This window comes from Ceratotherium simum, chromosome 3 (genome assembly GCF_057802395.1).
Source record: "Ceratotherium simum simum isolate JZ-2026a chromosome 3, ASM5780239v1, whole genome shotgun sequence".
Taxonomy (NCBI): domain Eukaryota; kingdom Metazoa; phylum Chordata; class Mammalia; order Perissodactyla; family Rhinocerotidae; genus Ceratotherium; species Ceratotherium simum.
The window spans coordinates 70765054-70907777 of NC_141902.1; the positions used below are offsets into that span (position 1 = coordinate 70765054).

A 142724-nucleotide genomic window follows, 5' to 3' on the forward strand; every position below is an offset into this window, starting at 1 on the left:
TTGGAGGGTGGGTGGTTGGGTGGCACCTCCATACTTCCTTGACAACAACAACCTGCCGCCTCAGGCACGCCTTCCCCCAGGCCCAGTGAGGTCCCTGCGGGGCTACTGTGGCAAAGAGACTGTGATCATTAGACACAGGGCGAGAGCAAGAAGCTGTAGGGGGCAGCCAGATGCCAATGGGTAACATCATTTGCCATTGCGAAACCCACTTACACCAGAGGACACTGCTGGACCAGGGGCAATCTTCTTTTTGTGTGCTGACCTTACAAAGCTCCTTCATGGAGTTGGGGGCAGGAGACATCCTCAGAAACCAACCAACCGAACACGAACAAGCGGAGAGGCTAACCAAGCTCCGCACCTCTCCCCAGGAACTAGCCTGTAACCCGGAGCAAGGCAGTTTCCTTACCTGAACCAGAGCCCGTGTATACGTCCCTTACAAAAGGGGCGTGAAGCCAGTGCTGAGCCCCCACTCAGTACTGGACACTGAGGCCAGAGGAAAAATCAGTAATACCGATCTTGTCTCTGTTGAAAATTGTAATATTTTTTCATCATGGATTTTTACATTAATTTCGACTTTTTAAAAATGTTGCGTTAGAACGTTATCTTTATTACTGAGTTTTTTGGCAGCCTCTTTATTTTTTATTTATTTATTCATTTTTTTGTGAGGAAGATCAGCCCTGAGCTAACATCCATGCCAAGCCTCCTCTTTTTTCTTTTGCTGAGGAAGACTGGCCCTGGGCTAACATCTGTGCCCATCTTCCTCCACTTTATATGGGATGGCGCCACACATGGCCTGACAAGCGGTGCATCGGTGTGCGCCGGGATCCGAACCCCGGGCTGCCAGTAACGGAGCACAAGCACTTAACCACTATGCCACGGGGCTGGCCCCTAAAACCCTTTCTTTCCTACCACCTTGCCTCTTGACTATTGGCATGTCTTGAGGTGGGCAGACGACCCCCCTTGGGTGTCAATACATTGAGCTCCAATCTGGTGTCTCTGTTACCGAACCAAGTGGGCTCGCCTCCTGGTGAATTAAATAAGACTCTACACCAGTAGAAGTTGTCTCACAAAGTAAAGCGTATTTGCAGCAAATAGGAGGCCATGAGGAATCATTTCCAAAGTCATGGCGTCCCCAAACAAAGGGAAGAAGGAACTTTTATTTGGTTAGGGAATGAATATTCAAAAGGGAGAAGCGGGTACACTGCAAATTATGGTAATGAGGCTTAGTCTCCTGAAGAGATCTTCGCATTAAAAATAAGGTAAAGTCATGGGCGCAGCTCTTGTAGGGAGGCTTGGTTAGCTTCAGGGTGGCTACTGGTTGTCTCTTAACATAACAGTTAAATGCTTCCAAGCCCACCCTTGAGTTCCTCGGGGCACTAGTCGGTGACATTAGCTCATTTAATTCTACTCTATGATGAGATATTATTTTCATCCCCATTTTTCAGATGAAGAAACTGAGGCTCAGAGAGGTTGAGCGACTTAGCAGGGATCATTCAACAGGTAAGCGGTGAAGCTGGCAGTCAAAACCAGGCCTTCTCTCTGTAGACCCCTCCCCATCTCCGTTCTGTTCCCCCTCTCAGGTCATGGCAGAAGTGGGGCTGGGATGAAAAACGCCTGGAGGAAACTGAAAAGCAGTCATGGGGCCAGCTGGCTGCAGGTCCCAGGGAAGGTGGCCTTAGGAAGTTCTGGAAGTGGGTCTCACCTTGCAGCGGGCCTCATGCCTGTGACTGAGGCAGTGTTCTGGGCCCACCCTTCATGGGTGACTGTGAGAAGCCATCTGAGGTGGACCGCGGCTGCCTTCTCTGGGGGGCAGTGCTCAGACCCGTCCTCCTCGGTGCATTTCCGCTCATCTTCCTCTGTCATCCCTGGAGGCTTTGGGTGGTGGCCCTGCCTATAGCCACACAGCACCGCCTCCACCTTGCCTGGCCCCACCCTTGGGACTGCCCTCGCCTTTGGGAACCCTTTTCTGTGGACTTCCTATGGCTTGGTTTCCTCTGTCCTTCCTCCATCTCTTTACCAAACAACTTGCGCGCTTTCACCAGCTATTTCCCGAACAAGTGCATCCTTTCCTGCCCCGGGGCTTTTGCTGCTCTGCCGCCTGGCGTGCCCTTCCCCCACTTTTCTGCCCGGCAAACCATCTTTACTTATCCCACAACCTCCTCACATCTCCGTGGAGCTTTTTCCAATCCTCCCACCACTTTGCCTTTCTTCCTTGGTGTCCCCGAGGCATGTCCTGCACCACCCTGTGACAGTGTGGCTCAAATGGTCTGTCTCTCTAGTAACTTAACAGCGGTTGCAAATTCTTTGCTCCTCTTCCCATTGAAGGAGACGCTTGATTCCCTTCCCCTTGGGACCAGTCTGGCTTTGATGTCATGCTTGACCAATAGAATGTTGTGGGTGTGATGTTCTGGGAATTCCGAGGCTAGGTCATCAGAAGCCTTGCAGCTTCTGCCTGAGTCTTTTGGAAGGCCACTCTTAGGACCCAGGTGCCATACTGCGAGTAGCCCAAGCCACATGGACAGGCCATGTGTGGATGCTCCGGTCAACAGCCCCAGCTTAGCCCCCAGCCGACATCAATTTCCAGCCATGTGAGAGCACCATCTTGGACATTCGGTCCAGTGGAGCCTTCAGATGACTCCAGCCCCAGCAGCTGTGTGACTGTAACCTTGCAAGAAACCCCACACGAGACCCACCAGCTGGGCCCAGTCAACCCATAGAACTGTGAAAGACAATGATTGTTTTAAGACATTAAGTTTTGGAGTGATTTGTTCCAGGCGCAATAGATAACTGAAATGGTCTCCCGCATCAGACTGTGAGTCCCCAAAAAGCGGGGCTTGTGTCCCCGTCACTCTGGATCTCTGGTCCCAGCCCAGCGCTTGATAAAGACCAAGCGCTCATCAGATATCTCTTGAGTGAATGAATGAAACCCATCAAACCTCACCGTTCACCCTGAGATAGAATAGATTTATTAGCAAGAGGTAATCAGGAAACATATATTTTTACAAAAATGGAAATTTCTTTTTTCCAAACAAGCTGTAAGTTGAAATATTTTAGGGCTTGAAATAGAATTCTCATACCACTAGGTATTGCTTACAGCAAAAGTTGTCTGTTTGTTGTAGTGGAGCATGCCTGCCGCTTCAGAGTGAACCTGTGTTTTCTATACTGTACAATGTAAAAAATAGATGGTAATATTCACAGAATCAGCACTACAGTCCTATATTCCTGCTAGAAGGCATTTAGACAGGACTACAGTATATGCAATAAAAACACTTGGTGACTGGTTTCCTAATTCTACAGTGTGGTACTATTTTCACAAGGCATACAGACTCAGAGGAGCATCTCAATGTAAGCTTGTAGTGACCAGTAGGCGGGTAAAAGAGGAAAAGTGACACTTTTTGTGTTCCTGACTTGCAGTGAATGCTGGGCGGCGGTCAGCAGACGTCGACGCGACGCTGTGTTGTGATTCTGTTGTCCTCAGGAAGTTCCGGGGCCTCGTCCAGTCTTATTGAGACGACTATTCATGCTGCCTGGTGTTATTCCTAGAGCAGGGAGCGACGTGGTGCCTGAACGAGAGGGTGGCGCTGGTGTCACGGGGCATGGTTCTCAGCGGAGAGGACTCCCTTCCATCCAGGTGACTGGGAGAGGGGGAGTTTTGAGACCTGCGATTTTGGCTGAAAAAGCTGCTTTGGAAATTGGCATCACCATCAGCGGGAAGATTTGTCGATGACTGGACTTCAGGGTATGGGCCCCCCTCCCGCCTCCCCCCCACCCCCCACCCAGTTATAACGACTACATGGAACATGCTGGGAGGGTGCCTGGGTGGCTGACTCAACCCAGAGGCCTGGGCTGGGGAAGGACAGAAGCAGGACTGGTGCCTAAGAGTCGTGTGTGCATGGGCTCTGTGTTCCCTTCTGAGGAGAGTGAGGGGCTAGGAAGGACGGACCAAGATACAGTTGTTTAAAAGAAACAGGCATGGCAGGAGACGAGGGGTGGGATGGGTGGGCAAAGTCTTAAACGGTGCAGAAATTCATATTCCGTTTCTACAGGAATCTAAGAACAAGAACGGATTTGTATTCTTGGAGAAGCATATCCTAAAGAAGAAAATCCAGAGAAACCAAACGAATATGTACAATATCCTATAGCGTGTGTCCATGGGAGCAGCTGGGGCTGGCCTGGGTCCAGCTTCAGGTGGGGAGTTTTGGTTCTATTCGGAGAGAAGACTCGTAGAGGCTTTCTTCGTCCATTACAAAAGATTGGTCCAGTAAATATTGGGTTACCTGAGGAAAAAAAGAGAATAAGGATGGCAGGGTTATGGACCCCCATAATACTATGACTGTGGACACTGGGCATCTCCCAGGAACCGGGCACTCTTACTGGGGGGTCAGGTGGGCACATGAGGCAAAAATGCATTAATCACTGTTAGTCTTAATATCATTTGTTTTAGTACTATTATTTAATATTGTCTTAATATTTGTCTTAATAGTAATATTAAGTTACATACCGTCAAAATTACCCTTGGCTGCTGTTTCTTTGGTTGAACACAAGATGAGGTATTTGGGCTCATATTTTTTTGTTTTTTTTGGGGAGGAAGATTGGCCCTGAGCTAACATCTGTTGCCAATCTTCCTCTTTTTGCTTGAGGAAGGTTGTCCCTGAGCTAACATCTGTGCCCATCTTTCTCTATTTTGTATATGGGATGACGCCACAGCACGCCACAGCACACCACAGAGCGGTGTGCAGGTCCATGCCGGGGATCCAAACCCTCAAACCCCAGGCCGCTGAAGTAGAGCACGCAAACTTAACCACTACACCACTGGGCCAGCCCTGGGCTCACATTTAATATATATATCTAAAATGTCAATTGTAAAATCTAGGTGGTGGGTGTATGGATGTTAACAATTCTTTCAACATTTCTGTATTTTGGGAAAAATATATTTAAACATTAGCATTCCATAGCACCGACAGATATTCACCCCAAGAGAGGAAAGTGGAAACTGAGGCTGTGTGATCAGTTTTCTCGCCTCCCGCGGCGCACTCCAGGGCAAAAATCTTAGAGTGGAGTCAGGAAGATTCACCCGAGTGGCTGACGTTATTCTCTTTCCTCCTGCCCCTGCCCCCACCTCATTCCCGCCTCCAGTGTTTTGCTGAATTCCTGTGCATCAAATATGCAACGAGAGATCAGAGCCCAAACCTCACAGGCAGCCCCCAGCTTCAAAAAGAGTCTTTCCAAGACTCATTTATTTGTCAGTCATTTGGAACCGAATGTTCATTTTTTTCCCCACAGAAACCCAGAGCAGAAAGAAGAAAAAAATTATATTTCTTATTACATATTTGGGAATCTTCTGATAGCTGCTTGAAAAAAATCAAGTGTTTGTTGCTTGCATTTTGGCTAATTGACTCTCTGATACTGTGAGGGATGGAACCAGCTGTCTAGTAAGCTGATTATTTGTCACAGATAAAATGATTATTATGTCTGATTAATGGCCCACACCCAGCACCTCTAGGAAGCTGACTTTAGATACCACAGTCTAGATTAACACATATCCGCTGATAAAGATGTGGTGATTTTACTGCCATGTGAACTAGACTAGTCTTTTATACCTAGTTAGTAGCTTCACGTGACAGCCCTTTCTAGAGCACGTGAATCTCTACCCTCCCAAACTCTCTGAGAATCAGCAGACTGATTAGTTAGTTTGCTCCATAATGAGTGTGCTCAAGATCAATTTCCCTAAGAAATTTTACTTTAGCGGGAGACTGGCAGCAAACACCACCACTGCAAAGCTGTTAATGAAAGTACTCTGAAGAGCAGTAAAATTTATTTCTATCACACATTGGAGCTTGATGGAAAGTTCAAGGAGAAGATACCCAAGGCCTAATACCGTGCCTGGTACATAGTACTTGCTCAATGAATATTTGTTGAATGAGAGAATGAATGGAGAGCAAGGAAAAGGTGGCCCAATTGCTGAACCCACTGATTTTTCTTCTCTAATATGGCGGTCAGATATAAAACAGATTGTGAGTTCACAGAACATGGCAGAAAACAGACAGATTCTTAGAGGGCAAATCTATTCCAAAGGAAAGGAGAAAGGAAAAGCAATAAAAGCTTGATTTTCTGGTGTGCTTTGGGGGTGTGTCTGGAGCTAGATATTTTTGTGAACTACAAGCCAGAAGATTAAGATGCTGGCGGGGAAGCGAGTAGGTCTCTGGGCAGAGAGGAAAGGTCACAGGATTGGGAGGTGAAGAGTCTGGAACAACAAATCTCAGCTATGTTATCTGTAAAATGGGGCCACGACACAGGGTTTGAAGAGTGAAATGAGACTAACATACCAACTGTTCTCCATACAGCCCTGCCATCTTTTAAAAATGGAAATTAATCCAGTTCTGTAAGCTCCTTTCAGGGCTTCCATCTTCCTTAGGACAAGGTCCAGATCCTCCTAGCAGCCCACAGTCTCAGCTGGTTCAGGCCTGTCTGATGCTGCTCTCTGTGGCCACTTGGGGGCTCTGCATTCTCAGATGGGCCCTTCCCGCCTCCTGCAAGCCAGTCCCTCTGCAGGGAAGACGTGCCCCACCCGACCAGGACAACTCCTCCATGGGTCTTTTCTACAGACAAGCCTCTCTGGCCCCCGAGAGGCACAGCCGGGAACTCACACGCTTCACGGCACTCTCCACGTCCTGGATGTACTGGTGTCTTTTGCCAGCCTTGTCTGTAGCAGTGAAAGACTGAAACCACCTAAATGTCCATCAGTATAGAGGACTGGCTGAATAAATGGATTTCTCTGCAGCTGGAAAGAGGAACGAGGATGCTTCTGCCTCAATAGGAAATGACCTCCGAGATACATTATTAAGGAAAAAGGAATGATGCTGAGCAACGTGTAGTATGCTATGTTACAGCATAAAAGGTTTAATTGTGTTTGCATATATACGAGAAATGGGTGACACGGTTGCCTTTGGGAGGGGAACTTGGTGGCGGGGGATACTTTCCACTGTGTGCCCTTTACATCTAGTGATCATTTTACTTTTCAAAAAGATGTTATAAATGCTGCCTCTCTTGCCTTGGGGGAGAACAGACACAATCATCAACCATCCCATGGCGGGTAAAAATCAGGCAGGCGCCCCAAGATCAGCACAAGCCCCCGCGAAGGAGGGAGAACACACCGCTGGGCAGGGGCAGGGAATAGGGGGCTTCCTGAAAGAGCTGGGGGTGCGATGGTGGTGGTTGGGGGGGCAGGGGACTTCAGGGAGGGAGAGTGGTTGAGTGTGGCAGAGCACTTGTGCAAAAGGGGAAGTGACTGTGAAAACGTCCCGGCTTACCTTTGCTTGGTGTTCTATCTTGTAGGCGGTTTGCTGAAACTGGCGAATCTCTCGGATAATATGGGATATCTGCGGGAAGCAAGAGAGTTTAGACGACAGTTTGCCATCTTGGTGCCACCCCCCACTTTGCAGGGCAGAAGGGGCAGCAACAGCCAGGTCTGAAGTCAGTCTCTTATTTCCCATGCACGTCGCCTCCTGGGAAGCCCCACCGGGGCATCGTGGTTTTCTTTAAACCAGCAATCTGCTTCCAAGGGTGACGCTTGTCAACAACTGCAGGTTAATTACGCTATGTGATTGAGAGAAAACAAAATATCCAACAGCCTATAGCAGCGCCCCACGACTCCACCAAAAGTTAAAGGCATCTGCCATTCTGTAAGTGCCCACCAGGTGCGAGGCACCACGGGAAGGGGCTCCCATCCTGTCACCAGGATAGTGCTTCCAACTCGTGTTTGACAGAGAAGCCCTTTCTAGTGAACAGAATCTTAGGTGGAAGCCCATTGTGCAAAACCAGTAAAAGCAGCAGCTCTCTGGCTGGAGTGAGAAGGGGGGAGGAGATGGTTAGAAATCAGACCCCTGGTCGGAGGGGACCCTCATCTCCCCTGCCAGGTCCTAGATTTCTCTGGGATATTTGAAACCTCCTCGCTGGGGAGGTGCTGCATAAGTGATTTTGCTTTGGCCACAGAAAGCAAGTATTCATATGAACAGTAATGGATGGGCTGCAAATAGAGGTACGGGATTCGGAGTCAGACAGACCTGGGTTCTAGACCCGGCTCTGCCCTTTACTTGTGGAATGACCTTGGGCTGGTCATGGACCCCTCCAAGCCTCAGCCTGCTCATCTGTAAGGTGGAGAACACTGAGAGAACTCACTCGTCAGACTCTGGGCATTAAAAGAGGAATGCAGGTACGGCTGGCTCAGGGTCTGCCAACTGCTGAGTGCTCATTAATAGGAGCCATGGTTCTTATAGGAGAAATCGGATTCAGGCTTCTCTATCAAGCAGGCTGGGCCTGGTGGGCAGAGCTCGAGTGGGCCCGGGGCTTGGGTCTGGGTTTTGATGTCCCCCGCCCTGCCTTGCCATGGGAAACGCACCATTCTCATCTTGGAGAAGTTGACCAGGCCGTCCTCCGTGTAATTGGGTGTCCCCTCTTCAATGAAGGCCAGGTCGGTGAGGTACATCCCCAGGTAAGGGACACAGGGTGGGTCACAACTTTGAAGCAAACAGCATTAACAAGTTTTTCACTTAAAAACACGAGCCTCTACTAAGAACAGAACACCCCGCATGCACCTTTTGCTTTCTAGAGGCAAACGGATTTCTATTCACCAAGAATAACAGTAGCTCTTGGGCCTACGATTGCCATCTGGGTCTGAGGGTCAGTCCTCTGGGGTGGTGGGGGTGATATGGTGCTGACTGGGGCCTGGGGCTTCTCAATCAATTGTCCCCTCCCTCCCTGGGCCAGAAGGCCCCCTATAGCTCTCTGCTCTCCATCCCAGTCGGAGTCCCTAGGGTCTGCCACCAGCCCTCTCCCAGCCCACCTTTCTCTCTGTCTCTCCATGGGAACTCTCCATCCAAACTCTGTTCTCAATCACCTCCTGGAGGCCTTTGCAGCCCCCACCCCCATTCTGCCAGTCACCGCCAGCCACCCTATCCAGCCCTCTTGTCTCTTTGTGCTCCCCGAGACTTCTCCTCCGCCTCTCCCTCTCGCCCCACTGGGATCTCCCGCCCACCTGAGCACTGGGGTGCCAGAGCAGGAAAGCTTTGCCCTCTGAGATCACCTTCCTGGAAGCAGCTCCTGGGCAGGGGGTTGGTGACCGCTTCTGTGGTTGGTGACTCTTGGGGGACGGCATTTTTGGGAGATGGAGCCAGGAGTGACGGGCCACGCCTCTCTGATTTGTGGCTCTGAAGCAGGGGCTCCTGTTACTGCCCCATCGAGGCTTGTCCTGACGCCTCTGGGTGGGGTGCTAGGGAAGGAGCTGATTCTGTGATGGGTCCGGCAGCCACTATATCGTGGCAGAGCTCCACAGAGCTCCCTCAGGGACTCTTCAGACAGTGCTCTGCAGCCTCCTCTCAGCTCAGCACACAGAAGCAGGTGGACTTGCTGCACACATTGCAGGTGACCCTCATTTCTAGCCCATCTCACCTTTGTCTCCTTGTGACCACTTGGCAATCCTGCCACTCCAGAGGAAGGTGAGGCAGGGCAGATGGCAGAGCAAGAACAGAAACCCGGCACCTGCCCCTCGCCTGTTTGCTGTGTGACCCCAGGCCAGTTCTTTCTCTCTCCGGTCCTCAGTCTCCCCTCGTACAATAGAACCGATGATAGCTAGGATCATTTTAGGGGGTCTGAGAGTTGATGTGAGGTGATGCACAGACACCATATTAAATACCATTGATTCATAGGGTAAGAAACATTTGATTTTGACTTTTTCCCCTAGTGCTCAGGGAGAGGGCTCATTTGGTAGCAGTATGGCTTTGACACTTTTTAACACTTGCCACTGTCCTCCTCTTTTTTCTTTGTAAACAAAGAGCAACAGGTATCAGGATTAGAGTGTTGGCAAACATCAGGATCCGGCCAGAATTTAATAACACCGTTTTGTTTTTGCCGTATTTGTTTATTATGGTAACTTTGTATTTATGGCAAGTACACTGGTTTCCCATTTACTGTCATGATATAGAGTTTTCCTTCTTATTTAAATTTATTTTGGGGAAAAATGAGTTACTTTAAAGGAGACAAACACAAACACAGTTGGCTCATGGGCTTGGCAGAGTCGTGAAGGAGGTGGAGTTTGGGAAACTGTGGACAGGAAAAATGTTTCTTATTCTTTTTTTGTGAGGAAGACCAGCCTTGAGCTAACATCTGATGCCAATCCTCCTCTTTTTTGCTGAGGAAGACTGGCCCTGGACTAACATCCGTGCCCATCTTCCTCTACTTTATATGGGACACTGCGACAGCATGGCTTGACAAGCGGTGCGTTGGTGCGTGCCTGGGATCCAAACCTGTGATCCACGGGCCGCCGCAGCGGAGCACGCGCACTTAACCACTTGTGCCACCGGGCCGGCCCCAGGAGAAATGTTTCTTGAACTGTAGGTGTTGACTCTTTCATGGGTGTTAAAATCAATTTAGTTGACCATATTTAAAAAATTTTTTTCAAAAAAGAAGTAGAATAGAACAGAAAATATCTGAGTTCATTGCATGGACTAAAAGTATACGTTGCTTTGTGAAATTTTTGTTCATGTTATGCATATATGAATTGTTATACAGGGTCACACTGTCAAATATAATTTTTTTACTGCGGGTTGTGATAAAAAAAAAGCAAGACTCCTACTGGTCACTGGCAGACCTCTCTGGGTCCTTCCAGCCTGTATAGTCTGATTGTTAGGCGCCTGGCTTTTCATTTCCTTTCCATCACACTTCAAGTCTGAAGCTCGTGGATCTGATGGAGAAATAGTTCAAAGATCTGAGAAGTAACTCTGGAACCAGAAGGTGCGGCAGGTTGCTGGCTGGCAGCTTCTGAGAGGTGCTCCCCCCGGGGCCCTGCTGTCTCTGATGGGAACTAGGTCACCTGAGAGCTTGCAGGACCTCTTATCGCGGAGAGAGAAGGGGAGGCCAAGTGGCTGTGAATGATTGAAGGATGCGAGTGCTTCTGAAGGTCTCACAGCATCTTGGACTACCCAGACCAGTGAAAAAAATCAGGGGGGGTCCTCTAGGACGGTCACTAGGTGGAATTCCCTGATGTATTTGAGGTTCGTCTCTGATCCACTTGTGGAAAGGCAATGGATGTGCAATTTAGCCACTTCCAGTGGCACCACCAGCCCCAGTACCAAACTCTGTCCCTACTTACTACCTTCACAGTGAGGGGCCTTGAAGGAGGGGCCTAGGGAATAGCACGCTTAATCAGTTCAACCACACACACACACATACACACACACAGCCAAAACCCAGAGCCATGTTGGTAAATGTATGGGGTTGCCAGAGTGGCCAGCGTGGGGGGTAGAGGGACTGTGGGGGGGCATGTGTGGTGTAGCGACCACTGGCAGAGGGTCCCAAAAGGGCACCACTGCACCAGGACTGACCCATGCTGGGCATCTGAATGAAAAGGGAAGCCCGCTGAGGGCTTCATGTAGGCAAAATGCCCAACCAGCTCTGAACCTTCCCTGTGGGCGTTATGACCCTTCTCTGGGGGATCCAGCCTTGCCCTGGATCAGGGCCTAGCCAACTGAGCCAATAATGGGGGGCTTCCTCTTTTGGCAGACCCCTCAGATGTCTTTACCTGAGGTTTCAGGGAGCAGAGAGAAAAGTGCCCCACCCTCCAATCTAAAAGCTGTTTCTGGTCTTTTGGGCAGTGCCTGGAGGTGGCACACCAATGCCTGCCGACACCTGGCGTCCAGGCCTTGTCTGTGGTTATTTGGGGCCCCCAAACTTGATGTTTCTCTCTACCAAGAAATTCCTGATGACATCAAGTGGGATAATAGAGATCACGTGGTACCAGCGACCGAAACTAAGATGCAGCTGCCCGATTAGCTCTCCACCAAACCCCCGGAACTGGGCCAGTGACAAGCAGACGTCACCTCTCCTTGCTCCCTCTCCATGTCCCCTCCCTCCTCTGCCCCAGCTGTGGGACTGACCACTCTCTCTTACACGTCTCTGCTGGCTTTGGTCGGGGATCTCCTCTCCTTCTCAGGGGGGCATAAGGGGCACTTGGGGCTGGGCTGTGTGAGCTGGAACCCCTGTGGTCAGGGCCCAAGGTTCTGGCACGTGGTGTGAGGCAATGAGGTACCCAGATTTTGGAAAAAAAAGGGCAATGGAGCAGGAGTCGGGGTGGGGCTCAGAGTCCCATCTTGCTTTTGGCCCCCTGGACACAAACTGCTCTGTTGTCTCGTTAGCAGGAGACCAGGCTTTGCTGTGTGGCCACAGGCAGGAAATAAAGATGGAAACAGGTATTTGGAGCCCCTGAAACTCTGGAACTCCAGAACTTCAGCCTTTGGACTCATCATATCCACACAGACGGACGGATTTCACCCCTTTGGAGGGTGTATGGTGATGGCCTGGTGGTCAGCTGGCTGACTCGTTCCTCCATAGCTCTTCCCAGCCTTAATTTAGGGGAGCAGAGCCTCCAATAAAGCCTGTCCCCCGTGTTCCTCTAAAGTGAGGACTTCCTCTTCAAACTAAAGACAAAGGTGCAGATATGCAAATGTGTGCTGGGTTGAGATTAGACAGGGCAGGCAAAACCGGAATCAACCTTCAAGGAGCTGGTGACCAAATTTTACTGCTAAATTTAGTTCTCAGGCAACTTTTGTTACATGGAGCTGTGGGAGGTTCTGCTCACTGGGAGGCTGAGAGGAGGGGACGGTCTCATGACTTCTCATGGGTGTGGCTTTGGGGAATGAGAAGGGGAGATAAGGTCACTCTTGGGGTGCCGGGGCAGGGGACTGAAGGGGGGCACATGGCAAGAGTTGTAGGTGGGTCAGGGGATATTTAAGAGAGGCTGGGGGAAGAGAGGTAGGATGCAGGGTGCAGTCTTGGCTGGTAACGCTAATAAGGCCATTCGCTAGCCCAGGCGCTGGTGTAAGACAGAATGTTTAATGACAGGCTAAATGGAGGCCTGGGGCTGAAAGGGGCTGAAGACCCACATGGTGAGGCCCATTACGGGCTCCTTGTCTGGGCAGGTCACCAGCTGTGCCCCAGACTGCCACGTCACTCCCTCTGACCACTGTTCCCTGCCTGGTGAGACAGACTCCCAGTGTTCACAGAACGCTGCTCTATGTGAAAATCTTAGTGCCTCTGGAGAAAGCATGCAGAAACCTTTGCCCAAGTTTCCTCAATCTCTCCTTCCTGTGCATGGCTTGGCCTACGTCTCCATAAGGCAAGAACCTGGTTTGCATAAAGGTCTTAGCTCCCAGAATGCTTGAAGGCCCCCTCCGCCCCGAGCGGCAGGGAGCAGAGGCGTCTGGGAGAGGCACTTACACTGGCCCACGGGACACCCGAGAGAGGGAAGACAGTCAGGAGGGGGACTCGGACAGAATGGGGGGCCACGGAGGCAGTGGAGGCTGCGGTGGCGGCGGCGGTGGGCGAGGAAGCCATGTGAAGGAGGCAGATGGAGCGGCGCCGGGGGTGGACGGACAAGTTGGTGAATGCACGGGGGGCAGCTCCCCACAAGCACAGGCCACGGGGGCTCCAGGGAGCCCGGGCGGAAGAGACGGCCGGACACACAGATGGTGGAACATCTGTCTGAGGACACAAACAAAGTGGAGATGGTCAAGGCGATGGACACGGAGCTGGCTAGGGACAGACCAAGAATGGCAGGAAGAAAACGAGAAGGGCAGATGAGGCTGGCGGGAGCGTGCTGTGTGTGTGTTTGTGTGTGTAGTGTGCCAGAGCAGCTATCAAAGGCTGGAGGTGCTGATTGGTCCCATCCCTGCATTCCGGGGGGTGGTGAACTCTGGTGGGCCCTGAATCGGTGGTGATCCCGTGCTCCCTCCAGGAAGGAAGGAGAGGCGTTCCTGGGTTCCATAGGGAGCCAGGACCCAGGGGTCTCCCAGGGTCTCTCCAAGATCCAGATAGGCAGGGAGAGAAAGGATGAGGGCCAGCCCAAAGGGGCATGTCAGGTGCCACAGGGAGCATGGTGGAGACACTACACTTGTCTCATGCCCAAAGGAGGGCAGAGACTAGTGTAGAAACCCCAAGTGCACATCTAATGGGAGTGAAACAAGCCCGCATTTCACGTGTGTGGCTGCAGTGTACAAATGGGCCGAGTCCTTGGACTCGGACCCTTAGGGGAGGCAGCCTCAGCCAGACCACAGAGCCTTGGAGGCCAGCCAGGGCCAAGGCCTGGCTCTGTCCCCATGGTCGCATGTCCTTGGTCCAACCACTAGCTCCTCAGTATCCTTGTCTGTAAAAACAGGATGGGAGAATCTATCTTATAGTGGTGGTTCCCAGTGGGGGCGATTTTGTCACCCAGGGCATATCTGGCAATGTCTGGAGCCATTTCTGGTTGTCATAACTCAGGGTGGGGGGGTAGGGGGGCACTGGCATCTCATGGTAGAGGCCAGGGATGCTGCTAAACATCCTACAGCGCACAGGACAGCCCCCCACAACAAAGAATTATCCTGGTCCAACTGACAACAGGCAGAGATTGGGAATGTTGACGGGGCCACACACACTGTGGCAGGAAAGCCATAAGCTCTGCAAACTGTAAGGGGCAATTATGGGTAAAACTGCATTTCTTTGATTCCAAGATGCCACTGTCTGTAAAACGCACTCTTGTTTTGATGACTGATTATCAAGCAAAAAAAAAAGGAAACATAGCCACGTTAAATAAACACGTTGACTTTAAGACATATCCTGACATCAGAAATATTAAAATGTAAAAACAAAAATGTGTATTTTAGAATCAAAGAATCTGGCACCACTATTACTATCATCACAGCGACTATGCTTCTTGGGACTCCAATGTTCTTCCTGTGCCTCTCCCGGGAAATGCCCCAAAGCCTGGAATTTCTTTGGTAGAGGATGGAGGTCAAAGCTGACCCACCCTGGGGGTCTGGGACATCTAGGGGTCTTGTGGGCAGACAGACGGACAGACAGACAGACAGACCTCCTGCTCCAGCCAGAGGTGGCATGTGAATGCCTCTGCAATGTGGTTTTACAATTTAAAAAATAACGGTGACAAAACGACACAAACTTACTTTTTCAGAGCTTCTCTCAGATTCTTAAATCTGCCCTCTGATGACACAAGCTTTTGGAGCTTATCAATCAAAGCTTTTGTCTAGAAGGAATTAGAAGCATTTACTAGCACACGGCGCACATCAAGCCCCAAGGCTCTGGTCCACATTCCACATGCTGCCCTCCAGGGCTCTGGAACCGCCTTTGCTTTGCCTCTTGATGGGGCAGGCGGATTTGGGGCCTGCCTGGGCCTGGGAGCCTCGCCCCTGAGCTCCTGAGGAGGCAGCCACGGTCCTTGCTTTGTGGGCCTGTGCTCATACACACATCTTTCAGAAACAGGGAAGTGGGGCGTGGGGGGCCTGAGTCAATTTTGGTCCCGGAAACACTGTGGGATCCTGAGACCTGGTGGTTTAGGATTTGGTGGGTGACTGCCAGCAGTCCACACCCGGAGAAGGGAATGGCCCATGTTTCATTATCACGCTCTTTCTCATGACTTGTCCCCAAAGCATGTGACCATCTTCTCACATCTTCACTTTTATGTATTAGGAACACTACCCAAATTTAAGAATCAAGAAAAAAGATGGCAAATGAACTGATTATCAAGAATAAAAGGCCTTGATGGAGCAGAGGAAACCCCAAGGCCAAGGGTCCCATCTGCCAAATGACCAAGCCAGGCCCGCCCGCACATTAGGCGGGAGCAGTTTCGGTGGCTGGAGTTTGTCTAAAGGGAGCAGGTGTGTGCCGTGGAGAGCGTACTTTCCCTGCGTGGCCTGGGGGAAACCCCTTCACCTCTGCTCCTTCATTTATAAAGTGGTGAGACAGATCAGTGACCTCCTTTCCTGCTCTGGTCCTCAAAATCCAGAATGCGGCCAAGAAACCACGCCGGAAACCAGCTGTGCACCCCGTGATCAGAAGGGCTAGCCAGCCTGGAGGGGACGCTGGCCACAGAAGCCAAGTGCACCCCTAATCTTTGAGCCCGATTTTTCTCTGAGAAATCTGGCCACAGGAAATGCTAAAAAGTCTTCATTCTGATGGACAACGAGATCAATGTGCACTCTTCAAGGGGAACAACCAGCAGAGCACACTGTTCAGGTCGGTCCCTTATCAGTGAGCAGAAGAAGCACTGTTTGGACTGACCCTGCTCAAAGCAGAAATGCATTCTGGATCTGGTGAGAGACACTTGCCAGGAGAGCACAGGCCACAGCGAGTCAAGGGCAGATGACTCAGCTCTCAGATTCCCAGCACGGCCTAGATGTCCGGGCCAACCTCTGCCCCAGGGTCTCCACCGCCCTCCTGCAATCAATCTCTTTCCAAAGCTGCACCTCTGCTTCCTCTCCTTTCCCATTCACCTGCAGAGGGATGACCTGATGTGGTGTGAGGCCAGAGGTGGGGACTGAGTGTCCAGAGACCTGGGGCCTCACTGGGCTCTGTCACCCACCCTCAGTGTGCCCAAGGGCAAGTCACTACTCCTCTAACCTTGCAGGGCCTCAGCTTTCACATCTAGAAGATGGGAGGGCAGGTCCAGGTGTTCCCTAAGGGCAATATCCTAGGTATCCTAGAATTGTAGGTGACACAGATGCTAAATCAGGAGGCCCCGGTGGCCACAGAGCTCCAAGTGAAGTATCACCATGCTTAGAGGCCATGAAAATGCACAGAGGGTATTCTGATGGGTGTGTTTTTTATATACACTTGGGACCAATTTGTGGCCCCAAGCTGGGCACACTTTGATTCTTTCCACATCCCTGTGCTTACTGTCTAGGAAGGAGCTTGTGGCCTGGGCGGCCACTGGATTTTCCCAGCTGCCACTTAGAAAGTGTGTTCCAACTTGAAGCAGCTCAAGTATCTTCTAGCCGGGCCAGGAGCTTCCATCCTTTGAGGTTCACTGGGACACTAGGGCCCCAGCATCTTGGGCATCTCTGCTGGAGTATGAACACCAGTGGGCAGAAATATGGGGGCATTAGGAACATGCCATTGAAACCAGAGACCAAGCAAGGAGCCTGCCTTGGAAGTAGTGTTAGGAAGAAAGATGACTATATGGCTTCCTAAATACCATCCCTTCCTGTTCCCCAAACAGAAGACTTCTGGACAGCCAAGGCTGCTCCCTCCCAAAGAGCCCAAAAGGCTTTTGTTTCTATTAAAATGCAGCCATCCTCCAGAGAGGAAACACACAAAACCATGTTAGTCATCCGCGTCATCCTATAGCAGAGCATCATCTGATCCTTTCCTGAAGGAAAGCTTTGTTTTCGAAGAGGATGGGGAGATGGTTGAAAGAAGAAAGGGGAAAGGGAGACCAGCAGGCCCAAACTAAACCAGACCGCTTGACTCTGGTCAGGCGCTGGACTGGACTCGGACATAACTCTATCCTGCTTTGGGCCAGCACGTTTAAGGGAATGATGAAAACTAGCTGCTGAGGCTACATTTCAGGTCCTCTAAGAAATGCTGCCATTTTGGTGGGTCACAAGTATCCATGGGATACTTGCAGAGAGAGAGAAAGAACTGTCCCTGGCTGGTGTTGACCAGGCCATGGCCATGGCCACCCAGAAGCTCTGGGAGCCAAGCGCTATGCAGACATACAACTACAGCCAGCTGAAGGGCTGAGAGAAGCCAGTGGGGTCCAGTCTACCTCGAGGGTGCAGGCCTGGATGTGCTTTCAGAGGCATCCTTGATTTTTGGACTAGGTTAGCTGGCCCCAGGTCTTGAATGACATGCTAGAATGTAGGCCAGGCCCCTGCCTTGACCTCTAACTGCCCTCGATTTGCACTTTCCTAAGAGAACAGAAGACTTCAGGATCATCAAGGCGGTTCCCTCCCAACTCCATGACAAGGGTGATGCTGGAGAATGAGGCCAAGAAACTCACAGAGCCCCCGGTGTGATGGGAAAGCAGAGCCTGGTCAGAGGGCCTCTGGAAAAGATGACGTCATTCTGATGGCACAGGGCAGGAGAAGAAAGATATTGACATGGAATGGGCCCCTCAGACTCTGCCAATAGCCCTGCCTGAACCTGGACAGGCCAAATCAGCCTGGAGGACTTGGAGGTTCTGCAGCAGCCTTGCTCAGCCCCAGAACTCAGGAGACTTCACGACATCGTGTGCCACGTGCGGCCAGATGTGCCTGCAGCCCTGCGCTTCTGTGCTCCCAGCCTCTGTTCTTTCCAGGACCCCACTAACAAGACCGGTATCTTCCAGTTATTGTCCTGACCTTGGCCTCTCTGCATGCTAAGAGGCAGGAGGCCCAGCCTCATTGGGCTGCAAGGGGTATCCCTGGCGCCCTCTGCAGTCCTGCTGTGCTCTGGGCCTGGGGGACTGGACAGCAGTGGAGGGGCAGCAGAGATGTCCCAGGGCTGTCCTGAGTTTGGCTGCTTATCTAACCAGGAGGGATTTGCGGACCTGCTGCCTGCTTAGGGGGTAGAATCGTGACCTGCCATTGGCATGAGGAGGATAGTGAGGAGCAGGGGATAAAGAGAACAATGAGAGGGACACAGAACGCAAATCCAGAGTGGCTCAGATGAGACAGGCCCCTTGGAGGCCCTGGGCTGCGCACAGCCCACCCAGCTGCTGGACCACAGACACTATTGCCAAGTTCTCGGTGCCTCTGGAGGCTTACCCTGTCCTTTGTGGTGCCTCCAGCCTCCTGCACACCTGCAGGCAGGAGAGCTGCCCCCTGATGACCCCAATGCAGGGAACCTCATTCCTGAGAAAGAATCCACCTCTGGCTTTTCAGAATTACGTTCTGAATGAATAAAGGTCAAACCCACATTTAAGATCACCAACTCTCCAGTGGGCAACAAGGACCAGCTAACTCTCTGGTGGCCAGAAGCCTGGTGAAATTAGAGTCCTGGGAAGGGACTTGCAGGATCATCTGACCACTATCTCAGCAACCTGCAGATCTGGACGGGGATTCCCACGAGGCCATCACTCTTCTGTCCCAACTCAAGGAAAAGAGTGTTGGGACCAATAATCATGGTCTTATACTTCCCACTTTGGGGTATGAGTTATTCAGGTGGGAATTAAAGTCCCCTGAGTCCCAGTGCCACATCTGTGAGCCTGATACCCGGTCCCAGGTGATGCAGGAGAAGAGGTTCTCTGTTTTACCTGGGCGTGTTGGCCCTCAGCCCTGACCTCTGCTCACCCATGGATTCCCCATGGCCAACCCTCTGGTCTCCCCGTCCCAGCCCCAGCCCACCTCAGGCAGGCAATGGTGCCAGCTTCCTGACGCACCTGCTTGGAGACTTTGAGCCACGTCTTCTTCAGCCGGAAGATGGCGCTCCGGTTCATGGACGAGGTGATCTCCAGCACAGCGTTGTAGTTGTGTAGGCAGCGGCATATGTCGGCCACGGCCACCCACTTCTCGATGGCGCTTGCCCTCGCGCTGATGTCCTCGCTGCGGACGATTTCCGAAGCAATCAAGTTACTGATCTTTAAGTCCATGAAAAGAGACAAGAGAAAAGGAAGAGGAATAAGTATTGTAAAGAAGATAAATCACCATTATCTGCAGATGGCATGACTGTCTATTTGAAAATCCCGAAAGACTGAATTGGAAAACCACTAGAACTAACAGAGCTGGCTGAGGACTCAATATACAAAAGCGAAACCTTTTCTCTATATTAGCAATACCAATTAGGAAGTACAATGAGAAAGATATTATCTTCAAAATGACAATGGGAATCAGTAAATCACCTAGGAACTTAAATTAATGAGAACTATGTAAGATGCTACGTGAAAAAAAAGTTACTAAAGGTTATAAAAAGTTTGATAAATGAAGAAAAAGATCAAATTCCCAAATAGGAATGTAAATATGTCATTTTTCAAAACTAATACATGAATTTTGGGGCCGGCCTGGTGGCGCAAGTGGTTAAGTGCACGCGTTCCGCTGCGGTGGCCCGGGGTTCGCTGGTTTGGATCCTGGGCACGCACCGATGCACCACTTGGCAAGCCGTGCTGTGGTGGCATCCCATATAAAGTGGAGGAAGATGAGGCACGGATGTCAGCCCAGGGCCAGTCTTCCTCAGCAAAAAAAAAAAAAAAAAAAAAAGAGGAGGATTGGCAGGTGTTAGCACGGGGCTGATCTTCCTCACACACACACACACAAAAACTAATACATGAATTTAATGCAATCCAATAAGACATGCAACGGGAGTTTTCTAAAGAACTTGACAAAGTGATTCTACAGTTCACGTGGAAGGATAAAGAGCTAAAAAGAGCCACGCTCTGAGGGGATCTCCCGCCATCCAACTAGAGCTTGGACAGGACACAGCTGGAGGCATCACTGGTCTCACATATAAAGTAGCAGGGATCTCCAAGGACTCCTTTCTTCTGCCCCCACAGTAAACAATCACATACACACAAACAAGCCAAATGTGGGTTGAACCTGGAGCAGCCAGGGGGATGGGAAGCTGGGGCCAGAACATCAGGGAGCTAGAACTGCAAGGAGCTGGGGCAGCAGGAAGTGATGCGCTCCCTGTATATTTCTTTGCAATTTCCTATGAATCTATAATTATTTCAGAATAAAAAGTAAAAAAAAAAAAAAGGCCACTTATTAAAAAAAAGGTGATATAAGATGACATTATAGATTTCCATTTACAGATGAATAAAAACTGTAGGGGTCTACCACCAAGAAATCTTCTTAAAAACAATTTTTAAAGGACGTACATCAGGAAGAATGGATTGTAAAACTACTTAAGAATGGAAAACTACTGAAGAGAACCAGGAAGAAATGATAACACAAAACAGTACACAGAGTATAGCTCTTAATTAAATGGAAGTAGTAGTTAACATGTTTTCCACAAAGAAAACACTGAACTTAAAACAGTTTTACATATGTTATATTAATTTTTTAAATGAATAGATTAGTTAAGCCTTCCAGAGAATAGAGAAAAAAAGAATACCTGTCAATTTATTCTATGAAGCCAGTATAATCTTGATTCCAAAACCAGATACACAAAATACAAGAAAATAAAATTATATGCTTATTTGTTTAATATTCCAGGACCATATTTGGTTTGTCCCTGGAATGCAAGAGAATATTAGAGAAAAATCTATAATTGCCCATCCACAGAATAAAGGAGAAAAACCATATGACCATCTCAATCGGTGCACACAAAATATCTGATAAAATTCAATATTCATTTATGGTAAAAACCCATAGCAAACAAGGAATAGAAAAGAATTTCTTTAATTTGGTAAAGAAACAGACTATCCTAAATGGGGAAATATTAGAAGCTTTCTTTTTAAAACCAAGAACAAGGTCTACTATTGCTATTTCCCTTCAACACTGTCCTAGAGGGCTGGGACTGGAGGCGCCCTCATGCCTTAAATTCTGCTCCCGGGGCACCTCTCCTGCTTCAGCCTAGTTCTAGCCCCAATATTGGAGATCCTGGCCAGTACCACTCAATAAGACAAAGAAATAAAGGCAAAAGGACTGAGAAACAGCAAAAAGAACTGTGCCAGGGAGAGATTAAGAAACACAGTTTCCGGCCATGATGATCACCATCATGGAGGCATGCATTCTGTGTATCTGAAAAAAATGGTGGATTTTAACAAGCATGGCCAAATGCCAAGCAGTGACGAAGGCAGCCCTCCGGAGGGGGATTGCGTGGGTTCAAAGTAGTCTCTCCTGCTGTGTAATGTTGGGGACAACATTTAACCTCCTGGAGCCTTAGTATTTTTATCTATAAAAGGAGAATAACAGGATTAAATGAGATGGTGCTTATGAAACACTTAGCATAGCGCCTGGCCCATGGTACACATTCAGGAAGTGCTCACTTCATAGCCTCGTCTTTGACTTAACTTGAGTTCTGGACACACAATGGGGTGGGGAGGGAGAGGGACTTTTTTTGCTGCCTGGTGCTGTCGTTGGAGTTGTGTGTGAGGTGTGGTGAGACTCAGGGTTGTGCGTGTTTCCTGGGGCCTGCCGCCTCCATCACCTACTCCCTTGGGACAGATGCAGCTCTGGTCTGCTGCTGTGTTCTCTGCAGGGCTCCTCCCTGAGCTGCAACACCTGGGCCCTCTTGCCTCCTCCGCACTGCCAAGGACCCTCCCAGGATGGGGCGTGTTTGCCGGGGGCCCCATCCCCTGCTGTGGTGGATATGATGGGGCCCTGGCCAGGCGGTGAGGACAAGTGGAATCATGTGCTCCCATTTCTGGCCATCAACGGCTCTTTACTTGCATTGATGACTAAACTCAGAGGAGGAGGTGCCAAGTGCAAATGCCCTCAGGACTGTCACGAGGCTGGGAGCCCTGGTTCCCTGTGGCTGCAGGGCTGGAGTTTGGGCAAATGTACACAATTTGCTGGGAGAGATTTTTTCTCACAGCTGGGGCTCGCCCGCAGGGGAAGGCCACGAGCTCCCAGACACTAGTTTGGAGACCTCAGGCATTTGCCTTGCTTTCTTTATGTCTAAAATGTGACAACAGCCCCCATCTTTTAGGGGTGGAGTGAGGTTTAAATGAGATCATCGTGCTTATAAAGCACTGTCCTCGGCCAAGGTAAGACTTGAGTGAAGGGGCAGTTACTACTTCATTAAAGAACCAGGAGCCAAGGGAACGCCCCCTGCAGGTGTGAAGCATGCCCTGGAACACTCTGGCCCCCATCTGGCCCCCTAGTTTTTGTTGCTCCCATGTTTCCCTGAGAGGGGATTTCTCGGAGCGGGGAATATGTGATGCGCCCCTGTCTTAGTGCCCAATCAGAGTCAGTCCAGGCCTTTCCTTCTACACACACTACGCTGCTCTGCTGGTCCAGGGCTTGGTCCCATCTTGATGGGACAATGAGAGCTGGGGAGTCGGAGATCTAGGAAGAGGGGGCTGGAGGAGCCAGATACTGGACCATGCTGATCCTAGCCAGGGACACTCATGAGCGCTTGGCTCAAACCCAGCCTTGGTTTCACCCAGCTCTGTGTGGCCTTCGGTCTCTGTAACGTTATCCTGTGGGGCCATCTTCCTCACGGGCAAAGGCAAGAAAGGGGGAGAGGATTAGAACACGACTTCCAGGAGAGTTGAAGCTCCTAGCCAAAATTTCAGGAGGTGCAGAGGCTTCCGGATAATGTACTTATTAGAGGGAAGCTGTCTGTCATTTTCCAGCCAAATATCACTTGTTTTCAATATTAAGATGAGGGTTAAAAATAAGCATAGCAAGGAGGTCTTCATTCCTTTCTTTCCAAGATCTCTTTGCCACAGATTCACCAAAAACCTGCTCGGAGGAGTGTCTCCTCTTAGTACTCCCGTCTTGAGTGCAGGCTTGCTAAGAGCCAGGGCTGGGCTATGTGACCTTCCTAGGACCCTCTCAGGGTCAGCCCCGCTCAACAGAAGAAACTGAGACTGAGATGGAGCAACCAGCCCAAGGCCCCACAGCTGGAGTGGGGGCTGAAAGGACCCAGGTGGTCCGGTTCTAGCCAGGTTCTAGCCCGTTCTCCACCCAGCCCCTCGAGGGTCCTGTCAGAGAAACCCGGAGAGGACAGCTGCCCACCCCATACTCACGTCATTGAAATGCTTGGTGGTTTTCATGATGTAAGGGGTCCTCTCATTCTTTTCCAGTTTCATCCAGCCTTGTCCAAAGAACTCCCTGTAGGAAGGAAGGGCAGATGAGCTTAGATTTGCCTTGCGGACATCTTTGCTTTAATTTATATGCTTTTTGCAGTTGTCATTTCTGGAGGAGTAACTTTCTGCAGAGCCTGAGAGAGGAAGGGATCCTGGGCTCCAGTTTCGCTCTGCCTTGTACCAGCTGTGTGGCTTCAGGCAAGCCCTTCAGATCTCAGGGCCTTGGTTTTTTCATCTGTGGAATGGGAACAATGATCATCCTCACAGGGTTATTGTGAGGCTGAAAGGAGATACGGGATGGGAAGGCACACTATAAACTGTGAAGGGTGGTGGACACATCAGGTCTTGTTTTGCAGCTTGTTTCTCACAGAGGAACTCACATTTTAGAGTCACTTTGAAGAAGCTGGTCTGTGGAATAGGGAGGACAGAAGGCCTCAAAAAAGGGCCAGGTAAAGGATAAATGAGCCTGCAAGCCAAGCCAGCAGCGTGTTCTGCAGATGGTGACCTCATGGGAAGCCAAGGACCGTCCAAGCCTCCCAGGAGAAGCTCCTCATTTGACAGTGACCGTGAGGGACCTGGGCAGAGTTCTGTGGGCAGGAGGGGCCAAGGGGAGGCAAACTGTGTTTGAAAACATTCTGTTTCTCTTCCTAGAGGGGGCATATCAAGAATAACTGCTGTTTCTACATCCAGGAGACGTGGCAGGTTTCCAAACTGCCAACACTCCCCATCTAGGCGAGGTGGTGCCATGTTGGCAAAGGCCTTTGGGACTGCCAGGGGGGGCTACCTTTCTGGAAGGCACAGATCAAAAGTCCTGCAAGGATTCATAGCCTCAGATCTGGTGATTCTCATTTCAGGAAACTACTCTAGGACAGTTATAAAAAGTTCATAGAAATATTTAGTTACAAGATTTACCTCGGCTTTAAATATAAAAGTGAAAACTGAAAATAACCCCATGGCTTAATGCACTGTTAGGGAATATTGTGCATTTATTAAAAATGATGTTGACAAATACCATTTTGGTATACTGTTAAAGGAAGAAAGGGTGGTACAAAATTATTTAAGTAGTATAATTACAATGAACACTTGGGGGTGACTGACTATGGGCCAGAGCAGGTAATACCAGGCCTTGAGGCTTCTTCAAAATTCAGAGCTGTCCCCAAAGTCTGCTCCCGGGGGATGTGCGCACACACACACACACCCATGCACGTGTGCACATTTGCTCACATGTACATGTGTGCACACACATGAACACACACTCCTTTTCTAGACCTCCAGAACAGGAGTGCCAAGTTAGAGATGCTTCTGGAAAAGTGTGTGTGCGTATGTGCAGCTGACAGACGAGGAGAGAAAGGGAACAGGGATCCTCCCTCATCCCTGCCGACACATGCACTTTTGTTTCAAGCTGCGGAGAGTCCACGCAGCTCTGGAAGTCTACTGCACATGCTTCAGGGGTGCTGACAAAGATGCCCTGAGGAAGAGGAGGGAGGAGGGGTCTGGCCCCCTCACCCACTCACTCATAAGGAATCTTCTTGAAGACGAGGTGGTCCAGCAGGGTCAGCTGCTCCGCGATCTCCAGGGCTGAGTGGTTTTCAAAGGGCTCGGCCTTTACGCCTTCAGCCTGAGGGGAGCAAGGTCCTGAGTTAGGCCCCCGAGGGACACCTCCTGGCTTTTGGCCACTTCTTTGAGGAAATCTGTCTCAATTCTGGTGGGTGGGGATGGGGCGTGACTCAGATGACCTGGCCCACCTGGACAAAGGGAGCTGAGGAAACGGGATGAGGGGAGCTGGGAGCCGCCGTTTGTCGTGCTCTGTGTGTGTGCGAGGCCTGTGCTCTGCACTTCATGAGGATCACCATGTTTAGTCATCTCTTACCCTGCAAGGGAGCTACTGTTCTCCCCAGTGCATGCATGAGGCAACAGAGGCTTCCAGAGGTCAATGACCAGCGCAAGTCACTCAGCCGGAAACGGGCGACTGAGACCTGGGATGGGAGCCCAGGCGGTCTGGCTCCAGCTACGGTGATCTGTCACTCCCTCAGGTTCTGTCTGGGTCCACAACTGGCTCCATAAAGTTTCCTTTTAGATTTCATTAGCAGATATGGACTCACAGGTGTGATTACCTCCTGGGACAGTATTCCTGTTCTGTGCCCAGAAGACAGCTGTCTGACCTTAGTCTCAGCGTTACCATGTCGTTGGCCCCCAGGGCCACCCACGGACACCACCTTTAAAGGTGTCCACCACCTGAGCCCGTTGACCAGGAGAAATCCTCAGGAAACACTAGCCAGGGGACCAAGGTCCCTGTGGCAGAGATTAGATAAGAGGTGGACACACGGAGGCTGGGGTTCTTGGGTACAGAGATCACGGAGAGTCTCTTGGATCCAGGAGGGGCTGGAGGGAGCTGGAGAAAACTCGGGAAGGGGACAACTGTGCTGGTCTTGGGAGGAGCTTGAATCCACAGAGGGATGAGTCAGGAACAAGAATCCTCTGCCCCTCACTGAGTGGCCAGCTGGGCCACAAGGGAGGAGGGGCGCCAGCTACCCTGCCCAGAGGTCCCAATGGGCTGGGCTGAGTGCCCGAAAGCTGCACTGATCCCAAGCGAAGTGGGGTCCACCCCATATCAAGGGAACAAGCCATCCCTCCTAGACTACGTCTGCCTCCTCCCTCCTTTCCACTTCCTCAGCAAACAGTCACTAAGTCTGCACTGCCGGGGCCTCGCTTGACACTGGAGACAGGCAGACCAGACAACACGGTCCCTGGCATCAGGAGCTCCAGTCACAGGACCTGAGCAGGGACAGAGTGTAGGACAGCAGAGGAAGGAGCTCCTGCTCCAGCCCCCGCGTGTGTGTGTGTGCGTGTGTGTGTGTGTGGCAGAGTCACCCCGGGCCAGGAATGCTCTGTGCAGAAGTCCAGATGCAGGAGCGTGGGTGTGGGGGATGATGAGTTCTTAAAAAGGCAGCGGGGACATGGGGACGAGAGCAGCAGGTGCCACCTGAGATGCTGTGTTACAGGGTGAGGACCCTCATGGGGAGGGAGCCCCCAGCTTCTGAAGTAGATGCAGGCAGGCGGGCAGCTCAGCCCACTCCTGAAGGCCCAGGATGGCCGAACTGTCAGGGGCGAGGGCCAGTTTCTGGCCTGGCCTGGGGAGAGGCCTGTGGCGCTGGGGGTGAGGGATGGATGGCCCAGTGGCCCAGGGCACTGAGTGGCCAAGAGGCCTGGCCAGGAGAAGGTGTGCTGGGCAAGAAGGAGCAGGCAGCCCACTCTGCTCCCTTTTGGTGTGGCCTAGGAGGGAGGGTGACCTTGGAGGCAGAGGCCGGAACCGCCGTCTTCCTCCACCTTTCCCAGGGCTTGCGAAAGCCCCACAGCAAGAAGCCTCTCTGGTGAGGCCACTGGGGCCTCCTCCAAACTGGACGTGGCCCACGCAGGCTCTCTGGGCTCTGGGAACGTGTCAGGTCAGGGGCAGCTCAGCGGCACTTTGTTCTGGAAGAGCCTCAGGCTGTTCATGAAGGAACAAGGGGCCCTCGTGCTCTTGAGGGCTGAACATTCCAGCTGGCCCCTGCTGGGAAACAGGAGCAGAGTGCTGGCCGCTCCCCTGCAGGGGGGAGCCCTTCTCTCTCAGGGTTTACCCACTGTTCTGGCCCAAAGGATCAGTCTGGAAGTAGCAGTGTCTAGGCACAATCAACATCCCCACCCGAGGGCACGTGTGGGTTCCGGGGGCACCAGCCCTGCAGTGCTGCTCTCAGGGGGCACAATGGAGGCAGGGCGCTAGTTGCTCCATGGGTGGTCTCACCCATCGCCACGGCTGGGAGAGCCAGCTGAGGAGTCAGGAGAGGAAACAGGAGGGGAGCAGTGGGCCCAGAACCCAGAGTCCTAAGTCCTCACACTGGCTACTTAGAACAGACTGGAGGTCCCTCAGCCAGTATGGGGAGTGAGCCAGCTTGGGGCTGTGCAATCTCTACCTACAGGAAGGCCAAAGTCAGTCTGCCTTGAGCTTCCTTGGCTGCCATGATGGCAGGGGCTCGTGGTGGCATTCTGGGATGCATATCGCTGACCTGGAAAAAAAAGTGGGCCCAAGCCCTGGAAGCACATGAGACCATCATTCCCTTCCACCACGTGGAATACCACCATTAGCTCATATTTCTTTGCTGTAAGCACAGCGCTCCCCTGGGGTCCCTCACTTCTGGGCAGGCGGCAAGCTGCATCCCGACTCCTTGGCACGAGGCTGTGCCGTGTGCAGGATGAGTTCTGATGTGAACACCAGCTCTGGCACCCACCACGACCTTGGGTGAGTTGCTTCACCTCCCCATGCCTCGGTTGCCTCATCTGGAAGACGGGGTAAGGATACACACTTGTAGCACTGGGATAAGAGCACCTTGAGTCTTCAAAGGCCTAGCACAGCGCCGGCACACAGGCACCCACCAACCACAGTCCTGACTTCTTACCCTCCCCTTCCAGGGACCACGTGAGCAGAGAAGGAGCAGACGACTCAGGGAGTGACGGGAGGCAGAGGATGAAGAAAGGGAGGCGTTTTTGGGTTGAATTTTCCCCAACCCCCAGAAAAGATACGTGGAAGTCCTAAACCTGGTACCTGTGAATGTGACCTTATTTGGAAACAGGGTGGTTGTAGATGTACTCAGGTTAAGATGAGGTCATTAGGGTGGGCCCTCATCCAATATGACTGGTGTCTCCTATAAGTAGGGGAAGTTTGGACAGAGGGACAGACGTACACAGAGGGAACATGACGCAGAGACACACAGGGAGAAGATGGCCACGTGACAATGGAGGCAGAGATTGGAGATTGGCTGCCACAAGCCAAGGAACACGGGGCTACTGGAAGCCGGAAGAGGCCTGGAAGGATCCTCCTCTAGAGCCTTTGGAGGGAGCATGGCCCCACCAACACCTTAACTTCAGACTTCTGGCCTCCTGAACTAAGAAAGAATAAACTCCTGTGGTTTTGAATCACCAGTCTGTGGGACTTTGTTATGGCAGCTCTAGGGGGTGACTGTGCTTGGTTAGAGGGTCATAAAAGCAGGGATCCTGGGAGCCAGGGAGGCGGGCGAAGACCAGGGAAGACAGGTTTGGCAGGGGAGCAAGAGGCAGGCCCGGCTCACCATCTGCGTGATTTCCTCCAGCGTGATCTGGTTGTCACCCGGGTCCTCCTGAGTCAGAGTCCTAGGGGACGAGAAGGCTTGATGAGCCCTGCGCAGTCTGTACCCCTCCTCACCCCTGAGGCAGCCTCCCCAGCCCCACCGGCCTGAACGCTCTGCAAGCCCCCTGCTCTCGGCAGGCTCCCGCCCTCTGTCTCTGCGCTGCATTCCCTTTGTCAGGAGCCCTGTCTCCCTTTCTTCCTCACTGACTTCTTCTCGATGGTGTCTCCTCAGGATTCAGCACCCTGACCCTCCTCCTGGTGAAGTCCCCTCCTGGGGCTCCCTCAGCTCCTGGGCCTCCTGCAGTCCCAGCCCCGGCTCTCCATGCTGGAAAGGCTGTGTATGCACATGTCCCCGCTAGACCCGGGCTGGGAGCCCTTGCGGGCAGAGTGATGTCTGATTCATCCCTGTAGCTCTGGCACCCAGCACCAGGCTGGGCAGGAGGCTGGTGCTGCGTGCACGTGGAGAGAAAAGGTGAATGAGGGAAGGGGCCTGGAGGACCAGAGCCGCAGGAAGCGCTGAGGAGCCTTCCAGACGCGAGGGACAGCACAGGGTGGGAGGCAGCAGCGTGGTGGCCAAAGGCCCAGAGGTGGGACTGTGTTGAGAGGAAGCGAGGAAGGAGGCTTGCTTCCCGTGTATTTTGCAGCTGAGGACACAGTCACTCAGCGGACGTCCCACAGCAGGAGTGCGGGGGGTCTACCATTCAAACCAGGGCTGCCGACTCCACAGCCTGCTCTTCCCACGGCAACTCAGGCAGCATCCAGAACAAGCTCCCTCACCAAGGGGGCTCTGACCACGAGGCTCAGGGGCTCGAGGACCTGGGGCTGACTGTGTGTGTGTGTGTGTGTGTGTGTGTGTGTGTGTGTGTAGGGGGTGTGTGTAGCGGGCGGGTATCAAAGATGAGGGAGTCCTGAAAGAGATTCTAGGGCTCTGAGCCTGGGGAACAATGAAGCCTTGGGGAAGCAAGGTGGATGGTCTGGCAGGAGGAAGGCTGGAGCCTTGGGTCGTAGGCAGGAAGTGGCTGAAAGTCTGGATCACAGACAGCGACTGCAGGGCTCGAGGGGCAGAGCGAGTCAGCGGCTGAGAGCAGTGGGTGGACAGTGGTAGTGCGCTCGATGCCCATGGCATGACCTGCCAGAGCAGCAGCATGATCTCACCCCAGCCTCACTGCAGCCCCTGAAGTGGGTATTGTTCACCCGTTTTATAGAGGAGAAAAATGAGGCTCAGAGAAGCGCGCTTGCTCAAGGTCATACAGCGAGTCACTGGCTGAGCCAGCTCAGACATGGGACTGCCTGACCCCTGACCTCCACCACAAGAGGCAGCCTGGTTTGGGGACAAATAACTTAACTCAGTTCAATTCCACAGACATTCCCTGAGCACCTACAAGCAAGGGTGGCCAGCGCTGTCCAAGAGAACTCTATGCTGATGGGAACGCTCTTTATCTGCGCTGCGCAATGCCACGAGGGACATGTGGCTTGTGTGACTGAGGAACTGAATTTTAAATTTTATTTAACTTTAATTAATCAAGATTTAACAGCATATGTCGCTAGCGGCTCCCATATAGGACAGCATGGACTAGACAGGTGTCAGCAGCTGTGGACATGGCTGGAGAAGAAGGCACGGTTCTTGCCTCATGGAGGTCAAGCTCTGATGAGGAGCAGGGAGGGGGAGGAAGGACAAATGGACTACCCGCTCCAGAGCCTGGCTGCAGAAGGGGGTGCACTGCCCCAGGCAGCTCAGGGCTCCGGCTCCTCCCCGGCACACCTGCCTGAGGCTGTCCTCCTGCCTGGGAAGGGCGCTCATCACCTCCCTGCCTCTGGCCAGCCACATGGGAGTCCTCAGCCGGGGGCGGGGGCTGTGTACCTGATGATGTTGGCTGCAGCCTTCCGTTCCTGGGTCAGGAGCTCCGGGTCGTGCATGACCTCCTCCAGGAAGCTGATGACCTTGCATTTGAGCTCGTCGTTGGTCTCGAAGTCCTGTGGGGAAGATGTGACGGTGGCTCTGGCTACTGTGTTCTAGCTGCCCTGCAGTGGTCCCGGCCCCGGACAGAGGAGGAAGCTGCAGTTTCTATTCCGGCCATGGCAGGCTGCCCTGCCTCCTTCTTGTCACTGGCTGCGTGGCAGGCACCAGTGGAGCCTGGACACCCTTAGGTAAAAGGCACTGGGCAAGACCAAGCACCATCCCTTGGCTGACCGCACTCCTAGCCCAGGACCCTGCGAGGTACAAACCTACCCTATCCCCCATGCTGCAGACAGAGGTGGGGAGACAGAGGCCCCGGTCCCCTGAATGTCCTGGATCCCCTCCTAGGGGATTTGAGCAGGCCCTTCTGAGAATATCGAGGTGACACACCTGGGCTCCCTCCCACCCTCCCTTTGCTTCTCTGACACTCCTCCCGCTCACTCTGCCAGCAGCCCCTTTCTAGGGTGGCTGGTTCCGGGGTCAGGCCCACGGGTCCCCAGCAGCCCACCCGGGGCCCCACCCACCTGAGAGTGTTTGGAGACCCAGTGGCGGAGCACGTTCAGGACGCGGTTGGTAGCCGCCCTGCGGATCACAAACTCCTTGTCTCCGTTCCTCTGGTCGGGGGGAAACCCTGGTGGCACACGTGGCAGAGGGGAGAGAGGGTACATGAGGACAAGCAGCAGAGCCTGGCTCTAGTCTGGATCCAAACCTAGATCTGGGTGAGCTGGGGCTGCCCTCATGGCTGTGGGGCAGGAGGCCTATGGGCAGGGGACAGTGAAATATGTGACAGCCAGCCAGGTTCTGACCAGTAAGACTGGATGCCACGACTTCTCAGTGGACACAGTCCATACACACCCACCTCTACGGGACCTCTGCGTCTTTCAGGGGTTGCTGGAAGATTCTGGCAGCGTCTCCAGACAGGGCCGCACTGGCCCTCCACAGAGGTGAGAGCTCGCTGGGGCCCCTATCCAGCCTCTGCGGCAGGACCAACACCATGGGAGTGGGAGGTGGGGGGGGTGACTGAGGCTCCCATTGGTGGGGGGCTTCACTAGGAGTAGTTTTCCCAGTAGCAGAGAGGGGTGGTGGGAGGAAGGGCTCCTGGCAGGAGGGTCAGCTTTGGCCAAGGCAGGGAGCAGCAAGCGCCAAATCCCCCAAGGGGGGCAGGATCCTGGGTCACGGCTGTCTTGCAGCCGGGCCGACCCCAGGGAGGGCGGTAAACGCAGACCCCCACGCACCTGCGCTGGCTAAGGACATTCTCCGGTACTTCTCCTTGTTGGGGGCGCCCTCGTTCGCGCCTGCGGTTGCTATGGCAAAGGCGGAGGCTGCTGACAGGGCGCTGCGGTTATTGTCCAGCTCGCGACAGGATGTCATGACGACCCCATTATTGTAGGAAAAGAGCGGGAACTCTGTGGACAGGACGGAACCAGCCTTCGGCTGTTAGCCAACCAGGGCTCCCCAGGCCGGGACAGCCTCCAGACGGGCAGGCTGTCTTCACTGCCCCCAGGGCTTGTCAGGGGGCGGTGGGGGGGGGTCTGTCCCCCTGTAAAGTCCCCGGGAAGGGGCAAGCCCCTGCCATGCCACCCCCAGGGCTGTCTCAGGGGAGGGGAAGGTTGCCTCCCTCCGCCTTCTCCTGGGAGATGCAGAAGGTCCCGCCACCCCCTGCTTCTGAAGGAAATCTCCATCTCCACCCCTTCCATCTCTCTGCTGTTCCAAACCCCTTTTCCTCTTAGGCCCAGCTGGGCACAGCCTGCTTGAGAACAGCATCACGACTTTACCTACCCTTTCATCTTTTTGGAATGAATGCATAATCTGTCTGATCTCTGACATTGATAATTCATACTGACGGGCTCACTGGCACAGTGGGACTGAGAGAGCACTGCACTCGAGTCTGTACCACCATCCCCACCCCCGCCACTCACTAGCTGTGTGGCTTTGGGTAAGTTATTTAACCTCTCCGAGTCTCAGTAATCTCTGGATAATAGGGATATGAATACCTACTTCAAAAGGTGGATATAAAGATTAAAGGAGATAACATAGATGAGAGTACTTAGTATTGTGTGAAAAGCTGTATGTATGCCATGGAATAGCAATGCTATTAATAATAAGAATTGTTTAGTAGTAGTAGAATCTGACTCTGGAAACCTTTAGCTTCATTTTATAAGCCTCTGGAGACCAATCTATACTCAAGTAGGACAAAGTAACAGTACTTGTGCTGTGAAGAGGGAATGACTTATTTTAAAATCTCAAAGCTTATTTCTGAAATTTGGCTCTCGTGAGACCTGCTTCCGTGTATCTGAGAAGCTGTGGCGTGCCTGCGGGGTGTCAGGCAGTTTCTCTCTTCAGCTAGGGGACCCTGTTACTGGCTGGGTCTCTTCGGAAGACCTGGAGAGCTGGGGGGCCCGGGATTTAGGCCACGCCTTGCAGGTGGGGGCAGGGGCTGGGGAAGGCAGCGCCCTGGGAGGTGGGGCCCCCTGAGCTCTTGCCTCACCGTTGGGTGTCTCAGAGTGTGTCTCCCGTGTGTGGGGAGATGCTTGATGGGAACCTGAGACCCAGGGGGCTCCTCGAGGACCCTTTAGGATCACGAGTCTGAGACTTGGGTGGGCATCGTTACAATCTCTCAGAGTCCTTTCCCTTATTTGAAAAACGGGAATAACCTGGCCACTCGACAAGGCCTCAGATGATTCAAGGGAACGGGACAGGGCCTGCCGTGTGGCAGGAGCTCAGGAAACCCCTTCTGAATCTGGATCTTCCAAGAACAGCCTAGATGCTGGGCCTTCCTGCCCACCTGCGCTGGGGGTGTTATGCAGCCCTGTCTGGAACCAGGGGAGCGACTCTGCTGAGTTGAAGAGCAGGATCTCCCCAGCCGGTGTCTCGGCCCCCACAGTCGCCCCCAGGGGTGATGAAGCATCAGAATGTTCCTGCACTTAGGACCCCCTCATAAAACAGAGGGTGACACCCACTCCCCTTCACTCAGCGTGGCCTGCTGCCCTCACCCAGCCCGGATCTCGCTCAGCCTCTGGGAATCTGTGTGTAGTTTTGCATCAGTGAACTGTACCTGAGGAATTTTTGCTTCTGAGGGATTTGGGCGTTGTGGGGGATTTGGTGGGTGACGTCTCGGGGTCGCCATCGTCACTCTGGGTTTGATCGTTATCTGACTCTTCCCTCACGGAGACTTCGGAGCCTGGAGAAAAGAAGGAAATAATTTTACCTTTCTCAAATAGTCACTGATTTTTAAATTCAGGTCTATAATTTATTGAAGCGAAACACCATAAGTTTGGGATATACCTGTTGAAGAAAGTTTAACAGCTGTATTTGCCACGGCCGGATCAGACCTTTCACAGGCTAATGGGCACTGGGAATCTCCAAGATGGCTTCTGCTCTACCAGGCTTCTCACACCCGACCGGACACACTGGGGATCTGGTTAGACTGCAGGTGCTGATTCAGAGGGCTAGGCGGGCCTGAGACTCTGTATTTCTAACATGCTCCCAGGTGATGCCCATGTGGCTGGTCCATGGACCACAGTTTCAGTACCAGGATTTGTGTGTGTGTGTGCGTGTGTGCGTGTGTGTGTGTGTGTGTGTGAGAAGCAGCTTAGTCAGGGTGACCATCTGCCATGGTTGCCCAGGAAAGTCCTGCTTCATACCTGTTGTCCCCTGCCCCTGGTCACTATCCAAAGTGTCCAGGTTTGGGCAGTAAATTATAGTCTCCCTAATCTTGGGAGACTCATGGCTTACACACTTTGGGGAAAGCTGATGAATTATATTAAAAGTTCAGCTCTGGCGTGGTGAAATCTTCGTAAAAAAGGCAACCTCTCTGGTCCTCAGTTTCTCCAACTAGAAAGTGAGTCGAGTTAGACTTGACCTTTTTGAGAACCCAAGGAAAGCTCTAGGTCTTCTCTTTAGAAAAGAAAGTCCACACACACGCGCACGCACACACACATGCACACACACACACACACACAATGTGGCACAAAATTAGACAGGCTCAGGGGCCCCTGGATCACTGGTCAAGAACCCCAGTATGCGATGACTCCTCAGGACTACCCTGTGTGACATTTTATGACGTGACAGGCCTGGGTTCACTGTAGGTTTCTGTCACACAGAATTCAGGCCCTCACTGCGGCCCCTCCAGTGTCCTGGCCTTGCTCCTGCAGGATGGCACTTAGGGCTCTCTGGTAGGCTGTTCCCTTGGTTACTGACTTTCAGCTGTGCACGTCACACATTTACTGTACGTGCCACAGTAAATGTCACTTGGTGACAGAGCCTTCTGTGGCTTCACCCCTCCTGAGCTGTGCCCTCTGCTGGGGGTGCCCCCTGCCTTTCTTTTCTCAGCTCAGAGCAGAGAAATCCTGACCATCTTCAAAGTCTTTTCAAAGGCCTCCTCCTCAAAGCCCAGGGCTTCCAACCAGCCCAGCGTTGTGTGTGTGTGTGTGTGTGTGTGCGTGCGTGCACAGGCATATGGGCGCTAACCAAGACAATGCTGGTGGCACCCAGGATATGCACTGACATGATCTAAGACAGAACCAGACCAACGATTCAAACAAACGCGTCTAGAATGGTCAGGAGGGCTCTGAGAGTAGGGCGGTCCCAGCCTGCCCTGGTGTCGTCTCCAGCCACTGCCCACACACCAATATTCCAGGTATGCCGAGCTTCAAGCTGTTCCCTGAACACGCATGCTTTTCCTTGCTCCTCATTGTTGCCTACTCTGTTTCCTTCATCAAAATGTTCTCCCTTCCTTCTGGTGAAAACCTAGATGTAATGAGTCCTCCAGGAAGCCTTCTCTGACTCTCTCGACGGTGTCTCCACCCCATGCTCTGTGCCCCTCAAGTGTCCCTCTAACACATCACCTATCAGGTGTCCACGTTTCTGTGTCTGGTCCTGCTCCTCAGCCACCCTGTGAATCTGAGGCGGCAGGAGGTAGGCCTGATGACCTCTTCTCTCCTGGGCCCTGACTGGGGCCTGGCCTACGACACGTCCACTGCAGAGATGGACAAACACAAGGATGCAGGATGAAGCTACTGTCAGGGCAGCAGGAAGCCTGGCATGAGCCACACTCATCCAATGCCCTGGGAGCCTCTGCCTGCCTCACTCTGCAGCCTGTGCTCCTGCACATGGCTGCCTCTCCACATGCCCAGGCTCTGGCCTGCCACCATGATCTGGCCAGGATGCCCAGGCCTTCTCCTCCTGCCCCGTGGGGGCTTGGCTAGGCTGGGCGGCCTCAGTGGGCCCATGAGCCAAGGGGGCAGCTCAGCCCAGGCGTCCACTCACTCTGCTTGCTGAGAGCCGAGGGCTCTTCAGGCTTCTCCGTGGTGCTATCACCCTCATCTGGAATCTTGCTGGCAAAGCTGCTGGACACATAGAGCTTGCTGGTGTCCAGCGTGGCCTTGCTGAAGGGCGACATGGCCGAGTACATGCTGGTATAGCCATTGGAGTTGCAGCTGAGGGCGGCCAGGTCCAGGGCCTTGCCGCCCGTGATGATGGGGATGTTCAGGGAGAGCTTCCGCCGGCGGCTGGGCGAGGACGTCTTGGTGATGGACAGCGGTGGCGGTGAGGAGAACTTGCGGGTGGCACGTGGGGACTTGGGGGGGTCACCGTACAGAAGCTTGTTGTTCTGGCCACTGGCAAACAAGAGCTCCAGCGACCTGCAGGCAGGGCAGGGGATGAAAACAAACGGTCAGTGTAGGCCGGCCTGCCTGCCCAGGCCTGGGGGTCCCCCTGCCTCTGGGGGGCTCAGAGGGGCAGAAATGGCTCCCTCATTCTCATGATCCCTGAGACCCGGGCTGACCCTCTGAGCAGGCGGGTCTGAGAGGAGCCAGACCAAAGGGACACCTGCAGCCAGGTGTCCGTAAACACGAGTGTCCTGCTCTCAATGGTTTGGGTGGGAGACACGGACTCTGGTGGCACAGTGAGTCGATCTGATGCTCCCCTCTCTGCCTCCTTCTGTCAGCTAAGGGTCCTCCTGACCTGCAGGCTTCTGCGAAACCTCTCTCCAACCCACACGCTGGCCTGGTGTCACCTACACGCTCTGACCTCACCATCATACAGGCCCTGAGGGATGTTTGTGGGTGAAGAAGCCAAGGCTCAGAGACGGGAAATGACTCATCTGATGCCTCCCAACTCTAACCCCAGGGGTCCTTTCCACCCCCTCAGGGTGCTTGACCAGCCTCAGGTATAAACTTGGGGGGACAGGAAGCTGAAAGTGGGGTCTCCCAGCAATCCTGGCCATGCCACTCCCGTCCTCAGACAGGGCACACATCTCAGGGCCAGACTGGAAACAGGCGATAGATATGTAATAACACAAACAGTAGCTCACTTGCATGGAATGTGTCTGCTCTGTGGTATGCACGGGACAGACCTTCTCTCTTAATCCTCATGTTGCCCAGGAGGTAGGTATTCTTATTCCCATTTCACAGACAGGAAACTGAGGCTCAGAGAAGTTAAGGGACTTAACCAAGGCAACAGGGCTGAGAGCTGGGACCTGAACCTGCCTCTTTCCACTGACGACTCTTCCTGCTGGGAAAGAAGCCCTGGGGGTTCCCCAGGAATGATCTCAATGGGCTTTCTGGCATGGATCCAACCTGGATGGGGTGGTTTCTCCTGCTTCCTCAGGGCCCTGGGAAGCTGACTGCTGAGGTTCCAAAAGTTCAGAGCAGAGAGGCAGGACCCACTCTGCCTGATAAGGCCTGAGCAGGTGGGCAGTGAGCGCTGGTGGGGGCAGAGCGAGGGACCTGGGGAGGGTACGGAGGTGTGCTCTGGGCAGTTGGTCTGCTCTGGCGGCAGAGGTGTGGGGTGGGAGGGGGGATGGTTAGAGCCTCCAGGCCTCCGGCCCCTCTTCATGTCCTGGGCTCGCATTTGGGACCAGGCAGACATCCCGGTAGCCCTGGGGAGTTGGCGTGATTCAGGAGCTCTGCCCCAGACAGCCTAGAGCCGAGGCTCTGGCCCCATGTCTCGCCTGGAGGGTGGGGCACACTCAGCGGGGGCTCTGAGGCTTGGCCCTCCACAGCTGAGGTCCAGGCAGCAAAGGAAAGTACCTGCTGGCCCCTCCCGTTCCTGACAGGTCCCTCCTGGAGCACGAGGTCCTTCAGGGGCCTGGGTCCCATCATCGAACCTGCCCTGCTGCTGGGCGGCCTTAGGCAACTCCTTCATCACTCTGCTTCCCCTTCCCCTCTGCTAACGGGGGGAAATACCTTCCTCACGTGTCTCAAACCACGCTGCAGGCAGGGCCTCACCGGATTTGACACCACTCCCCCAGTGCCTCGTGGGCACTGCCCTTGGCTGGGTAACCATTTGGTGAGTCGGTGGTAAAGGTTCTTGTTTGACCAAGATTCTGGGTGCCCAGAAGCTGGACTGGTGATTTCCCCGTCAGTTAAGTCCTATTAACTCTGAAGTTCTGAGGCTGCTCTTTGGGCTGGCCTCGGGCCTCAGGCAGTCTAGCACTGACCTGTGATGTGGGCTGTGCCTGCCCTTAGAAATCTTACCTGGCAGGGACCCTGGGTTCACAGTGACCGCACAGGCCCCTCGAGGCTTGGCGGGGCTCAGAGCGGGCAGCTGAACACTGGTGGGAGCAGGGAAGCAAGGAGGACAGGAGGGAAGGGACAGTAAGGGCCACTTCCACCCCGCCTGTCCCCCAGAGTCAGACAGGGGTGGCCGCAAGAGGCTCAACAAGCCCAGGGCCCGGGTTCAAGTCCCCACTCAGCCGCAGACTTCTCCTGGCTCTGGGCAAGTCTCTCGGCCTTTCTGAGTCCCAGCTGGTCCATCACAGGGCTGAGCTGTGACAACGTAGATGGAAAAGATGGCCTTGAAGAAAAGACTACGGTGGCCTGCTCCCCATCTGTTGTATCACCCCAAGTGGGCCAAAAGGGGCTCCCTCTTCTCTCAGAGCAAGGATGTGGTCTGAGCAGAAAAGGCCAAGATTCTCTCTTTCTCTCTCTCTCTCTCTCCTCCCTCCTTCCCTTTATTCTCCCTCTTCTGTTTTTCTTTCTTTCTTAAACAGGGAAGGTGGGGAAGCCCCATCCTTTGGAGAGGGGGGGCCCTATGCTTCAAGAAGGGGCCTAAGAGGTGAGAGCAGGGAGGAGAGAGCAACGGGTACCCCCCAAACTCCACCCCACCCCAGGAGCCCACGGGTGGAGCTGGAGAAAGCTGGCACTGAGCAGTGGCATAAGGCAGGTCAGCCCTCCGCCACCTCTGCAGAGGGCTGGCCTGGTTCCTGGGCGTGCCCCACATCGCCTCAGCTCGGCCACCCCGATGCTGAGCTTGGTTTCCCTCCCAGGCCTGGGACATCTGTGGGTCCATCCAGGAGGAGGAGGCAGCCTCAGCCACGCGGGCCTGCCCACCTGGCAGGGATGGCGCTGATGGGCTTCCTGTAGATGGTGATGAGCTTGCCCAGGACCACGATGGCGCTGGTGAAGACGCGGTAGGAGTGCAGGAAGGTGTTGAGGAAGTCGATGCTCAGGAAGCGCAGATCCGTCAGCCTCTCCAGCAGCCGCTCCACGCTGGCGTACCGGATTTGCAGCACTTTGCAGGAGTTCATGGTTTTGCTGAAGCGAATGTCCACGTCATCACAGTATAAGGAGGCGTCGGACCTGGGGAGGGAGGAAGGACCAAGGTCTGAAGTTGTCTAGCCCACAGCTATCTCCCTGACCAGCAGAGAGCTCCCTGAGGGCTGGGCTATGGCCGACCCTCACTGTCTCCCCGACACACCAACAGCCAAGGACAGATGGACTGCTGAAGGACTGGCTGGCCTATTAAGGGAACAAGGAAAGCTTTGGGAGGATGACATTGAGGAAGAATGGGCTGCAACTTCTTTTTCCCAACAATATCCTAAAAACTGGATATTATAAAACTCCTAGAAATACTGGATAAAATATAACAAACTTAAAAATAATGTGCTGCTGGGTTCACAAGGTGTAAGGGAAATCTGTTCACACAAAAACGTGGACACAAATGTTCACAGCAGCATTATCCATAATTGCCAAAAAGTGGAAACAACTTATCCATCAACTGATGAATGGATAGCAAAATGTGATGTATCCACACAATGGAATATTATTCAGCTATAAAAAGGAATCAGGTACTGATACATGCTGCAAGAATGAATGAACCTTGAAATCATGCTAAGTGAAAGAAGCAAGTAACAAAAGTCCACGTATTGTATGATTTCATTTATATGAAATGTCCATAATAGCCAAATCTATAGACACAGAAAGTAGATTGGTGTTTGCCAGGGGAAGGGGGGAGGGGGGAATTGGAACTGACTGCTAAGATGTATGGGGTTTCTGTTTGGGGTGATGGAAATATTCTAGAATTTGACAGTGGTGATGGTTGCACAACATAGTGAATACACTAAAATTCACTGAATTGTACACTTTAAAATGGTGAGTTTTATTTATGTGAATTATATCTCAATAAAAAAAATAACTAGGGGCAAAAAAGATAAAAGGGAAATTCCCAGGGGCCAAAAATGAAGAGAAATTTGGAAACCAGCTGAGGTGTTAGCTGCCTTTAGGGCCTCTGCTGCTCTCGGATACCAAGCGTCTTGGGTTTCAGTGGGGAAGGAGACAAGGCCTGGGCCCGTGGGAGGAGGGGTTGTGTAGAGCTGAGACCCTCGCAGGACCACACACTCAGTGACAGGTGGCCCAGGAAAATCTGCCCACTGGGAAAGGGAGATTGCAAGTTTTCTTTTTTAGCCCAGGCTCTGGGGGAAGGGTGGGGGGAGCACAAAGCTCCCTGGAGAATGTATTGTTTGCTCTCCCAGCAGTTTTGGAACACAAATATGTACTACCTTTGTGGTCTGGGAACGGGGTCACAGGCTGTAATGCCCCTGGGGCACTGGGTGGAAACAAATGCAAAACCTTTCTGGAAGGGCACCGCTCACCCAGGCCCTACAAGATACTCACAGATAAATCCCTACTGAAAATGAACTCACAATCGAAAACGAAGAGCCACACAAGGAATCAAGCCACCATGAGCAAGAGTCAGCAAAGATAGCAAATAGCTGAGCTGGATCCCCAAGAGTCTAAGTTTTTTCTAAGTCTGAAAGTCCTACTACTTTTTGTTACTAGTCATCTACCCTATCAGCAACCTGCTGACACCTCTCCTCCCTTAGTTCCTAAGAGCTATTAAGGGCGAATCTGGCTTTGCGATGAGTGTTCATTACGAACCACCAGCCCCTGTGCCAAGGTGGGGTGGATTTCTTAGCAGTTTATGTCTCCAATCTTTTTAGCCTTTGGAGGGGGAGATCATCCCTTCCTTGGCCTCACCTTGGCTGCCTATTAAAGCGTTAGGGTCAGTCTTTAGCCAGCAGTAGGTCAACTAGACTCCAGGTATTCGACTACAAGTGAAACCCTTAGAGTTGGGCAGGGGTCCTAGATTGGATCTATCAGAGTCCTTCACCCCTGGTCAAAGTGATTTCTGCATGAGGTGAGAATCTGATCCACGTCAGAACAATCTGAGTCCTTCAATGGGACCTTCCAAATCAGACCTCGCAGCAGCAAGTCCTATTCCTCTCAGGCTGCCAAGATGCGAGGACAGGCGGTGCAGTCAACCAGACCACAGGGGGCTGAGGACCTGAGGGCTAAGCTGGGACTAAACTTCCACAGGTCTTTGAGCCCGGTGTGTGAGCTTGAGGTCAGTTGTCTCTCCTGTCGTGGTGGGAACCAGCAGCCCTGAAGGCTGTTGCTCCACACGGCGACCTCCTTGTGGTTAAACCACGGAAATGTGTTTCATTGGTCTTACAGTAGGATGCTCTCCTGACTCTTGAGCAACTGTGGTTTTTCATATTCTGGACATTGTGAATCTTTAGAATCATGTTTTCCTTTTTGCCTCGACTGCCAAGAAGCTTGGAATCACGTCTAGTGCTCACTTCTAGCAAGTGCAGTTAACCTCATCTGGGCCTCATTTTATTTTCTTCCTTATTTTCTGTTTGCCCTTAATCCTTACACCCTGACGACTGTATTTTATCTAGTTGTCTTTATATGCATTTAGGAGGCGGCCTTACATCTCTTTCGTGTTCTGGTGGAATATGATTAGAAGAAAATATAAATAAACAAATAAATACATGATATTTATGAAAGGATAAGCCTGGCAATCTTACCATAACTAGCTTACAAGGAAAAAAATACCTAAAGAAATGCAAATTCAGCCCATAAAGGTGGTTCTAGGAAGAACAGGTTTAGCATCTGTGGTGTAGTGGAAAGAACACAAGGCTCGGAACTGGAATAGATGGGTTCAAATGACACCTGTGAGCCTTGTTTCCTGGGTGTCCTTAGACAAGGTACTTACTTTCCAGGCCTCAGTTTCCTCATCTGTAAAATGGAAACAATAAGATCTACCTCACAACACTTTCGCAAGGATTTAATAAAATAACTGACCTAAGGGATCTGGAGCAGAGCCTGGCATTCAGGAGGTAGTAAATGAATGTGACTCTGAAGTCACTGGCTCTGTAGAGGGTGTCTCCCACCAGGATACAGACAGTGCTCAGAGGAGGGAGTGGACTGGATAGTTCCTCTCTTTTACACTATCCTTAAAGGACCTTCTTTGGAAAAATCCCTGGGATTTGAAATACTAATGAATAAATAAACAACCTTTGTTGAGTGCCTCCAATGAGGAGGGCAGTGGGGATTTCTTTTCAGGATGAGAAAAATACGGAAAAAGCACAGGGCCGATAAAGACACTGCTGTTTGAAAAGACCATCCTGAAGAAACAAAGGAAACAACTCCTTCTAAGGCAGCCTTGCTGCAAGACACAGACAGTTTAGAAAACTTCTGATTTGTGTTTTCACCAAGATCCAGGAAAATATATATTGCATCGATGGAACCTCGAGAAGCAACCGTGAAGAGGGAATAACCTGAAATCAGAAAGATTTCCTGAAAATGAAAGACAAGATTGCTACATCAAAGGAAATGAATGCGGAAACAGCAGACAGGACACTCAGAAAATCAAACGAGTGACATAGTAAACAAATTTGAGAAAGTCTCCTAGAACTCAGGGAAGGCTAAAGAGATGAAAATGGTAAAAGAAAATGTAAACAACACGGAATAGACGGAGAGAGGATCCAGCTAGCTCACCACAAGTCTCTAAAGGAAGAGGAGCTGCGGAGAAGCGACAAGGAAAGAGATCGGGCAGGAGAAAGTGCCCGCGGGTGGGAGTGCCCACTGTCTGGCATTCTAATGGTGATTACTGGGCGCCTCTGGCAAGGGTTCCCTCTGGCACTTTCTCTTTGGGCTCCTTCTGCCATGTGAAGGGGTGGAGAAAGCGAGAAAAGCTCTCCCCTTTCTGTAAACCTCCCTTTCCCCCTTCTTCTCTGTTCCCAACCTCACAACTGTTGGTTACAGCTCCTCTGGCAACTCCAATATTAAGTAAACCTATTCTGGACTCTAGCTTCCCTATCTGAAAATGGAGGGTGCGCTACGGCGGGGATACACACGGGAGTCATCCTGGATACCAATTCTGACGGACTGGCAGCAGCTGCTTGGGCTGTGCTGACGAGTCCAGGCTCAGCCTAGAAGAGTGCTGGGACCCACTAGCAATGCCTGCCATGGGTTCTGGATGGGAGATGCTGGCTCGTGTGTCAGATATTCAGCCCTGCCTCCCTCTTCGCTCTTCCAGCACCTCCTGATGGAAGCTCCGAGGCGCACTCCTGTCTCCCAGGTGTCAGGAGAGGCCTGGGCCTGATGGGAGAGGGCTTCCTTTTCCCCCTTCCCCAGAGACAGTGCCCTACCTTGGGTTTACCTGTCCTTGAGGGCACCTGTTGGGGCAGAGCCTCAGCACCCTGGAGCCTGGGGCAGGTGGAAAGAGACTCCTCAGCTCTCAGGGTTGCTGGTGGTCGATGACTCTTCATTCTCTGGGACCCTCCTCTCAGGCCCTGCCCACCAGCATTACCCACCAGAGGGCCCCAGTGCACTGTGTCAGGGGGTATCAGGACGCATAGGATTTAAATATGGGACTTAACTCCTCTTCGTGCTGTAAACCAAGAATCAGGAGGCTCTTGACTCACCGTCTGACAACAGGGCAGGGTGTCTGACATGGGGACTGTGCCAGAAGCTCAGAGGCTTATGGGGGACAGACTAGGGAATGTGCCCTGGCCTCCACCCTCTAGCCATAGGGCCAATGCCTTCCTCCAGCCAAGGCCCTTGATCCCCACTCTTTCCCTGCCAGAGTGGCCACCAGGGGGAGCCTGTCGCTCCTCTGGGTGCAACTCTAACACCTACAGAAGAAAACCCAACCCTGTCTGCCACATTACCATTATCTGACTCCTGCCCACCTCTCCAGCCCCATCATTCACTGTGGAGGGTGGGTTGCTGTATTATTTAAGAAAATCCAATTGTGCTATAAAAAATAAGAGAAACGAACAAGCAGGATAGAGGAAAGAGCATATAGCTCGAGACCTGGTAGACATATATCAACTAAGTAGAGCACACACGTGCTGAACACAGGAAGGGATGGGAGGACCAAGTGGGCACTAAACATTCACGAGGCACCAACTAGTCATGCTACGCTTAAAATTCATGAGGCAGAGAGGACACTCAATATTCACGTCTTAAATTAGCCACCCATTGGTGACACCCATTCTGGCCCTTTACCCTCTGCCCCAGAAATGCAGATAAACCCAGAGCTGTTTTTCAGGCTAACCTGCGAGCTGCAGCTGTGGCCCGGCATACTTGCCCCGACACCTGGGCCAGAGCAAGTGTGTGCCACTGGCCCAGGAGCCTTCCATCTGTTGGAGCCACTTGATCAAGCTTTACCTCTGGTCCTTGTAGACACTCCATCAGCAGGGAAGGCTGACGGGGCAGGGAGAGAGGCAGGACAATGAACACTCTGCACTAAGTTTGTGTACTAAGTGTAACACGCACTCCAGTACTCTACTATCCCATCTCTTCCCCTGGCTTCTCACAACGTGTTTAAAATTGATTCTCTAGACTGTGTGGTTAAGCATCTTAATTTAGTCTGTGAGCCTTTCTCTTCCAAGACCTCTGGGACAGTCTGTCTGGTAGTGAGCTTAGAGGCTACAATTGCATCAAGGTTATTTCCCATATGACACACCACTCTCCCAACCATGCAGCCCTGTGGAACTATTTCTCATTCCCCAAACACACCCCATGCACTTTCCTGCCTCTGTGCCTTTGTTCATGCTGTTCCCTCTTCCCAGAATGCCCTTCCCCTTCCATCACTTAGCAAACCCTAACTTATCCTTCAAGGTCACTTCTGATGTTCCCTTCTCTGGGGAGTCCTCCCTAACTGCCAGGTGAATTTGTCGCTCGTCTTCTGAACCCTCCCAGCACCACACAAACTATTTTACAGCACCCATTACAGAGTTTTATAATTTCTTTTTCTGTCTCTTCCTCTCCTGAAACAGTGGACTCCCCGAGGACAGACGACACACCTGCTCATCTCCGCTCCCCAGGGCACTCCCAGGAGGGGGAGGCCAAGTTTGAGCCCAGGGGTGGACACGTCTCCAGGGTTGTCATTTTGATCTGGACGTTCCATTCCCTTTATCACCACCATAGTTTAAAATTTTGATATTTTTTCTTTCAAGGGTGACTTTTTTTGGTTTCATCTGCTCACTTTTACTGCCTCAACATGGATTCTTGGCAGAAAATGAGCAGGTACCCACTATACATTTAACTATAATTCCACACGTGATTTTTATTTGATCACTGAAACAAATCCAGGAGGTATTATCATCTCCCACTTACAAGTGAGAAACCCAAGCTCAGAAAAGCTAAGTGACTTTTCCACAGTCACACACAGAGCCGGAGCTGTGGGCCAGGGCTGTTGCCTTCAAGCCCAGACCTCCCTTCTGGACTCCACCACCTTCGGCTGTTAAACAGTGCAGTCATGGGGAGGAATAATACCTCACAAACTCATCTAGAGGCTTAAAAGCATGGTGGATGTGAAAGCCTAGGCCAGTGCCTAGCTCCTGGCACACCATAGGTTTACCAGATGCTGGCTTCATCAGACCTGCCCTCATAATGGTGCCAGGCAGGGAATTTTCACGCACTTGGCTAAAGAATGCGCCTGCAGTTCCCCAGCGTGGGCACCTGAAGTAGCAAAGAGCCAGTGGGCCAGCCGGGTGGGGCAGGAAGCAGGGCGAGGCGCGGGGGTGAGGCGAGCAGACCCCGGAGGCGAAGCCTGTCCGGCGCCGAGGGGCTCAGAGAGCTGTGTTCAGCAGGATGCCAGCCCCCTCCCCGGCGGGTTGCTCACACAAACACAGTGGCCCTGGAGCCTGCGTTTCTGAAATGTTCTCATTTTGTAATTAGGAAAAGAACAACAGTTATCAAAAAAAAAGGAAAGAGCGCATAAAATTTCATTCCCAATGTTATATTTTAAACAGCTTAATATAAAAATCCACATTTGAAAAAACAACAACAAAAACTAAGCCAAAGCCATCATCCAAACAGACATTAATTCAAAACAGACCAGGGCCGGCCCCATGGCTTAGCGGTTAAGTGCGTGCGCTCCGCTGCTGGCGGCCCGGGTTCGGATCCCGGGCGCGCACCGACGCACCGCTTCTCCGGCCGTGCTGAGGCCGTGTCCCACATGCAGCAACTAGAAGGATGTGCAGCTATGACATACAACAATCTCCTGGGGCTTTGGGGGGGGGGGAACGAAACAGACCAGCAAACACCCCAAACCCCCAAAAGACGAGACCTAGCGTCTTTTGAGCCCCCGCGGCAGGCTGGTCCATTGTCCTTGCTGCCACCGTGTGGCCCTCAGGCTCTGAAACACGGCCTGGTCAAGGCCTGGTCAAGACAAGGTTAAAGGCACTTACTTGATCATCTGCGGCACGGTGACCTTGGAGTTTTCCTCAAAGGCGTTCATCATGAGCCCATTGCACCGGATGTTATCCACACACTGGAATCAGAGAGAGGGCCCCGATCAGAGGCTCTGTCTCCACTCTGGGACCAGGCCCAGCAGGAGCTCTGCTGAGTGAGAGGGTCGTGTGCCTGGTCCTGACACAGGATCCTCAAGACTGGAGGGCATCATCAGGCAATGGCAGGGGTGACACAGAGCATCTCTTGGACTTCGGTTGGAAGTTAAGTCCCAGCTCAGTGACCTTTTGGGGATTTACTTGACCTCCCTGAGCCTTAGTTTCTTCATCTGTAAAATGGGGATAATGACTCCTATCTCATTGGGTTGTTTGCAAACTGCAAGTGTCTGACCCTGGCCACTGTGGTGCTGACATCTGAGGTCCAACGTCAAGGACAAGATCAGACCCACAGTGGTCTGGGATCTCTCTCCTGGAGGCCGGCCCAGCAGGGCCCCCTGCACACAAGTGCTGTCCTGCACCCTCTGTCCTCCGCCCACCACAGTGCCAACGCTCCGAGGCCGCAGACGGTTTCCACAGTGAAAATCCTGCCCAGGGAGGCAAGGCTGCGTGCACTAGGGGAACAGATGACTGTACGTTTACTCAGCCTCTGAAAACATTCAAAATCTCCAGTTTTGCTTTGAATAAAAAGTACCCACCCAAACAAAAAGAGACATCTTTTGTGTGTGTGTGGGGGGGGTGGGGTGGGTGTTGCTTTTTCCTTCTCACTGCCTCCTGCACCAAGCTTTCACATTTCTGCTATGTGAGGATTTCTTCTTGGCATAGGGGTGGGGGGCCTCTGTGGGGCACATCACAGAATCTTCTGGTTTTGAGGATGTGTGTGTTAGGGGGGTCAAAATCACTAAGTGGCAGAGAGAGGCTGGCACAGTAGGTGGGGGTGCCCCCGGGCCCAGTGTCCTGGTCAAGGCTAGGCTCCCAGTTCTTTGGGGGCCTCGCAGAGCAAGGTTTCTGTCAGTTGCACTTCCCAGCCCAACTTTTCCAACCCACCACTCTTAGGCTCCCTTTAGCTCTGGTTCTATCAGCAGCCGGGGAGTGCAGGCGCCTGGCCGCGGATCAGAGCTTCCTGGAGGCATCAGAGGGCCTGGGGAAGGGGCTGGCGGCCTGACATCAGCAATGCACCCTCGGGAGGGCAGAGGCTGGTGGGCACTCTCCAGGTGAGCAGCCCTGAGCCCTTGTCAGCCACGGCTCCCTGGGGACATGAAAGGGCCACGTCTGGGGCTTCCAGGTTCCTCCAGGGCACAGTGGGTGTTGGGAGAGCGTGTGGTAAGATTCAGAAAGAGCAGACACCTGCTACACATCATCCCTGCCCTGCCTTGCTCTTCCGAGACTGCGAGATGGACAGGCAGGCTGGAGGGGGCGGGGAAAAGGCAGTCAGGGCATCCCGGAAGTGGGGCATAAAAACGAGGGGTAGCGGCAGGTCACTCTTAATGGAGCAAAGACTCTGCCCACCCTGTTCCCCATAAACACAGCTCGCCAGGCCCCCTGCTCCATGTGGGGGAAATCTCAGCCTCTCTGTCCCGTTCCTTCCACCATCAGCTGCTCCCCAACAGGCTAATCCACTCTGCAGAGAGCAGGCCGCGGGCAGATGGCACTGGAGGATTTCCTCCGCTGCTGGGATGAGGCTGTGCTGAGCTGACCCATCACAGGCCCTTGCTGGCCCAGGGAGAGGCCTGTCTTGGGGCCTGAAGCCCGCCCTGCTCACAGCCTCTTTCTAGACTCAGATCTCTGCCCTGGTCCTGCAGGTGCCCACAGCCCTCTGGGTCTGCTTGCTGGTCCCTGGGAAGTCGTGCTTCCTGTAATGCTCCCAGTGAGGTGACCCACCCTAACGCTTGTGCAGGCAAAGAGGGAGGGTAAACCTTCCCTTTGCATAGCTGATACTGGGCTCTGCTTGCTCTCTCCTAGCTCTGCTATATCCAACATGCCTGGGTCGCCGTGCGCAGACTTTTCTGCACATACCAACGACCTAGGGCATGTGCTAAAATGCAGATTCCCAGGCCCCATGCAGAGATTTGCATCTAGGAAGTCTGCAGGAGGTTGGGGGGAGCTCAGGAATCTGGAGTTTTAAAAATCACTGTAGGGGGCCGGCACCGTGGCTTAGCGGTTAAGTGCGCGCACTCTGCTGCTGGCGGCCCGGGTTCGGATCCCCGGCGCGCACCAACGTACTGCTTCTCCAGCCATGCTGAGGCCGTGTCTCACATACAGCAACTAGAAGGATGTGCACCTATGACATACAACTATCTACTGGGGCTTTTGGGGGAAAATAAATAAATAAATAAAATCTTTAAAAAAAAAAAAAATCACTGTAGGGATGATCCAGATGCAAGGGGTTCCCAGACCACACTCTGCGGGTGGCCCAGGGGACTCTGCCAATAGGGCGGGAGAGTTGGGCTCAGCCTTGGTTGGGCTGTCTTCTCCATTAGAACCCTGCAGCTACTCCCGCGCCTCCAACCAGCTTAGGCATGAAGGGACCACTTGCTTTCAGGAGCAGGTGATGCTGCTCACCTGGCTGATGTCACTGGTCCACGCTGCCTTCTCCTGTCTGGACGAGGCCACGAGGATGACTGTGAAAGGCGGGGAATCCTTTGGCTCCACCCCGATCTTAAAATCCAAGTGGTCTATGTCTTGGTTGGATCCTTTGGCTTCCAGGTGCAAAACATGGAGTTAGCAGAATGAGTGTGGGCCCCTTCTGAATTGGAAACCACTTAAACCATATATACCCTGTCTTACCCACGGGGGAGGGCCCTGCATCTACTGATGGCTCTAGGCCACTTGCTAGTTTCAGAACGTTTCTTTTTTCTTGAGGTGAGGAATCCTCACTTCAAAGATGGAAGCACTAAGACCTGGAGTGCAGAAGTAGCTTACAACCACACAAGGACAGGTCCGGATTCAGGGCCGGAAGAGCCTTTAGGGATCATGGGTCAGCCCTCTGCCCTCATTATGCCAATGGTGAGCTGAGGCTCCGAGCGAGGACTTCCTCAAGAGCCCCAGTGGGGCAGCCGCCACGTCAGGACCAGGAGCACCCTCCTGCTACCCCAAGGTGATGCCCGGGCAGAAGGGGAGCTTCAGATGTTAAACTTCGATGGATGGGGCTGGACATTCAGTTCAGTCTAGAGCTCCCCAAAGCCAAAGTAAATCCCAGGTATTTTTATTACTGCTCTTAACCTGAGAAGTTCCTTGAACTCCTGGAAGCTGTTTATTTGCAAAGACTAAGATCACACTTTAGGGATTCCTTTCAATGCACCCACATTAATTGGGGGTGCACTCCATGGAGTGGAATGTTGTGGAAGGTCCGCCACCTCTCTGGTCTGCTCTGTTGCTTCCTGGCTCTGTGACCTGGGGTGGTGCCCTTCCCCCTCTGGGCTTCAGACGTCCTCCAGTCCCGACACCTCACTGAGAATTTTGGGGTTCCTTGCTGGGCACAGGAGAGCCCGTTCCATGTAGGGACTCAGGGACGGGATGGTGCTGGCTTATCTGAGAAGTGGGGTGTCTGTGTGTGGGTGTGTGGAGTGGGGGACACTTGGGGCCGTGCCCCATCTCCCTTGTGCCTGGAGGGCAAAGGGCTTTGGGGCCTCACAATTCCACTTGAGTATGGGCTTTCCCACTTTGGCTTTGGGGAGATTGAGCTAAATGTCCAGCCCAGTCCATGGACCAGCTCTGGCCAAGATTAAAGAAAATGGTGCTGGTAAGAGTACACCAGGTAAACCACTGGGCACACTTATTCTGCCCTTGGGGGGCTGCCTAGCTTGGCCCTCAGTGGAGGGGCATGAGAGCTGCAGAGCCCAGAGGCAGATGGGACTCACTAGGGCATGTGTGCGTGAGTGCACGTGTGTGTCTGTCAAGTGTGTGTGTGGCCCAGGCCCCAGCCCCTAGCAAACCCGAAGCTCGAGCCCAAGCCATGCCAGGACTGGGATCTGAGGAGGTTTAGACACAGCCCTGCCCTGAGGAGCCCCAGTCTGGGAAGGGCAAAGATGGAGAGTCCCGTTGGTGCACCCCCAGGGCAGGGCATCCATAAGTGAGATGAGGACCAACTTTGGCCCAATCAAGAGAGAGTAACGACCCCACCTCCTAACCTAAAATACTGACTCCATCCCCCATTTCTGATGCCTGGGGAGAGAAACCCCACAGAATATCTCCACACCTGGGCTTTCCAAGCACCAAGGCTCTGCCCTCCCCCCGCCTTCCTGTCCAACCCCCTCTGGTTTGCTGAGGCCCCGCTCACACACTCCCTTCTCCTAGAAGTCTTGCCTCCCTTCTGGCCACTCCAACCCCACTGCCGGGGACAGTTCCCCTGCACTCCCTCTGCTAGTGGCACATGTGTCCCTACATATCCCATCCTTCTCCACTGGAGGACACTGATGGCCCCGGCGCCTCCCTGACCTTCTGCACGGCCCCATGAGCCACTGTGCACCCAACACATGAATGTGTGAATGAGGGGTGCTCACTGAGATGCCGTGACCCCCAAACCTGACTGTGCCAACAAGCCAGGGGCCCAAGGAGCTTGGAAGGACCAGGAAGGCAGATCAAGGCCACCACCTGCTGGGCCTGGGAGCTCTTTCTCTAAAGACCCAGACCCGGCCTCTCTGGGCCCAGGAGAGGGGCCACCGCATTTCAGCATCTTCCCTTTCTCCCAACAAAAAACCATGCCCAGGCCCAATCTTTTGGGGTGAGTGAGGGTGTGTGCATTTCTGTGTGAGCACACACAGGCACTCATGCAACTTTTCCACCTACCTTCTTCCTCTGTGCTTTCTGGGTCCTCCAATAGGGTGCAATCGATGAGGGATATGACTCCATTCTGAAAAAGAGCAGGGCCCACCTTGAACCAAGGGGGTATATGTGCACTTTAGGGGTCCCAGAGTATCAGGGTGGGAAGGGATTTTAAAGGTGAGCATCCATGTACACACACATATGGATGTGTATGTTATAATCCAAGTGGGTATTTTGTTTTTTAAGTTGATGGACTTGATCTTCATATAAGAAGCCCAAGGAAGCGGATCAAACGAGATTATCTCAGAGCGACCTTCCCCGAATGAGGGTCAGGATGGAGCTGAGGGCAGAGGGGCCAGAACCCGGCCTGCTCGGCCTCTTCTTGCCCCTGCAGCAACTCCGAGGCATCACCTTGTAGCTCTAAATCTGCAGAAGTTTGAAATCCCCAGTTCTAGGCCAAACTCCTCATATTACCAACAAGGAAACAGGACAATTTTATGGACCTGTCACAGGTATTGTCACTCTGATTTTACAAATGAAGGAATGACATCAGAGAGTTAAGTGTCTTGCCCAAGGTCACCCGGTAGGTTAGTGGTGGAGCCTGGAGAGAGCTCAGGGGCCTGATCCCAGCCCAGGGTCAGTAATTGGTTTTCAATTATTAGAGACATCTGGAAAAATGCCTCCCATCCTTGAGCACGTGAGAGTCCTTGAAACTGTAGTGAGAAATAGGAGTAAGCACAACTGTGGAGGTTGCAAGATATGCCCATAAAGTCTTTGATACTCCCCCCTTCAAAAGGTGAAGGCTACTCCCCCTCTTCTTGAGCATGGGCCGGACTCAGTGACTGGCTTCTCATTGAAAGAATGACACAGAAGTGACGGTGTTAAACTGTGGAGACCGCAGCCTCCTGCTTGCTCCCTTGCTGTCTCTTGGATCACTGTTCTGGGGGAAGCCAACTGCCACGTCATGAGGAGAGGTCTATGAATGAGGAACTAGGCCTCCAGCCAACAGCCATGTGAGGGATCCATATTGGAAAAGGGTCCTCCGGCCCCAGTCACACCTTCAGATGAGTGCAGCCCCAGCTGCAACCTCATAAGAGACCCTGAGCCATGTCCACCCAGGTAAGTCACCCCTGATCTCCTGACCCACAGAAACTGTGAGACAGTAAATGACCTCGTAAATGTAAATGTTTGTTTTAAGCCACTCTGTTTGGGGGTAATTTGTTACACAGCAACAGACAAGTAATACGACAACTGATGATAACCATGTGGTTATCACAAGGCCGTACGGCAAATATATATGGAAATGTTTGTAGGGCAGGCTGCGTCCCGGGAGGCAGAGGGGGCAATGGAGAGAACACCAGTGTGGGCCCCCAAATCCTAAGTTCTGCCTCTTGCTTTGCTCTTTGGTGGCCTTGGGTGAGCCCCCAGGTCTTTCTAGACCCCACCCTGCTCAGTGATGTCACTGGGCTTGACAATCTTGAAAGCTCCATCTAGCTCTGAGATTCTTTTACTTTTAAGTCCAAAAAAATTCTTACGGTAGTTTTAAATCTTGTGGATTTGTAGCACGCCCCTTTCAGAAGAGACTGAAGGCATCCTATTTCTAATTGTGGTATTTAAAGAGAAGTGGTTTGAATTTTAGCTTATGGTTTAAGGACAGACTCTGGAGCCAGACTGCCTGGGTTCAAATCCCAGCTCTGCTACTTGCTGGCTTCTTCTAGCCATCTCAGTTCCCTTATTCATAAACAGGAGAAGTAATAGTATCTGCCTCAGTGGGTTGTTCTAGGAATGAAATATACATCAAGTATGTGGGATAGCACCTGGCCCATAGTAATCATTACGCAAGGGCTTGCTATCATCATTATTACAAGTTCATTATTATATACTTAAGAGTGACAATGACGGTTACCTATTGAGCACTTACTGTGTGCCAGGCACTGAACTATGTGCTCTGTACACACTCCCTCGCTTACTCCCCTCAAGCAGGTGTTTTCACTCCCATTTTGCAGAGAAGTAAACTGAGGCTTGGCGAGGTCATGCACTGCTAGGATCGGAGCAGCCCTCAGATTCTGTGTTCTTCACCAGTATGCTAAGAGACTTTTAAAACTCACACAAACAAACTCCCCGAGAACAAAATAAGCTAAAACTAACAAACATAAAAATATCTTCTTTCAGCTAGGAAGCCGCCTTAAGGTCTCAGGTTCATCCTGCCCCACTGGACCCCCGCCTGCTGGGGAACTACCCCCCAGCCTGGACAGAGATCTCCACAGGAGAAACTCTAGAGGTAATAAAAGACGAAAGCTTTCCTTGATACATAATTTGGTTGAAACTGGAATATTTAGTGTTTGTAAATTAATTTCCCCTTGTGCAGCCAACCGACTAATTTGTCGACACGTTAACAGAAGCAATATACTACCGGAAGCCATTGCTTGATCTGTTAGCTCTGCAGAAGGCTCCAGGCCAGGCATCCGGGGTCTGGAAGAATGGTTTCCCAGATGCTCTGGCTTAATTAAGGGCACCTTCTGGCCCCTTCCAGGCCACAGTGTGTTCAGATTGGAAACCTGCTGAAGGGAGCTTCTACGGGGACAGACATGGTGCTGGGGAGACCGTCGCTCACAGAGGCAAGTGCTCCGTGCGTTACAGAGCAGATTTACTGCCACCCGCCTGCACCTGTGCACTTCTCTGGGGAGGACAGTTACCCCGATTTTACAGATGAGGAGCTAAGGTGTAGATAGGGGCAAGGACTTTTCCAGGGTCACACATGTGTGAGAGACAGAGCTGGGACCCTATCCCAAGCTCAGAGCAGTGGGATGAGCAGTACGCTGGGTTGGGGAGTCGTAGATTCTGCCTGGGGTGTAGGCTTTACAGCAGGTGACATTTGAATGGGCCTTGAAGGACGTGAGGGAGCTCTGCCAGGAGAGAAAGAAGGCTGTGTAGCTGAGTGGACAGCATGAGCCAAGGCCCTGGGGTCTCTGAGGAAGCAGGAGGGTGGTCTGAGGTGCTTATTCCCCTCCACCTTTTGGGACGGGCCAGTTAACCAAATGTGTGGGGTCTGATGCAGGGCTGTGTGGTCCTGAGGACAGCCCTGTGCGTGAGCACCTCAGTGGCCTGCAGAAGCTGCCCGGGCTGTGTCAGCGCTCTTGTGGTGGCGCAGTGAGCGTCTGAGAGGGCGTTGGGAGGGGCTCTGTCTGAGCTCCTTTTCGTTGGAGATGAGAGAAAGGCTCTGGGTGTGGTCTGGCACTCAGCCAGGTGCCAACCTCCCCGCTGCCCCTTACACACACACACACACACACACACACATGCACACGCACACACACACAGGCCTTTTAGGGGCTTGTCTAGACCCCCCCGGCTCCTCTGCCCCAGTACCCCGCTGTGGGGGGCTCCTTTGGGGGTCTTAATACCCACCTTCCCACTTCCCATAGTTTCTCTAGTAGAAAATCAGTCAATGGCCTGCTCATTCCAACCCGCTGTCAGACCAGGGTGCATGTGTGTATACTCACGTTTCTCTGACACCCTAGTCATGATCTGTGCCCATGGTCAGGGTCAGTCAGGACCCCTGTGGTCAGGGCAGTGCCTGCCGTGAGCCCCTGGACCTCCAGCCTTGGCAGCTCCTCCCCTGCAGGCCTTACCTTGGTCAGGTGGAGTTTCCCGCCAGAGCCTCTGGTACAGATAATCAGATGCTTAGAAAATAGGAAGCATTGTCGCTCGCCCTCTTTCTTTAGGGACAGAGACCCCAGGCGCCCCCTGGTGATCTTGCCCTTTTCGGACATGGGCACCTGGATGAGGGAACCTGTGGACGGAGGAGAGAGACCCTGAGCCCATCTCCCGGGATGATCCTTCCCCTCTGGGCCGGCTCTGAAGTTGAACGTGGGATTGCAATGCCAGTGCCAGTGGCAGTGGGACAAGCAACCCTAGTTCCTGGTGGCAAACGTGCACCTCGGACACTCCCTTCAGTGCCTCCTCAGGGCCAGATGGCAGGGGTAGGGGGTGGGGGATGATCAGAGAAGCTCCACACAGGACCCCTCGACCTCCCAGCCAGGGCCAGGGCCTTGGCAAGCAAAGGAACCCTAAAGGGCATGGCCCATGTGGTAAGAATGCAGGGTGGGGTTGAGGTCTGGGGGGTGGCAGGAAGCTGAACAAGTGGTGGGCTGGCTCTGGCCCAGAGGGATTAACCAGATGCATTGCACACCTGCTTCCATCTGCAGCCATGGCAGACATCACCAATCAATCACTGCACACTTTGGTGCAGAGCCCAGACAGAGCCTCCCCATCCTCAACACAGTGCTAGGAAGGCATTACCGGGCAGAGCAGGTGTCTGTGATGAACCCATTCGCCATCCCTACTCTGGCCCCCCCACCCCTAATACATGTGCCACAGGCCTCCTTTCCCTCGCTCACTTCAACAGCTCCTCCCTGGTGTCAGGATTCAGGCGTTCAAGGCCTTTCAGCGGCCTGGCTCCTGCACATCTCCTCCTGCCATTGTCTCCCTCCTCTGCCCCAAACCTAGTTCTAGGTCAATCTGCAGTTCCCTGAATGCTGCTCTTTGGCCTGGAAAGCCCTTCCTTCACCCTGTCTTCCCTGTGAACTCCTACCTATCCTTCAAGACTTGACTCCAGTGATTCCTCTTCAAGAAGCCCTCCCTGACTCTCCCTGGTCCTGCTCTGGGCCACGCCTCTGCCTCCTGCCTACGTCCATCACTGCCTGGGACCCTTTCCCGAATTTGTCTCTTCATGACTCTCTTCCACACAGTCTGCTTCTGGAGGGTGGGGCAGTGCCTATTCTGGAGGGCAGGGACCCTGGAGCCCATGTTGGCCTGGCATAATGTTGGAAGTCAGTCCCCTCAGCCACAGAGAGCCTCGAGCTGCCACTCTCACCCGGCTGTGCCTCTCAGACACTGCTCCCAAGACGTGTGGAGGCTGAGGCTGAGGGAAACCTTCTCCCTGTGAGAGGCACTGTGATCGTGGCCTCCCCCAACAGGCCAAGGATGATGAGCAAGGGACAGAGGGACTGACCCACGCCGAGTTCCTCTCGCACGCTGAAAATACTTGTGATTCACGGGGCCGATCGGTATCTGTCCTCATCCTTCACCCCGACTTCTCCCCAAAAAGGACATGTCAGTGTATACTGCGACATATGACAGACAAACCCAGGCCATCTGGGAAGAGTTATGTTTACATCTGGAGAGGAGGAAACTGTGAAAACCAATAATATCTGCATCTATATGTATAGATACCGACGTCTACATAGCGCTCTCACATTCCTCCAGCAGCCCCGGAACACTCTGCAGTCACGCTGGCAGGTTTTGGCACCTGGCAGCCAAACCAACTGGTGGTGCCCCTGAGGGCCACCTGCCTCCCGCTCCTGGGCCCCCCTGGGCAGGGCAGGGGAGGCAGGGCACAGAGGCCATACCTTGTCTCACAAAGGTCTGGCTGGTGTCCAAGAGGATCTCACAGCCTTCGATGATCATGCGCTCGATGGCTAGGTTTTTCCGGATGTTCTCTGTCTCACTTACTTCGTCGTGCATTATCCTGCGGGGACAGGAAATAAGTCAGAGACAGGCTGCCCCCACTCTCAGGGGGGTGGGAATGCCGGGCCTCCGGGAAGGAAGAAAGGCTGCATCCAGGATTCTCAGGTGGAGCCTGCAGTCACGAAGGGGGACAGAGCACGCATCTACTGAGTGCCCGCTGTGTGCCAGGCACTCTACAGGCGTGATCTCGTTTTATCCTTCTGACAGCCCAAGGAGGCAGATGTTCTTATTTTCTTTTCTTATGGAGAAAAGGAAGTGGAGGTTAACAGTCAGGAAGCAGGTCTATCATTTAACAGTCTGACCCACCTGGGACAGAGTTGGCAGAATTGGAGGAAGACGGGCGTACAGGAGACATCCTTGTTCGTTACCCCGCCCCTCATCCCGCTTTAGTGCCATCCCTAGAACAAACCAAGTTCATTCCTGCCTCAGGGCCTTTGCACTTGAGGTTTCCTCCCCTTGAATGCTTATTATATGGTTGTTTCCTTAATGTTTGGGTTCTGGAATGGCTTATTTTTGGAGTGCCTGGCAATCCAGCTGGCTCAGGGAGAGTCTGACTTCAGTTTACTTCTGTAGGCTCCGGCAAGTCCGGGAGGCAAGCAGAACACAGTTTGTCTCTTTATTTGAGAACACCGACAACTCTATTTGTCCCAGTTTTGACTGCCGCAACACCACTCCTCTCCAGGAGATGGCGCCATTTAACTGCTTTTTAAAAATAGCATTGGTGGGAAAAGATGGGTGAGTTGCCAACTTTGCTAAGAGCCTCAGTGGGTTTCCAGGAGTCTTAGGAAGGAAGTAATTTTTGGGGGGCGGGGGATCTGGAAAGAATACCCCACCTACTCCGAGAAAAGCACAAAGCCTCCTATTTGTCTGAAATTCGCAATTAAGACCACCAAGAGGGCTGGTTAATACATGTGTGTCTGACAAAGTTCTCTCATAGACATGATCCCATTTAAACCCCATAACAATGAGAGGCGACACTGGTCAAGCTGGATCTGTGATGAATGGAATCAGCATGACGTTGAGGAAATTACTGAACCCCTCTGATCCTCAGTCTCCTCATCTGTAGAACCTTGGGGTGAGGATGGAAGATAATGTATTTCATGCGCTGAGCTCACGCCTGGCACATCAGGTGCTTGAATAAAAGTAGTGATCACTGTTGCTATTCTCACTGGTTGCAAAAGTGTTATTATAAAAAAATATGATTATCTGTCATTTTTTCTGGTTATCACACTGGGACATCGAGACGGGGTCTCTTCCTTAGGAGCCTTGGCCCCCCTCCCAGCAGTACCCTTCTCAGAAGCCCATGCCCCAGCCCTCCTCTGGAAGGGACGTCCGACAGAGAGGCACCTTTCTGGGATATGCTAGTCCCCTGGGCAGGGATTCATTTTTGGAAGTAGCCAACAATAATCCAAACCATTTCTTTTGATGAGGATGGGGATGTCGCTGAGGAGGGCTGCATTTGCTAAACAACAAGGGGGTGATTCCAAAGCAGCAGCACTAGTTTTGCTGTTAGACACGTGCAAACTGCAGCTGCTCAGGATGAGTACCAGCCCCGGCTGGGGTTTGTGTGGGGGGCCCACGCTGCACACGCAGCTGGGGAGGCTCTGGGAAGGCAGTGTGAGTTTCCAGAGCCCAAGGCTGGGTTATCAGTGAGCCTGGGAGATAGGGCTCAGGAGAAAAGGCAGGGCGAAGGCCAGGGGCAGGAGAGCGCCAGCCCGCAGGGGGCAGTGTTTCTGAGCACAGCCAGGGAGGGCCAGTTATCTGATTCTTCCTGCCAGGGCTGGGTGATCTCCATGGGGGGGTGAGAGGAGGATGAAAGGGCTGTTGTCATGGCGACAGGAAAACCCTCTTCTGAGCGGGGAGGGCCGGGTTCAGGGCCAGGTGCAGGTGATCAGGTGGCACAAAGGAAGAGCTGCCTGGGGGAAAGGGGGTAGGGGTCTTAGACCAAATACTTTGGCACCCACGTGCCACCTGTACCCCTGCCTGCACCTGGACAGGGCGTCCTACAGTGATGAGGAGCCCCACTGCCTCACTGGAGCCCCAAGTCTTCTCCTTGGGGAGGATTTGGCTCCTTGGCCCATGAAAGGCCTGGGTCCCCACCCCCCAATGGTTCTGTTAGTCTGCAATCACACCCTGATTACATTCTCTCCCTGACCCTCCACCCTGGGCCCTGTGCCCTGCCCTGGTCCAGCCTGGTCCTCCCTCTGCCCAGCTGGGAGCCGTGGCCTGACTGGCTGCCCCTTGCTGGCCTCGGGAAGCCCTTTAGGGCACTGAGCGGTTGGCAGAGCCCCGGGCAGGGCTGGGGGCTGGACCCCACACACCACAGACTGACCCTCCTTTGCAGCTCCTGGCAGCCCATCGCTGGTACAAGGCCCTTCTTGTCTCTTGGCCTCCACATGGTGCAGACCCCAGGGCTCTGCCCTTGGTTTGCATCTCGTTCCTGCCTAAACTCACTCCCCTGGTGATCCCACCAGTCCTGTGACTTTAAATACCATCTCCGAGTTGATGACTCCTCAATGTCCCACTCCCCTAAACTCCAGAGTCAAACCGCCTACTCCCTCCTTGTCGTCGCCACCACTGCTGTCCATCTCAAGTTCCACGTGCCCCCAGGAAAGCTCCAGAGAAGCAAGCAAGCCTTTCCTCCACACCTGCCCCTCCGGCAGCCTTCTCCATCGAGGTTAACGGCAACTCCATCCTTCTGGTTGCTCAGCCAAAACCTCTGGAATCACCCTTGACTCCAATCTTCTCTCTCCCAACATCTACTCCATCAGAAACTCCTGTTGGTTCCATCTTCAAATACATCCAGAATCTGACCCTCCTTGTCCCCCCCAACTGCCTCCACCTGGTGCAGGCTGCTGTCAACTGCTGCCTGGGCTGTTGTAGGTGCCTCTCCCTGGTCCCTTTGCATCTGCCCCAGCAGAGGAAGTTTCCCGCTGCGCTTTGGGGACTGAGAGAGGGGCAGGTGAGGGCCTTGACTAGAGGGCTGGGGCCTCTGACACTGGATAAGCCCACGACCACCACCTGCTGTTGACCGGAGCCTCAGGCACACGCAGGCAGGTGGCCCAGGACCCCCCTGGGGCTCTTACAGCTACAGGTTTTGACAAATTGACACTGGAGAACAGAAGAAATGGGTAGAGAGTGTCTGCAAGCCCCTGGGCAGATCCCTGTCCCAGGTGATGGGCCCACAGGAGAGCCCAGGGCCTTCCCGGGACCCCAGCTCTGCCAGGGACGGCACCCCACCCGGTGCCCACTTGGGCTTGAGCCGTAAACTCCTCAGGCTGCTCCAGGGACTCTGCCTCCAGAGGGGGCAGGCTGTGCCCCTCCCTCGGACTCCTAACCTGAACATGAGCGTTTACCACCCTGGGCTCGGCACACTCCCGCGGGGGCGGCCTCAGCCCGGGCTGCCCGCGGCGGGGCCCGGGAGCCGGCTCACCTGGACAGCTCCTCCAGTTTGGACTTGGCGTAGTCCAGGCTGTTGCGCTCAACGTGCTCGTGAGGCGTGTGGGCCAGGAGCTCGTGCAGCGTCAGGATGTACCTGGGGATCTGCGGTGGGAGGGGCAGGGAGACAGGCACAGAGGCAGGGATGGAGCAAGATGGAGGGACGGGGGGCGGGCAGGAACAGAGACAGGGGGAGAGGCAGTGATGAAGCAAGAGAGAGACAGACAGACAGAGCAGCACCACAGAAGGACAGAAAGAGAGGGAGAGCGTGGTTCTCTCAGCTCCGAGGACCCCCAGGAGGAGGGCTGAGGAAGGACCCGTGCTCTTCCAACCTCAGACTGTAACCTGAGAGGCTCTGCCCCTCAGCAGGCAGGATCTGGCGGTGGGCTCAGGACCAGGAGGGACAGGGCCCCCGAGGGCCGTCTCCAGCAGCTGCCCCCTCACCCGCTCTGCAGAGCTGGACAGGCCTGCGGTCAGCCAGAGTCGGGCGGCTCTAACCCCATTCTCCAGGCAGCCCAGAGCTGGGTCTGTTAGGGCCTGGCCCGTCCGGCCGTGGCCTCCTCCGGGGGTCCCTGGTGCCTCCGGGTGTGGCTCCCTCCCAGCTGTGGTCCTCACTGCCCGGCCCCGGGGTCCCCCCGTGCGCCCTGGCGGACGGGACTGGGTGCCACCTGGAACATGGGGTAGGTGAGGAAGGTCTCCAGCGTCCTCTCCTCACAGTCGGGCTTGGCTTCGTAGTGCTTCAGCAGCTTGTCAAAGTCGCGGTTCTGCTTGCAGTGGGCCAGGATCTGCAGGCTGTACTGGTGGTTGCGGACGAACTCCTGGTAGATGTTGAGCATGGGCAGCAGGATGTCGAAGAGGTCGGCTGGAAGGAGGCCGGGGCTCAGCGGGTGTGGGGCACCCGCGGCTCACTCAGCCCGCCCAGGAAGGGAAGCGCCGGGCTCAAACCCTGCCCCAGAGAGACCCTGCCCTTGGGGACGACTCTGGCACCAGGGCCAGATAGGTGGCCCCACACGTACATTGGGACCAGCTCAGAGTCACAGATGTTGAGAGACGGGGCCCTGCCTAGTGTGACACTTGTGACCGGAGGGTCAGAGAGAGGAGGTGTAGTGGGTGCTGTGGTGTGTCCCCTGACCCCCTTCAGGAACCAGGCACCGGGTGTGCTGGTGGCCCATGGCTCTCAGCTGCGTCCTCCCCCACTGGGAACTGCTCCCAGCAGAAGGAAGCTGCCTTGGACAAGTCGTGCCCCACCCCACGGGGGGCCAGGTGAGGGGGTAAAGGCCGGCCCCCTGCCACAGTTTGGGAGATTTCTGAAGGGCCACCCCAGCCCTGGAGCTTCCACGGGGTGGGCTGAAGCCCCTGTGGTAAATGCACTGCAGCCCTGCACCCCTTCTGCCCTGGCTCCCCCACGGCGTCACGCTGAGGGCTCCCCACGAGGCCTCCCTCCCAGACTGTCCCACCTGTGACAGAAGTGACCCATCCAAGGTCACAGGGTGAGTCAATAGCGAGCCTGGAACCTGGTCTCCTGACTCCCCCATTCCAGGGCTTTCCACCACAGGACACACCCTCCTGAGCGTCTGTCCCTTCACCAGTCTGTCCCTTCGTCCGTCAGTCCATCCCGGTCCTTCCGGACCACCCCAGCTCTGCACCCTCCGGTTCAGTGAGGGGGCTCCCCTGCTGGCCCGCTCTGTCTCAGCCTCCCGGGGATATAACATCCTGTCCTCAGCCCCCGAAAGCCTCCAATCTCCCCAAACCTGCCCTTCAGCACTTGATGCGATTGGGAAGGACCCATCGAAACCTCTGCTTACAAACCCCATAAAAAAGACAAACATGCTTTCCTCGTAATAAACCCACGCGGAGCTCCCACACAGTGCACCGACTACCCAGCGGACAGCGCCGTCCACATCAGCTACGGAGAGTGCAGACCCCGTCTTTCCGGGCCCGCTTCTTAGTGTGACCGGGAAGGAAAATGGGGGTCTCTGACTTGAGAAAATCTAAACAAGTGCCCACCCCCTGGAAGGCTCCATGGCCCGAGGGCAGGGAGCTCTGGAGAGCCTTGTCTGGCCTCAGTTGTCCCTTCACCTCCTGGAGCCTGTCCCCTCATCCCCATAGTGGAGGTGACACCAGTACTCACCTTTACCTATTGAATTAAGAAAGTGAACAAAAAAGGTCACGCCCAGTGTGGGAGAGGCGGGGGGGCAGCTGCCCCTGTAGCGGGGACAGCACTCCGTGGTTAGGGCGGTGCAGCCACTCGGAGGGCAGCGAGACTACGTACGGAGCGGAGCCTTTCACATGTTTAGACCCTTTGTTTCAGTCTTCCACTTTTGGAAACCTATCTCAAGGAAATACTCTCCAATATGGAGAAAACTGTGTACGAGAGACGATAATTTCTTGTAACAAAAACTTGGAACAACTTGAAGAGCCAACGATGGGAGACGGCTGCATACAGATGGCACGCTTCACGGGGTACTGGAGCATTACGCAGCTATCAAAAAGCAGGCTTTCAGCACAAGAAAACACTTATGCTATAATGTTAATTAAAGAAAAACCCACAGCAAGATTCAAATTCTATATTCAGTATGTTTGCGATTATGTAAAACGGGAAAAAAACCCCCAAGATATATGCATAGAAAAAATTGGAAGAAAACACACCAAAGTGTTTATAGTGGTTATCTTTGGGAAGCAGAACTATAGTTGATATTTTTAAACATTTTCTACTTTTCTAGATTTTCAAATTTTCTCAAATGGGTATGTATATATTATTTTTAAAAGGGAAAAGTGGATAAAAAACTAAAAATACATATCACTTCCTCCTAGAAATATAGCTTTTGCCAACTTGTCTTTCCACTTCTGCTCCCTCTGAGGGAGTCTGTGGGTTTTTAAAGGACCACTCTATTATACTCTGAAGGACGAAAGTGCCTCCAGCCTGGAGGGGTGGGCCCTGGAGAGGGACTTCTCAGGTCGGGGGTGGGCAGGAGGGGCTGGGGACCTCTGTGAGGGCTGGCTACTCACCCAGGACCAGTGTGGGCCAGCTGGAGATGCGGGCCTTCAGGCCTTGGTAAAAGATCTGGTGCAAAAACATGATGGTCTCGCTGAAAGAGAAAGCACAGGGTAGGCTCCGGCCAAGGGAGTTCCTGGCCCTCCGGGGGGCCCCTGCCCCCAAGTCCAACAGAGCCGAGGGGCCCCTGGGGAGAGGGCAGGGGCTGCTACTGCCCAGGGGACTCCAGCAGCAAATCCCTTTCCCAAGTGAGACCTTATGTGAAAACCCATCAGCGGGATGGACTATCTAATCTTTGGGCCCAGTGCAGAAGGAGCATGTGGGGTCCCTCGTTAAAAAATGATTAAGAATTTCAAGATGGTGACAACAGAGCATTAAACCAAGCGTAGGCTCTTCTAAGCATGGGGTTGCACACCCATGAAGCCGGGGAGCCAGAGGAGGGGAGCTGCCCATGCCCCCTCAAGCCCCCACCTGCTGGGGGTGCCCCTGAAGGCTCTTGGAGGAACCCAGGGCTCTGGAGAACATGGAGTAAAAGCCACTGAGGATGTGCAAAGATCTAGGGCTTGAGACCCACACATAGCGGGGCTCTAATCTGCCTTATGCCCCTTCCCAGCTGTGTGACTTTGAGCAAGATGCCTAACATCTCTGAACCACAGGTCCTTCTGTGTAAAACATGAAAGTGAAATGAGGTCACTCCTGCGGGGCTACTCATGTGCCCAGTGCATAGAAGATGCTCAGCAAGTTAGCTCTCCACCACCCCCTTGTTTGGGAAAAGTTAGAAAAGCAAAAATCTCAGGGTCTTCCGAGCCAGCACGCGCCTGCTTTGCCACCACCTGACGTGCTCTGGGGAGCACGCATTCTCACTGGAAGCTTAGCAGGGGCTGGGAGATGGGCCTCTGAGCACCCCCAGCAGCCTTGTTTGCCTTGGCTCCCCTTCTGGCACCCCCTTCCCTGCCCACTGCTCCCCAAGCAGCCGGCCCAGAGCACAGCGAGTCTCCTCTCCCAGGACGAGCTGTGGGTACTTCTGCTCCTTCCTGCAGCCCCCTTCCCTCTCCTCCCATGTTCCTCCTCTTCTCCTGCTCATCACCCCCACCTCTTAACCCCCTGGAGACCCAGGAGCTTCCCCAACGTGTCTGGCGCTTGAACCAGACAGGGGAAGCCAAATGGACTCTGTTGTGCACCCCACTTACGGACAGGAAAACTGAGGCCCAAGAGCAAGAGTGAGCCTCCCAGGAGTCGGGGGCAGCCCAGCCTCTGAGCCTGTCTGCCCTCTCGCTGGAATGCTCTCTGTCTTTCTCTGCCATGTCCATGGCCCCTCTTTGGTTACACTCTGCGGTGTGCTCTCTGCTTCCCACTCTCTGTGCTGTCCCAGCACTTCGTCTGGCTGGTGGAGGCGCCTGGTGTCCCCACCTGGGGGAGCTGCCATCGGGTGCTGTCCCGTCTCCCAGCAGCCTGTGCCCTGACAGCAAACCCCCACGCTGGAGTCTGCCTCTCTCAGTTCAAGGCCAGGGGGTGGAAGGTGCTGAGTGGGCACAGAGACGCCCCCGAGTGGCGAGGCACACGCCTGTGGGTGGCAGAGCCTGGGGCCTCATGCACAGAGGGGGCCCTGAGAGGCAGGGGGCTCCGGGACCCCAGAGGGGTTTGAAGTGTCCTGTGCACTTGCACTCTGCAGAGAAAGCAGGCGGGGAGCGGAGAAAGAGGGTGTGAGGGAGAAAAGAGGGGACGGTTGAGAGAAACGGGGTAGGGGGAGGGAGAGGTAGGAAGACAGAGGGAGAGAGAGAACAGACACAACACTCCAGGCTGAAGAGCAAAGCCTGGAGCCCCATTATAACCACAGGATGTACAAAGGGGAAGGAAGACTTATCAAGACTGAAACCAGTGAGAACTTAAATCCAATAGAGGAAACTGTCGAGTTCTCATTTCGGAGTGTGGGTCCTATCATTATGGTGAATTGTCCGTCATCTCCCTAAAGTCCCAAGAGGAGGTGCCCCTCCAGGTGTGACGACACAATGATTTCTGCACTAGGGACCCCACCTGACCGCTGAAGTCACTTTCAACTTTTCAGGCAGCAATTCCCCTACAGAATGACCCTAGACAAGGCTGGTTTCTATTGGTCTGTGGCCCCTGAACTAGTTTGTTGAATGGATAAACACGTACCAATTTTAAGAACTTTGGTAGTCCACATGTGAAGACCCTTTGAAAAGTTCAAAAGCAAGAGATCAACGCTGGGGTGCATGAGAGTGCACAGAGGGAAGAACATCTGACCTGAGGTGGGGCAGTATGGAGGCTGGAGGACTTTCAGGGGGTCTTGAGGGGGCCAGGAGGCTCTGGACAGCCCTGAGTACTGCCACAGTGAGACTCAGGGAAGCCATTCCCAGGCAGCTCCAGCAGACAACTGCTCAGGATGCACCGGCGAGGAAACAAACCTTCCTAAATTCCAATACTGCACAGACTTGTAGAATAGCATACTAGGAACATCATAAGCTAGGACTATAAAAATACAGTTGATGAAGCCTCCATTTTTAAAGTATAAACTGAGGGGATTTCACCTCTAATCCTACTACTCAGAAACTACCATTGTTACCCTTCTAACAAGAAAAAAAAATCTCATTTTTATTTGATCTGCTTCTAAAAAAGTCATTGTTAGTGCTTTGGTTGTACATTTTTCCTATGTATTGGCCACTTGAATGTCTTCTTTTGGGAATTGCCTAGTCATGTCCGTTTACTATTTTCTCTCTTGTTAATTTTAAATAACTCTATATATTAAGCATATAATCTAACATACACGTCGTAGACAGTTTTGCTCAGCTTTGCCCATGGATTGTGTATTTGTGTTTTTGAAGTTTTTCCATTTTGCCTTGTGAGGTCTGTCACTTTCTTTCTGCTTTCTGCCTTGGGCGTCACGCCTCTCCCCACTCCTAGATCATGGCATACACGCTCACCTATATTTGACTTTATTGTTTCATTTTTACATCTAAATACTCAACTAGAGTTTACTTTGGTGTAAGATGTGAATAAGAGATATAAACGTGATCTTTCCCCAGTTTGGTTAGCCGATTGCCCAATTCCGCTTACCAAATACACCAGCTGTTTCCACTGCTTTGCTAGGCTGCCTTTTCATTGTTGCTAAATTCTCAAAATTCTTAGGTCTGTTTCTGGATTTTCTATCTTACTTTGATGGTCTATGGGTCTATTCTGGCACTACTCGCAGGCTGTTTCCATTACTTTTTAAATATATTTTATAACCTTTATAATATATTTTAATTAAATTAGGGAATGTTTCTTTCATTGCTCTTTTTTGAGAACTTTATTCTCTATTTATATGTATTTATTCCTTCATTTGAACTTTAAAATCATTTTGCTAGGCTGTTCTTTGGTTGAAATTACATTAAATTTATAGACTATTTGGAGTGAAAATGGCATCTTTAGGATATGAAATCTTTCCACCCAGGACACTGGCCCACTCCCTGTTTTGTACAACCTGCAAGCTTAGAAGGACTTTTAAATTTTTAAATGGTTTAAAAAAAATCTAAAGACTATTTCGTGATATGTGAACATACGTGAAATTCACATTTACATTTACGTTTTCCATAAGTCAAGATTTGTTGGAACACAGCCACACCTATTTGTTTATCGATTGTCTATGACTGCTTAGCTTCAGCAGAGACCGTGTGGCCCACAAGGTCTAAAATATTTACTATCTGGCCCTTTACAGAAAAAGTTTGCTGATCCCTACTCTATGTGAGTGGTGTCCCTGAACTGTGCAGTGCACAGCTGGTGCAGCTGTACTCTATGGCCCTGTCCCTACCCACAGCAAGCTTAGAGTCCAGTGGGGGACCCAGACACAAAAGAAGTCATTATGTAAGCGTGACGAATGCTGCACAGGGGCAGCACGGGGGCTCCGGGTGCACACAAGCAGGGGACATGAGCCAGCAGTGGCAAGGGACATGGGGGGTGTCAGGGACATGCCATCCAAGGAAAGGTGTGAAGAAAGAGGAGGAGATAGCTGTTAGAAGGAGAGTTGGGTGGAAAGAATGGGAGAGGGAGACACCTGTCTGCAGACACACTTTTGAAGTGCTCATTTTGCCTGGTTCCTTCCCTGAGCCCAGAAAGGGGCGTGCCTCGCCCAAGGCCAGTCCAAGGGGGACAGGGCAGAACCTGCCCCACCCTCTGCCCGCTGCACGTTGCGTTACTCATCATGAGTCCAAGCGGCTGCCCTTCCTCACTCCCCAGCCCGGGCAGACATGACGAACTGATCACGGCCCACTCCCCACTGAGTCTCATCATCCTTCTCAACCCAAGGCTCCAGGCAGCCACTGCCAATCAGTCAGAGCGGACATCAAGATGCAAACCATCTGCCACTCGGGCGGGATGCCGCTCGTCATGGACAACGCCTGTGGTGCCCAGCACGCATCGCTGGGCATGGTTTTTATTAAAGGGAAATTGCATAAGTCTATAAGCTTGTTGTTTTGGCTAAACAAAGCCTGTTGCAGATGTTTAGTTAAAAGATCTTTCTTCCCCGTATTCGAGAAGCACAGAATTAATCCCCTCCCCAGCTCTGCAACATCCTCGATGAATCTGCCAACCTGGAGAGGGGCCTCTCTCTTCCCAGGGACCTCTTTTAATGAGCTCCAGCAAATGAAATCACCAAATTAGCATCAGATTTCTAATGTGGCTGTACATTTCAGCCTAAAAGCAAATCCAGGGGAAAGCTATGTGTGAAAATGCCTTCTAATAAGTGGGCTGGCAGCCTCTGCCCCTGGCTTGTGATACACAGATCTTTGTGCTGTGGTTGGAGGCAGGGCAACCTGGGAGGTTCACATCCTGGGTCCTGTCTCCACAGCGCTTACACGGTAAGTGAGAAGGCCAGGCTCACACACAAGGGAAAGTTCTCTAACAGAGAGAGAGTGCATGCCAAGACGCTTGCTATAGTGAGCCACACTCTGGGAGCAGGGAGTGGCAGTAAGGAGGATGGAGGTCAGCGGAGAGGACTCCAGCCCATTATTTACCAGGGCAGCAGGGGAAGCACAGGCCTTAACATGAAAGAGCTGGGTAAAAATCGCAGCCCATTCAAACTTGCTGTGTGCCCTTGAATACATCCCGCAACCTCTCTGAGGTCCAGCCTCTTGGGGCATCTCTGAGGAATGGAAACCATGCAGGTCAAGTGCTTACAGAGAGCCTGGCACAAAGCAGTTCCCACAAAGCACCAGCTTAACGTAGTGAGTATAGTCTAAAACGTTCAGTCCTGCAAAGTGCTGGGAGGGGTCGTCATAAGGTTAATGAAAAAATACTTTAGCTGTTCTTTATGCTCACAAAAAGCAAAGAGGCTAAGAGAGTGAAGCTTACGCTGTACCCAATGGACCATATAGTGAGGTGAGAATGGTCACAGGACGGTCACTTTCTAGCTCTTTCCATCCCCATCCTGGGCCCCAGGGGAAGGAAAGACCTCCAGCCTGCTCCTGTTTGCGAACAGGGGCCCGAGTGGAGGAGAGAAGCCAGTCGCATCAGATTTGCATCCGTTGATATGATCATTGGTTTTTCTTACCTACTATAATGAGAAAACACAGTAAAATATATTGATTTTCAATGCTGAACCAGCCTCACATTCCTGGGACAAATTCCACTTGGTCAGGAGGTATTATCCTTTTACTATATTTCTGCATTCAGCCTCTTGTTCTCGAAACCCTTCCATTTCAGGGCGGTCGGGAGCACAGCCACACCTGCAACCATGCTGGAAATGCAGTTCCCCGGGCTCCCCCCAGACCCACAGATGGAGAAACCCGGGGCGTGGCCCAGCACTCTGCACTTGTGTCTGAGCATCTGTGAGTCCAGCTGAGCCGTCCAGACTTTGCTCAGGAAGGAACAACTTCCTCCCACTTTTCAGCCACATTTCACATCACTGAGCCTAAAAGAACCAATTGTAGTTTTTAGAGTAAATGTTACCTGATTTCACAACAAGATAATATCTATTTTCTTTGTTTTAGCCAGTGAATAAAAGCACTTATGTAATGTTTAAAAGTTGAGTCCAACACGTATGTTAAAAAGCAACCTTGTAAGGCCTGTGATTCAGAGTTTCTTGAAGATCTTACGAGGCCTCCTTCTGCCCACTTGTCTCTCTCTCTCTCTCTCCCTTTCTCTCCACCCCATACTCTGTCCCCTCACTCTGATGCCTGACCTACATCCATGGTGTCAGCCCTGTCCCACCCCAACAACTTTCAGCCTCTCTAGCCCAATCTCTCACCTGGGCATCAGGTGAGAGACCCACGTCTGACCCACACGCGCTGCCTCTCCCATCTCCTTCTGGGTGTCTCACATGCCCCTCCAACTCGCCACCCCACACTGGCAGGGAAGGGGGAAAGCGGGGCACAGGGAAAGTGAGCCTGGGTCCTGACACCTATGCAGAGGGCCTGGATGAGGGCTGCTTGGAATTAGCGACATGACTGACTAATGAATATTTTAAAAGAAATGCAGTTGAATGAACATCTAGGGACACATGATGATCTACCTTAACTCCTCAGTGAGAACCATTTGCAAATAGCACTCTGTTCATATGTTTTCATGTTTGTCACTTTTATCTAGTTCTCTCAATTTTATTACCCACCAAAAAAGTTCATTTATTTAAACCGTTTCCTAAGAAAATCCTTTTAAAACAAGGTTGACAATAGAAGGGCAGCCATCAGCTCAGCCTTCTGAGGTACACAAACCCTGTATTAACGCCCAGGGTCACCATCTGGGAAAAGTAACTTCTTTTATACGGTACATGGATAGGGTGGTACGGAGAAGAACTTAAAAGCCTAAGAATTCTAAATCTGAACCTGGCCTCCGGGTCATTATGATGGTATCAGGGTAGAAGAATGGAACACATTGAGCTTTTTGTAGCTTGATTCATAACTCTTAAACATTTAAACTGGGGTTTCTTGACCTCAGCACTACTAACTTGTGGGTGGAATAATTCTCTGTCGTGGGGACTGTCATGTGCACTGTAGGATGTTTAACAGCATCTCTGGCCTCTACCCACTAGGTGTCAGTAGCATCCCCTAGCCCCAGCCAAGTTCTGACAATTAAAAATGTCCCCAAACATTGCCAAATGTCCCCTGGGGGGCAAGACTGCCCCAGCTGAGAACCACCACTTTAGAATATGCTATGGGGGCCTCCATCTGTACTCCTGCCCAGACCCCCAATTGTTGGGGCTGTGGCTAATAAACACATGACCTTGGCAACTTCCTTCCTCTCTGGGCCTCAGTTTCCTCATCTGCACTTGGTGGGAACTAGATGGGGGCTTGCGTCAAAACTCGGCTCATTGCCCATTAGTTTCCTTCTCCCTGCCTTGGCCAAGTGCTCCGAGGTGGGGCCAACCTTTGGGGTGCTCACCTGTTCAGGAAGATGCTGCTGACGTCGTCGTGAGTGATGGGAGGCTTCTTGGAGCTGGCAGCCATGCGCAGCGGGCGCAGGAAGTTGTTGACAAGGATGTGCAGCTGCTGCACGTACTCGGCCTCGGCCTCCAGCATGCTGAAGACCACCTGGTTCCTCTTTCGCATGCTGTCGGCGTGCGGCGACCGGATGTAGTCCTGGATGATGGTCTTCCACTTGCGCCGGCACAGCCAGCCCCGCAGGAAGCTCTGCACCTGGGCACCGACAGCAGCAGGAGAGGCTCCCATTAGACAGTCTAGGCCTCTCTCGACCCTCCAGGCTGTGAGTGCCCCCAGGGCAGACACCAAGGCTTTGGCATCCCCCATGCCCGGGTGGAGGGAAGAGAGCTCAGACAAGGACCAGGCCTGGTTCTCTGCCTGCATGGTGCCGGGAAATCAATGCGAACCTCTGAGACAATCTTCCTATCTGTACAATGGAGCTAAGGAGATGACAGCTGGACTCAAACTGTGGTCCATGGACTAGTAGCACCAGCATCTCCCGAGAGCTTGTTAGAAATGCAGATTTCCTGGCCCTCTCCCAGACTTCTGCATTTTAACAAGACCTTCCAGTTTGCTTTAGAAGCATTCTCTGAAGGAGGGAAAGTGTGGCCCCAAGTCTCCATACGGGAGGTGGCTTGAGCACAGAGAGTGGCCAGGCTGTGCTGGGCTCAGCTCACACCTCATCTTATGTAATGACTGGCTTGAAAGCCCAGAAGTTTCAATTAAAGCTCGTCTGGATAGAGGGCGATTATCAAATTGAACAGAGCATGGCAAATTAGTTAATCTCATGCTTGGGCCTCATCATCGCTTCTGAGGACCAGCGCCTGCCTGGAGCCTCTCCTCCTCCCTCTGCGGGGAAATGAACACCGACACTTGACTTGATTGTCTTGGAGTTGGGCTGCTTGGAGTCACCTCGTTTTGGCAAGAACTTGGGAGAGAGCCTTGATTCACATAGACGCAGAGAATTGTTTTAAGATACACAGGCTTCCAATCAAGGCGCCACCCAGCTCCCTGCCATTCCTGCTTCAGAGCTGTGTGCTAGCTCAGGGTCCACACAGGGAGGGGATCAGGGCACCTGCAGCAAGGGTACCAGGTGGTGCTGGGGTGGGGGGACTGGGGACCCAGGGGTCACCTGCTAAGGGACCAGGCAGGGGTGCTCATCAAAATCTTATCAGCTGAAAGGGGCACCGGCTTTGAATAGCAGGTGTAGCCATGTGGGTGCACACTCGCTGGTGGCGGGTTTGCCCTGGAGAGGAGAGAGGCCTGATCTGAGCCCTCACAGCTCTCTTTGAAGACAGGAGGGCTTTCTTGATGAGGGAGGGGCTTGCTCTTAGGCTCCAGAGGGTGAAAACAGAAGGGACATGGATTTCAGCTGGTCTTTAACAAAATGTTCCAAGCAGAATGGCTTCTCAAAATGGACCGGGAAGAAATCTAGTGGGGCCATAGCAGAGAAGGAAGGCCAGGGCACCTCTGCCTTGGAGGGGGTTTGGTTTAGACCTGCGTGGCAAATTCCAATGCCTATAGGGGCCTGGCAGGTCCTACAGATGCATGAAGCCGGCCGAGTGGGCACTAACGGGGCAGCACCTCCTCGTCTGGGGCCAACTGTCACCGTGTGTGGGAGGTGGGCCTGGAGCTGCGGGATTCTGCTTTTCCAGGAGGTGGTGTATCCCAGTGACCGAGGATGTGGGCTCTGGACCCTGGCAGCCAGGGTTTAAATGTCACTCTGCAAATACTTAGCTGTGTGACCTGGGCAAGTCACTCTGCCTTTCTGTGCCTCAGCCACCCTATATGTGAAATGCAGATAATAATAAAACCTCAGAGGGTTTTTAGTTAGGAACGAATTAATCTGCATGAAGCTCCTAGAATAGTGTCTGGCACATAGAAAGGGCTTAATGAATGTTAGCTATTTCTATCTTTGAGAAACCAGAAATCCAGACTTTTATGTGAAATGTTTAGCTTTTAAAGCACTGGCAACAAAAAAAGAAGAAAACAAAAAACACCACGTGGGCCAAAAACCCCAAACACGCTGGTAGGCTGAACATGGCCTGTGGGAGGCCAGTCTGCAGCTTCTGGTCTGGACGGCATTGGGGTCCTTGGATGCTCTCAACAAGTAGGACTCCTCGTCTCTTGGAGCCTCGGTTTTCTCTTCTATAAAATGCGGCAGAACCACCACACCTCACAGGGCAACCAGAAGAAATGGCCTGACAAGGTGCTGATCGGGGTGGGGGCTGTTCGTTCTGTCTCTGGAGCTGAGGTGGGGTGGCATGCCCGGGGGGCAGTGGGACAGTAGGTGGACACTGCCAAACCTGGGCCGTGCCAGGGGGCTCCCTAAAGAGTGCTGGGGTGGTTTTGCCAGCCCAGAGAGACGGTACAGACCTTCTTAATTTTCTTGATGTCACTGTCTTCGTCGTTGGGGGTGACGGTCTGGGTGGACTGGATGCGCTCATTGTCCTTCAGCAGGGATGCGATCTGCAGAAGAAACACAGGTCAGCTGCCGACAGGGGCACCGGCGGGCGGAGGCCGCGCCACAGCGTGGTGAGCGAGCAGAGCACCCTGCCTCTGCCTCCCCGAGGGCCAGCGATACCGCAGCTCACGTCCCTCGCTCTGCACGAGGTGGGTGAGCCAGACACACTCCAGACGTCCGTGAGGCTGTGAGCACTGCACCGGGAAGCCGTCCACCTGGGTTCTGGCAGCTGGGCTCTGACACCGAGTGACCATGGGCAAGGCCCTCCTGCTCTCTGGGCTGCAGGCACTCCACCTGTCATCGGGGAGCTTCGGCTTAAATCTGTGCTGCTTCTCCCTATGCCCCAAACCATCGGTCCCTTGAGTTTTGGATTTTTATTGTGGTAAAGTAGATGTAAGATAAAATTCACCATTTTAACCAGCTTTACGTGTATAGTTCAGCGGCATGAAGGACATTCACATCATCGTGCAGCCATCACCACCATCCATCTCCAGAACTCTTTTCATCATCCCAAACTGAAACTCTCTGCCTGTTGAACACTAACTCGTCACTCCTCCCCCTCCCCCCAGCCCCTGACAACCATCCTTCTACTTTCTGTCTCTATGAACTTGACTACTCTACATCTAAGTGGAATCAGACAATCTTTGTTTTTTTGTGTCTGGCTTATTTCATTAGCATACTGTCCTCAAGGTTCATCCATGTTGTAGCACGTGTCAGAATGTCCTTCTTTTTAAAGGCTGAATAGTATTCCATTGTATGGATACACCACATTTTGCTTATCCATTCATCCATCGATGGACATTTGGGTAGTCTCCTTATTTTTTAAAAGAAAACCATGCTGGAACCCCACTATGAAATCAAATAACGGCAGGTGGTTGAGGTGAAGCCCTGCTGGCTTGGTGCCCCCTCCCTGGGCAGCCCTGATGCACTTCTCTGACCTGGAGCCCTCTTGGGGGCACAACCTGGAAACTGCTGGCTTAGAAAAATGGGACAGCCCTTCGAATGAACATTTAGCTGTCCTAAAAAACCTCCATTTGCCTGATTTGGGGATCAGCGAGGTCAGCACAGCAGCAAGAACAAAACCAAGGGGTGGTGTCCAGGAGAAGGGGTCCTTAGGCCGCGCCATGTTCTCTTGGGCAGGGCTCCTTCCCACCTCCCCTGAGGCTGCAAGTCTTTGCTGGGCGCCCTTCACCACGGCGCTGAGGCCTTTGCTGTGAAGATGCTGGTGTTGCCTATTCCCTCTCCCATCTCTGCTGCGAGCTTTGGGGGAAGGACTGTGCTGTCTCATTCACTAATGTGCTCCTGGTGCCTAGATGGGGCTGGGCACTCCACACATACTTGTTGGCTACATAAATAAGTGAATTAAAAAAGAATCAGAGCAACAGCAGCCACAAAAACCTCAACCACAGGAACACGCTGCAGTCACGAAGCCCCACACGTCTAAAGACAGTAGCTCAGGGGACTCTACAGACACCACAGAGCCAGCACCACTCCCTCTTCAGAGCAATGGCTTTGTCCTCTCAAGGCCACTTGCTGAACCGCAAAATGAATGGGCTCTCACAATTGAGCGAATTGAGCACTTTGAAAGCAAAATGGAACAGTTACCCGCTCTCCACTCCCGGGTTGCTAAAATTACCCCAGCCTGTGCTTAAAGAGCGGCTGAAAATATCTAACAGAGAAATATTCAGTGCTGACACGGGTATCCCCGCCCCCTCGCCTTTTTTTGTCAATTCTCTGAGAACATTTGCACATTGAAATAAAGGCTGATTCTTTGATCTGTAGTCTAAAGGGCTGAGGGACACAGACACACGCGCGTGCACACACGCAGGCTCGGGCAGACCTCAGGAATGGGGATGCCCAGGCAACACCCTCACCTTTTCCCTGTTGTTATCACCTCCAAGCCAGCCTGCTTTCTTTGCCAGTTCTGGGATTTGCACACGGTGCCCTTTCCACTTTAGGATGGTGATGTGTGTGCGCGCGCGTGCGCATATGCATAAGCAGTCTGTATGGAAAACTGATGGCGCTCTTCTCAGAGAGAGGCATTCCAGGACATCTACTCAGCAGGGACCAGGGAAAAATGAGATGCAGTTAGGTCAGGCGCTCTGCTCCCTGCACAGGCAACACCGGCAGCCTGTGAGTCTTTATTCCAGGATCAGGCCGGGTGGGCAAAGTTCTGGAGAGCTGTGAGCCTGGAGACCCCGCAGGAGTCTTGGGCCCCAGCCCATCTCTGCTAGGAGCCAGGATCGGGATGGCAGCAGGAGCCCCAGCCCCGTGAGCTTGCAGAGGCAGCCTTTCTCTAATCCTGCAGGTCCCTGCCGGGGAGGGATTTGCTGTGGGCCCTGGTTGGCTTGGTTGATGTCCAGGGCCTGCTCAGGTGACCCCTGTCAACGCTGGCCATGGAAAGATGGCCATGGGGAGGTGGGACTTCGGCTCATACCCCAACACGCCGGCTAGAGTCCAGCTCTGGCTGCCCAACCCGGCTCCACGCCTGACGTCTCGCCTGGCCCCTGCCCACTGCGCACCCTGCAGTCTGGCTTTCTTGGTCCATCAGAGGCAAAGCCTCATTTGCCACACCGCTTTGAGGTACTGTGCCTCGGCTCCTGCCCCACCCCACGCCCCTCTCTGGAGACAGTGTCTTTAATCCAGAATGCATTTAGTCAGTGCACTAATTGATGATGGAATTAATCCAGGTTTTTCTGTTTTTGTTAGCAGCCAAGGTTTTGCTAAAGATCTCTGCATTTCTTGCTTTTCTAACAGCTGCCATACAACTCAGTTCTCTCTTCTTCCTTCTTGATTCCCTCTGGCTTCTTCCAAGTTCAACAGGTGCCCATCCCTATCTCCCTCTGTGCCAACCCTGTCAGCATGTCCTGCTGGGGTCTCTGTGGTGGGCACCATGCTAGGCACTGGCGAGATGCAGCTGGGGGTGGATAAGTTAGATCCCTTTCCCTGGAGGAGCTTCTAGCCAGAAGGGGGTCAGACACCCACAGAGGTAACTTAGAAACCAACAAGGCAAGGCCAGAACAGGGGTGTGTACATACTGCAGTGGGAGGGTCTCAGCACGGAAGTGGCAAGAGCTACCCAGAAGAGGTTTTGAAGGACAAATAGGAGCCCAACAGGTGGGCTATGGAATGGAAGGAATTAGAGCAGAGGAGATGGTGAGAACAAAAGCACAAGGTATGACAGGGTGTCATGTGCAGGGCAGCAGGGGTGTGGATGGCAGGAGGAGAGATGGGAAGAAGGCCTCCTGGCAAGGAGGGTGGGCCCAGGGGAGGGGCTGTGTGGGGAGGGGTCAGGCCACCCTCTCCTACTTCCCCCAGAGCAGTCTCCTCGTTGACCTGTTTTACAGCGTGGGGCTCCATGTCCAAGTTGGTTTGCAAAACCGATTCCGTGGCTAAACTTTTATTTTAAATCCTGAACTAAAGATCTCCGGAGTTTATCCAGAGTCAGCCTTCCAGGAGGCTGAGTGCTTCCAAACCAAAAAAATATTATGGCTATCTCTAAACTCCTCTCCTGCCTTTTAGGGCCTGACTGAGATCTCCAAATTTCTTTCCAATCATAACTGGGAGAAAAACAGCTAGTAAAACAACGAAATGGCACCAAAGTGAGCATTCTAGAGGAGGAGAGGATTCTTCTCGAGGGTAGATGCTCCCTTTATTTCAGGTGGTCCCGGGAGCGTTTTGGTTACAAAAGACGAGGCCTGATAGGGCTGTTTGGATGGGACAGAAGAGACTAAGACAGAGGTCCATAGTTCTGCTTAATCAAGTTTTGTGCAGACTTTGGGTGTGACCTCCTGTTACTTCTAGGGAAAGACAGTCAGAAGTGGAGGGCATAGACGGAGTGGAAGAAGGGCTGGTGTCTTGGATCTACAACCTGTGCAGAGCCCCACGCTTAGAAGGGCCCAGTGCTTGGTTGAAGGCTCTGCTGTTGCTGCCTTGAAATTCTTAAGGGCCCTGCATTTTCATTTTGCACTGGGCTCTGCACATTTCAGCTGGTCCTGAAAAAAGATGCAGACAATGGTATATTGGTAAATGCTTAATGACCAGCTCTCTGAAAGAAAAACTCTGACGAGTAGCACTTGCCACTTTCCATGTTGTAAACATTCCTACCTTGGCCCATTGTAAGCCACCAAAGGTTGAATAACTAGCTTGCAAAATTCTTGAAAATTTAACAATTGGCTCTTGCAAGCTGGTATGAGCTGGCTCTAGCACATCACTGGAGGCAGGGCCATCCTTGGATGTCTTGGTAGTAAAGAGATTACGAACACCACCACCACCAACAAAATGGCCTGTGGGAGTGTGCGGAGAGAGTCTGCGTGACGAGAGGCCAGCGAGAAATCCTTGGAGCAGGCAAGGCTGAGCGACAGCAGGGCAGGGCCGTCTTCCACTCATTTCTGAGCTGTTCTCTGTTTCGGTCGCGGAAGCCCTCCTCTATTATATCCAAACCTTTTGGAAAGTCTGTTTCTTACAATAGCCTGTGGCAGGGGCCTTGGGGGCTGAAGGGGGAGCCACAGCTGGGTGTCATTAGGGCTTTCACGGATACTCTGGTTCTCCTCCTTGGACATGGCAGGACTGTATCTCCCAGGCCCCTGCAGTCGGGCGTGGCCATGTGACTTGATTGTCCAGTGAAATGTGAGCAGAGGTGTCAGGCATCATTGGCCATGTTCTCTCCCCTCATAAGACTGGTGAATTCCTGATCGCGGAGCCCTGTCAGCCTGTGTCCCTGACTCTGAGTGGGAATGTTGTGGAGCAGAACCCACAACGGACACACAGTGTGAGTGAGAAAGCAATCTTTGTTGTTTTAAGCCATTAAGACTTCAGGGTTGTTTGTTATTTCAGAATAATCTAGCTCATCCTGACAGATACACGTAGTGACCACCCAAGGGGTAAAGAGCAGGAAGGACTGAGCAGAGACAGCTGCTGTGGGAAGTCAGGAGAGCAGAATCTGGAAGCCAGAGGTGGCCAGGAGAATGTTAGCCCCCTGGAAATCCTCAGGGATATGTGGGAGGGGGCTTGAGGAATTTTATTTGGCTATCAGAGGAAAGGCGGACCATGAGAGCCTGGGGCCATCGAGGAGACAGTCACTCCCTCATATGCGCCCTTTGTCAGGCTCGTCTCCTCAGCGCAGAAGGAGTAAGTTGCAGGGCAGGATCTGGAGCCAGAGACCTGTTTGAGCCTGGGTTCCAGTGATCTTGGAGCGACCTTGGATAAGTCCCTTCCTCTTCTATGGACCTCAATGTCTTCAGATCCCTCCCAGCTCTGATGTTCTAGACCCTGTCTTTGTCACCGGGCTCACTCATCACTTATTTGGCTTCTCAGTGCCTCCTGCCTCCCGGATGGCCTACTTCCCGTGACATGGGCTCTGTTTCCACCTTCCTGGAGCCCATCCAGAGCAAACAGGTGCCCTCTGCCCTGTGGGATGTGAGTGTGTGTGTGTGTGTGTGTGTGTGTGTGTGTGTGAGAGAGAGAGAGAGACTACTGCTAGAAAGCTTTACCAAGCTGGTCTTTCTTTCAAAGTCTTTAAAAAAATCTTTTGCCCTGGAGGGTAGTGCACTCAACTGGAAGCATTGCTCCAAATTCCCACCAAACGGGCTTCTGCTGCCCCTCTGACATGCGCACACACGCGCGCGTGCGTGCTCACTCTCAACTGACATGCTTTGTGCTCCCCAGCTCCAGAGGGGGCTCTGCCCTTCGCGCCCACCCCTTCTCTGGCCTACAAACCCCTGAACCCTTTTAAGGCCATATGCAACACACTCAGTTTGGCTATAAAATGACTCACTTCTGACTTGAGTTCACACAGAAAGCCCTGGTATAGCACCGATCGCACCCCACCCCTATCAGACCCTAAGGGCAGAAACTTCCACATCTCTGTCCTTACCACAGAGCCTGACATCCACTCACACATCAAGCCCTTACTGAGGAGCCACTATGTGCCAGGCCTAAGGGAGAGAGTGATAAAGGACACAGCCCTGCCCTCAAGGAGTTCCCGCCAGGTCAGGCGGGGCGGTAGCCGGCTCTGAGGTGGCATGCCGAGGGAGGGAAAGCCGAGCAGCAGGGGGCAGGGAGCACCCTCTGGGCTGGGAGTCCCTGGGAGGAGGCATTTGAGCTTGGGGGGATTTCACCAGGCAGGGAAGCGTGGGGGTGACAAGTTAGTGTTGGGCTAGGATAGAACCCAGCGATGGTCTCCAGAGTGTGATCCCAGAATGGACCAGGTGGTTTAGAGATGGGACAAGCCCCTATCCCCAGAGCTATGTGGGAAGAGGCTCTGAGTAGAGTAGAGAGACTGGCAAGTAGACAGGCAGACCTGGGTTCTAATCCCAGCTCTGCCACCTTCCAGCTGTGTGAGCTTGGACGGGTGACCTGAGCTCTCTGAGCCCGATTCCTTGTGTAAAATGCAGGCGATTGACCTTTTCAGGGTGGTTGTGGGGACTGACTATGGAAGCATATCCGAAGGTGCCTTGTGTGGGGCTAGAGGAGGTGTGTTGAGTCTGAAATTTTTGTTGAACCTGAAGTTCCAAGTTGATGTGATTATCAGTTCAGAGCTTTGCGGCCGTGTGACAAGGTGGAATTGGTGACTTCAGATCTTTGAACATTCCAGGCAGATTTCATGGGTGTGTGGTGGGGTCCTATGCTCAGAAGGCCCTGTGCTTGGGGCTTCAAGCTCTGCAGTTGCCATTTTGAAATTCTTGATAATTTCCTCCTTGAATTTGTGTTTTGTAAGTGACATCTGATGGGGCAATGGAGCATGCCCCTTGGCTCACGTGTGTTCCTGCCTCCTGCTGCCTCCCTGGGATGGATTCTCAGCTGCCCACTCCCCACACCCTAGGACCCGTGGCTACTGCTATCTTCTGTCCGGGAGGCAATTGGATCGAGTAAGCCAGGGAAGACTCGAGTCCCACGGTCACTGCCCACCCTGTTCAGGGGTTCCGGGGCAGCGTACAGAGGGTGGTGTCTCAGGGCAGGGTGAGGAGACAGTGCTTGGTGCATCAGGTGGGTGACTCACCAGGGGCCTCTCGCCCACCCCTAATCTAGGTACCGAGTGCATCAAGGCACAGAGGTTAGGGGAGGTGGGAGGTTGAAGTTGGGGGTCACCTCTCCGCCATGGGTTGGAGTGGTGGGCCGTGGGAAGGGGAGATTGACTTCCTGATTCCGGCCAGGGCTTTGCATTTTCCCCTTGCATCAGGCCCTGCAAATTATGTAGCTGACTCTGATTGCAGGAATCTGTTTTCATTTTCCCCTCCTTCGCTCACAGTCCACGGTCCTTGTGTGATGTGGCCAGATGGTTCTGAGCACACTGGTGGGGTGAGGGGGTGAGAGGCAATCAGACCATTCTGTGCTGGGGTGGACAGCTGGTGAGGGGCGTCTAATGAACTGAGAGCCAGCGCTTCCCAAGCATTAATATAAATGAGAATCACCTGGAATGTTGTGACAGTCCAGATTCCGATTCAGGAGGTCTGGGGTGGGGCCTGAGATTCTGCATTTCTAACGAGCTCCTGGTGAGGCCAATGGTGCTGCTTCACAGACTACACTTTGAGTAGCGAAGTTCTAGGAAGCTTAACCTAGCCACAGCGTGGCTCTAGACTGGTGAGCCCCTGTAGGAGCTCTTATAGTGACAGGCAGAGGGAAGGGGGACTGCCTTGGAGCTGAGCTATGAGCCCACACTCTAATGACCTACCAGGGACCCTGTGCCCCCAGAGTCTTGGGCTGATAACGCGGAATGCTTAGGCAATGTGGACGTAGGCATAGAAACTTGGAACTTGCCCATAAATAATCTCACTCAATCCTCACAGCCTTGTAAGTTAAGTATAAGGCCCATAAGAAATAGAGGCACAGAGAGGTTGAGGGGACTTGCACCAGGTTGCAGGTGCTAAGTGGCAGAGATGGGATGTGAACCCAGGTCTGACAACAGGACCTTCCCACTCTGCCGGCATCACTGATTTTAAGTTTAGAGACTGGCATGGCTGTGGCTGGGAGCTGGTCCCCCTTGCCTGTCATGTGCCCCCTTGATCCTGCAGGAGCCCGGAGAGTGAGGTGCTGGGTCTGGGGCCTGGGTCCCCGGTCTGCTTCCTCCACGCCCCTGGCCGGCAGTCACCTCTGCCTTCAGCCGCTCGATCTCGATCTCCCCATCCTCGATCTGCTGCCGTAGCTGCTTGGCCACGGTCTTCTCCGTCTCCACGATCTGCAGCAGGTGCAGGTACTTCTGCATCAGCGCTTCATGCTCAGTGGCCAGGGTGCGGTAGCTGTGGACAGATGGACGTGGTGGGTAAGAGACTGCTCCTTGTTCCTTAGAGATCCAACCAGAGGTGGGGCTCACCCACCCACTGCACTTAGGTCCCCACTCCCAGACATAGTGCACAGGGCTTTGACCTGGCTGCTGTGCTGTTACTGATCACTCTGTCCCCTTCTCCAACTCTGGTCTCACACTCCGACCTCTGGTTCCTCTAACTGGTCCCGTTCTCCCGCTCTCCCCTGCCCCTCACCCCGGGCCTTTGCACAGATAGATCTTCTGTCTGAAACATTCCTTCTCCCGTTTTCTTTCCTTGGGCTAGCTCCATCCTCTTTCCTAGGCTAGCTCTGGGTTCCAGTGGAAAGGCCGTCTCCAGCAAGCCTTCCCTGCCCCCAAACCCCAGACTGTGTGGGGTGTTCCCACAGTACGCCAGGCTTCTGTTACCATAGCGTGGACCAGACTGATTGGGGGTGTCCAGTTACTTATCTGTCTGCCCACAAGACCCTGCATTCTCTGAGAGCAGGGGCCACGCCTGTGTTGTTTGCTCCTGTCTCCCCAGGGCCCAGTGTCTGGCACTAGAAGGTGCTCAGTGAACACTTGCTGCACGGATGGATGGCTCGGTGGATGGGCGTGTCGGGACCCTCAGGATACACAGAGGAGAGTTAGACACACACATTTCACTGTCTGGGGGACATCTGAAGAATCTTCAGAGTATACCTGGATGCCAAATTGCGTGCTATAGGCTGTCAGGATTCAGGAGGGGGCCAGCAACAAGGACCTGTTAATCAGGGGAGACTTCTTGGAGGAGCCCCCTACCCTTGGAATTGGAACCTAGGCCTTCTGACTCCAAACCCAGTGCTCTGGGCACATGCCCATCCACAGGCAGCCTCAGGTGGAAGGCTTCTGTTGGGGGTAATCGGCAATGGGGCTGGATGGTTAGGTGGTGCCAGATCAGAAAGTACCCCAAAGAATAAGCAAAGGGTACAGGAAGCAGCCCCAGCATTTGCGTAAATTAACACATCTCAGATGTGCAGAGCATCACAGCTGGGGGGACGGGGGAAGGTGGGACTTGGAAGACCAGCCAGGTCAAGGAGGTGGAATGACTTGCCCGAGGTCACAGGCCTCTGAAGGTGGAACTGTTCCCTGCACTCCAGGCCTGGGCCTCTCCTGACACCCCACAGCACCAGCAGAGCCACCCCAAAGTGTCGGAGCTGGGGAGAAACCTGATGCCATAACAGGAGTCCAGCCTCCAAGGGCAGAGAGGCTCAGACAGGGGGCCCCAGCATTCCAGGGGAAGGCGCCCATCTGGGCGGGGCCAGGGGCAGGAGACTTGAAAGGCAGGCACCAGTTTGGAGGGAAGGTTGAGAGGTCTCTGGGCATGTCTGGGGGCTGAGGCCCTCGGTCTTCTCTCTCTCTGGCCCCCCACTTTTACCCTCCCTTCTGCTTCAGCCCAGAACCACCACATAGGATCACCTCAGAAGCCCAGGGCCACCTCACAGGACCACCTCAGAAGCCCAGGACCACCTCACAGGACCACCTCAGAAGCCCAGGGCCACCTCACAGGACCACCTCAGAAGCCCAGGGCCACCTCACAGGACCACCTCAGAAGCCCAGGGCCACCTCACAGGACCACCTCAGAAGCCCAGGGCCACCTCACAGGACCACCTCAGAAGCCCAGGGCCACCTCATAGGACCACCTCAGAAACCCAGGGCCACCTCATAGGACCACCTCAGAAGCCCAGGGCCACCTCATAGGACCACCTCAGAAGCCCAGGGCCACCTCAGAAACCTCCTCTCCACCCTTCTCTCCCCCTACCCTTAGCTTCCACCTCACCTTTGCCCTTCTCTCCCTCTAACCTAGCAAAGCCGCATCTCTGGGTCAGTCCTACGTCTCCCTTCTCAGCAGTGGAGAGCTCCCCATTTCCCCACCCTCCAACCTCGGTGGGGCCTTGAAACGTTTCCAGTATCCCTGTCAGCTGCCTGCCCACCTCAAAGCTTCCTCCCCCCTTCAACCTCCTTCCTCACCACCCCCTTTCCCTCCCTGTAGGCGATCCTGTTCCTCCTTCACAGCCTGTATCATGCATTATGATGTTCTGTCACTTCCTGCCAGCCCCAGCATGTCTACCATCATCCTACCTCGTGTGTGGTGTCCTGGTTGAGGCTCCATGGTCTGATCCAGTCTGCCTGGGCTCAGCCCCAGCTCCCATACCCACTAGCTGAGGGAGCTTGGACAGGTCCCTTCACCTCTCTGTGCCTCAGTTTGTTCATCCATAAAATGGGGATGATGACAGTCCCCACTTCACAGAGTTGCTGTGATGATTAAATTAGTGACACACATGTCACGTGGTGCCCCTCATGGAGCATGTGCTGTGTGCTGGTTAGCTATAATAATTACGATTTCCCTTCCCTCTCAGAGGGCAAAGGCCCTCCTCAGCTCCAGCCCCTGCCTAAGCCCACGGCCCATCCCTGACCCCTCCTCAGAATCTCGGTGCTTCACATTTTGCCTTTCTCTTCTGTATTAGCAACCGCCCTGCTCCGTTGGCTCCTCCTCAGCATATAAAAAGCCTCAAGCCGCTCCCCATTTAGGACAAAACCAAGCGCTGCTCTGTCTTCCCTCTCGCTCTAGCTCCTGCCTCATCTTTTCCACCTTTGCAGGGAGGTTTACCGAAAGAGCAGCCTGCACTCACCACCCCCATTGTCTCTCTTCCCCTTTGCTCCTCTGCCCATGGCAGTCTGGTGTTTGTCCCCAGCACCCACAGGAACTGGGTCCCTCTCTGGGATCACCAACTATCTCCCACTTGCCAAGTCGTGGGGACACTTTTCAGTCTGGCATCTTCTGACGTGACCTTCCAGGTACCCTGGATGCGGCTAGTGAGTGGAGTGCCAGGTTAGGGACACTAGCTTTTGTCACAGACTCAGGAGCTGTGTCACACAGCAATCTAAGCCCCTGTGACCCTCATGGCAAAAGGGGAAAACAATAGCTTCCCTACAAGTCCCTGGTTTGCAGTAAGAAAAGGAGCTCTACCAAGGAGGGGCTGGTGGGCCTGTGGAGACTGAGAGAGCCTGGCCTCTGAGGGTGCCAGAGAAGGAGGCTGACTCCAGCAGTGCCCTGAGGGCGGGAGGGCGTGGCTGGCAGACCTGGCAGGAGTCCAGGCATGGGGACAGCCAAGCAAAGGGAGGGCAGTGCACCTGCAGCGTGTGCCTGGGGAAAACACCTGATCCAGACATCGAAGCTACATTCCTGCTCCCCGACTCCTTCTAAAGATAGACCACAGGCTCTAAGAGAATTCTTGGGTTTGCGATACTATTCGATTAAAATGAGGATTTTGTGTTTCTCTTATTAAAATGAATTTTAACTAGAATCTCAGGTTTTAAAGTTTTTCCAACTTCCCAAGAGGCTTGTCTTTACTTGCAAAGGAAATTCAGCTGAGAGCACGAAGGAGTCTGCTTTTACACCACACCACCCCTTTCCCCACTCCAGGGCTGTGAAGACAGAGACTCCATGGGTCTGCTCCTAGTGAGGGCACCGCCCTAGCGCTCCAAAACCAGGCGCCAGAGTCTCATCTGCAGGATGAGGTGGGCCGCTTTCGCCTTCCTCTCTCCCCTTCCTCCCTCCCTTCCTCCCGTCCTCCTCCCTCCCTCCCTTCCTCTCATCCTCCTCCCTCCCTCCCTCTCATCCAATAAAAATGTACTGAGCACCTCTTTATGCGGCACTGTCTTTATAGACTCACAGGCTCTTGGGAGTGAGAAGGGAACTCAGGAATCACGAAAGGCCAACTGTCTCATCTCATAAATGAAGAAACTGAGGCCCAGAGAGGGCAAGTGGCTTGCCCTAAACACGTCAAGGAGCCTCACAGCTGGAGCTGGCATTGGGCTCCTGTCCCTGACAACACAGGCCTCCACTCTCCCACGTGGCTGGCTAGTTTGGCATACAGTTCTCCTCACTGAAATGCAGACGACAAGCCAGACTTGGTGTTACACTGTATACACTGCTGTAAATACACATGCCACAGAGGCATCCCATAATACTAGAATATTATACATACAGTGTGAGAGTACATTGTGTCTCTACACGCTATGCATAAACGATAGTGCTTATTTTTCTATATAGAATGCATCTATTATGTATCTGTAAATAAAAACTAAATTAGGCATATGCAAAAATACTTAAGATAGCTGTGGAAGAGAGCCAGGCTCTCCCTTGACACACACACACACATACACTCACGCACACTCACATACACTCACGACGTATGAAATTTGAGGCTAAATAAAGCTCATAGTCTACAGTGTCCCCTTTGGTCACACAGCCAGCTCCCCAGAGAAGAGTCTGTGGCTTATGTCGGCCCAGGAGCTGCCCAACAAGCCCGACTGTGGACAGGTTGGCTGATGATGACTATTCTAGGGAAGGGGTCTCAGTTTCCCTTATCAGTGACCATCACTGTGCCCCTTCTACAGGCCAAAAAGCAGACCTTCCTCTGAGGCCGGTGAGTTGACTTGGCCCCCAGGGTTTGGCAATGGAAGGAAACCCTCGGCATGTCCAATTGGCATGTCCTCCAGGCTTCCAGAAGGATGGGGAGTACAGAGAGGTTTTTGTTCAAAGGTAGGTGGTGTCGATTTGCCAAACTGCTCCTCTTTGGGGGAGGGTGGGCTTCTAGTTTGCGTTGAATCTGCCTTACCTGGGAGTAACAGAATCCTAAGCTGGGAGCCAGGATCTGGGGCACCCCAAACTCCACTCAGGTGCCTAGCCACTGTGTGCCACTGGGCTCACTGTCCACATCTGTCAAATGGGCCTGCAGGGACCTCTCACTCGGTTGTCATAAGGAGCAAGCAGCCCAGGTGAAAGAGCTTCACAGACTCTAGAGGACAGTGCAGTAGACAGAGGTACCCTTGGATGTGAACATGCTCTGCCAGGCTGCTGGAGGCCTGGGCAGGCTGGGAAGGACTTATGTCTCTTAGCTGATTATTATTTTATTGGCTACTTGGAGCCAATCTTCAATTTAGTGAGTTCCTTAAGGAATTATTGTCCTCTCTCTGCGGCAGCAGAATTCTAAGATAGCCCCAAGATTTCCTGCCCTGCCCTGGTTTGCAAGCCCTGGATTATCCCTGGGATGAAAAATATGATGGGTTTTCACTTCTGTTACTAGGTTATGTTATACGGCACGGTCGACATTAAGATAGGGAGACTATCTAAGGTGAGCCTGACCTAATCACAGGAGCCTTTTATCATGGAGAGTTTTCTCTGGCTGGTCACAGAAGGGGAGGTCAGAGATTTGGGGCTGGAGAAGGAGTCGATGTGAGGATGGAGGGGGCCACAAGGAAGGAAAGCAGGTGGCCTGTTGGAGCCGAGAGCCTCCCCTGGCTGACAGCCAGCAAGGAAACGGAGACTTCAGTCCGACAAGGAACTGAATCTTGCTGACAACAGGTATAAGCTTAGAAGCACAGACTTCTCCAGAACCTCCAAGAGCCCAGCTTGGCCAACTCCTTGATTTCAGCCCATGAGACCCTCAGCAGAGACTATAGATGAGCCCAGACTTCTGACCTACAGAAGTAGGAGCCAGCCAGTGGGTGTTATATTTTAAGCTGCTAAGTGTGTGGTCATTTGTTCTGTGGCCACAGAGAACTAAAACACCCTCTCTAATACATATGATTCATTTTTAATATTTGAGGTTTAATGTACATATAACGGTAAGCACAGACCTTAAACACACAGTTTGGTTTTGATAAATACATACACCCTGATCAAGATAAAGAAAATTCCCACCAATCAGGAAGTTCCCTTGTGCCCCTTCCCAGCCAATCCTCACCCCAGGAGCAACTACTGTTTGGGTTTCCATCACAGGTTAGTTTCGCCTGTTTTAGAATTTCATGTAAGTGGAATCACATGCATCTACTATTTTTGCGTCTGGTTCTTTGTACTCAGCACACTGACTTTAACACTCATCCGTTTTGTTACTTGGATTTGTAGCAGGTTCCCTTTTATCGCTGTGCGGATTCCGTTGTGCGGATGTACCAAGGTTCATTCATACATCCGCCTGTTGATGGACAGCTCGGCTATTTCTTGTTTTTGGACAATTGTGCATAAAGCTGCTACGGACATCTGCGTTACAAGGCGTTTTGTGGACATTTTTCATTTCTCTTAGATAAACACCAGGAAGTAGAATTGCTAGGTCACAGAGTAGGTGTATGTTTAACTTTTTAAGTAACTGCCTAACAATTTTCCAAACTGGTCGAACCATTTTGCAATCCCACCAGCACTGTGTGAGGGTTACCCCCTCTCCGACGTTTGGTATTGTCGGTCTTTATCATTTCAGCCATTCTAGACTTTATAGGTACTGGTATCTATCTGTCTCTAGAAAATTTTTGTATTAATTGATTTTCTAAATCAAGGTAGTCCTGGTTATCAGGATGTATAACAAATTAACATTCTGTAATGCTTCAACACTTAAAAAGCCCCTTTACATAACTGATTTCCTTTGGTTCTCAAAACAGCCTCGCTTTTTTGGTTCCACTTTAGTGTGGGGGAGACTGAGGTCCATCTGCTCTCCCTGAACCTGGGTTCTTCCCCACTTGGTTCCATCCTCCACAACTCCAGCAACTTCCACTCCAAATCATAGCTCTGATCATGTTACTCCCCTGGTGTAAAACCTTCAATGGCTCCCCACTGTTCACAGTGGAAAGGTCGAACATCTCAGCTGGGTATTCAAGACCGGTTCTGATCTGGTTCCAGTCCACTGTCAACCTCATCTACCTTCTGACACCCAAACCTTGTCTCTTCATTATTCTTGGAATTCTCTTTCCTATATCAGTGCCTTTATTCAAGACTTTTCAGGGGTGGGGTGGCGGGTGAAGTGCTCATATCTAAACCCATTAAATATGCCCCCAGTCCTCCTACTCAGGTCAAATGTCACCCTATTTCCAGCTTCCCCAGCTTCCCCCATTTCCCTGCAGATGCAAGTAATGTCTCTCGCCCATGGTTCTTTGCACTTAACACAGCCTTCCTGCACCAGAGCTACATGTGCACATGTCTAACGTCTTCCTGACGGGACTGTGATATCCCTGGGGAAGTACCTGTGTTACGTCCTCCCTGTCTGCTCAGCACCACACTCAGAGCCTGACTCTGTTGGTTCACGTGTGAGAACATGGTCTCCATAGCTGAACTGGACGCTCCTTGAGGACAGGGATGGAGATGGCCTAACCAAAGGGCCAAGGTCAGTGCTATGGCCATAATAAAGGGTTTCCGGCCAGCTGGCTTCATAAAAGACTCAAGGAGGGTTTCTGGTCAGTTGGCTTGATCCAAGACTCAAGGAAGGGCCCTGGGATGGATCGATCGATCGATTGACCCATCCATCCATCCATCCACCCATCCATCCATCCATCCTTCCCTCATCCACATATACTTTCAACACTCAACCATTTGTCATTTATCTACCCTCCATTCATCTTCCATATATAAACTCAACATCCAACCTTGCACCTCGCATTCATCCTCTATCCATTCATTCATCCTTTTATTCTTCCAACCCACATTTTTTTTTGTGTGTGAAGAAGATTGGCCCAGAGCTAACATCTGTTGCCAACCCTCCTGTTTTTGCTGAGGAAGATTGGCACCCAGGCTAACATCCGTGTCTATCTTCCTCTACTTTATACATGGGACACCTGCTATAGCACGGCCTTAATAAGTGGTGCGTAGGTCTGCACCCAGGATCTGAACCTGTGGCCACCGAAGTGGAGTGCGTGAACTTAACCACTACACCACCAGGCTGGCCCCTCTTCCAACCCACATTTGCTGAGCATTTGTCTATATCTTTATCAGGACCTGGGGATGCAAAGAATTGCACTTGGTCCCTGCCCCAGGAGCTTACATTTTATAGGGAGGCAGACAGAGAAACACACCATATCCACTAAGCCAGAAAGACCTACTGCTCAGAGGGGTGAGTCTAGGTGTCCCTGCCCCCTGACAGGACTCAGCTCTGCCAGGGGACTGTTAGCTCTGGGGCCACACCCCAGCCCACAAGGCCATCATTTCCCCGGGGACCCATAAAGGCTCAATCCAGCATGGATCCTCCACTTCCTCCACAGCATGCACTGTCTTTTGCTTTTCTGCCCCCCTGGCCCAGCATGTCTTCCTGCAGAGAGGGGGCACATACTGTTGAGAATCAGGGGAAGAGCAAGTCTAGAATCCCTGAGTGTCAAAGCTCAGAGAGGTTTAGAGAGTTTCAGATGAGAAAATTGAGGCTACAGATGAGAAAATTGAGGCCCTGAGAAAAAACAGGACTAGTTCATGGTCATGCAGCAAATTAGTGGCTGCCTCTGGGTTAGAACCCTGGCAGCCTTAGACTTTGGTAGCCATAAAACCCTTTAATCTAACCAAATGGTACTCAGTTCCCCTAATAGAAAAAAAGGAGCTAGTCTGGTTGAAGTGGGTGGAAGGCTCAATGCTGCTCCCCAGTGCCTCTCGTTCCCCGTGGCACCCCAGGGGGGCACAGACTCAGAGCTGCAGGGCCCTAAGCGTGGACCCCGTCCAGCTTTCACTCTCCCCTCCTCTTCTCCTTTGCCAGGCCCTCCTTTTCCTGGGATTGGAGTTTGCTCAAAACGGGGCCCTTGGGTTCAGTCCCTCCTGCCCGGACTGTGGGGTTGGAGGAGACATACCTGGCACGAGCGATGGCTGCCACCCACTCGTCGCAATCCTTCGCATCCTCTGTCCTCAGCTCCAAGGGTTTCTGGTTCTCATGGCTGAAGTTAACTGTGAAATAATGCTGCACCAAGAAGAAAACATCCCGATTACCAGCGTGTCCATGGAACCAGCAGCGTCTTCTGCTATCAATCTAGCTGTTTTGCAAAGCGCTCGCTGCCACATCAGCTAGGCACAGACGCGTTATTTGTGATCATCAGAATGCCATTCTATTTAGCTGTTTCAAACTCTCCATTAAGGCAGCCTTTGTACGATGTAACAGAACCTATGCTTAGGATATTATAAGAAGAAAGCAAAATCCACAAAGCCCTAAATGCCAACAAATTACAAAAAAGCCAGTTTGAAACCACCAGGTATGCTAGAAAGATGGCAGGGAAAACACGTTAGGAGTGCATACCCTTTGGGAATTGGGTGCCAATTCAGTGCAGCATGCATTTAATTCACTCCACAAAAATGTGCTAAGCCCTCTTCTAGGTCCTGGGGTTAGAGCAATGAGAAAGCAGACATGGGCGCAGGAGAGCACCCTGGAAGCCACCTCTGTGTTGGGTGCGGGTGACTGATCTACAGCTGGGTCAACTGCAGGGCCTACCCCCTGAGCTCCCAGGGAAACAGAGGAGCCAACAACACACACATCTGTAATACTGTTATACGAGTTAATTCCCATACAGCTCTTAGAACAACGCCAGAAACCTATTGAGCACATGTGTCTGCTACAATTAACGCAGGGCAATGATCTTACTGCAATGGAGGTAAGCAATGGAGGGCTGTGGGGGCACAGAGGAAGCCACCCACCGATTCAGCCCAGGGAAGGCGGGAGGGCTTCCCAGAGGATGGGGCGTTGGTCCAGGTTTTATTTCAGTCAGACGGAAGAGCGTGGGAGCGCATGGACGTCTAGAGCACACGCGTGTTCAGGGGCGGGAGGGGGCCGTACAGCAGGAACAGGGATGCCAGAGGCTGGGCAGGTGGGTGGGGCCTGGGTGGGGGAACTGAGCAGAGGGATGGGGTGGGAGGAGAGAGCCAGAAGGACAACTCCCAGGCTGCTGGCATGAGCACCTAGGTGGGTGGGGGGCATTGCAGGATAAAGGGCAGGTTTTCCGGCATCAGGGGTGGGGCGGGGGGGACGGACTGCAGACTGTGCATGCTTGTAGGCCATGTCTCTCCAGGCTGCAGATAAGGGTTGAGGGTGGCAGCCTCAGGGCAGAGAAGGAAGCGGGGAGAGGGGTCAGTCAGAGAGGGGGTGGACAAGCAAAGTGCTGGGGACCCAACCTGTGGAGGTCCCCTTAATCTGGTCTTGGCGAAACTGGGAGAGAGGCAGGCGGTGGGGGCCAGAGAGGACCCTCAAGTCTGCCCATTCAGAAGATGCCCCACGGGCCATGGGGTGGCACTGTGTCAGAGAGGGTGCTGTCCTCCGTCCCTCGGTGCCCAGGTGGCGGAGAGCAGCAGGACACGGTGCAGTGTGTGAACTATTTTTAGCTTCTGCTGATATTTACTGTATTTCTGTTAATTGTCAGTCTCAGTGGCAGCCAGGGGTGTGTGTGTGTGTGTGTGTGTGTGTGTGTTAGTTGTTGCAGAGTCAATGTCTCTCACTTGTTTCCCAGGAAACAGATAACTGAGGCTGTAGAATGAAATGTCAGCTGCAGCCTCAAATAACTGAACTCGGAAGGACCGGATGGGCACTCCTCCCCTTCAAGAAGGAAGCAGGTTAAAAACGGAGCTTCGGGTGGCTACCTAGCACTTTCCCCATCTCTCTAGAGATGATGAACACACAAACACTTGTCTCCCATGATCTCATTTATTCCCGTAGTCACCAAATGGAACAGGTATTATTATCTGTTTTACAGTTCTACAGGATGAACCTGAGGCTCAGAGAAGTCGAGCCACTTGCCTGAAGCCACACAGCTGGAAAGCAGAGGAGCCAGGATAATATACCTTCATTGGGCACCTACCGTCCATTCAGGCCCTGGGCTTGGCACTGGGACATAAAGATGAAAAAGGCAAGGTCCCTACCTCAAAGTGCCTATAGGCTCCCTCTGAGTTAGGACCCCGAGGAGAGACTCAGGGTCCTAACTCAGAAGGAAGCACTCTCAGCTACACACAGGCACAGTGAGGTGCTGGGTCCCCTTAGAGCCCCAGGGGGATGTCCCAGAGCTGGATGGGCCCACTGGTGGGGCCAGGCCTAGTTCCTAGGGCAGGAGTGGTCTCCTTCCCCACTGGGCTCCTTCCCCACAGAGCTCTCATTCTGGGGAGGAGTCGGGGTTGTAGAGGCCCCTGGGCCTGGCCCCTAGGAGCTGCAGGGAGTGATGGACTCAGTCCCTCACTCCTAACAAGGGCTTCTTCCCCATCAGCCCTGCTTAGTGAGAGGCACACGGCGACCTGCCACCCTTGTGTGCTGCAATCCCCCCGCAACCTCAAGTCCAGGGCTGCTCTGGGCCCAGCGGTGCTTCTGTTGCCCAGGAGGCCTGAGCTGGGAGGTAAGCGCCTCAGAGGACTGGGAACAGCGTGTTCCCTTCATGCTTCTAGACCTTCCCCCGACATCTGGTTTATACAACCACGTCGTCCGACTGACTAGTAGAAAGTGTTCGCTAAGGGAAAGTAAACTTCCACCCAGCAGTTCTGAGTCATCGCAAATCCCCACTTCGGGCAGCGGATGAATGAGACTCTGCTCTACGTGGGAATCCCGAGATGAGGGACGGGAGATGCAGACAGAGAAAGAGAGAGAGACAGAGGGCGGAGAGAGGGGCAGAGAGACAGAGACGGAGAGAAAATGCACACAGGCACAGAGACACAGGGAGAGGGCGGAAAATCCTCCGGGAGGGAACCAAGCTGACACACGGAGAGAAAGGGTGAGCTAGCTCCAGCCTCCAGGAAGATGCTAAGAAAGAGGGAAGTTGGAGAACTGAAAGAGACTGAATGAAAATGGCAGATTCTCAGAACTACATGCAGAAAAACCTGATAACCTGCCCACGACATGAGAAACGGAAGATGATTGTGGTCTTGCGAGGCCTTCCTGTGTGCCTGGCACCGCGCAGACACTGTCCACGTGTTCCCGCGGGAGCCGAGCCACCTGCGAGGTGGGTGACACGACTCCCATCTCACAGAGGGGGCTGAGGTTGGAGGTGTGAGGTGGCGAGTCCAGGGGCCCAGCCGGATGGCGTCCAGGGAGGACAGGGGTGTGGCTCTTAGTCCAAGGCTCTTCCATTGCCCCACTGTTCTCTTCACAGTAAGGACAAGAGAGCACCCAGAGTTAAGTGGGGGTAAAGGGGCTTCCTGGGTAGAGAAGGAGCACTGGAAATGGAGTCTAGTTTGTGCCAGTTCTGCAGTCGACCCACAGTGTGGCTTGGGGCAAGTAAGTCTCATCCTCCTTGTCATCCTCAGCTTCCTCATCTGTGAAATGGGTAGTTAGTTAGACGAGCTGGGCTCTAAGGTCTTTTCAAGCTCCATGATACATCTATATATCTCTACATTTCTGCCTGTCTGTCTATCTATCTATCTGTCTGTCTATCTATCTATCTGTCTATCTATCTATCTATCTCTATCTCTATCTACCTACCTACCTACCTACCTATTGAGAGGGAAGAAGGGAGGAAAGGAAGGAGGAAGGAAGAGAGCATGAATGAGTGTGTGTGTATGTGTTCTGGATCTTTCCCTGGAGTTCTGGAGAGGCCCTGGGTGGTTCCTAATGTCTCCCTACAGCCCTCAGGAGGCTCTGGGTGTGGTTCTGGCTGGGCCCTCTTTTCTTTCAGGGTCAGGTGTACAGCCTCGGTGTGGCCTGAGGGCCCAGGTATGGCACCGGGTCCTGGGCTCAGCCAGGGAACACCCAGGCCAGGACTCAGGTCTGGGGTAAGGTGCTTGTCTGGATCCCAGACCTAGCTCAGGCTGGGAGTCGGGGCTTATGTGGGCACCCCCTCCTTCCTTGACTTCCAGGATGGCCTTCTCCCTGAGGCCTCTCCTTCCTTGGAGCCTCACAGGCCTGGCTAACTCAGGGGCCAGAGCCTGGGTTGGTTTCACTGGGGCCTCTAGAGCCCCATACACAGCCTGGTGCTAAGTAAGCAGCAACAAATGGCTGAAGAAGGGAAGAACGAACAGACACATGAACACTACATCCTACCCTGAGGCTCTGATGATGTCTCCACAGGCAGCCAGGCATCTGTGGTCCTCACCCCCTTCCTCCTGTGAATATTAGTGATAACATTGCCAGTAACCCTCCCGAGCACGTGCTGCCTTCCAGCCAGGCCGCCCTGTGGCTGCACTTCAGGGGCACAGGCCCTTTGTCGTCCTCATTAGTAGGGGTCTGGGACTGCTGATTTTTTCATCACCAAGGTAGGCTCACCCCAAACAAGCAGAGCCCTGGGGGTGGGCTCTGTGGGTGACACAATGTCCTCTGTGCCAAACCATTTCCCACCTTCATCCTGCTTTCCAACCCCCACAGAGGTGGGCAAACTTCTCTCGGGAATGCAGGTCCTGTTGTGGCACTAAGATCAGGAGAAAAGGACTTTTTGTGATGGTGTGAGAATAGCACAGGGGTTTTAAATGAATGCCCAGGGGTTTTAAAAGTGAGGGATGGCAGGGATTTGAGGGAAAAGGAGACAGAGAAGGGACTTCTTATCGCCTCAGTCCTTGAGGTCCCTGGACTGAGAAAGCCTTGGCCTTCTCTCCCAACTCCCCACCCCCTGCCCTCTGGCAACATTTTACTATGAAAATTTTAATCATTCACAAATTTTATAAGGTTTTTACAGTAAAAACCCATATACTATACCTAGATTCCACCATTTACACTTTATTACCTGCAGAAAATCGTGACCTTTATGAGAGGCTCCAGGTGCAGAATTAATCTAGCAGGGAGATTCCCCCCAAGAGTTGGCGTGGAATGACGGACACCCTGGAGGCTGTGGAAGCCCACCTCCCCACATGTCAGGTCTCCAGGTGGTCCCCGGCTGGTAACAGTGGAGTGGCCTGGGCATAATGCCCCGGGCGCCTTGCTTCTGCTCGGGGAATGCTGAGGTGGTAAGCTTCTGCAGAGGTTACACTTGGTTCTGGTTCTTCTTGTGTTTCCTAACTTCTGTGGATGCGAGGTAGGGCTGTGATATTCTTACGTGTCCTGTTGATCTTCCAGGACTTTGGAGATGGAGAACACACGAGAGTCTTAGCGTTAGAATAATCCAGTAATGAGCCCACACTCCACCCAACTCCCAGCTGGGGAGCCCTGCTGGCTGGGACAGAGGATGAAAAAGGGAGCAGGAATGCTTTAGTTCAGCCTTAATTTCTGTATGGGGTGAAAAAAAAAGGGAGACTCCATTTGGGGGAATTTTATATCCCTTTGAGATTAAGAAATAGCCTTATTAATTGGGGGAGAAACAGACAAGGTGGTGGCTCATTTTCCTTCATGTTTTGGATGACAATAAATGAAAGGTGTAGGTGGCATTGTGTTATTTGGAAATGCTATTGTTGGTACTACTTGCTAGCTGTGTAAGCTTGGGCAAGTTGCTTGATTGCTCTGACCTCAGTTTCTCCATCTACAAAATGGGCATAAGAAGAGTCCTTTCCTTTCATGATTGCTGTGAGAGTCAAATGAGAGAATGCTAGTGCACGACAGCAAGCAAACATCCAATGCATGTTGCTATAATTTTTATTTTATGAATATCTTTATAACATCATTTTCCTTGACAACCTTGGTTGGACAGTACGGCTGAGCCTAATTTAAAACAGAGGTGACTTCTTAGCTGGTATGCACTGCTGTGGGCTCGAAGTAAATATAAGATTGTTGTCCAGGCCCTGATCCATTTCAGAAGTTCAGGGCAGCGTCAAAGAAACAGTGGCAAAGTTGTTGAGCGTCTGTGTTGCCCATCTTGTGGGTGACTGGTGGCTGCACGGGACCATGTCAGGGATCAGGCCTCCCCAAAGGACGCTCAAGAATGTCCTCTCATCCTTGGCACCCCTAGGGGCAGGGGGGAGCAGCCACATTCTCAGGCTGGGCTGCTGATGCATGCACTGTGTCACAGGAGAAAGGATGCAAGGCCGAGGGATATTGGCTCAGAGATGCTTGAGACTGAAGCCCTGCCTCAGTGGTGGCTCTCAGGACCCAGGGCGAGGCTGCTTCCCATCCCTGCACCCTCCACAGAGAGCAGGGCTGCTTTGGCTGGGATGGGCCAGAGTTCTAGGAGGAGCCCACCTCTTGGTTCTTTGAGCTGGAAAGATATCATCTCCCCTTCTCTCTGTGGTTCTTTGCTTTCGTTCTTTCCATTGTTCTCTGTCTCTGTCTCCTTTTCGTTCTCTGCACCTCCCTGCCCCTTTCTCTCTGTGTCTCTGTTCCCGCTTTTGTCCTCTTTACCGCCTCCCCAGGTCTCTCCTCCCCCTTCTCCCTGGCAGCTCCTTCCACATGGCAGCTGAAGTCGACTGGCCAGCGCTGCACACCAGCTGCAGAAGCAGTCCCACATATGGGCCCTCTGGCTTTCCCTTTCTTCATTCGCTCCTCTTGCTCAGGGTGGTGACTGGTTGTATCCAGGGTAAGAGGCTCCCTTGTCTCTCTCCCCCTGCCCCAGAAGCCTGGACACATGTCCTCTGGCCCTGACACTCTCTCTCCCCCTCTAAGCTCCTTTCTTCTGGCTGGTTTGAGTGTGTTTTGAGGCAGCCTTTCTTTTTTTATTTTTTGGTGAGGAAGATTTTCCCTGAGCTAACATCTGTGCCAGTCTTCCTCTATTTTGTATATGGGACATCGCCACAGCATGGCTTGATGAGCGGTGTGTAGGTCCACGCCTGGGATCTGAACCTGTGAACCCCGGGCTGCTGGAGCAGAGCGTGTAAACTTAACTGCTATGCCACCGGGCTGGCCCCGAGGGCAGGCTTTCTTGATGCAGGAGCAGTATGATCTGGGACGTGGGCTTAGGGACGAAGGAGGGGCTGCTGGACCGCTTTGGTTCCAGGTCCCAGGCTCCAAGGCCTCAGTGGGGCCAGCCCAGCTCCCTGGAGCTCTGTGATAGCTAGAGAGAACCGAAGAGTGCTCCATCGCCAGCAACTGCCTGAGGACCTCACGAGGCTGGTGGTCTAGAATGAGGCTGGGTGTTTCTTGGGGTTCTGGGTAAATAACAATCTCAATATCAATCTTTCCCAGGGAGGAACAATGACCCTGGGTACCACCAGAGCTGAGACGGCTCCATAACCTCAGTGGCGTCAGATCAGAGCTCAGACAGAGCCCAGGTCACCCCTGAAAGCTGAACCGCCCCTGGGCTTCCCCAGGGTTACAAGGCTGGGCAGAGGCCAGAGATGGGCCCCGGGCGGAGTTGCAGAGTGGACACCAGACTCACACTGGGGCCGCTAGAGCCACTGTGATGAGACTGGGACTACATCTTGGGCATGCCCAGAATGATGCCCGACCAACCAGAACTACGTCGGAGCTTCTCCGCGTCTGGAGGACTCACCCAGAATAATACGTGGGCCTCAGCATGACCGTGGGACAGGACCTGAACCACACCTGCCACCACAATGTGACCACATGGGCTCCTGTAGATCCCAGTTGGATCCCTCTGCTGGACACTCTAGAACTTATAGGATAATTCGGAAACAAACCCACAGCCTCCTCCAGGAACCCATGTTTCAGTAGTGAATCCTAATAGGCCTAGCTAGAGTTGCTGAAACAGATCCAGAAACGCAACAGAAGCAGAAACCACCAACGCACCACACCTGACTTTGTTAGAGAAGAAGCAAGACTTGGTGGACCACTCTTGGAGCCTCACCAAGGCTGAACGGATGGGTAGAGAACCCCAGCTGGGGCCTCCACAGAGATCCAGGATAGACCGGGAGCTTCCCTAGACCTGAGGTCAGAGATGGATACTTTGACTTGAGGCTCCCCCAGGAGTCCTAAGATGGATCCAGAAACAGTTAAGCATCAAAGCCAGACCAGAACTCCAGGGGCCTTACCAGGTTCAAGGGCAGAGCCTGAACCAGGAGAGCTTCACCTGGGTTGCTGAGTATCTCTATCAGTGGGTCTCAACCATGGCTGTACACTGGACTCTGATGTAATTAGTCTGGGTGTGGCCTGTGCATGCCTTGGTGACTCGAATGTGCAGCCAAGGTTGAGAACCACTCACTGGTCTAGACCTTCACCTGGGGCCTTTGCAGGCTAAGAGGGATTGATCCAGAAACTACACCTATGACCTACCAGGCTCATAGGAAGAGATTCAGAAATCACACCTGGGTTCTGCCAGGACCAGAATCACATTTGGGTCCTTATGGGGCTGGAGGCAATGGTCTAGAAGCACACCTGTGGCCTCACCTGGGCTGAGGTCTTGAGCTCCAGCTCATGCCTGGCCCCAAGATGCCCTCCCTCCTTCCTGTCTGACCTGGTCACTAAATGGCTCTTGCTGCCCAATGCCTGTCTGGGGCTGGATCTACTTCTCCCCCTGCCTCAAGATCAGCCTTTGTTTCCGAAGTCCCCAGTGCCCGTATCATAACAAACTTCTACAATGTAGAACAGCTAAAGCAGACTTGAGCCTCTGGAAGTTGGGAAGGTGGGCTTGGAGCCTTCCCCTTGCCTCCTGCATCTCCCAATGGACCCTGCGGCACCTCCAGAGAACACTGAGAAACCACCAACAGGCAGGGTGACCGACGGTCCCAATTTGCCTGGGACTCAGGAGTTTCCGTAGGCACAGACTTTCAGTGCTAAAACCAAGACAGTCCTGAGCAAATCAGGGGGGTTGGTCACCCTACAGACGGATGCAGCAGGTGGATGTCCCAACAGCTGGTCTGGGTCTGTGGCGTTGCTTAGGGCTGAGGGCAGCCTCTTCATCTGTCACTGGCAAACGGGCACGACAATAACACTTGCCCTGGTCTACTACACACAAGTGGTGTCAATCATGAAAAATGAGGTCCTCCCCACCTTTTACTCTCCACCTGAATGACTTCTCACTCATGAACTCAACCAAGATTTATTCAGTCCCCACTATACCCCAGACACTGTCCACCCCACGGCTATCAACGACAAACACGAAAGCCTGCACGCTGAGTGCTTTCAGAAAGGCATGGGCACTCCTCATGATCAGGTCTTAGCAATCTCTTTCTTGCTTCTTCTAGACTGTCAGGCGTGCTGCCACATGTTCCCACAGTCCCCAGTCCTCCCCATCAAAGCCATTATCAACTGTATTGTAATAACTTTTTAATTGTCTTTCCTACTACAGCAGAGAGTCTCAATCCTGGCTGCACATTAGAGATACCTGGGAGCTTAAAGAAACCCTGACGCGCGACCCCTCCCCAGACCCATTAAGGCAGCACACAGGCCTAGGGAGGTGGGAGGGCGGACAGGTTTGGGGCACTGGCAGTTTTAAAAGCCCCCCAGCTGGTTCTAACATTCATTCAGCGCCGGGAGCACCCGGCGGGAGCAACGTCTGCAGGGGAAGCACTTCTCCCTCTGCCCACCCCCTGCTCTCCTGGAGACCCCGGTCCTGGGGCAGCAGTCAACACATGCCTCAGAAGCGACCCAACCAGGAGTTCCCAGTTATTTGGAACAGTGACACAGAGAGACCAGATTAATGAGCTGTGTGTGTGGAACTCTGCGCGCAAGTAAGAAGACAAAGAAGGAAGCAGAAGTGTCTCAGAGAGAAGCAGGTGGGAGCCCATGTAACTGGAGTGGGGGACAAAAGGGGGCCAGAGAGGTGGTTCCTGGTCCAGGCCTTGGAGACCCAGACATGTTGTCTCCTTGGGTTCCATTAATTATCGCTATAACTCTTCCAAGAGAGTCTTCCCTTTTGCTTAAGCTGCTTTGAATGGGCTCCTGTTCCTTTCAAATAAATGGTTCCTAACCCAGAAATATCCCAGAGCCTCACACTGTGCCTTGGCCTGGGCACAGAGTAGTCTTCATTTGCTGAATGGGTGACTGAATGCATTTGTCATCACGGCATAGGAGCCCAGCTTATTAATTAATTGATTAATGGCAAAAGCCACAAAGCAAGTGGCATTGAATTTGCTTCTCAGGCATGGGCAGTTGAGCTGGCTGGAAGGGTGTGGGCACTGGCTTTTCATGAGGAAGATCTAGGCTCTTCCAGGAGAGCGGGAGGCCCACTCACATCATAAAGGCACTGAGCAGTCCTGCGATGAAGGAACGTTTTCCAGAGCTTATTCCATCCTGGAACCCTTTTGTTTTCATTTTTTGGAAGATCTATCAACATTCCATACAATCAGCGTTCTGGGGGGTCTACTTTAGGATGCCGCGGTTGTAGCACACGCCAGGGTTTGGGGTCACCAGACCTGGGCTCAAATTTATTATTTATTATTTAGCCTTGAGGTCTCCAACACGTCTTCTCACTTCTGTGGACCTGTTTTCTCTTTCACAAAATGGGGAGGATAACGTCCCCCTCACAGGGTTGTTGAAAACGGATAATTGTGAGAGCTCATACTTCATACAAGTGCGCAATAACGGTTTTAAACTACTTGAATCCTCTGCAAGGTTCAAGCGATGGGGCTAATCAACCTATCAGCAGCACATTACTAGGAAACACACAAGCACACGCATTCACATGTGTATGTACAAATAGTGTCCCCCTAAAATGCATGTCCACCCGGAATCTGTGAGTGTGACCTTATTTGAAAATAGATCTTTGCAGATGTAATCAAGTTAAGATGAGGTCACACTGGATTATTAAGAAGAGGTCCTAACAAGAAGAGGGGAATTGGGACACAGACACACAGGGGAGAAAGCCCCGTGAAGAGGCAGGCAGAGATCAGAGAGACACATCTACAAGTCAAGGAATGCCAAGGACTGCCAGCAGCCATTAGGAGCTAGAAGAGGCAAGAAAAAAGTCTCCCCTAGAGGACTCAGAGGAAGCTTGGTCCTGCTAACATCTTCGCTTCAGACTTCTAGCCTCCAGAACTGTGAGAGAGTAAATTTCTGTTGGTTTAAACTAAAACCCAAAAAACTCCACAGGTGGGGTACACACACACACACACACACACACACACACACACACACACACACGATCCAGCCATTGCTGTGAGGGTGAGGCACAGGAGAGCCTTATAAACTGAATACTCATAGTTGTGCTAGGATCCAAGGATTATTATGAACCAGCAATTTTTGGCATGCTTTGCATCGTCTTCAGCTCCTATTTCTTTCTCATTCCTGATATTCAACTAGCCACCTAGTTCTGTGCTCTTTAACATCCCTGGACTCTCTGTCTTCCTCCACCCTCACGGCCACACCCTGCTTCCAGGCGTCGTCATCTCCCACCTGGACCACTAAACTGCCCTCTTCTGGTCTCCCTGTCTCTGGTCTCATCCCCTCCAATTCATCCTGCTCGGCCAGAATCCAGACCCACTGTCTGGGCCTCTGCTCATTGCCTCTGCCAAGAGGAGAGGTGGGCTGGGTCAGCTAAGGGGTAGATGCCATCACTCTTCGTCAACTCTATCCCTTACTAGGTCCCACTCTGGTGCCCTGGTCAGGCAGGGCCAGCTTCTCCCCCACTGGGTCCTGGCTTCTCCCTCTGGGTCCACCTTTGGGGCAGTGGTCCTAGCTGGCCCTGGGCCTCACCCAGCCGTCTCTGCCAGATGCTGCCCGATATCCCAGTCCAGAGGGGGCTGTGCTAGAGAGAATCTGATGGGGCCTCAGCTGTGTGATTGCATGTATGTGTGTGTATGTGTGTGTGTGTGTGTGTGTGTACGTGAGTGTACACATGCCCCGGCCCAGAGTCTATCTCTCCCCTCTCTTCCCTCAATAAGGGGCCATCTATCCAGGCCCCCCCTTAGGGCCTCCAGGACACCTCAGATCCCTTTTCCAGCTCCCACCCTTGGGACCCCAGGGGAAACCCCTCTGTTCTCTGGCCCTTGCAGAGACAGGTCCTGTTCTGACCTGGGCCAGGCCACCCCAGTGTCTTCTGGCTCTCTCACCGCTTCTGCAGCACAGTGCCTGCTCACCTACTGCTCGTTCCTCCCACCCTGGCTGCATCACCCTTGTGCCTGGCGCACAGTAGGGCTTCACTAGGTGTGGCTCTTCCCAGATGGGCCTGCTCGATTGATGGAAGTGTCAGCCTCTACTGGCCCACTGGTGCTCCCACACAAATCTAGAAAGGACTGATCTACCCTGCCCCACTCACAACCCCCCACTCACCTGGTGTGGCTCCACAAGGGGTCTGGACCCCACTTCATGGCCCCCTCCCCCGCTACAAGTGGCCTCATTCCACCCCACTTCTGCCTCTGAGTTCTTCAGTCTGAGTCTTCCCAGGTTACTGCACCAGGACCTCTGCTCCGTCCCCCAACCAACTGCCTGTCTCAGGCCCCTGTCCAGCTCCCCAGTCTCCTATGGGGCCTCAGCCATGCACTGCTCTGGCCCCCACCTGACCAGGGCTGAGGCCTACTGCTGGGGACCGGCCTCCTGGACACCTTACCACTCACTCACCTAGACTCCCTGCCTGCCCCACTGGGAATGGGGATGAAGGAGGTGAGAGGAGTGTCTGCAGTGTCGGAACTTAAAACCCGGGCGAAAGCTCCTCGCTCTCCAAGTCTGCCTTGAACTAGGCAGTGCCTGACCCATTGCCTGGGGGTCTGTGTCAGGGAAGCCCTCCAAGCTTCTGCTGCTGAACGGTCTGTTTTAATGTATATTACTCTAGACCCTAGGAGCCACGGCCACAGATGTCACACTTGGCTGGTCCTGCACGAACATCTTTCAATCTACCATCACAATGCAACAAACCTGCCCTTCATCTTCCCACCAACCACCTCTCTAGATGTTTGCTGAGTGAAGTAATGAACTCCAGTCTAGACACGTTTGCCCCTCAGCTTCTGTTGTAATAGCAGAAGGCTATAAGTTACCCAACTGCCCCTCAAGAGGAGATTGGCTAAATCAACTACAGCACATCCACACAGTGGACTACTATGCAGCTGTAAAAAAGGACGAGGATGATCAATATACTCATAGAGAACTATCTCCACAATACAGTGAGAAGAACAAGATGTAGAACAGTGTTTATAGTACGTTACAATTTGTATAATTATACACACGCATATATATGGCCACATATCTACATATATTTGCATATATATGCATATATCATTTCTCTAGAAGAATGCATAAGAAACTGGTAACAATGCCAACCTCTGGAGAAGAGAACCGGGCTGCTAAAGTCAGGGTTGGGAAGGAGCATTGTTGCTGTATACGTCTTTGTAATTTTTGAATGCTGAACCATGATAATGTATTATCGATTCTAAAATTTTAAAATAAAAGAAGGCAGTGGCTATTTGAAAGTGCCTGACTCACTATCCATTTCCCAGTTTCTCCAAGTTGCACCCCGCACTGTCTCGTCCACCTTTCTAGGACCCCACCATTCCAGCCTCCTAAAGAATGGTCTTCACTGAGCATGCTCAGCCTGCCCTGAGAGCCAACAGGCACTGTTGATGGAGCAGACCCCTGGATTTGCAGTGATTCTGCCCCTGAGGTCATCATCACTTCCCTGCTGGTTTCCTTTATACAAGCCCCCGGGACACAAGTGCTCTTGCCTGATGAACTGGACCATGTCTTTCCAGGAGGCAATGGGTGTCCCATAACCAGCCTCTTTCTCTCTTTGTCCAGGCTACCAGGAAGCTCTCAGATGTAATTACTCGCCTCTCCTCACCAGGAAGCTCTCAGATGTAATTACTCGCCTCTCCTCACCTGCGCCCACACAGTATGGCTTTCCTCCCGAAACATCAGCCCCTCTGGCTCCCCCACTTCCCCACTATCTGCAGATCTGACTACAGGTGAAGGAAGCCCAGCCCAGACCAGTGTGGCCGGAGGGCAGGGAAGGCCCAGTGCAGGAGGACGGAGCGTGGGAGGGGCAGCAGCAGGCTCAGGGCGGGGAGAAACCAGGCATGCTGAGGAAGCTACATACCCCCCAGGTTCTTCCAAAATATTTCACTAACTTCCCGGGTCAGCCTAAGAGCCCAAGAGGCATCTAAACAGAGGTGGTTATATTTCACTCACATAGCCTGACAGGAGAAAAGTCAGTCTAGATCAGGTTTCTCTGAACGTCTAGACGGATTTTGGGAAATCCAGCTAAGGTTGCTAAAAATTCATTCAGTCATTCATTCACTCTTCTAAAATTAATTTTGAAAGGCTTTTATTTTAAGGTCTGAGTTGGATTTTCCAATTTGAAAAAATCAAAATTCAACTAGGAAGTATCTTTTTGAACGTAATTATCTCACTTTTCAGGGGAAAGACGTTGCATTAGCCCTGCTGGATTAGTAAAATCTAGTCTTTAAAGTATAGATTGACGGATTTAACAATTGGTCTGGCTTTCCCCTGACCTTAACGACCCAGACAGGGGAGGCCTGGTTCAAGTTCTGACCCTGACATTTATGAGCAGTGAGCGCCCGGGGCCTGGTCCACAACAGACCCTCAACAGTATCTGCCGAGAGATGCGCTCCGTTGATTTGAGCTTCACCTGCCAAATGAGGACTATATCTCCCCTACGCACCACAGTCTCTGCAGGGTTACTACCTTGTTACAGGAGACGCTAAGCATGAAAAGGACCCTGTAGTCTGTCATCTGAAAAGGAGCTTGATCTGAGCGGTGGCTGGAGAAGAAGGTACGGAGACAACACTTGGAGCTTTCACAGGATGAGAACCCGACACCCCCCACTGTTGCCCACCAAGCCCAGGATGCGGGAAGCCTCAGAGGGTGTGGGGTGCAGTCCTGGGGGTGGTTTTAGTGGCTCAGCACAAAACCATTGGGCTTCAGTGATGTGGTGACATGGCTGGGATGGGGGTGCAGGGGGCCCTTCGATGCTCACGGCACTCCCCGAGTTCAGGCCTCTGCTACTGCTCAGTTCTCCAGCCACCTCTTACCTGGCCTCTTGCCTCCAGAAGGGTCTTCCCTTTGCTCATTCTAACCCTGCGGTGATCAGAGCAGACCCCTCCCGCTTAGAGCCTGCACTGGCTTCCCACTGTGCAGGGGGTAGGCCCGAGCTCTGTGACATGGCACACAGGCTTTAGGGGCCAGCTTCAGCCTCCTCGGCAACCTTTAGGACCCGTCCCACATGTCCCTTTCTTGGTGGAGCCCCCCCTGACGCCCCAGGCTGGGGGAGGTGCCCTCGCTGGATGCCCACAGCCCCTGGGCTTTCCTCTGTACCAGCGCTGACCACCCTGCGCTGTCGGTGCTTCTCGGCTGGGCTGCCCCCAACCTGGATGGCGAGTTCCCACAGGGCAGGCCCTTGCCTTTTGTCCCGTGTTCCCAGGGCCGGGCAGCATGGGCCTGCTCCTAGGAGGTACTGGTAAATCCCTGTGGAGCGAATACCATCGACGGAATGTCGACATCCTCAGAATGCCACTTCAACCTTTAAAATTCTCTTCCTTGTTAATTCAGGGGAAGCCCAGTGGTCGAAGGGATTCCTGTGATACTTGGTCAAGGATGACAGAGTCATTGAGCTTAACGAAAAGAGGGGAGGCCTGGCAAGGACCCCTCCCCCAAGTGTGAGCACAGCCAGCTCAGCACGTCTCTGCCTCCTGTCAAACCCATCATGAAGGCACTTTTTCTTTCTCCTCAGCTGCCGTGTGTGTGAGTGTGTGTGAGTGTGAGACATGACCAGATCTACATTTTGGAAAGATGCTTCTGGCTGCAGAGAGAATGGATTGCGGGCACACAGTGGATAGAGGGAGACAGTGGGTGACAGCGGTGCTGTTCCCCAGTATTTCTGGTGCTCTGCCGTCAGGCACATGGCGGGTCCGCACTTCCCCCACGGTCTCTGGACTGAAGCATGTGACTTGTCTCGTCCAGTGAACTGTAGTCAGCGTGGGTCACTTCTGGCGGAAGCTTTAAGAGTCAGGGGGAGCTCTGCCACATCCCCTCCTCTCTGCTGAGCTGCCTGTGGAGGCAGGGGTCAGGACCACCGTCAGCCTGGGTCCCTGAGCAACCGCAACGAGCAGCACCCTCCTGCCAGCCGCACGGGGCATAAAACATGAGCAAGAAAAAAACCCATGTTGTGTTTACAGAGATTTGAGGGTCGGCTGTGACGACAGCACGGCCCCGCCCACCCTGACGAGTACACCGGTCAGGAGGCCCCCACCCAAGTCCAGACGCGGGACGACCGCAGCCTGGACTAGAGCGGTGGAGGGAGAGAGGGACGTAAGTGAATGGGCCTGAGAGAGACTGAGGAGGTAAGATTGGCAGGGCCGGGGGATGGGATTGCCACCAGGGATGGAGGAAGCTCCTGCAGCAATCATTTTTCCTCTTTTAAGGGCATGCTTGCTCAGACTTTTCCAGAAACCCACAGGTTCCCTAAGCTAAGATTTACTATCCTATCTTTACAGCCAGGGTCAGGGCTCAGTGTCGACTTGCTTCAAATCTGCCAGAGCCCCAGGTGACCTGGGTCATTGCTTCGTCGAGGAAGAGCCTGGTCATAAAGCTGAAGCCATAACAGCTACAATTTATTGATAAGACCTACCGTGCGTGGTAGGGCTTGGCAAACAGCACTCAGTTTAACATCCAGAACAGGGCTGTAAGCCAGGCTCTGTTATGGTCTCCATCTCACAGATGGGGAAACTGAGGCTCTGCGAGCTTGAAGACCTTCTCAAGCGAAGAGGTGGCAGAGCCAGGACCCAAAGCTCGTCTGTGTGGCTCAAAACCCATGGATTTACCCAATGTGCTCGTTGCCAGAGGCGGAGTAGCTCCTCAGTGAATGAGCTGGGAATCAAAGCCTCTCGTTGGAGGGGCTGCATGTCCCCCTTGAGCGGAGGACAGCAGTGGGGGTGTCCAAGGCTCCCAGCTGCTCCCTGCACGACAGTCGCCCTCCCGGAGGCGTATGGGAGTTGGCAGTGTTCTGGGCCCCTGTCAAGTCCACGCGTCACCAAGGCTCCTGCATAAACATCAGAGGCTGAGTCCTGTTCTTGGCTGCGTGCATGCAGGCACCGGCTCCAGCTCCCACGGGTTCCAGGGAAACGGGGCTGGGGGATGTGGATGCTGCTGCAGTGAGCTCTCCCTCAGTGATCATGGGGTTCAAGCTGCAGGGTTCCCACCCAAGCAGCAACAAAAGCTGCTTCACAAAAGTCACCGAAGAGACGAGGACATATTTCCACTTGCTGTTAATTCTCTTTTTCCTCCGTTTATCTTGGCAGAGGACGGCAAGATCAAACAATCCCCCAGCCTGGTCTTTATGCTGTGTTTGTGGTTGAGGAGCTCAGGTTGGAGTCAGGCAGACCTGCGTTCACGTGCCAGCTTTGCCATGTACACACTCTGTAAACTTGAACAAGTTACTTACCTTCTCTGAGCCTCAGTTTTGTCATCTCAAAAATGGGTTAGCAGTGACAACCTCCCAGGGCTATTGGCGTGATTAAGGAGGCGCAGTATGTAACACACACACTCTGGTGCCTGGCTCGTGGTGGACGCCTGAGGAATGATTACTTATTGTTATTCAGTCTTGGTGGACTGGTGTTTTGAGGCGCTCTGCTACAAGATTATACGCATCGAAACCAGCATTCACAGCATGTCAGAGCTGAAAGGCACTTAGCAACGACTTCTGGTGAAGGCCAAACTTTTTAGAGCGCTAATAAAGACGAAATCTTATGTGGAACACTAATATGTAAAGCAGTTCAAAGTGAGACTGCTCTGATTGATGTGGGGGTGTGGCCCCCAGGACCACCCTCACCCTGAGAGTGGCCACCAAAGGGCCCCTGCAGAAGCCCCGGGGCTCCTCAGAATGGCAGGAAAACTGTATATCGGGAGAGCCGAATGACTGGTCCACAGTCACTGGTGGCAGAGAAGGTTCAAACCCGACTTCGGCTGTGCAGCCTGGGCAAATCCCCTGGGCTTCCTGTCCTCTGCCTATGAAGGCCGAGTGACAACACCTGCTTGGCAGTGTCGGGACACTGAGATCCGAGTGTGGACACGCCAAGTTCAAACTCACACCGCTGGCTGCACTTGCAGAAGAGAAGGCAAAGGCTGACAAGCCAGTCGGGCTGTGAAAGCGTCTAACACAGGCAGCCCAGAGGGACCACAGGAGGCTCCGCCCAGCAGGCACTGGCCTCAGCTAGTCGCACCCCCTTTGCCGATACCTGCATTCCAAGGGCCCTGGGCCACGGGGCAGCCACCTGCAGAGCCTCTGAACACCTGCCTTCAGCACACACCCCTGCTTGCCTCTGGGGCTCCTTTTGTCTCTGTGATCAGTATCCTCGCCACGCCTGGGGAGAGACTAAAGCCTTTTCCTGCCCTCAGGCATCTCAAACTTGACCCCTCCCCCACCCCAGATGGGACTCATCATCTTCCACTGCCCCCAAGCCTGCTCCTCCTCCCGCTTTTCTCTCTTAGCTGGCAGCCTCGCATCTGCCTGGGACTAAGGCAGAAACGCAGACACCAGGTTTCATCCGGTCCGGTTGGATGGCAGATCCTGCCAGTTCTTCTCCTGAGTATCTCTTCACAAAGTCTCCATCTCAAAGACCCCCGTTCCTTCACCCTTTCAGGGCTTTGACATCTCTTGCTGGACTATTAGTAACCACAGGCCCCTGGTTAGTCTCCGGCCACAGCTGGCCTCCGGCGCTCCCGGAGCTTACGCTCTAGGGGGAGGACGCCATTCACAAACCACCAACCAGACACGTCAAGTAATCACAGACTGTGATGAATGACGTGGATGAGGAAGAGGCCTGCAAATGATGTGATGGGGGACCTAGGGCCATTCTAGCTCCTGCAGTGAGGGGAGGCCTAAGCGGCGACTTTGAGGCTAAGACAGGCAGGAGGAGGAGCTGTTGGTCACTGAAGGGCATGGGGGTGGGAGGTCATTCCAGGCAGAGGAAGCCGAGGCTGCAGAGGCCTCGAGGCAGGGAAGAGGAGGCTGGTGTAGAATGAGGAAGGAGGAGAAGGGGAGGGTGAGGCAGGGTTCAGGGTTGGGCAGAGGCTGGATTCCGCTGGGTCCTCCAGGGCATGCCTGGGAATCTGCATTTTTTCTAAAGACATGGCAGCCATGGAGCTTTCAGTGGCTCAGTCCATGATCTGATTTACACTTTATAAGATCACTCCAGCAGCTTGGTGCTTTGACGAGGACCTAGAGAGGGGCAAGGCAGGACAATGTGAGGGCGTTCAATCCATCAGGCAGACATGAGGAGCTCCTGCCGGAGGCAGGGGCAGGAGAGAGTCCGGGACTCCTTAGGAGGGAGAATTCCCAGCCCTTGGTGAGACTGGGAGCGAATCTAAGGAGAGTTCCACTCCACTGTGAGTGCTTTGAGGACAAGGATTAAGTTTTATTTTTCTCTGTATCCACAGGACCTAGGACACGTCTGGCACCGAGAGCCAAAATGTTTACTGCACGAATAAATGGTGGTGAGATTTTAGTTAGGCTTGTCTATGTACAGTCTGTTCCCAGGCCTCACCCCCGTCACCAAGAAGAGGGGCAGTGACCTGGTACTTCCTTTTTCCAATTAAGGTATAATTACTGAGCCTCTTCAATTTCGTTCCAGCTCTAGAAATGTTTGGGGGATGGGGGTGGAGATGGGCACCCCCCACAGTTAAGCCTAGGGCCTCACGCCTGTTTGGGGGATGGGTGGGGAGATGGGCACCCCCCACAGTTAAGCCTAGGGCCTCATGCCTGCCAGGGCTGGGCTTGGTCTGGTGGGTGAGGAGCCTTGCTGGGCTTTCCACAGTGCAAGCACTCCCAGTCTGAGTCGCTGGCACCCCACACACGCTGGTGTCCCAGGGTTCTGCGTCTAAGGGGTGTTGCGTTTAGCCCAACCTTATTCCCCAGTGTTCAAGTTTGCTTTTTTCTGATTGGCCGAGAGGCTGAATGTGCTAGAGCGACAGGAGGGCGTGCTTTGCGGTGTGGGAGAAAGCCAGGGAACCAGTCTCATTTCAGCCACTGTCTTGCTGAGTGGCGCCAATGAGATTGTTTCCACATCTGTAAAACGGGCACGCTCACTGCCTTCGGGCTGTTATTGATCTGATCCACCAGGCCAATCTGCAGTGTGTCCTGTGAATGGGGACCAGGGGTGGGGCTTTCGCTTGTCTCCAGGCAAAGGCACCCATGGGGTGGACAGCAGGTACTACGGGTCCCCAGCTTCCGGAGCCTCCACCCACATCAGTGCCGAGGTTCTGGCCGAAGGGATCTGTCTGTGTCCCTTCTGTCCTAAGTGAATCAGGAAGAGCCTGGGGTCCACATTTGAGCCCTCCTGGTTCGGGGGTAAGGAGAGTGCTGGGGTTGGTTTGGTCAGGTCCTCCAATGAGAAGCTGCGGGCTCAGAATAAGAGTGGGAAGAGCCAGTGTGGGCTGACTCCACACCAAAGCAGCGCAAGGAAGACCAGGGGTCAACCTCTAGGGAAGCTGAACCCAAACTCTGAGTCCAGGCACCTGGGCCTTCACTGTGTGGGTTATAGGGTCGGGAGGAGGGGAGGCCAGGACTGAGCAAGCAGGGAGGTGCCCTGCAGCTGCCAGTGAGCACAGGAGCATGTGCCAGTCTGACTTCATGAGGTCTTAGGATCCCAGATCCGGGATGTTGGGGCTGCACCAGATGCAGTCAGACCAAAGTAGACACAGCCAGACGAGAGTGATTCGCGTTAGGATGGGCCTGGTGCTTGGTGCCGGGGCTCCCAGAGCATCCCGCATATCGTGCTCTGAGAGCATCTTGATGGCGCGAGGTGCCCATTTGTATCTGTGTTTATTTTCCCTGGGGGCTGGGTACTGTGACATCCACCTTCTTAAGCCTACAACACAGCACAGAGCCTGGACCAGTGCCCAGTCAGTCCTCAAGACATGAAATGTGGAATTAACATATGATACCAACAAGTTCAGCTCCATAAGTGTTTCCTGTGCACCTACTATGTGCTCCGTCCCTGACTCATTCCTGCCATGGGCGGGGTGGTGGTGGTGGGGGTGGTGGTGATGGTGGTGGTTCCCAGCCAAGATTTGGTTTCTACGCCTTCAGAAATCATCCCTAGTCCTTCAATGTAGAAGGCCTGCTTAGACCTGGACAAAAATTGCCTCCTGTCAAAACCAAGTCTTTCCTAGATACTAGCCAGTCCGGTCCAACTGAGAGCCTCTTGGAAGTCTCTTAACATGGGCATTCTGCCACATGCCCAGCAAGTTTCTAGCAAGGCTTCCTGTGGGCCCAAATGCAAGGGAAGGAGAAACAGGGAGCAGCTGCTGGGGCCATCAATTTTACTCAAAGATTTAGAAAATAAAACTTTATAAATGCTTCGAGACACGTACAGACCAGAGGAGCAGGCTCTGCTTTTCCACGAGTCAAACTCTCACTCTGGAGTTGAACGGGGCATCTGTGTAAGGGTATGAGATGAAGCATGTGTCTTTAACAGAAATTAGCGCATGAGTGGTGCAGCGCCAGACCATCATCTGCTACTCTTAACCCTATTCGGTTCTCTTGTGCCGGGGGGCTACTCTTGTGGACACAGTTGAGGCTCTCCGACAGGTGATATTCCGGGGAAGCAGCTCTGAGCATGTGTGCACGTCATCAATTGGTCGCACTCCTGTGCCTCCCATAAGCCACTGCTAGCACCGCCCAATACCTGAGCCAAGAGTTAACGATCTGGAATCAACATAGGATCTCATTTTCAGGAATTCTTAGACAATGGATGAAGTCTAGGTCTGATGCTGCCACTGACTTACTCCGTGAGGTTGGGTAACTCTCTTCCCTCTCTGGGCTTAGTTTCTCTATCTGTAAAATGGGAAGGATGGGCTGTACAATCTTTCTGAGGTTCTTTTCAGCTTTAGCATTTCGTATTATGCCTTTATTCCCTGCCCAGCTGGGTGTAATTTAGATTCAACCAAGATTTATCTAGATCCAACTAAAATGTATTGTGAACACACTTTCATATACATTATTTATTTGTGTTCTCAAAACCCCAGAAAGGTAGGTGTTATTATCCTCATTTTGTAGATTACAAAACAGAGGCTCAGAGAAGTTTAGCATGTTGACCGAGGTCACACAGACAGGAAGTTGCAGAGTTGAGATTCAGTCTCAGGCCTGTTTTTGGCTTCGTGTCCAAGGGGCTGAGAACAGACACTGTGAACTTGATAGCAATTCAGCTTCCTCCATCCCTCTCTCCCTGCCTGCCCAGGAGCTCAGCTCTAGGCTCTGGATAGAGGTGGGCTCTGGCTGGGGTCGTAGGCCACTGGTAGATACAGGTGGACTTTGGCTGGTGAGAGTTGGCAACGTTCTGGAAGGCTGGCGAGGGGCAAGTTATCAAGGGCTGAGAGCAGTGTCTCTGGCCCAACCTGCATGTGGCTCTCCCAGGTGAGTTCGCTAGGCCCCATTTGTACCTTAAGCTTAAGGAGCTGCCTGCTCTTTGCTCTGCTTTGCCACCTGGGAGCCCCTACCTGCCACGTGGCTTGTGATCCCCAGAGACCCTCTCAAATATTCCTGTCCACACTTCCCAGCCTCCAGGAATCATCTCCCAACACCCACAGGCTGAAGGTGGGGCAGGAAGAGGTGTGCTGCAGAGCCTGAGCTCAGATCTCTGTCTTGACAATCAGGAGGGCAACTTCAGGTGATGCTTTTATTTCGGCCAATCCAATCACCACCAGTCTGCATGCAGCAATGGCTTCTGAGATCTCAGCTGTCCTCTCAGAACCTTGACGTGGCCTCAACACCTGCTAAGACACTGGGTACGTACATTTCTCTCTCTAGGCCTCAGTGTCTAGATGAGGATTATTGTCTAGATGAGGATCTAGACAATAATCAGCTGGTTGGGCCCCATGGATCTCACGTCCCTCCCAGTGGTGGCATTTTAGGAACCACTATCTTGACTTTACCTCTCCAGAGGCAGGGGGACGGACCAGATGCCTTTTGAGACTGCATCAAGCTTAAAAATGACCCTCTCTTGCTGCCAGGGTGTTCCCGCTGGGCGGCTGCAGGTGCCGTTCCCTCCCTCCGCGCCAAGGGCGCACCACCACCCGCCCAGGCCGCCGGCAGACCCGGGCCTGGCTCTTTAGTCTTGCAGCTCCGGAAAAGCGAGCGCAGCGCTATAGCCGCGACTGCGGCGGTGGCGGAGGCGCAGAGGGCGGGGAAGGAGAGAAGCTCCCACTTGTCCCACGGCCCCCGCAGCAGCCCTGGCCCTAGCCTCGGCGCGTCAGAGCGGTCCTTGGAATCCCTCGGCTTGTTGCTTGGGCCTGGGGCCGGCTGGGAGCCCATCACCGGTCGATGGCACCGAACGACCAGTGCGGTCCCGCAAGCCCCCGAACTTGGCAGAGCTAGCGCAGGATCCCAGCTGCAGTGAGGCAGGGGGCTGCGGCGCTCGGACGCCTCCGTCTCGCCCTTCCCATGCCTAGGCGCGGGGAGTTACACCTCCCAGGTCTGGGGCTGAGATCGCGGCTATCCGGCGCTGAGGGATGGGAGTGGGGGTTGGGAGCATCATTTTTGGCTGGATGTGGGTCCACATTCACTGGCTCTGTCTAGTCCTCCAGACCCCATCTCCCTCCGCATTTCTGCGTCTCGGCCCCTCTGTCGCCGTCTCCCACGGAGCTTAACCGGTGAAGAGCAGCTGCAGCCCGCACCAACTCCCTGTCCGCAGTCCCTGCCCCCTCTGCCCACCGCGAGGTCACCCGCCCGCTTGGGCCAACCCTCCCCTCTCGCCGAAGGCGCCGAGGATGCCAAGAGTAGAGGGACCAAAGTTCGGGCGCCATCGGCCGGCGGAAGGCCCTGAGCCCCAGAAGCCACGGTCGGGGCGCTGGGAGGTCAGACACGGCGCTTGCCTCACCTGTTTCTCCAGCGGCTCCTTGGCCGAGAGCGCAGGCTTGGGGGAGGGCGCGCGGTCGCAGACGCAGCCCTCCAGCAGGTAGAGCCCCGAGGGCCGCGAGCTCGAGTCGCTCTCGAAGTAGAAGAGCAGGTTCTGCAGCAGCGCGAACCACTTGGTTTGCCATTTTGTGTTGTCCGAACTCCGCTTGCTCAGGTAGCCTTTGCGCGTGCCGTCCTTGCGCGCTAGCAGTCCTAGGGACGCGACGTGGCCATCGTTCAGCCGGATCCCCTTCTGCATGGTGCCCGAGGCCAGCTAGACCCGACGCGCTTACATCTTCTCCGCGCGGCACCCGGCAGCCCCCCGTCCGTGCGCGCTGCGCGCTGCCTCTCTCTGGCGCTCGCTCCCTCACTCCTTCTCGCTCTCCCCTCCCCCCAAATATCTACACTCCGGGATCTGGCGCCGAGCCGCGGCTTCTGGAATCCAGATGTACCATTCCCCGCCGGAACCTCTTCTCCGCTCCGCAGAACCCCGGTACCCGGGAGATGCCGCCCGACCCTCCCCCGGCGCTGGACAAACTGAGGGACTGGAGAGCTGCGCGCTGGCGAGGGGCAGGCGGAGTCATGTGACGCCGATCCCTCGAAGAGCCCGTTTCAGCAACGCGGACAGGGACACACGCACGCAGCCCGCCGAGGCGCAGAGCCGCGCGCAGGCTGCACCTTGGCGCCTCCTCCTCCTCCCCGGACACACACACGCACACGCACACACACAAATCCTGCCCTCCCTCCTCTGTTTTCTCCTTCTCCCCTTCGGGTGTTAAAAAGCAAATCAAATCAATTTTCGTTTAACCCAGTGGAGCCCCGGAGGCTCGCTATCCCGGGAGTTTGCGTCTTTGCGCCCCACCGCGGCGCACTGTAGACCTGGGGTTAAGTCAGTCCCAGTGGTCATTTTCTTTTCCAAAGGCTTACTCCTGGTACTTTATTTTTCTAATCTGAGGTGGATGGAGGAAGGTGGATGGCGAAATAGATCTGAAAGAGCTTTCAGTCCTAATCTTTGCGTAATCGGCCGGGTCATTCCTGGTGGCTTCCCCAGCGACCTGAGGACAATACAGGGGGTGAGATGGGGAGGGGAGAGGTGAGCATTTATTTTATTTTGAGTGTTGCCATAATTACCAGCGCCACCCCTGCGCTCTGAGGTCTGGCTGGCGAGCCGCTGCTGGGAGTTTTCTGCAAATACCCCCCAAAGCCTGAAGGCGGGCTTCAAACGCAGGCGCCGGGGACCATGGGAGCCTTCAAATAGCTGCGCTGGCGCAATGATACCTTAATGATAGATTTTCCGTTCTTATTTTTAGCTCCCATTCGCCTACACAGTTACACGGCATTTATCCGAGAACGTCACAGCGCCCGCATGCTGCACCGGGAGGGCGCGCGGGCCGCCGGGCGAGCCGGTGCGCTGGTGCGGGGAGCACGCCCCGCCGTCTGCCGCAGAGGGCAGCGGCCTTACTCGGACCGGGAGGGGCCCTCAGCCCGGCCTGGCCCGTTTGCAGCGGGGATGGGCGGCCGCGCAGCCCTGGAGAGGAAGGAAGGAAGGACACCATCTTTCAGCACCGAACCTGCGGGCACCCCCCCCGCACCCCCCTTCCCCCGCACATACACACCCTGGTGGCGCAAGGGAAGGACCCTGAGAATCGGGTAGCCCTGGGAGGCCCAGGGGAATCCACGGAGAGACACCTCGCTCTGGAGGAATTGGAGCTGCCCTCACTCAGCCTAACCGGGGCTCAGAGGCGCAGGCCTGCGTTCCTGGGGTGGGGAACATTCCGGCGGAGGGACTGACGCTGTTAACCTTAGTCTTCCCTCTCGGTACTCACACTCTGGGCACAGGGGCTCTCTCTAAGGACCCGGTGAGGCTGATCTTTGTTTACTAATAATGAAAACAAAGAGGGGGAGACAGCTAAGCCTTTTCATTCAGCCTTGATTTTCCCAAGAGGGACCCCACACTGTGAGCACCTTTACTTCTCTTTTGCCCACTTTGTGGAAGCAGTGTTTCCGGGAGTGAGGTTCTGCATCCGGGCTCTCTTTGGCTAAACTCTTTAATTAGGAAGCCTGATATAGAGGCCAAGAAAACTTCAGGGAAGGGACACTGTTCTAAGTGCTTTAGATCAATTAAGCCATTTAAACCTCACACAACCATATGGAGTAAGTCCTCCCCACCCCAATCAGCTCCATTTTACAAACGGGGGAAACTGAGGCATGGAGGGGTTGAGTGACTTGCTCAGAGTCAGTCAGCTAGGAAGTGGCAGAGGCAGGATTTGAACTGGGCAGTCTGTCTGATGGTCTGTGTAGAGCTGAGTGGGGGTCCTGGGTTGCAGGGGAGGTTGGCTTTTATCCTAAAAGGGAGCAGGATCTCTCAGGTGGGCCAGAGCCATGATTGGAACTGCATGGAGGCTGTGAGGGGGAACCCTATGGTACATGAGTTCTGAACCTGGACTGCACGTTGAAATCGCATGGGAACGATTAACAGGGACCCACAAAAGGCGGTGAGTGGGTTGTACACTTTCATGAGTGATCTTAATGTGCAGCAAAGTTGGAGAACCGCTAATATATGGCAGAACCACTAATATATGGCACGTGGATCACCTGGGACCGTGTTAAAATGCAGATTCTCATTCTGGGGCAGGGTCTGAGAATCTGCATTTTTAACAAGCTCCCAGATAATGTGACACTGCTAGTCTGCAGACCACACTTTGGAGGATTTAGGGCACTCGGGAGGTGGGAGGGGATGGGATTCGTTTGTTCATTCATTCATTCATTCACTCACACATACCTCAGCCCACCAGTGTTCGCTGAGCCCCTAGCCTGTGCCAGGCCTTGGGCTGGGCCGCTGGGGACACAGCAATAAGCAAAACACAGTTCCTGCTTCGTGGAGCTTAGACCAGCCCATGGATCCCTTCTCAACAGAGCCCTTTAGTGTAGCAGGAGGAAAACCACGTTCCTACAGGTCTGGGGAAGAGGTTCTGAGGAGAGGTATAAACCAGGAAAAGAACTGAACCACTTCAGTGGGCCCTAACCGTGGAGTGCTTTAGAACCACTTGGAAAGGTTTTCAAATCTCTGTGCTCAGGCTGCACCCCAGGCACCCCGAGGGTGGGGCGTGGGCATCACTACTTTTGAAAGCCCCCTGGGTGATTCCAGTGCGCAGCCAGGACTAAGAACCACTGGTCCAAAGCTTGAGCTAAGAAAATGCCCTCTCAACTTCCTCCCTCCCTGCAGCCGGCGCTGGGGAGGCTGAACGGCCCCCCTTGCTGGTCTTGCAGTTCCTGGTGGGAACTCCAGGAATTCCTGGTGGGCCAGACCACACTGGAAGGCTGGGTTTGGCTCAAAGTATCCACGTCAGAGAGAGAAGGTGGCAGCAGCCCTGGCACTTTGATTACTCCCCTCTGAGCTGCGTGCATATTGTTTTCTCTCCAGTCTCTGTGGGCAGAAACCTGAGCAAAGCTGGTGAGTGGGCCTTCTGGCGTTCGCCTGATCTCCAGCCAGAGTTCAGGGCCCTTGGAAGGCACTCAGGAGAGTTGGCTAAGGAGGCCTCGTTTACCAGGCTGGCTCCGGGGAGTGGGTAGGCATGCCTTGCCATAGCTGGTAGAGGTGGGCACTTTTAGCTGTCATGTGTGCTGCCCGCCAGGCCTGAGGCTGACTCTCCCCTAAAGGTGGAGAGGATGTCCACAGGAGCATCACGAGTGCATCTGGGCATTGCCTTGTTTCATTCCATCCTCCCAATAAGGCTTTTGGACAAGGGTTAGTAACCCCATTTCACAGATGGAGAAACTGAGGCCCAGAGAGTGGAAGCAACATGCCAGAGTCTTACAGGGAGGAGTTGAGATGGGGTGTCCCGACTACTCACACAGAGCTTATCTTTTACCTTCCCACCTTCAGCTCTCTGGGCTCAGGTGTTTGTAGGTAAGGAAGCAAGAAGCAGAATGAAGGAGTATCTTGGGTTTGACTCTGCATTTAGAAATGGCTATCGGATGACAGGGACGTCGCCCAGTCCAAAATCCTGCTAAATCTTCATGGGAGGATTTCTATTGGGCTTCAGGCTAGAGCTCCACTTGGGCATCTGTTGAGACAGGTGTTCTGTGGATCTGACTCGTTTTTAGGCCCTGGTAAGTGAGGACTTCTTTTTTTTGTGAGGAAGATCAGCCCTGAGCTAATATCCATGCTAATCCTCCTCTTTTTGCTGAGGAAGACCGGCTCTGAGCTAACATCTATTGCCTATCCTCCTCCTATTTTTTCCCCCCAAAGCCCCAGTAGATAGTTGTATGTCATAGTTGCACATCCTTCTAGTTGCTGTATGTGGGACATGGCCTCAGCATGGCCGGAGAAGCGGTGCGTCGGTGCGCGCCCGGGATCCGAACCCGGGCCGGCAGTAGCGGAGCACGCGCACTTAACCGCTAAGCCACGGGGCCGGCCCCAAGCGAGGACTTCTGTGGTGTGTGTGTGTGTGTGTGTGTGTGTGTGCTGTCTGTTGTGTGTATGAAAGTTTCTGAGTGGTGTGGTGCATACACGAGAGGTGTATGTGTGGTGTGTGGGGGCGGGGGGTGGAATATTTAGAGAACTTTTGCTTTTTTGGTAACATATTCTAAAAGAAAAATTTAGCTTCCACGTCACTTAAAAAAATGAAGAATTGAGTGTGTGGAGTCAGAAGCATTTTTGGAAATGGAGGCTTTGCCGGTGAGGGTTTACTGCCCCGACTTTGGGCTCAGTCAGGTAGCTTTGCCCAGGTACCCACATGCAGACCCCAGGGGGTTACACCTTTACCTTCTAGCCAATGAGGATAGCCACGTTATTCCATCTGAGTATAAGTGCAACGCAGGCTCTTGGTAAAATGTTAAGACAATGTAGGACACAAAGAGATAACTCCTCCAATGATTTTCATTTTTTTGCTATCTGATCTTCTTGACTTTTTTCTATGCTACTATATTTACCAAAATGGGCTTCTATAATGCAGGCTGTTTTATAATCTCAATCTCTCTCTCACTCTCTCTTTACTTAGCAGTGTGTGAGGACATTGTTTCATATTACTGCAAATTTAATTAGTAGATTCTTTATGATTGGGCATTTAGGTTGTTTTCAATTCATAGTTTTTGGAAATAATGCTGCAATTAATATCTTTGTATATGCATTTCCCTCCCTTAGGCTGAATTCCTGAAAGTGGCGTTTCTAGGTTAAGGGAATGTACGTTTGAAACACTGGCACATTTTAATAGATTTCCAGAGACAGCTTTTACTGTTTACGTGGCTATCAGTAGTGGATGAGATGCCATTTCTCCCTCCACTTGTCAATCCTGGATATTGATATTATCAATCTCTTAAACATTTTCCCATTTTGAAAGGGCAAAAATAATATCCCTTTCCTGTATTAATTTTTATTTCTTTTATTGCTTGTGAGGTTAGACATTTTTTAATGTATAATCATTCCCATCCCTTCTTTTGTGAATTTCTGTTAATACCGTTTTTTAGATGTGCTTATATTTTTCTTGTAGATTTATCACAGTGCTTTATATATGAGGGATATTAGCCATAGACTATCATATATGTTGCAAATAATTTCCACAGTTTGCTGCTTCTCTTTAATCTGTATGTCTATATATTCTGTGTCTTTGTATGGATTGTAAGAAATTTTTAAATTTGCATGTAGACAAATCTATCTTTTTCTTTATGGTTTCTGATTTTAGACACCCTCCCCTTGTGCCAGCTCCTTCAAGATTGAAACATGTTTGCCCATATTTTCTCCATTTATATAGTTCCATTTATTTCCATTCATAATTTTAATTCATTTGGAGTTTATTTTTGAGAGTGAGGCTGGGATCTGGCTTATTATTAATTTTTCCCAAATGGCTGGCAAGTTGTCCCAACACCACTTGTTTGAATAATCCAAACTCTACCACTGATATGAAGTAGCATCTTTATCATATACCAAAGTCTTGTCTGTATTTGGGACTGTTTCCAGTTTCTGCTTTGTGTCCCATTGTTCTGTCTGTCCTTATACCAGTGACACATGATTTTATTATTGCTTTACTATCCATTTTGAAATCTGGCAGTACAGGAACACCCTCACCACTTTTTTTTTTACAGTACTCCTAAATGTTCTTTTGTATTTATTCTTCGATGTTAATTCATTACTTATTTTGTCAAGTTCTAGAAAAGTCTCACTGAGATTTTGACTGGAATAACATTGAAAATATTTATTAATTTAGAAAGAATAAATACTTTGACCATGTTTTGTCTCCTTATTCAAGAAGAAGGTACCTCATTCCAATTCTTTGTCCTTTAAAATATTCTGATAGAATTTTATATGTTTCTTTATATATGTCTTGCACATTTCTTGTTTACTTTATTTCTGAGCATTTTACCTTTTGTGATTGCTAATGGAAATATGATGTTTTCTATTTTAAAAAAACTAGACATATATAAGAAAGCTATTGCTATTTATATATTTATTTTGTAAGCTGTACTATCCTGAACTCTTCTTGCTTCTAAAAATTTAATTGATCTGTTTGTGTTTGCGCATTCGAGAATTGGAATACATTTCTCAGTATGTAGGCATTCATGGATTTCTTAGGTAAATGCCATTTAGCCATGGGAAATTTTTACTTTATCACCAGTTTATTTAGTTTGTTTATCTCTACTCTTGTCAATCTTGGTAATTTAAATTTCCAAGATCATTTATTCACATTTTCCCATTTATTACATAGACCTGAACCAAACAGTCTCTTACAATTTTTCTAATTTTCTCCATTCTGTGTTAATTCTCATTTTTAGGTGCTGATTTTGTGTTTTTATATTACCTCTTTTCTTGCAAACGTTTTAATTATATCATTATTAAGACTTTGAATTTATTTGCTAATTCTACGTTTTCTAGCGCATATTAATATACACTATCTCTTTATTAAATTCTTTCTCTTACCTTCTTTAGATTTGTTTTGTTTTTCCTCAACTTCTTGAATGCTTAATTTTATTTTTATTATTTCTTATTCAGTAGCTGTTTAAGACTATGCCTTTTCTTTTAAGTGCAGATTTTTTTCCAGATCCAATAGTATTGATGTTAAGTTTCTGATTATCACTATATTAAAGTGGTGAATAGTTATCAAATTTGAACTGAATGTTTTCTGAATTTCTAAGTAGATTTTTTGCTTGCTTTGGCTTATTTCAAGTTCCAATGACATAGTGCTTGGAGAATGCGGTATTATTTTCTACATTTTGGAATTTATTGCTGTCTTTGTTGTACCCCATATATGGCCAATTTTGTGATTGTTCCATGGGCCCTGGGAAAGAAGACACATACTCTGTTCACGGGGTGTAGAGTTTGACAAATAGCTAGCAGCTCAATTTAATAAATTATATTTTTCAGGAGCAAATCTCTAATTCTGATCTCTGTTCAGGGCAGCTGGCAGCTGTGCACAGAAGCTACAGATGTTTGTACAGTTGTGAGCACCAGGGCCGGGAAAAGCTGATGTTCCCTTCTAACACAGTCCAGTGTCCCTGTGGCTCAGGGACTTGCTAAAATCCGGAGCTCAGTAGAAGAGCAGGAAGCAAACATAAAGGGCATCTGAGTAGCCAAGAGGAAAACCACAGAGTCCACGTGCTCCAGAGCTCCGGTTTTTCCAGAGTCAAGCTCCGTAGGCCCTCGTCCATCACCTCTGCATTTACACTGTACACTGCCTTCTAGCGAACTTGGCTATTGGGCTTCCGAGTCCATCGAGGACTAGGAGGAAAAGATCCAGATGAGTGAACCAAGCGTATGCTTCACAATACATTAAGAAAAGCAGATATCAGTCCTCCACGAGCACAGAGCATAGAGGATGTACAATAGTCCAACCCCCAGCGTAACGAGTTTGTGCTGGGCATCTTCCATTCGCCACTTCACCGTGGCTCTCCACTCTTCTCCTGCCTGTTTCGTGCCCCGGGAGGCTGGTATCAGTTCCTGGTCTCAACCCCATCAAGGGCTTCTGGTTGGGTTTGGCCCAAGAGAAACATTTTCCTGGAGGGAGAGAATGAGGTTGCTGTTGCTTCCCTCCTGTCGGGGTGCTCTCCACATGGCCCGGCCTCTAAGTTCCAGTGACTGTTCCCTCCCCTTGCTCTTCAGGACGGGGGGGGCTACTCAGTCCAGGACAGAGCAATATCTCTGGTGATTTCCCTACTCCCAGCCCAAACCCTTGGAAATAGTCCCTTTGTTACACTATTCTCTCAAATTATCCAATTGAATGTTCTCTCTGTTTCCTGCTGGGCCCCAACTGATTCAGAGCAGGTAGGAAACTTAGGAATACTTCAGTCCAACCTCCTCATTTTTGATTGGGAATATGACGTGCTCAAGGTCACACAGAAAGCTCATGGCTGGCTAGAACCAGAGTCGAGGTCTCTGGGGTCTGAGTTTGCCATTCTTGCCTCTCCAGTATTCTCTCTTCGGATCACATTTTGTTACATATAGAGGGCTAGAACTGACTTATAAACATAGAAGAATATGAAACATAAGTCAAAGATTTACCACCCCCTTCATTGGAATCAGGCCCAGCTAATCTGATCTTTTGAATCATTTCAAGGGAGTGGGAGGGGACGTAGGCATATGTGCTCTGCTTCTCATTTTGAATCAATATTCTTTTTTTTTCTTAAATGTATTTTCTACTTTTTGTAATAAAAAGTTACTATAGTAAAGAAATAAGACAAGGACATGCAAAGACTCTTGAAAAATGCTTTCAGTCAAAAACTTCTGGTGCTTACAAGAGTAGGCAAATCTTCAGTTATTTAGAGAGTTTGCGTATCCATAATGTACAGTTCTAGAGAGAGCTAGAGTGTTCTGGAGGAGAGATTTTACTGAGTTACTAGATGAGGAATATGTTCCCAGGCCCCATATTGATTCTTTGGGGTGGGTTTGTTGCAGAGTCCAAAACAGGAGAGGCTTTTTTTTTTTGTTTTGTGAGGAAGATCAGCCCTGAGCTAACATCCGTTGCCAGTCCTCCTCTTTTTGCTGAGGAAGATTGGCCCTAGGCTAACATCCGTGCCCATTTTCCTCATATGGGACACCACCACAGTGTGGCTTGACAAGCGGTGCATTGGTGCGCGCCTGGTATCCAAACCTCCGAACCCCTGGCTGCCAAAGCAGAGAGCGCGCACTTAACTGCTTGCGCCGCGGGGCCAGCCCCAGGAGAGGCTTTTAAGAAATGAAATTCAGAGGCATTTTAAAATCAATCTATTATCATTAGGCTGATTTTAGAATTTTAAGTAAAAAAAGAAAAATCAATGAGGGAATTTGTTGTTATAATTGAGGCAACCCAGGTGGGTAGTCGCTTAATAAACAACTTTTCAGGATGTCTCCACCCTTCCAAACCTTGTACTTTGTACAATTCCTTGAACATGTGGGGAAGGAGGAGGAGCCTTTTATTACAGCCAACTGCACTGAAAATGAATCTTCAGGGTCTTAGTCAGCATAGACTGAACTCTGTAACAGGGTCTTAGCTGGCATAGACTGAACTCCAGGATGGGGTCTTAGTTGGCATAGACTGAACTCTATAACAGGTGAATCCAAGAGATCATGGCTGAAACATGGTAGAAGTTTGGTTCTCTCTCATCTAACCGTCCGGAGTTGTCTTAGTCCATTTGGGCTGCTGTAACAAAATACCTGAGGCTGGGTGGCTTATAAACAATGAGCATTTATTTCTCACAGTTCTGGAGGCTGGAAGTCCAAGCTCAGGGTGCCAGCATGGTCGGGTTCTGGTGAAGGCCCTCTCCTGGTTGCAGACTGCTGACTTCTCTCTGTGTCCTCTCATGATGGAAGGGGCAAGGGAGCTCTCTCAGGTCTCTTTTATAAGGACATTGATCTCATTCATGAGGGCTCTGCCCTCATGACCTAATCACCTTCCAAAGGCCCCACTTCCTAATACTATCACTTTGGGCATTAGGATTTCAACATACCAATTTTAGGGGGGACACAGTCAGACCACAGCAAGGGTATTTGGGTGAGTGTCTCACACAGTGATGCAGGGATCCAGGCTTTTGTTGTCTTGTAGTTGTGCTATCCAGAGGCCTTGTTCTTGTCCGTATGGTACAGAGCGTTGCACATCCAGATTCTAACCATGGGACGGAAAAGAGTATGGAGGAGGCACACCCCTTTTCTTAAAACTCCCATCCCAGAAGTGGCACATTCCACTTCTGCTCACATTCCATTGTCATGTCATTTGGCCGCTCCTAACTGCAAGGGAAGTTGGGACATGTAGACTGCCATGCACCTGGGAAGAAGAGGATGACAGATTTGGATGGAAACTGAGTCTCAGAGAGATTAAAGAAACTGCCATGGTCACACAACTTGAGGGTGGAAGGGTTAAATTTGTGTGACTCTATATCCCATGCACCCTCTTGGAGGCCCACAGTGGTGATGTCCTTCTGGCCAGAACCAAAGGTGCCAGAGATCAGGGGCAAAGCTGCTGGACCCAGACCCCCTGATTTGCAGAGGGGCTCAAAATGGTGCTGAGAATCCTACTCTCTCCGATGCTGCTTTGTGTTCACTCCATGGATCGTCACCTTTTCTGGCCTTGCTTTGTGGTTACTGTGGTGGGCAGGCAGGCAGCTGGGTATTCATCAGCTGCATGATGGGGAGGGCTCACCAGAAGCGTTTGCTCTCGTTGTAGGTAGGGACAGCAGAGCTCACCATGCCATCTGCTCTGCCTTGGGCCTCACACTCTGGAATGGACCCCTCCAGGGCAGGCTGGATATAGTGTTGGCAAAAGGGCTTCAAAAGACTAAGATGCCAGGATTCTAGGTTGGGGGCTTCATCTTTGGGAAGAGCAAGGCCAATGGGATGGATGTGTCTTTTTTTTTCCCCACCCAGCACCCGTTCCCTCCTCTGGTAACAGTACCCTGGTTTTCCTTGAGGATCCTCTTTCCCACTCCTCACTCCATATGGTTCAGATGAACCACTCCCAGCTCCAGCCTTGACCAATCAGAACATTACCTCCTTCTGACATCAGTGATTAGGGATGGTCATGTGACCCAAGCCAGGTCAATCAGAGCCAAAGAAACTCAGTTCTAGGGCTACTCTGAAGCTATCAGAGAATATACATTCATTTTTCTGCTGGGGATGCTGAAACCATGTGATGTGAGCCTAGAGCTGCTGGCAGCCAATCTTGCCACCATCCGTGAGATTGAAGCTAACATGAGAAAAGCAGAGATGATGGGTGGAAGGAAAGGGACTGGGTCTTGATGGTGTTGTTTAACTGCATGGATCCAGCTGTATCAGAATCCACTTTTCAGTTAAATTAGCCAGGGAATTCCCTTTTTTTTTTTGTCTAAACCAGTTGGATTTTCTGGCACTTGCATCCAAAAGAACCCTGGTTAGTACAGCTAAAAGGGAAGTGAATGGAATGGCTCTGCCCTCTGGATTTGCCATGTGTTGCTCAAACGGGAGCCATCAAGTGTTGAAGTCACAAGCTCCCTTGGATCTCCCTCTCCCTGCCAACCCCATTTGATAGATAAAGAGATGGAGGCTCAGGAAGGGGGATTGACTCATTGGAAGCGCCCACGTGCCGATGTGTGGCAGGTCACGTCCAAACACAGCAACCTCAGGGAGTCCACAGAGCTTTGTCCAGGTGCTGATGGCTGCCCTGCTGTATCCCTCTCCACATCCACTGGGTGTGGTGTATTGTAGGAAGAAATGCTCTTGATCCCTGGGGAGGGATTTCAGAGTCTCACAGTAGGACGCTTTGTCTGCCCTTTGATGACAGATATGACAGAGGTATCTGAGGGGCCATGGCGTGCAGGAGCCTGAGGGCAGAACCCAGAATTGTGTCAAAACAAAGTCTGAGCTTTGGATACATCTTTATTTTTTCTGGGTCACTGGATGCCATCCCCTGTCTGTCAAGGAAGAAGGCTGAATCTGCTAGGGGATTTTTAGTAGCTGTGGTGAGTTGATATTTGCCTGAGACTTGGGACCTCTCAATCTTTAACCAGTTACTTAATCAGTCACAGGTCCATGTGGGAGATAAGAGGCTTTTGCTACAGACTGTTCAAACTCTTCAAATCCTATTGATGTTTCCTGGTAATAATTCTGGTGCATGGTCTCTTAAGTAAAAGCATGGACCGTCTCTTTTAGGGGGCTGGATCCCAGTGTTTCTGAGTGCTGAGTAAGGAAAGGGTGGGCGGAGGGGAGCCTTGTGCTCCCTCTAGGAACCAACATTTTTCTCCAAGCTTTATGGACCCCTAGGACTCAACTCCTGAATGGCACTGGGTTCTTGTTATGTCCAGAATGTAACGGTCTGCCCACCATCCTATCTTTCCTTCAGTCAGAAGGTTTACCCTTCCCTACTCTTCCTACCTATCCCCAGAGTCACCTAAGTGGCTCCAAGGATTCTGACATCTCAAAATTGAGCTCTCTAGGTTTCTTTATTGGTCATTCTACATCAGGTTGCCAAGTGATAATGACAAATCTGCATTCAATGAATGCAGCAGTCCAACATTCAAGCTGTAAACTTATCCATGCAAGCAACGTATTTTCCTAGAATTGAACTTCATTTCTATTTTGAGACTGATTCTGATGGGAGGAAGACGGTAAATTGAGTTGGTTGAGGTTTTCAATTTATTCAGGGTTTCTCTTCCCTTTTCTTTAGTATTGTGTCTAAATTCTGGGTGGTGATGGATTATAGAAGACCAAGCACCCAAGGGTGGGGGGCCTTTGATATGAGGTCATTGACATTGACACATGAGCCTCCACTGAGATGCTCTTTGTCCTGTTTGGACCTTGGTCACCGATACACATGGTCATTGCTATGCCCTCCTCATCCCTGAGAGCAGAGCTTTTCAGGTACTTCTTCCTCTCAGCAGCTTCTGTACCACCTTGGGACAAGAAACATGTGTCTCCCTTACCCCTACCCTGCCCTGCTGACTGGAGAGTGGAGAACTCTGAAGCTTCCTGGGATCATTGCCTAGAAACCCAATGAAGTCATCTCTGCTCTACTGCCCTAGCCCCATTCTAGGTGGGGGAGAAACTCTGGGACATGAGCTATCTCTCCCAGTTCCACCTGGGAAACAAGGCATATGACTCCTTCTGCTCTATGATTTCCCTTAAATAGATATAGGGTTTCTGCCATTTCCTCTTTCCAGAGGGCTCAATCCAGGAGCGTGGCGGGCACACACCCACCTTCTTGGGGACTCACTCCACTTTCTAACTCTCCTGATTGCCGTCTGACTTCTTCCTGTCTTCCACCCCGGGGATTATATAATAGGAAAAATATTCAAAAATTTCTAATAGCTTGAGTAATAGTGGTGAGAGTACTTGTTCTTGCCTTGTTCTTGATCTTAGGGAGAAAGCATTCAGACTTTCACCATTAAGTCTAATGTTAGCTGTGGGTTGTTTTTTTTTATAGATGTTCTTTATCAAGATGAGGAAGTTCTTCTTTATTTCTAGTTTTCTGAGAGATTTTGTCATGCAGTGCTAAAGTGTTGATAATTTTTTCAAATGCTTTTTCTGTATCAGTTGATATTAAAATGTGACTTTTCTCCTTCGCCTATTAATATGGTAGATTGTTAATATGGTTCATTGACTTTCAAATATGGAACCAACCTTGCATCACTGGAAGAAACCCCATTTGGTTTTGGTGTGTAATTCTTTTTATATATTGCTTAATTCTAGTTGTTAATATTTTATTAAGGATTTTCCTGTCTATATTCATGAAAGAAATTGGTCTGTAGTTTTCATTTATTTAACTATATTTGTCTGATTTAGGTATCAGGGTAAATTGGTCTTATATAATGAATTGGGAAGTGTTCTCTCTTATATTTTCTGGAAGAGATTGTGTAGAACAGATGCTAATTCTTATTTAAACAATTCAACATAGTACTGGAAGTCCTATAGCTCAATGAGGCAAGAAAAGGAAATAAAAGTCATATAGATAAGAAAGGAAGAAATAAAACTCTACCTATTTGCAGATGACATGATGGTCTATATCTACATAGAAAATACCAAGGAATCTACAAAGAAAAAAAAATCCTAGAACTAATAAGTGAGTTCAGCAAGACTGTGTGATACAAGATCAACATAAAAAAATCAATTGTATTTATATAAAATAGCATTAAATACATGGAAACCACAATTAAAAATATAATACCATTTGCAATTGCTCAAAAAAGAGAGAAATACTTAATATAATAGTCTGGAGAACCAGGAAATCCAGTGGCATAATTCAGTCTGAAGTCAAAGGCCTGAGAACCAGGGGTGCCGATGGTCTAAGTCCCAGTCTGACTCAGAAGGCCCATGAACCAGGAGAGTCAATGTCTGAGGACAGGAGAAGATGGATTTCCTGGCTCACGCAGAGAGCAAATTTGCCCTTCCTCCACCTTTTTGTTCTATTTAGGCTCTCAACAGATTGGATGGTACCCACACACACTGCTAAGGGCGATCATCTTTACTCAGTCTACTGATTCAAATGCTAATCTCTTCTAGAAACAGCCTTACAGACATACCCAGAAATAATGTTTTACCAGCCATCTGGGCTTCCCTTAGCCCAGTCAAGTTGACACATAAAATTTACCATCACACTTAGGTTTAAGTCTACCAAAATATGTATAGGACTTGTATACTTAAAACTGTAGAAGCTAATGAAAGAAATCAAAGAATATCCTAATAAATGTAGACATATTGTGTTCATGGGTTGGAAGTTTTAGCATCGTTCAGATGTTAGTTCTCCCCAGATTGATACATGGGTTCAATGCAATCCCTATCAGACGTCCAGCAAGATTTTTTTGTAGTATAGACAAGGACAATTCTAAAATTTATATAGAAAGACAAAGGACCTAGCATAGCTAAAACAATTAAAAAAAGAAGAGGAGTGATGTCAGCAACATGGTGGAGTGAGCTGTTCCCTTTATCTCTCTCCCTCTGAACTACAACTAAATGGACATTCATTGATCAATGGAGGATACCCACACAGCGCAACAGGACACCTGAGAGACCCTCACAGCTATATTTCTGAAGGTGGATGGACTACCCCCAGGGAGGTAGTGGAGTTAGGTGAGCACTCTCCAGCCCCCTGGCAGCCCAGTGCACATGTGCAACTGCTTTCCTGGCTGGAGCATCCACAGCACTGCTGCAGCCAAGAGAGTGGGAGTGCTCCTTGGCACGACAGTGGGAACAGGTGATGGCAGCCCTGAGCCTCTGTGTGATCACTTTCCCGTCTGATGGGAGAGCCCACAGTGCTGCTGCAGTCCCAGGGAGTGGCCCAGGATTGGACTCAGTGGGGAGGCCCCGCCCACCAAGCACAACAGCCAGTGTGACCCAGGAAGAGGCAGCAGTGGATCTGTGCAGCTGGATGAGTGACTTCCTGGCTGCCAAGAATGGTCATAGTACCACTGTGGCCCTGAAGATGGGAGCAAGCCTCAGAAGGACTGTGGGAGCAGGCAGTGACAGCCCTGAGCCCCCACGTGAGGGGGCTGTCCCATTAGGTGGGAGAGCCCACAGGCCCACTGCAATCACAAGGAGTGGCCCAGGATTAGACAGGCACAGCTGACAGGGATCATGGTGGGCTCAGAATACACAGCTCCTGCCCCCCTCCAGGGGTGGCAGATGGAATCTGTGACCAGATACTATCAAAATCCACCTCATCTAATAGTATGAAGAGGTATATTAATGCTCCAGATGAGAAGGAAAAAGACAAGCATCCCAAAATCAATCCTGAAGGCACAGAAATTTACAATCTAAATGATAGAGAATTCAAAATAGCTATCATAAAAAAACTCAACAAGTTACAAGAAAATTCAGAAAGACAGTTCAATGAAATCGGGAATAAAATTAATGAACAGAGGGAATTCTTCACAAAACAGATTGAAGCTATAAGGAAAAACCAATCAGAAATGTTGGAGATGAAAAACACAATGAACGAGATAAAGAAAAATCTGCAGTCCTTGAGTAACAGAGCTGATATTACAGAGGACAGAACTAGCAATTTAGAGGATAGAAATACAGAAATGCTTCAGATGGAGGAGGAGAGAGAATTAAGACTAGAAAGAAATGAAGAAATTCTCTGAAAAATATCTGACTCAATTAGGAAAGGCAACATAAGGATTATAGGTATTCCAAAGGGACAAGAGAGGGAGAAAGGAGCAGAGAGCTTGTTCAAAGAAATAAAAGCTGAGAACTTCCCAAACCTGGGGAAGGAGCTGGAATTACAAGTAAAAGAAGCTAATAGAACTCCTAATTACATCAATGTAAAAAGACCTTCTCCAAGGCATATATTAGTAAAACAGGCAAAAATCAATGACAAAGAAAAAGTATTAAGGGCAGCAAGGCAGAAGAAAATAACCTACAAAGGAACCCCTATCAGGCTTTCAGCAGATTTATCAGCAGAAACTTTACAGGTTAGGAGAGAGTGGAATGATATATTCAAAATTCTGAAAGACAAAAACTTTCAGCCAAGAATACTATATTCAGTGAAAATATCCTTCAGATATGATGGAGAAATAAAAACTTTCCCAGATAAACAAAAGCTGAGGGAGTTCATCATCATAAGAACCCCCCTGCCCCCCCCAGAAATGATCAAGAAGGCCCTCATACCTGAAAAACAGAGAAAGGGTTTACAAAGCCTTGAGCAAGGAGATAAATAGGCAGACAAAATCAGAAAATTGCAACTCTCTATCAGAACAGATTAGCAAACACTTAATTATAACTTTGAAGATAAAGGGAAAGAAAACATCAAGAATATGTTTAAAATCACTTCATTTTAACTACAAATAACGAAACAAAATGGAGTAAGTTGTGACAACAATAACTTGGAGGGGGAAAAGGAAAGGGATGGAAACTGCTTAGACTAAGGAAATAAAAGCCTATCAGAAAATGAACTACTTCATCTATGATATCTTTTGTATAAACCTCACAGTAACCACTAAACAAAAAATCAGAATAGAGACACAAATGATAAATAAAGAGAAAACAGAGAAAACCATCATAGAGAGCCACCAAACTGAATTAGTAGTCTGAAATACATGGGACAAGAAACAAGGAAAATGCAGAAAACCAGAAAACAAGTGATAAAATGGCAGCATTAAGTCCTCATATATCAATAATCCCTCTAAATGTAAATAGATTGAATTTTCCAATCAAACGACACAGAGTGGCTGGATGGATTAAAAAACAAGACCCAATAATATGCTGCCTCCAGGAAGCACATCTCAGCTCTAAAGACAACATGGGGCTAGAGTGAAGGGATGAAAGACGATACTCCAAGCTAATGGCAAACAAAAGAAAGCAGGCATTGCTATACTTACATCAGACAAAGTAGACTTCAAGATAAAAACGGCAATGAGAGACAAAGAGGGGCAGTATATAATGATAAAAGGGACACTCCACCAAGAGATCATAACACTTATAAATATATATGCACCTAACACAAGAGCACCAAGGTACATAAAGCAACTATTAATTGACCTAAAAGGAGATATTAACAGCCACACAATAATGGTAGGGGACCTTAACACCCTACTTACATCAATAGATAGATCATCCAGACAGAAAGTCAACAAGGAAATAGTGGAACTAAACAAAAAACTAGACCAGATGGATTTAATAGATACATATAGAACACTCCATCCAAAAACAGCAGAATACACATTCTTCTCAAGTGCACAAAAAACATTCTCAAAGACAGACCATATGTTGGGAAACAAGGCAAGCCTCAATAAATTTAAGAAGACTGAAATCACATCAAGCATCTTTTTTGATCATAATGCTATGAAACTAGAAGTTAACTACAAGAAAAAAGCTGGGAAAGTGACAAATATGTGGAGAATAAATGACATGCTACTGAACAACCAATGGATCATTGAAGAAATTAAAGGAGAAACAAAAAAATATCTGGAGACAAATGAAAATGAAAATACACCATACCAACTCATATGGGATGCAGCACAAGTGGTCCTAAGAGGGAAATTCATAGCAATTCAGGCCCACCTTAACAAACAAGATAAATCCCAAATAAGGAATCTTAAACTACATCTAACAGAACTAGAAAAAAAAGAACAAAGCCCAAAGTCAGCAGAAGCAGGGAAATAATAAAAATTAGAGCAGAAATAAATGAAACTTACCTCCCCCAAAAAACAGTAGAAAGGATCAATGAAACTAAGAGCTGGTTCTTTGACAAGATAAACAAAATTGACAAACCCTTAGCCAGACTCACTAACAAAAAAAGAGAGAAGGCTCAAATAAATAAAATTAGAAATGAAAGAGGAGAAATTACAACAGATACCACAGAAATACAAAGGATTGTAAGAGAGTATTATGAAAAACTATATGCAAACAAATCATACAATCTAGAAGAAATGGATAAATTCTTAGACTCATACAATCTCCCAAAACTGAATCAAGAAGAAACAGAGAACCTGAATAGACCAATCACAAGTAAAGAGATTGAAACAGTAATCAAAAACCTCCCCAAAAATAAAAGCCCAGGACCAGATAGCTTCTCTGGAGAATTCCATCAAACATTCAAAGAAGATTTGATACCTATCCTTCTCAAATTATTCCAAAAAATTGAAGAAGATGGAACACTTCCTAACACATTTTATGAGGCCAAAATACCCTGATCCCAAGCCAGACAAGGACAAACACAAAGAAGGAAAATTATAGGCCAATATTGCTGATGAATATAGATGCAAAAATCCTCAACAAAATATTGGCAAACTGAATACAGAAATACATTAACCAGATCATACACCAGGATCAAGTGGGATTTATACCAGGGACGCAGGGATGGTTCAACATCTGCAAATCAATGTGATACACCACACTAACAAAATGAGGAATAAAAACCACATGATTGGGGCCAGCCCAGTGGTACAGTGGTTAAGTACGGTGCGCTCTGCTTCAGCAGCCCGCGGTCGGTAGGTTCGGATCCTGGGCATGGACCCACACTGCTCATCAAGACATGCTGTGGAGGCGTCCCACCTACAAAATAGAAGAAGATGGGCACAGATGTTAGCTCAGGGCCACTCTTCCTCAAGGAAAAAGAGGAAGATTGGCAATGGGTATTAGCTCAGGACTATTCTCTCTCTCTCTCTAAAAAAAAAGAAAACCCACATGATCATCTCAATAGACACAGAGAAAGCATTTGACAAGATCCAACATCCATTTATGATAAAAATTCTCAATAAATTGAGCATAGAAGGAAAGTACTTCAACATAATAAAAGCCATATATGACAAACCCATAGCCAACATAATACTTAATAGGGAAAAACTGAAAGCCATGCCTCTGAAAACGGGAACAAGACAAGGGTGCCCACTCTCACCACTCTTATTCAGCATAGTCCTGGAGGTTTTGGCCAGAGCAAATTTTAGGCAAGAAAAAGAAATAAAAGGTATCCAAATTGGTAATGAAGAAGTGAAACTCTCGCTTTTTGCAGACAACATGATTCTATATACAGAAAACTCTAAAAAATTGGAAAACTATTAGAAACAATCAACAACTACAGCAAAGTTGCAGGGTACAAAATCAACTTACAAAAATCAGTTGCATTTCTATACTATAATAATGAACTAACCGAAAGAGAACTCAAGAATACAATGCCATTTACAATCACAACAAAAAGAAGAAAATATCGAGGAATAAATTTAACCAAGGAAGTGAAAGACCTATACAATGACAACTATAAGACATTATCGAAAGAAATCGATGATGACATAAAGCAATGGAAAGATATTCCATGCACATGGATTGGAAGAATAAACATAGTTAAAATGTCCATACTACCTAAAGCAATCTACAGATTCAATGCAATCCCAATCAGAATCCCAATGATGTTCTTCATGGAAATAGAACAAAGAATTGTAAAATTCATATGGGGCAACAAAAGACTCCGAATAGCTAAAGCAATCCTGAGAAAAAAGACCACAGCTGAAGTCATCACAATCCTTGAGTTCAAAATATACTACAAAGCTATAGTAATCAAAACAGCATGGTACTGGTACAAAACTTGACACATAGATCAATGGAACAGAACTGAAAGCCCAGAAATAAAACCATGCATACATGGACAGCTAATCTTCAACAAAGGAGCTAAGAACATACAATGGAGAAAGAGTCTCTTCAATAAATGGTGTTGGGAAAACTGGACAGCCACTTGTCAAATAATGAAAGACCATCTTCTTTCGCCAAACACAAAAGTTAACTCAAAACGGATTAAAGACTTGAAAGTAAGATGTGAAACCATAAAACTCATAGAAGAAAATATAGGCGGTACGCTCTTTGACATCGGTCTTAGAAGGATCTTTTTGAATACCATGTCTACTCAGGCAAAGGAAACAAAAGAAAAAATAAACAAATGGGACTTCATCAGACTAAAGAGCTTCTGCAAGGCAAAGGAAACCATGAACAAAATGAAAAGACAACCCACCAACCAGGAGAAAATATTTGCAAATCATATATCTGACAAGGGGTTAATCTCCAAAATATATAAAGCACTCATACAACTCAACAACAAAAAACCAAACAACCTGATCAAAAAATGGGCACAGGATATGAACAGACATTTTTCCAATGAAGATATACAGATGGCCAATAGGCACATGAAAAGATGTTCAACATCACTAATCACCAGGGCAATGCAAATCAAAACTACAATGAGATATCACCTTACACCTGTTAGAATGGCTATAATTACCAAGACAAAAAATGACAAATTTTGGAGAAGATGTAGAGAAAAGGGAAGACTCATACACTGCTGGTGGGAATGCAAACTAGTGCAGCCACTATGGAAAACAGTATGGAGATTTCTCAAAAAATTAAAAATCTAAATACCATACAACCCAACTATTCCACCACTGGGTATTTATCTAAAGAACTTGAAGTCAACAATTCAAAGAGACTTATGCACCCCTATGTTCATTGCAGCATTATTCACATAGTCGAGACATGGAAGCAACCCGAGAGCCCATCAACTGATGAGTGGATAAAGAAGATGTGGTGTGTATATATATATATATACACATACACAATGGAATTCTACTCAGCCATAAAAAAGACAAAAATCATCCCATTTGCAACAACAGGGACGCACCTTGAGGGTATTATATTAAGCGAAATAAGCCAGACAGAGAAAGACATACATCATATAATTTCACTCATATGTGGAAGATAAACAAATACATGGACAAAGAGAACAGATTAGTGGTTACCAGAGGGGAAACGGGTTGGAGGGCGAGTATAAGGGGTAAAGGGGCACATATATAGGGTGACTGACAAATGATAATGTACAACTGAAATTTCACAATGTTATAAACTATTATGACCTCAATAAAATAAAAAAAGAAGAATAAAGTGGGAGAAATCAGTCTATCCAATTTGAATACATTATATAGCCATGTGATCTTGGTGGAGGGATAGTCACATAGACTAGTGGAACAGAAGAATCCAGAGATAGACCCAAACGAGTACGATCAACTGATTTTTGAGAAAGGTGCAAAAGTAACTCAACGGAAGAGGGAGAGTTCAACAAAGGTACTGGAACAATTGGGTTTCCATAGGCAAAAATACAAACCTCAATTTAAACGTCACACTGTATACAAAAAATTAACTCAAAATGGATCATAGATATAAATATAAAATGTAAAACTATAAAACCTTTAGGAGAAAACATAGGAGAAAATAGTCAGAGCGTGGGGCTTGATGAAGAGTTCTTAGATATGACAACAAAAGGATGATCTATTAAGGAAAAAAAATCAATAAATTGGGCTGCATCAAAATTAAAAAATACTCAAAAGAAAAAAAGGATAAGTTCCAGACTGGGAGAAAATACTTGCAAACCACATAGCTGACAAACAATTCATATCTAGAATATATCTAAAAAAAACTCTCAAAACTCAACAGTAAAACAACAAACAATACAATTAGAAAATGGACAGAAACCATGAAGAGACAGTTCACGGAAGAGGGCATATGGATGGCAAATAAGTACAGGAAAAGATACCCAAGGTCGCCAGCATTAGGGAAATGCAAATTAAGACCGTGCTGATCTATCACTACACGCCCATTAGAAAAGCTAAAATAAAAGATGCTGACAATACCAAATGCTGGCAAGGATGGGGAGAACTGGATCTCTCATACATTGCTAATGGGAATGTAAAATGGTACACTCACCCTGGAAAAGGGTTTGGTGGTTCCTTACAAAACTACACACGTGGTTACCATATGATCCAGAAATCACACTCCTGGGCATTTATTCCAGAGAAATGATAACTTATGTTCACATAGAACTCTGTGCAGAAATACTTATAGCATCTTTATTGCAATAGCCCCAAACAGGAAATAACCAGAAAGTCCTTCAGAAGGCAAATGGCCAAACTAGCCGTGATATATTTGTACCATGGAAAAGTACTGAGCAATAAAAAGCATCAGACTATCCATGCACCCAACAACCTGGATGAATTTCAAGAGCACTATGCTGAATGAAAAAAGCCAGTCTCAAAGGTCACATGCTGTATGATTCTATTATATAACACTCTCAAAGTGACAAAACTAAAGAGATGGAAAGCAGAGTAGTGGTTGCCAGAGTTTATGAACGGGAGGTAGCAGGAGAGAGATCTTTGTTGTGGTGAAATATTTCTGTATCTTGATTATGGTGCTGGTTACACAAATCTACACAAGTGATAAAATGGCATAGAACTATACACACTGTACCAATGCCAATTTCCCGGTTCTGTTATTGTATGATAGTTTTGCAAGATGTAACCAGTGGGGAAAACCGGGTGAAGGATATATCAGACCTCTCTATAATGTTATTGCAACTTCCTGTGAGTCTACAATTATTTCAAAATAAAAAGCTAAAAATATATATGTACTAGAAAAAACTGGCTCTGACCCACCATAAATATTTCTAAATCTATTGTTTATGCCTTTAGGGTCTTGGCTTTAAAAAACTCATTAAAATTTTATTTTTATTTCTTTATCTATTTATTTATTTTGTGAGGAAGGTTAGTCCTCAGCTAACATCTGTTGCCAATCCTCTTTTTTTTGCTGAGGAAGATTGGCCCTGGGCTAACATCTGTACCCATCTTCCTCTACTTTATACGGGACACCACCACAGCATGGCTTGCTAAGTGGTGCACAGGTTGGCGCCTGGGATCCAAACCTGTGAACCCCAGGCTGCTGAAGCAGAGCAGGTGAACTTAACCACCACACCACTGGGCTGGCCTAAAATTTTATTTTATTTTATTATTTTTTTAAAATTTTATTTATTTATTTATTTTTGGTGAGGAAGATTGGCCCTGAGCTCACATCTGTTGCCAATCTTCCTCTTTTTGGTGAGGAAGATTGGCCCTGAGCTCACATCTGTTGTCAATCTTCCTCTTTTTGCTGAGGAAGATCGGCCCTGAGCTAGCATCTGTACCCATCTTCCTCTATTTTGTATGTGGGATGCTGCCACAGCATGGCGTGATGAGTGGTGGGTAGGTCTACACCCAGGATCTGAACTTGCGAACCCTAGGGGGCCACCAAAGTGGAGCATGCGAACCTAACCACTACGCCACCAGGCTGGCCCTAAAATTTTATTTTTTAATTAAAATTTACAACATTTTCTTATTACAGATTAAAGATACAGAGAGATTATATTGCTGCTCTCCAGTGTGTTAAAATCTGTTGCATAACATATTAAAAATTTCATTTTACTCTTTTCTTATAGGTTTTTCAAAGCTGTTATTTACATTCAGGGATACAATGAATGTACATAGTTTAAAAAGTTAGTTGTATCTCACTTCTCCCCATATCCTTAGTTCCATTCCCCAGAGGCAACTACCCTCAACTCCACTGACTTCTTTCTCCTGCATTCACTATGTCTCTAAACAATACGTTTATATGGATATTGTATCATTTATCAATTATAGACATTATTGGTTCATGTTTTGCTGTGATACTTAACTTTTGTGCTCTTAACTTTCCCACAACCCTCCCACTTTTAATCTATGCTGGACAAGTTCCATCACAATTTTGGTTAATGTGTTAGTTGGTGTATATACCATCAGAAATATGCAAATATTGTTCCCTGCTGAACAAAGAGTCCAGTATCACCATGCCTCCATCCTATTTAACTCTTTGTTTGTCCTGGAGTTAACAATTGCCTTGTTTTTCATTTACCTGCTTTTCTCCCTACCTGTGGCTACAGGTTTTCCCATGTGCTCCATCTCCTGGTTACTCGTTAGGCCAACTGTATACATTTTCCTGGGACTTCCCTTTATTGCTCTCCTGGGTTGGATCCCCTGCTTACTGGATCCTGTATCTGTCTCTTTCTTGTTTTACATTTGCTACCTAAAGAAAGGGTATGTAAGAGATATAATATTTGAGGATATGGATGTCTGAAGTGTCTTTAATCTGCTATCCCTCAACTGATAATTTATCTGGAAATAGACTTTTAGGTTGAAAATGATTTTTTCACAAAATTTTGAAGGCATTGCTCCACTGTTTTCTGGCAACTTGCTGTTGAGAACTCTGAAGCCATTCTGGTTCTTCTTCCTTTGTCATCTGTTTTTTTTTGCTCTTTGGAAAGCTTGTAGAGTCTTCTTTTGTCCCCGGTATTCAGAAATTCCCCAATAATATACAGTACCCAGGCTTTTGAAATTCAAAAAGGCTTTCTCCAACTAATATCTTTGCTGTGACTTCCAAAAGTCTACTTTGTAACTCAAAAGCCAAGAATTGACTCTTTTGTTTTCTGCTCTTTTTCTGCACACTCATTCCCTGAGGTTATTAATGCCATTGACTGAATTCATGAAAGGCTAGGAGATCAACGGAAGTACCAAGGGGAAAAAGAAAGATGAGATCCTGGGTCTTAGGACTCCATTATGCACCCTTGTGACTTGCCAGAGAAAGGCTCATGAGGGAGGGCAGGGGAAGAAATCTTAAAGAGAACTAAAATCTTAAGAAAACTCGCTAAGCCCTGGGGAAGTAACCATGCAATTTCAAAAGCTGTGTGCATTCTTGCCTCGGTGCCTTTGCTTGAACTATTCTCTGGCTGGAATTATATTTGGCTGCCAGCAATAGAGAATTTACTCCAGTGGTCTAAATACATAAGAGTTTATTTTCTCATGTAAAGGAAGTCTGGAATTAGGTGGTCTAGGGTGGCTATGGTGGCTTATAGTCACGAGAGACCCAGCCTCTTTCTGTGTTTCCGCTCCAACTTCATTAGCATATTGCTTTCATCTTCAAGGCCACAAGATGGCTGCTGGCACTCTAGTCATCACATTCAAGTTCCAAGCAAGAAGAAAAATAGGAAGAAGCAAAGGGACATGGCTAATCCTTTTTAAGGAACCTGATCCTGGAAATCCACCTAAGCAACCTCCACTTATATCTTACTGGCCATCATGCAAGGGAGGACTGAGGGGGTTCCCAAGGTGCAGGACTGTCAGTGCTAAAATTGGGAAAGTTCTGGGCAAACTCAGATGAGTCTGTCACCCTGTAGGGGGTAGAACACTAGGCATGGCAGACAGATGATAGTAAGGAGTGTTTTGGTTCTGCACTGATGGACCGTACGGTCTTGGGTCTCTCTGACCCTCAGCATCCAAATCTGAGAAGTGGGACTATAGTCAGCTTGGCAAAGTCGTGAGGAGAGTGAAAGGAGATCTTGTATGTGAAAGTTCTTTACAAACGTGATAATATCTAAATGTGTGACAGTCTTCTTTACGGTATTGATATTCCATACCACATTCTTTTGGGCATTTGAATACTTGTTTCATTTTCCCTCCTAGACTGAGGAACCTGAAGGTATAAGCCCTCACAACTCAGAAGAACGCAGCCATCTCTTTGTGGCAGTCATGAATTTGCATCCCAACAGTCATGTGCAAGAACTATCACAGTATTTTATTTTCATAAATATGGGTATAAGCTCCCAGTCACCATGGTTGAGTCATTGTCTGGAGCATCCCCTCCTGAGGGTGAGGAGGATGGTTTACAAAGTCCAGAAACTTGAACAAAGCTTATGTTCTTCAGTCCCGTGTGGTCACTGCTGGAGCCTCTTGCTCAAGCCCAAATGGTTTATTCCGAGGAAGGGTGGCTCCTTTTCCTCCATGCCAAGCCAGGCTCTGAGATCTTTTGCAGCACCTCACAAGGTCCTAGAACTAGGGTTTCAGTCCCTGGCCCCCATGGATCATCCCATAAAAGGTCCTGCCCCCTCCTGAGGTGCTGCGTGCAGGTGGGGGCACATTTCTACGGCGCTGGTGTGCTGGAGCTGGCTTGTACTGGCTTGTGAGAGCCGACTGTTTGCACCTCCCTTCCCGGCTTCCTAGTCAGAGACATAAAGTTGGTAGCCTGATATTGGCCACGGTGGAAATACTTACACTACAGAAATTGGTAAACACTACAGATGAGGACCCATGCCCACTGCCCTGAAAGCAGGTTGTGAGCTTTTAGTAGCTTACAAGCACATCTCCCACCACATCTTGTCTCCTTGTCTCTGGGAAACCTGGGTCTCTCAGTGGGTTGAGCCTCTTCCTGCCCATCCCAGAGCCCCTGACCACGCAGGACAAGCCAGCTCTTTGTGCCCAGAGCCTAGACTTCAGACACTCAAGGCCTCTCATTGTTCCTCTGGGGCAGACCTCAGAATGCACAGCCCTGCTGGCTCTCTTGAGTGGAGAAAGGCTCTCTTATTTTGTTTTCTGCAACTTTCTCCTTCAGATGAGTCTACAGTGTCATAAAGCACAACCAGTTTTCTCACTGGGAAATCCTGCCAGATTGAAATCCCTCCCTGCAGTGCCTAGCACTGTGCTCTGGTCTCAGTGGAGTGAACTGGTAGAGGATGGAGGGAAATTAGCACCACTCTCGATGTTTCCTCACCCCACGTACACTCCCACTGGGTAGGCACCCCTTGCTGCAGCTCTGCCCTGACCTCTTGGCTTCTGTCGCTCTTTATGTAACGAAGCACTAAATGTTCTGTCTGGAAGGCTGGCTCCAAGGAGTTTCTCATTTTCAGATATTTATGCCTTAAACCGAAGACCAAATACTGCTGGTTTCTGTCTCCTGTCTCTTCACGGCATCATTAGTAGTTTTCAGGAGCTGCATTCTGTAAGTGAATCCGCCAGCTTGTCACTGGTGAGTTCTAAGTTACCAGTGACACTTGAAGAAATGCCCAGAATAACTTTAGCCAGCCAGCAATGCATAACCAGGGAGACAGAAGCTCAGACACATGAATTTATGGAGAACAGTGGGGATCTCATCTATAAAATCCCAGTAATAGCTTATATCTTTCTCCAAGGAGATAAGAAAACATTTGTTGCTTCCAACCACCTTCTCAGCCTCCTGTGAGGAGGATAACAAGCAGAAGTGAGTATTCTCATGTTGCAGGTGGGAACACTGAGACGCAGGACAATTATTAAAACTTAAAGAAAATGGAGTACATAGTAAGAGTCACTTAAGTCAGTATATGCAAAGGGAAGTAGTGAAGTTGGGGAGAGTGAATCAGTCGTTCATTCATGCATTTATTCAATAGGCTTCAGTGAGCCCCTATGTGCCACGCTTTTTGCCAGGATGGGGGCAGATACGAAGATTAATGAAACAAGACTCCCACTCTCAAAGAGTCCCAGTGGAAGAAGCAGACACTTAAGCAAACAATTCCAGTGTTATACGTACAGTTGTTCAGGCGCCTCACTGCACAATGGTGCTCAGCTGAAGGGGCAAGTGGGACTTGAAATCTAGCCCTTAGTCTGCTTGCTGAGCCTTTGCCCTAGTGAGGAGCTGGGTCTGCCTAAAGAAGGGGTACCCTTTTCTAGTGGTGAAAAACTTGTATGGGTGAGCCCTGGTCTGGCCACAGACCCCAGCCCCAGGCCATTATAGCACTATCTTCTGTAAACCATTCCAGACACTAACCACAAATGGATGTCCTAATAATCCACAGCAGCCTCCTGGTCTGGGTTCTAGACTTTGCTCTGTCAGTGAGACCCTGTGCTTTTTCCCCTCCCTGGGCCTCAGTCTCTTCACTGAAGCGTGGGGGTGGGCAGGATGGGTGTAAAGACCCTTCTGGGACCAACAGTCCAAGTGAGTGCGAATTCTTGGAGAGCGCATCAGGCAACGGCTCCTGCTTTTACACCTGGGGGCTGGATATAGCAGAGAGAAATGTCAGTAAAGGCAGGACATTCTAAAGGGGGACTTCAGGCAACACGAATCCAGGCCTTTAATCAGGACAGAAGGGCTGCCTGAGCCCCAGTGCCCAAAGGATAGAGTAGGTCATGCCCAATGCTGGAGACCATTCTGGTGGTGGGGTGATTGGAAGTGAGGCCAATGGAAGGCCCAAGGGGTGGTGATTGACATATGGAGATTAGCAGGCGGCCTGGGGCAGACTCCCACTGTGAGTTCCAGACCCTTCCTTCCAGATTTTTCAGCACGGCAAAGGCCAGACCAAGAAGTAGGCATCAAAGCAGGGAATGGGTCAGCATGGGCACAGGGGTCTGGGGGACACTTGGCACAGCCTTCCCTGGGTCTGTTTAACAACAATGGGTCTTAAAGGGGTTGGACACGAGCTGTACCTGCCAGGACCCAAGGAGGCCCAGAACAGAAGGTAGGGACGGGAACTGCCCACAGCAGAGGCAGAGAAAGTGTGGGGCCGGGGGCAGAGCTCTGCGGGGCAGCCAGACACCTGAGCTCAGACACCAGCCCAGCACTCTGTAGTGGGGGGACTTTGGAGAACTTATTAACTTTCTCTGAAGTCTCAGTTTCCTCATCATAAAATGAACACAATAATCTCTGCTTTGCAAAAGTGGTCGTGAGCATTAGTGGTGTTGGATGTGGACCCCAGCACAGGGCCTAGCTCAGAGTAGATTTTCTTTCTTTCTTTCTTTCTTTCTTTCTTTTTTTGTGTGAAGAAGATTAGCCCTGAGCTAACATCTGATGCCAATCCTCCTCTTTTTGCTGAGGAAGATTGGCCCTGGGCTAACATCCGTGCCCATCTTCCTCTACTTTATATGGGACGCCACCACAGCATGGCCTGACAACTGGTGCATCGGTGCGCGCCCGGGATCCGAACCTGCGAACCCTCGGGCCACCAAATTGGAGCGCGTGCACTTAACCACTACGCCACCGGGCCGGCCCCAGAGTAGATTTTCTTAGGGCTTCTACTAATCTGAGCAAAATGTGCTGGAGTGCAGTACAGGTATGAATAGGAAACAGCTTTCAGCGTGGTGAGAGGAGGTCCCAGCTGTCCCTCAGTTTATCAAAATGCCTCCTTCTGCCGCACATCT

At 51.1% G+C, this 142724-nt stretch overlaps 1 protein-coding gene across 4 annotated transcripts; it reads right to left on the reverse strand.

The window, feature by feature from the left end:
- Positions 1 to 3775: 3775 nt before the first annotated feature.
- On the reverse strand, positions 3776 to 114004 carry RASGRF1 (Ras protein specific guanine nucleotide releasing factor 1). 4 transcript variants are annotated; one of them, XM_004421884.3, is made up of 27 exons: positions 113515 to 114004; positions 89829 to 89935; positions 81042 to 81189; positions 72866 to 72958; positions 70452 to 70705; positions 63095 to 63174; positions 60754 to 60947; positions 60081 to 60190; positions 56530 to 56648; positions 54751 to 54911; positions 51146 to 51209; positions 48920 to 49056; positions 46361 to 46443; positions 38925 to 39173; positions 35860 to 36233; positions 33647 to 33772; positions 31827 to 31997; positions 31116 to 31222; positions 30496 to 30608; positions 28597 to 28657; positions 25009 to 25112; positions 23435 to 23519; positions 19184 to 19381; positions 14991 to 15070; positions 8399 to 8516; positions 7311 to 7379; positions 3776 to 4277 (listed from the first exon to the last, which is right to left on the reverse strand). In XM_004421884.3, exons 1-27 carry the CDS (start codon positions 113788 to 113790, stop codon positions 4185 to 4187), a joined length of 3774 nt encoding a protein of 1257 aa, XP_004421941.1. In that variant the 5' UTR covers positions 113791 to 114004; the 3' UTR covers positions 3776 to 4184. The 4 variants fall into 4 exon arrangements, with proteins under 4 accessions (XP_004421941.1, XP_087284905.1, XP_087284908.1 ...); XM_087428779.1 differs by lacking the exon at positions 3776 to 4277 and adding an exon at positions 6415 to 6781; XM_087428781.1 differs by lacking the exons at positions 3776 to 4277; positions 7311 to 7379 and adding an exon at positions 13270 to 13533 and having other exon boundaries at positions 8451 to 8516.
- Between the last annotated feature and the right edge of the window lie 28720 nt (positions 114005 to 142724).

Coding starts and splice junctions, on each gene's coding strand:
- RASGRF1 (XM_087428779.1), bottom strand. CDS start 113,790: ATGCAGAAGGGGATCCGGCTGAACGATGGCCACGTCGCGTCCCTAGGA. Junction 70,706..72,865: donor ACATCAAGAAAATTAAGAAG/GTCTGTACCGTC, acceptor GTCGGTGCCCAG/GTGCAGAGCTTCCTGCGGGG. Junction 56,649..60,080: donor AAACTGGAGGAGCTGTCCAG/GTGAGCCGGCTC, acceptor CTGTCCCCGCAG/GATAATGCACGACGAAGTAA.